The 144,179-nt window shown below is 34.8% G+C and overlaps 2 protein-coding genes across 3 annotated transcripts in view; one reads left to right on the forward strand and one right to left on the reverse strand.

Moving 5' to 3' along the window:
* Positions 1-32,122: 32,122 nt before the first annotated feature.
* Positions 32,123-78,440, forward strand: LOC150109783 (uncharacterized). The gene is made up of 18 exons (XM_090410673.1): positions 32,123-32,600; positions 33,539-33,588; positions 36,156-36,222; positions 38,789-38,841; positions 40,917-41,094; positions 41,647-41,702; positions 41,875-41,917; positions 47,265-47,305; positions 49,088-49,124; positions 49,513-49,562; positions 49,749-49,797; positions 50,767-50,804; positions 53,761-53,830; positions 74,013-74,104; positions 74,634-74,729; positions 75,394-75,489; positions 75,605-75,700; positions 77,962-78,440. The coding sequence occupies exons 1-18, from the start codon at positions 32,296-32,298 to the stop codon at positions 78,186-78,188; spliced, it is 1,644 nt and encodes a 547-aa protein (XP_090266799.1). The 5' UTR covers positions 32,123-32,295; the 3' UTR covers positions 78,189-78,440.
* Positions 78,441-109,213: 30,773 nt separating this feature from the next.
* Positions 109,214-144,179, reverse strand: part of LOC150109784 (uncharacterized) — a 49,919-nt gene continuing 14,953 nt past the window's right edge. The window contains exons 5-16 of one of the 2 annotated variants that reach the window (XM_090410849.1): positions 144,121-144,179; positions 141,190-141,245; positions 140,868-140,904; positions 139,096-139,136; positions 137,033-137,078; positions 133,109-133,173; positions 132,873-132,921; positions 132,481-132,518; positions 120,686-120,749; positions 116,439-116,530; positions 111,285-111,389; positions 109,214-109,564 (exon numbers count right to left, since the gene is read on the reverse strand). The exon at positions 144,121-144,179 is cut by the window's right edge and continues 188 nt beyond it. In XM_090410849.1, coding sequence (XP_090266975.1) covers positions 109,275-109,564; positions 111,285-111,389; positions 116,439-116,530; positions 120,686-120,749; positions 132,481-132,518; positions 132,873-132,921; positions 133,109-133,173; positions 137,033-137,078; positions 139,096-139,136; positions 140,868-140,904; positions 141,190-141,245; positions 144,121-144,179 — 942 coding nt within the window. In that variant the 3' untranslated portion in view covers positions 109,214-109,274. Of the gene's footprint in view, positions 109,565-111,284; positions 111,390-116,438; positions 116,531-120,685; positions 120,750-132,480; positions 132,519-132,872; positions 132,922-133,108; positions 133,174-137,032; positions 137,082-139,095; positions 139,137-140,867; positions 140,905-141,189; positions 141,246-144,120 lie in introns of both variants that reach the window. The other variant, XM_090410791.1, reaches the window with a different exon arrangement.

The following is a 144,179-nucleotide window of genomic DNA, read 5'->3' on the forward strand; positions in this document are numbered from 1 at the left end:
AATAAGCTTTTCCATTTGAGTCTTAATTCTAAAAATTAAGATGAAGAAGTCAAAAGTGCCACCAGGTATGTTCTACTTAACCACTAGGGAGACTCATTTGCATAAACCTCGTAGATTAACCTTATAAGTGAGAGTTATTGATGGAGAGCTGCTAAGTGGAAGTAATTCATAGCTTTCACTTAATAGCTCTCTGGAAGTGGGATCTTCTCTTTCAGCACGAGGACATTCTGTTCCTTACCGAAAATACGTATCATTTGTATATCTCAAAAACTACGGATCATATAAATGTGAAATAGCCACAAAAGTGAAAAAAAAAAAAAAACACTTCTATTTTATCTATAAACGCCCCAAAAAGAGGTTGTTTCATCCAGTAAAACCAAAACATTGCTGCCTGAAGTACCCGGTGTTTGCTGCCTTTGGTGTGACTGTAATGTTCCTATTACGGACAAACAGAAAAATGTAGAGAATGGCGTATATAGGAGTGCGTTACAGACATCGCATATAGAAGATCCAGGGCCTTGGCTCAGTCCAAACACACACACACACACACACATTGAATAATTTTTAAACATCAACTTCATCCTCACCAATGCACAACAAGCAATGCATTAACGATGTATTTTTTATATTAATTCTTAGTGCTCTCTGTATTTGTTGTGATTTATTTCACTTGCTCTGCTTAAAGTTATTTTTAGTGTCCAGTTTACTGTGAAGTTAAATGAATGTGCCTCTAAAGTGCCTTGAAACATGGATAAATTGATAATTAATCGTGGAGCCGGAGACGATTACTTCTACATCTATGACTACGTCATCATCCCACATGAGTTAAGAGATGGATTCAGCAGTAGTTAAAGAAACATTAAATATTAAACATTTTCAAGTGATAAAAAGAATAAAAACTAAAAAACGTAATTATCATGAATAATATTTACAATTTGACTTTACGTGGATAGGAAATTTAGTAGAATGAAATCCACAATGAGTTGTTTGCTCAGAAGTCTCGTGTGAGACTTGGGCGGCAGCAGTAAAACCGTAATTAAGCAGTTTTCTGGTGCAGAAGAAAATGAAAGTATACTTAAAGCGTCTTACAAACTTTAAGACGCTTTTTTGAAGGCTTAGAGAAGTAAGTCTTCAAATTGCCAAAACAGGAAAGGCTGACACAATAGGCGAGTCACTCATTCTTCCAGCAGTGGAAGAAATAGCTTCTAGTGTGTTTGGTCAAAAAGAGGGTAAACGTTGTCATAGCCAATCCTTTGTCAAACGACACAGTTTCCAGGAGAATTAAAGATGTTGCCTGTAATATAATATGTGACCAACTCATTCAAGCTATTCAGTGTAGCTCGTGGTTTGCCATCCAAGTGTCAACAAACGTAGTTGGGAAAGCTCAGTTATTTGTTTTTGTGCATGGAAAATTCCAGGATGCAATGTTCGAAAATATTTTATTTTGTAGGCCTCTTAAAACTTCTACTACAGGTGAATATATTTTAATACGATTGATGCATAAGAGATTGCTGCTTCACACAGAAGTACTTTGGTTTCATGAGGAAATTTTCTTTTCGCTTCTTTGCGTTTATTTGAATTCCACCAAGAAACGAAAAGAAGTAGGCCTTTTTTTTTGGACCACAAATTTCGACTTTCTTTGAGACAATAATTTAGAATGTCTTCCATGGTAATCATATTTAGCTGATAATTTTGAAAAAAAAAAGGAATATTTGAAATTTATCATTGCAAGGAGACCAATGTTGATGTGTTCTATGTTCCGAAGAAAACAGAGACCATAGTAAAATCTCTGGAAAAAACGAATTAAGAAGAGCTGTGACCAATTCCAGCCACTAGATTCGTTTCTTAAAGAAAATTATGACACTATTGCAGACTTTGAAGACACCAGAGAATAAATAATCGCTCGCATTATTCGATGAGCAAAGAGAAACTTGATTTATTTCCTACTGTGGTGTTTATGGTTTCATAAGGAAAGTATGGAATAGATATTCGATAACTTCTATGGTTCTTCCCATGGTTGAGGAATTGCCATCATGTGGTTTTGACAATGTGACTCTCATCTGAAAGTTTCTTCATTGGTGATCATTGGGAATTTATTATTGTAGTAAAATTAAGGGTCACATTTTTATTTTTTTTAAACCAACACATACATTTTTGAGCATTATTGAAAGCACAGAAACATTCGTTATTTTCCCAAAAGCATTTAAAAGTACACATTATGTTTTCACGTTTTGGGCATCCAATTTCATTTAAATCAAGAACAGGTCTCTCTATTAACCTCGTTAATGTTTTTCATTTTTCTCTTCCTTTGGCGAGTAATATTTGATATTTGCATGTTGATTCTATCATCCAATTTCCTAGTTTGTCCAGAGATAGTGAACCAATTTACCACTTCAGCTGATAGTTATATTTTATTAACCAAGAATAAATCTGTTTTCTTTTAAATCTTTCACATAATTTCACATAAATGTCACAAAATAAAGAATCTTTTTTGAATTGGATAAAATCTTAGAAGTCTAATTTTACCATTGATGAATTTAAATGATTAGCAATAATTTTCCCAATGATACTAATAGATGGTAATTCAATTTCCAAGAATAGGAAATGATTATCAATGTCGTACATTTTTGATGAAAATCTCTCAGTTTCATCACAACTAATAGAGAAAACCTTACTTCCATCAGGTCCTGTATCCTAATATTATACTCACCAAGGTACATTTCATAGTCAACTCTTCTGATAACTTTGGCAGAAAATAAACTGCTTTTTTTCCTCCAAAGTTATCAGTATCAGTTTAAGGTGACATCACTAAAAGATATTCGCAAATGATGAGCTTGCTCATCTCCACTAGGCTGAGCAGACATCTTCTGGAGGAGAGGGGAGAGAAGAGGGAGGTGAGGGGAGGGATGGGATGGTAAAGCATTGCAGGGAAGACCCCTGTCACTCTATTGACTACTCTTTCACCACCTAATGCTATTTTTTTCCCATCCCAACAATTTCGGACATATGAGTGAGAGAACTAGTCACATGGTCTAACATCAAAAATGCTGTTTGAGGATAAAATAATTAACATAATTAGGACAAATAATATAGAATACCCTTCAAGACACAGAGATAAGGTTTACCCAATGATGTCATAAAGTAAGATAATCTCACATCAACATCATATCCAACATCATGTAGAAATATGTCCATGAATCATCTGTGAGAAAGTTTCATTATGGAAGGAATGGTCAGGGTAAGGATCAGGTAAACAGTACTATAAGGAAAAACAAACGAGTCACGTGTCTTTGCACTAACGGTAATTCGCTCATCCAGTGCAGCTATCATTTGTGTTGTGGTATTTTGCTTCCAGTAAAGTAAAGTAAAATAATGGGTGAGCTACAAAAGTCATTGAAATTTTCTTTATTCAGGAAAATAGCATGAACCAAAACTCTTTACATAGCTCTAAAAGGATGGAAACCGATTATTATTTTAGAAGACACATACATTGTGATGTATTTATCCAGGACCACTTGGGAAAAGTTATGCAGGAAGTGGTCTGATATCCTCGGCTACTTGCAAAGAAGAGTTGACTACGAAATGGACCTCAGTGAGTGTTATATTCTGAAAAAAATGCCAAGATAGGATCTAATACTTGATGATACAGGAATTGATGGAATTAAAGTTTTTTCTATTAGTTGTGAAGAAGCTGAGAGATTTTCACAAAAAATGTATGACATTGATAATCGTTGACTATTTTTGGAAACTGAATTACCAGCTATTCGTATCATGGGGAAAATTATCACTAATAATTTAAATTCATCAATGGTAAAATTAGACTTTCAAGATTTTATCCAATGTGATAAAGATTCTTTATTTTGGGATATTTATGAACATTTTACAAAAACTGTTTGTGTATATTTGTGTCTTGTCTCTTGGTTTCTTATGTGATTCTGATATTGGGAAGAGCATAAAGGCAAGTGTTAAAAATGATATCAGGATTGTGGAATACTGATTATGAAGACAGGTTGAGAATTAGTAGATTGCAGATGCTAGCAAATAGGAGAAAGAGGGGTGATATGATTGAGACTTACAAATTCCTCAGAGGGTCATACAAGATTTCAATTGATGGGATTTTTGAATTTTTGAAGGGTGGGGTAAGGATGAGAGGCACCCAAGGAAGCTGAGAATGAAGGCTACCAAGAAGGGTGTAAGCGCCAGATTTTTCTCTCAGAGGGTGGTGTGTGATTGGAATGGATTGCCATTGGATGTTGTGAGTGCAAACATTGTGAATGAATTCAAGAATTAATATGATAGCTAGTGTTTGTACTATGTGGCCTCCCTCGATGAGTCTCTGACTTCCTGGAGGTCTCTTAATAATAATAATAATAATAATAATAATAATAATAATAATATTTTATTTTTATTCTTTTTATTGTTATTTCAAATATTTACATATGTACAATGATCATCTATTCAGTATATTATTTTACAAGGTTCAGCACTTTGTGCTACATATAATGAGATTTAAATAGTAATGATGATAACAATATTTTTTAAATAACTATCATAATAATAATTTTCAATTATATTGTTCAGCGTTACATAAGTTGTATAATATTACATGTTGTAGTTTACTATTTTTTTTCAAGTTTGAAAAGGTGTGATTATACAACAGTATTTACACATATGCAATCTAAATATTATATTTCCTTATTCTCACAAACATACAATGTAAACTCATGATTTACATTTAAAAGAATTTTTTTTATTACATTGCATACATTTGTTACAGTTATTATATACATTACATACATTTGATTACATATGATATATTACTTACATTTGTTTACATGTGATACATTACGTACATTTGTTTACATATAATACATACATTACATACATTGGTTTTCATGTGATACGTACATTACATGCATTTGGTTACATATGATACATCTTGGATGAGAAGCAATGTCTTTGCTTTCATCCTCGAAGCTTATATGTAAGCTTATCTGAGGATGACACCAGTTGATTATTATATATTGTTTTTTTTTTTTTTTGCTGTGTTGGGAAGCTACGAAATCCATGATTTGGAAATTCGTGCGTGCGTGCACGCACACACGCACACAGATACACACAATAACTTGGAATGTATTGATGCATCACTGAACTGGAAACCTGAACGAATATATTCTGTTTCATTAAGTTTGTATGGTATTTTGGGTGCATGTTTCTTGTTCATAGTATGTAATTAGAGCTCTTTTCAGGCTATTGTAGTTTGTAAGGTTTCTGTATTCAAAAGGTAATTTGTTTGTCATGTCTGGGATGTAGAAGTTTTGCGTGGCCTTTCCGTAGTGATTATTGTATTTATATGTGATATAAGTAGTAGTCTGAGGTCTTGTTATACGTTATGTATTTCTAACTGTCCTGTAGTTGGCATCGAAATAATGTTTTAGCAAAGCTGCATAGTGACATAAATGTTTTGCTGTCAGTATTTTGTGTTCTGACATTGCAATGTATATAAGGTCGTGATTTTCTCTTTCTTCCCAAAAGATCAGTTTTGTCACTTTGTACTGTAGAGATGTTAATCTATTTAATTTGTAGGGTGCACAGAAAGGATATTTTGTTATAGCATATCTTAGTATATTTTGGCATAGTGCTTTGTATATTAGTGTTTTTAGGCATATGGAAACTATGTCTTTTAACCTGTAGAGTTTGCCACTTATTGTTCGGAGTTTGTTGTGTAGATGGTTTATGTGGCTATTCCAGTTCATATCTGCATCAAAGAAATTCCAAGGTATCGTATTGTTTCAAACTGAGTGATTGTAATGGTTTTGCTGTTCTCTGTGTTTTTTTTTTTATTTTGGAAAGTGGATGTTGGTTGATTGTATATTTTTTATCCATTGGTCGAGTCAGTGGATTTCTGAATATCATTAATTTTGTCTTTTCTGAGTTTAGGTGTATGGAGTTTTTCGTGAGCCAGTCTATGATTAGATTTATGTCATGTTGCATATTTGTTTGGGCTATGCTTGCGTTATTATGGATGGATATTATTGCTGCATCGTCTGCATATTGGAATATCTTACCTTTGAGTGGTAGCTAATTAATATCTTTTGTGTAAATGTTGAATAGAGTTGGGGAGTGTACAGCTCTCTGTGGTACTCCACATGTTACTGGTAGCTCTCTGCTTCGGTTTGATCCGATATGTGTGATATGCTTTCTATTTTGAAGTAGTTTGTAAACCACTTGTGCAGACGCTGGTCTATTCCAACATGCCTCAGCTTTTCTAACAAGGTTTGATGTGTGTATCGAATGCTTTAGTTAGATTAATAAAGGCTACCATGGCAATTTTGTTTTTGTTTAAGGGTATTAATTACATCTGTAAAGTCTTCCAAGAGAGATGTTGTTCCCTTATTTTTCTGAAAACCATATTGTGTTTTGTGGATAATATGAAAGATCTCAGTGTATGCTGTGAGTTTTTTCAGTATGATCCGCTCCATAATTTGATTGATAATTAGTAATGTTGCTATTGGTATGTAATTGCTGATTAAATTTCTTTTTCCTTGTTTGTATATGGGTGTAATTATGGCGGTCTTTAGCATACTTGGTATCTGTCCTGTTTTAAATATTTTATTTATTAGTTTTACTAGGATTGGACTTAAACTAGTTGAATGCTGCTTTATATCTTTAGATCTGATACCATCTATTCTTGGGCCTTTGTATATATATATATATATATATATATATATATATATAAACAATAATAATATAATAATAATAATAATATTTCGTGATTTTACAGAAATACAGCGGATAATTTAACCCAGAAATGTGACATAAACTCTTGAATTTGGTATAGAAAAAAGATTTTTACTCTCCAGATAACAAATAAAACTTTTACCATTTTCTTACTCAAATAAGATAAAAACACATCAGTATATCCAGCAGCATGCGAAAACATATCGTTGAGTCATCTGCGCGAACGGTTCTTTTTTAAAGGAACGGTCAGGATAGGGTCAGGTAAGGTAAACCGTATTATAAGGAAAAACAATTAAGTTGAGTGTTCATCCACTGCAGCTGCTGTCTTGTTTTGTAGTGTTTTGTGTCCAGTAATCTAAAAATAATGGGTGAGACACAAAATTCTTTGAAAGTTTCTTTGTGAAAAGTTCTAGTTGTTTAGAATTTTGTAACAGAATGTTAACATAAAATATAAGATGATAGAGAGACCTGTTCTTGATTTAAATGAAATTGGGTGCCCAAAACTTGAAAACATAACGTGTACTTTTAAATGCTTTTAGAAACATAACGAACGTTTCTGTTCTTTTAATAGTGCTCAAAAATACATGTTTTGTTTCAAAAAAATAAAAATGTGATCCTTAATTTTCCTACAATAATAAATCCCCAACGATCAGAAATGAAAAAACTTTCAGATGAGAGTCACATTGTCAAAAACCACATGATGGCAATTCCTCAACCATGGGAAGAACCTTTGAACAACAGTTCAAAATTAACAATAAGCAGATTAAGGACCAAGAAATAAAATTGTAATTTTCACTTTATTTATTTTCTGTATGTTAGATTCAGTAAATACAATTTGTAAATAATATTTCACTGAAATAAAATGCGTAAGTAAAAATGAACAAAATGGTGTCGTTGATGTGTTACACAAACTTAAGTAAGACCTTTTTTTTTCTTTTGAATTTCATGCCACAAACTAACCAGAGACTTTTTTGTTGAAAATCCACTCAGTGAATTAAAAGTCTTATTTGTTCATGCAAGCCTTGAAATATTTCGAGAAACTGTGTCAACTCTTGGAATCATAAGGAATTGGGTATTAAATTAATCTCCAGAATTTTAGTGGAGAATATTTCACCTGAAAAGTGACAATATTGTTATTATATCTGAAGATACCTTCTGCAGACTAGTAAAAAAATAGTCATACTTAAAGTACGACTGTTAGAATTTGGTTATTTACAGAGAGACACATTAGATATTTTAACCCATCATGTTACTAAACTCTTAAAACGTTTTTTGTAGAAATATAAAGGTATCGTAGAATGCAGATAACAAGTGAATCAACATGCAAATATCAAATAATACTTGCCATTGGAAGAGAAAAATCAAAAAACATTAACGAACTTCATAGCCAGACCCTTTATTCATTTAAATGATACCAAATGAGGAAAACAAGATGGGCATGAATTTCAAAACTTTGAAAGGCTGATGAATTTCTTGCTTGCTGTGATCATAAATATTTATTTGAAGGTAAACATTTTTTTTTTCTTTAAAATTTTTCTTTCTTTTTTTTTTTTTTTGATGGTTGACATTGTTGCATCTTGTTTTCAAGAAATATGGTAACCCTGCTTTTAGACATGTGTTAAGTTTAATATCTTAATTTTTTTTTAGTTAGGAATGCGAAAAAACTTTGTTTGTCTCATTTTCGTTACTTAACTTACTAATGCTAAAGAAAGAAAAATAAATAAATTTCAGTTACATAAGTAAGTTCATATGCTTGGAATTAAAGTGCAACTGTTAGCATTTGGTGATTTAATATTTTAGCAATATAAAATATAAATATGCATTTGTAACTTAATGAACAAAGATGTGTGCTGTTGTTGCGTTTCCGCCAGTGAAACTTTACTCAGTTATTCTGATTGCAAACTGATATAGAAATTCATAACCTTATACCTTACTGCAATTCTCTTTAATTATTGTAAAAAAAATCGCATCTCTACGCTTCTAGAGATGTTAATTTCTCGGACCTTAGTCAGGAAAAGACATGACGCGTTAATGGAAAATTGTTGCCTCTGCTGTAAAACTCACGTGAATGCTAAAATTACTTAGTCACCGTGGGAACTGAAAGAGAACCGAAATGAAAAACGGAAATTAATGACTAATCTTCAAGAAAGACTAATGAAAATATAAACACTGTGGGGGAAAAATTCACACACAGTTATTTATTTATTTGTTTATTTATTTCTCAGTTATTCTGTGTAGAAAATTTTTAAAATTTATAAAAAAAAAAAATATGAGTCTTAATAACAAATCTACCATAATTCCAAAAACAGGAAATCGCTAGTAGGCGCAACAGTGTGATGGCATTGGCGACAGATAGCTTTGGAAAAACATAGCATGAGAACCGTGGGAAAGAATTAACGAACAGAACCAAACGAATGGAAATCTAAAAGATGTAGTCAACTAGATTTTCTGGTTATTTACAGAAATATTGTTCTATCAACGCATGTGTGAGTGTCTGTGTTGTGCTGTGGATATAAAATTCAACTATTTTCGAATATCTTTGTTGGAATATTCGCATTTAGAATAGCCATTCTGGAAGGACTGAAAATAATTTAAATTCTCATTAGAATTTCTAGAATACATACAAAACGTTTTTTAATCCATTTAACTGTTGATTTATTTTAATTTATTTTTTAAATACCGTTTTGTTTTTCTCTTGACTGTAATGTACAAAATATCAATAGCCAAACATTTTGTAAAAAAGATAGCGTTAATTAGAAAAGTAATGAAGTTTCGGATCTTAAATGTAGACAAATCAAAATATTCGGATGAGTTATGCATATGAGAAAAAAAGTGTGTGTTTGAGGGACACCAGCATATAATTAAATTATTCAGAAGAGCCTAAACGCTACTATACTCTAAGAATTCCAATAGTCTTTTAACAGGAAAGAAATATCCAGAGCTGTATTGGAAAATTAGTACTACCATCTATAGACAACCGAAGACAAAAGATGATAACAATGACAGATATGTGTCACTCTGGAAAAATTCCAAGATATCTTTTCACAAAAACATTGCCCACAATTCCATAGGCAAACCAAAACAAAACGTGATGTCACAGACATGTTACCCAGAAATTTCCAAACACATAACGTCACGATTCCTTATCTCTAAATATCACCCACAATGATTATGCGAACAAAACACAACACGTAATGACCCTGACAGATGAGAACCCCCAGCGAAATTCCAACCATCACAAACTCTATCTTATCACTATCCATCACCCATAATGCCATATGCAAACTATTTACTTATCTATAACTCATAACAACACACATCCATCGCTTCCCCATTCACCCTACCCTTATTTTGTTCAAAATTCATCAATCACGCCACGAATCCTTATCCACTATTATATCTTCCTTTTTCATTCAAAACAATAACGTCACTTATTTATAACTAACAAATTACGTCATTTATTTACACCTAACAAATTATGTCACTTATTAAGTGCCCCACCAATCACGCCACGAATCCTTATCTCTAATCATCACCCATAATTCCATACGCTAACAAAACCCAAGAACTGAAGCGATTGACGCATATACCCCCATGGAAATTCCAAGCATTCCAAACTCATGACGTCACACACACAATGACGTCATCGTCTGAACAACCAATCACGTCGCGATTCCTTATCTTATCTTGAACTTGAACTTGTCAGTGCCCGGCCTACTACTGACCTTAAACTTTCATTTAATAAAATATATAACAAAAATAAAAATACTCTCTCAAAACAGACATAATCCATGGATAACAGAAAACATATTAACACACACACACACACACACACACACACACACAAAGTGCCCAATGGAACCAACTTAACAGGTCATCTAACACTATAGTATTACAAGCTGAACACAAAAGAAAACGGAACATCTTAACAACACAGATTAGAACAACTATAGAAACAAACTAACAACAGCGCAGAACAACATAAAGAAAGTTTACACCTGATCAATGAAATGCTGGACAACACACACAAAACCACTGCCTCAGAAATAATAAAGCACAGCTTTACCCTCGAGCACAAATTCCCCAAAAGAGTTGGCAAACAACTTCAATCAGCACTTCTTCAACTCTGTCCAAAAACTACAAGAAACATCCTTTCCTCGCACAAAAATATTCTCCATTAGCACCACAAACAACCCAGTCAATGTGGTTTCCCACAGTATAAAAAGAAGAACTGTCACTTGCAATTCAACAAATTAACCTTAACAAAGGACCAGGAATAGACGGAATCAGACCAAAAGACAAAAAAGCACTCAACTAACCTATGTCCAGTTATACTAAAACTGTTAAATAAATTCTCCGAAATGGAGCACATACCTGAAGCACTAAAGACTGCATTACTCACTCCCATACATAAGCATGGAAAAGAAATATTATAAGTAATTACAGACTTATCGCACATTGCATGTGATCAACGAAATCATGTAGCGTATTGTTTCCTGCAAGCTCTCTACACACATCGAAAAATTCCGCATCATCTAAAAACGAAATATGGTTTTCAAAAGAATAACGATACAAAAACAATAACAATAACAGGCTCCTGGAAGATTGCATGGACCTTAGAAACGCTGGGTTAGATGAGAACTTGAATAGCATTAGTTAGTTTTATTGACCTATCAAAAGAGTTTGATACACTAACACACGGAACATTTTTGAACAAACTAACACATATCGGAATCGGAGGTCGTCTTTTCCACTGGTTCAAAACACATGAAAACAAAACGTACATCACATGTAGAGGATCAGCGCACAGCAAAGAGGTACCAGTAACCTGTGGAGTACCACAACGAACTATTCTATCTCCCAGTCTGGGTAACATATACAAACACGCGACATTAGCCATCTTCGCCTTAAAAGTAAAATCTTCCGATAGGCAAACGACATGTTCATATCCATTCACAAAGTTGCAAACACAGCTTACACAAATATGCAACACGACATCAATCCAATCACTAACTGGATAACCGAAAACGACATTATATATATATATATATATATAATGTCGTAGTACCCGAACAACCCAGTCAATATGGTTCCCTGCAGTAAAAAAAGAACTGTCACTTGCAATTCAACAAATTATCCCTAACACAAAGGACCAGGAATAAACAGAATCAAACCAAAAGAAAAAGAAAAAAAAAACATCCCTTTATATATATTCATTTTTAATAAAATCTTGACTATAAACCCGAGAATTATATCAAATTGAGATTTATTTGAAAACGCAACATGTTTCGTCGAGATTGACTTCATCAGGCGTTATATACATACATACACACACACACACATATATATATATATATATAAATCCTGAAAAAAAAAAGCTAATGATATTAAAAACTCCAGACCCTACCCAAAGAAATTAAATAAAAAGATATTACTCCGAAACACAAAAAAAAATACTAATCTATAAATCATGTGAAAACATTTTAAGATACGCAATCACATCATACATTCTGCGCAGAATACAACTTAACAGATTGCAATTGTTGCAAAATAAAATGGTAAAACTGATATTCTGGGAACAACCAACACTTATGCAGGTAGCAAGGACAGAACACAAAATATTTACAGTGAAACACTTATGCCTTTACACAGTCATGTTAAAACATTACTTCAGTCCAACCTACAGAGTAACCAGAACAACATATCAAATAACAAGACACAGTCAAGTAACAACATAACATATAAGTACAATAATCATTACGGAAAATCGACCGAAACTTGTACGTACCTGACACGATAAACAAACTGCCGTTCGACGACAGAAATCTAGGGACCTACAGAGAGCTGAAATGGATGCTATATTAATATATATATATATATATATTAATATCAAAATGAAAAATGACACACACATACACATATATATATATATATATATATATCAGCACTTAAGTGCTGAACGTTTTAAAATTCGTTTGTGCAATTGTATGGCAAGTGTATATATGTTAATACTTGAAAGGTCAATAAAATATTATAATAATAAAAATTAATATTATTTATTTTATTTTATTTAAAATTTTATTTTTTTTATTCACAGCTCATTGAGAAATATAGGTTTTCTTACTTAGCAATGATAATATTGATATTTTGCAAGTGTCTATACGGATAATGCTATTTCGTAAGCAGTGGTAAAAAAACAACAACCAAAAAAAGAGCAGTTACCATAACGCTCGACAGATGGCAGGACAAAGACTTTTCTCGTGGCTTAACAGAAATGTACCCGTTCAACTGATCCATACGCGTACATTGGATATATCATATAAGAAATTTACGTCGAAAGTAACATTGCAAGTAAATGGATGAAAATAATATAATTGCGATATAACTAATAGCTCTAACTGATCTCTCGATAGACGATTGAAATAAGAAGTACCAAATGAAAATGTTTCTGAAAATGTTGCAGCATTTTCAGAAACGTTGTCTGCACAGTGAATTTATTCGCGTTAGTGAGCAAGACGAAAAAAAATACATTATTATTTGATTTTAGTAGCATAAGCTTCTCGACAATTGAAGTTTTAATTCCTTTGTACATCCACTCTCAGAGGCACTTGAATTGAGAAAACTAAATGTTGGCTGACTTAACGAATAGCAGAATACTGGGCCAAAAAGGAATTCGTGATATTTTGTTGAAATAGAAAAAGTTTTACCACTAAAAGTATTCATAAAACATATGAATTTAAAAATCGTTACATAAATAAATGACTTTGACTAGTTTCACCACCTAAAATAGGTATGTTTGTTGCAAAGATCTCAAAGTTGATTTAACACTGGAAAACCGTCACAGTGCCAAAAGGTAAATTCATAGGGGGTAAACACAAAACTCGTGGTATGAATTAGCCGTTTGCAGTTGGCGATAGAAGGTGGTTGTTGGCGAAATTTAAACCTGTAATGTTGAAAGATTTAATAAGAAATTTCTACATGTCTCTTTGTGGAAAATCCAAGAAACAATAAGGTTGGAATGCTTCAACTATGCAGTTGAAGCTTTCCAACTGCATAGTTGGAATTAAAATTACGGTTGGTCAAACCAGATCAGTCTTTTCTTTTGTGATCGACATCTGGAACACGTTCTTTATTTCTAACCTCAAAACCACGACTTGTCTATCCTATGTAGGCTGGACTACACGAGCGTGGAATTCTATGTACTCTTTGGAATTTGTAGAAAGATGTGCTATCTTCAGGAAATCCTAGAGGTTACGAAGATTTTGAATTGATTTACAACTTACGGAATATTGTAATCATTAAAAAGAGATACTGTTTTAATTAATAAACTTCCAATATACGGCATCCTGATGGAGTCTCTGTATTGCATATTCTGGTTATTTGGAGCCGAAGGGTTCCACAATAAAATCCTATCAACTGTTTTCTTGGAATAGCCATTGAGAACAAAGAAATGAGAGAGAGAGAGAGAGAGAGAGAATTTATGTTTTGAGTTGCTTATCATTTTATAAATGGAATCTGCTCTGTTCTCTTGAGTGTGGATTACGCCTAAACTTTAAGAAGGATGACGAACAGATGAGGCATGAAGGTAACTTACTTTATGGCTTTTTAGAGTTGAGAACGTCAAGGAAAAGAAGATTTCCATCTTTCTTAAACTCAAATGTAAACCTGATAATAGGTTTGTAAGAGATAATGGAAAGAAGAAATTGTTGCAGGCTTGGGAGGCATGCTTCCAAATAATAAAGATGTCGTCCACATTTCTCTACAAAACTAATGTTTTTATGCTTTGTTTATCACAGTATGGTGAACAAGATTTAGACATTATCTAGTTTTGTTTCTTTGCTACCTGAATTATCGGTAAGTTAAAAATTCAGGATTTATTTCCTTTAATTAATCTTTAAAAATAATTGTATATTTAAATAGGAATTTTAACTGAGAATTTTCTTGAAGCCCATCTACGATGTGAAAAATCTTTATAAGAGATATTTCAGATGAAGATGAGTCAATATCTCATACGGAGAAGTAAATTTAGTTTTCTCTTCAGAAAACGTGTGGCTTCATCGCAAAAATCTGATCAGATAACATAGCAGAAATAATCCACGGGCTTCATAGTTGACTCGACTGTAATTGAACAGAAACTTTTATTTCTTTTCTCCTTACTACTACTACTTCTCTCTCTCTCTCTCTCTCTCTCTCTCTCTCTCTCACCTCTAATAGCTGTTCGCTTCTCCTCTTCCTTTAACTTCCTTTCTAATCTATTTATTTTTAATTAGCAATCAATATCAGCTAAAGAAAAAAGTATTTATGCCCTAAAAGAGATCCCATTGAGGGTCTTCACCTCTTGCAATTAGAAATTTTAATTGTTTGATGTGACGGACTAAAACATTCGAACCAAAACAGCCATGTTATTAAATAGTTTAAACTCTTACTAATACAATGAATGTCAGTTATAACGGCAAATTGTTTTATATTTTTCAGGGTGTGTTTTAAATTTTTTTTCAGGGTAACTATGTCGTTTACACAGGTTCGCAAATTTAGGGACAGAAAACATTATTTCATAAAATAATGACTATTAGCAAACATTACCAATTAATTGTGATTTGTTTATGTTGTAACTCTCAAGACAGCGATTGAATGGAGACATAGTTTGAACATGAATGGAGAAGTCGAAACTTGCTTTAATCCAAGAAATACTGAAAAGCACACTCGCTCTGTTACCCCCCTATACTCGGAAGTTTTGAAATATTTCTTTAAGTAATTTGTCTTAAAATGTTTTTAAGTAATTCAATTATTTCTAAATAAGCTGCCAAATAAACTGTCCTGGTTGGTCGAGGGTTAACTTGTCCGCACAAAATGCATAAAATTATATCAAATTAATAAAAAAAAAAAAAAGAAAAATCATTAGCTGAGTTGGAAATCATTGATTATCAACTAAATACTACTGTACTATTTAGTTGATAATCATTCTTGGGAGGAAGTAACTTAAAAAGCGTGCATTGCTTTTGTTCTTGTGGTGTGATTCGCTTACAAGAGCTTCTCAACGATACAAGTGGTATCCTCATCATTCGTACACGTCTTGGGAAATTAATTTAACTCAACGAATTCAGAACTAAAAACGATCTTTGCATCTGCTGTTAGGGGAAAATCATGTAACATACTTTTACTTCAGATTTCTTCCCTTCAGTTTAAAGGTCACTGTCATCTTTCTGATCGAACATTCAAAGGAATATTGGTGCTAAGTGTTTGCGATGAGAGGGTATAAGATGCCAGGAGACTGTCTGTATGGAACGATACAGTTAGAACCATTGGAGTGATATAGGGAAGGTGGCGACGTTAGATAAAGTTTACGGCCAATAACTTTGCCACGAGACCAGAAGATATACCACCATTTGTACAAGATGGAACTTTCTTGCTTTCTCTTTCGAAGACAGTCATGGACGTGTTCATGGTTTGCTTGCAACCATTTCGGACTTTTGTATAAACAAGAAAGGAAGATGGCCAGATAAATAAAAGACTTTTGTGGTATACTGGCTCTTTTCGTGTCCTGACTTTGCACACATCGTAAAGAAATAGCTCTTAGATAGGAAATGGCTTTAGATTTGATTCACTTTCAGGAATAAATTTTTCCCTACCAATAATTATTACTTTGGTGATAAGTTCAGCATGCATTTTGGATAGAATACAATAATTCAACTAAAGAAATGCATCGAAATCTTTATCATACTACAGGGATATGCGAATGATCATTGCTCTATAGCAGAAGAAATCAACGCAATATTGTGGTTTGTATTTCCTACAGGACAAACAATATCATATACAAAGGATATTTTGAAGCAATATTTGTTGCTTCGAAAGTGAGAAGGAGATCTCGAGCGATTGGAGAATGGTTAGGATTGTCTTGTGTTATGTTTCTAGACTGGTAGGTATGTGAACAATTGCTATCAGATCATCACTGACAGCAAGCCTTCTGGGTCTGGCCCCCACTGATGAGGCCTCAATAAAGATTGAAACCAGTCTGGTAAGTGGCCCTTCCCATAATGCATAGCATTATACATATTGGTAACGATATGTGCTTTGCATTAGGGGATACTAAGGCAATTGATTCACGAGCAGCCATTATCCTCTATATATATCCAAGTGGCCCAGTCGTGAAGTTACTTCATGTGCAAACTTTGCTTGCTTTCACTTGGATAAAGGATGAAACAAAGAATATAATTCCTTGGCATCTTTAATTTATAGTGACAGCAAATGTTTCAGCAGTTTAGTTGGCAACCAATTAGAGATGAAACATCAAAGTCTGCAAGAAAGATGATCTCAGGACTAGTATTGGGGAAAATCAATATTTAAATAGAAGAAATGAAGCGTTCGGAATGATTGGTGGTATTAACACATTGAATGATACAGCCAATTAATTTCAGGTTTTTTTTCTGCCAAATAACATCTAAAAGAAGCGACTATCAACTGAAAATTTTCTTAAATAACATATCAGCGAATATTGAGACGCAATCAGTGAAGTGTTGTGTAATTGGGGAAACTGGGATGTTAATTAGTTTCTGTTAAGAAAACTAATTGTGATTTAGCATACTTCCATGTTAAGTATGAATCCAGTATGTGATTTTGCATACTATCCTATCTATCCCAATGGCTTTAACAGGCCTTTAAGGCCCACAACCTTCCAATCATGCTTGGATTTCGTAACCGAAATACGAGGATAGAATGGTCACTCCTATGCCTCAAGGTATTCTTGGCTGTATCTCTGTGTATTCACGGGGCCGGTTTGCCTTGCGGGATGAAAAACACCAGACAAACTGGCGGAAAAAACCCTACTGCCCGCGCCCAAGACCGGCTAACTTGGCTATGGCTGAGGAAGATCCTTCAGCTCCTCACGTCTCCGACGGCAATCGAACCTAGGACACTCCTTCCCCAGGCATATGGTTGCGAAGCGCAAAGCCACTAGGCTAACTGCGCGGTTAATTTAGCATACTGAGCACATGGAAGTGTACATTGTAAAGTTGTGACTATGACAACTCATATTTATTAAGATAATCTGAAGGTCTTTAGGACGTCTGCCATTGTTTGGCCATGTCCCATGACGTCCGCCATCGTGGTTTCAATGCTAGCTATTAATAGTAGTCGATTTTCTTCACTAAGATTCTTTAATGTTTTCGGTAAATTAAGCTTCATCACCATTTTAACGTTTGACATCGAACTGCTGCCGTAATTAGCAACTAATTAGTTGAGCCAATTATTAAGATCCGGACTTGTAACACATTATCAGGGAAGTGCTTTTGAACTTTTTGTTCCCATCATGCTTTTTTTTTTCATTTGTGTGACCCTAGAATTCTTTCAAAAAAAATGTGTATCGCTATTCACTTTCTTTGTATTTCGTGAGTCCAAAGAGGCGAGAAATTTTTTTGCCTGTCAAAGTTGCAATTTTCAGCTACTTCATTAATGTTTTTCTTGACATTCTTAGTAGTAGGGTGGTCACTAGTGACAAGATTAAGATCAAGATAAGATAAGGAATCGTGACATCACTAAAAGATATCCGCAAACGATGAGCTCACTCATCTCCACTAGGCTGAGCAGACATCTTCTGGAGGAGAGGGGATGGTGAGAGACTAGTGTGATGGGGTTAGGTGGGGGAGCATTGCAGGGAAGACATCTATCACCCTCTGTGATATCACAGAATGAGAGACATATGTTCCCCAGAAATATCCAAACACATAATGACATTGTTGTCATGTTTTGTTTGGCTATGGAATTGTGTGTGATGTTTTCGAGATAAGATATCTTGGAATTTTCCCAGGGTGACACACATCCGTCATTGTCGTCATGGTTTATCCAACACTATGTAGAAACATGTCCGTGAATCATCTGTGCAGAGGTTTCATTGTGGAAGGAACGGTCAGGGTTAAGGGTCAGGTAAACAGTACTATAAGGAAAAATAAACGAGTCAAGTGTCTTTGCAGTTACGACAATTCGTTCATCCTGTGAAGTTATCATATTGTGTTGTGGTGATTGGTATCCAGGAAGGTAAAGTAAAGTAAAATAATGGGTGAGCAACAAAAGTCATTGAAATTTTCTTTCTTCAGGAAAATAGCACGAGACAAAACTCTTCTCCTAGCTCTAAAAGGATGGAAACCGATTATTATTTTAGAAGACACGTACATTTTGATGCATTTATCCAGGACCACTTGGGAAAAATTACGCAGGAAGTGGTCTGATATCCTCGGCTACTTGCAAAGAAGAGTTGACTACGAAATGGACCTTGGTGAGTGTTATATTCTGAAATGCCAAGATGGGGAACTAATACTTGATGATACAGGAGCTGATGGAAGTAAGGTTTTTTCTTTTAGTTGTGAAGAAGCTGAGAGATTTTCACCAAAAATGTACAACATTGATAATCATTTACTATTTTTGGAAACTGAATTACCATCTGTTCGTATAATGGTAAAAATTATCGCTAATCATTTAAATTCATCAATGGTAAAATTAGACTTTCAAGATTTTATCCAATTCGATAAAGATTCTTTATTTTGGGACATTTACAAACATTTTACAAAAACTGTTTGTGTATATTTGCTGACAAAAGAATACACAGAATGTTTAAGGAGGCATGGTGTCATTTCCAGACTGATACAATATCAAACATGGAAGTGTGGTTACCATGGTATCTGATTTAAAAATTCTTTTGCATGACCAGCTATTTTGATGTAATGTAACCAAGAAACAGTGAGTAACAAAAATTTTATTCATTGAACTCTTTGGAAAATGTTAAGAGTCTAAACTAAATATTGTGAAATATTTTTAGGTAATTACATGTTTCGAATTTTTCTCAGTGAATATACTTGTAAATAGTATTTCAGCAAACTAAAATGTGCATTTGTAAACTTAAATGAACAAAGATGTGTGTTTTTGTTGTTGTGTTTTTCCACAGTGAATTTTTACTCAGTTATTCTGATTAGATCTTGACATTTAAATCCACAACATTATATCTTAATGCAATTCTGTTTAATTATTTAAAAAAATCACAACTGTGAAATTATTGCCAGGACAGGAAAAAAAAAGTGTTGAAATCGAATATCCATGTAATGATTATTTTAGAAATTGTCTAATGCTACCTATTGACATTATTTGAGTTATCTGAAAACAAATCGTTCACATAATCGAAAATCCGAACTGTTAGAATTTGGTTATTTTACAGAAAGAGAGAGAGAAAGAGAGAAGCACCTAATTAAACCAACAAAATGTGACTTTAACTCTTCTTTAAAGTTTGGCATAGAGAAAATATTTGTATTCTACAGATAACACATATACCAATTTTTACTTTCCCTACACAAAGTAAGATAAAAACACACCAAACGTATATCCAACAGCATGTGAAAACATGTCGTTGCATCATCTGTGCAAAAGGTTCATTTTTAAAGGAACGGTCAAGGTAGGGGATGGTAAGTGTAAATAGTACTATAAGAAAATACCATAGAGTCGAGTGACTTTGGACTTAAGGTAACCGTTCATCCACTGCAGCTGCTGTTTTGCGATTTGTGTTTGGTAATGCAAAAATAATGTGTAAGCCACAAATTATTGAAAGTTTCTTTGTGAAAAGTTCTAACTGTTTAGAATTTTGTAAACAAAAGTTACCATAGGGTATACCATCAGAGCTGATAATCAGTGAAATAATAATAAATAACTATTTATTTGTGGTGCCATATGAAGTAATCTAAGAAGAAGAATGAAGGAAAACGATTATGAAAAATCGACAGTGGGTGAAAAATACAAATTTTCAGTTATCATTGGGATAATTGATGTACAATTTTTTTGAATAAGAGTTCAAATTTATTTCCTGAAATTTGTATTTCTCGTGGAATTAGTGTAAGATATGCAGTGACAAAATCACCTTGTAGTTGGAAAGAATTACCTGAAAGAGTTAAAAAACAGAATTCTTGGTTAATAAAATATAACCATCAGCTGAGGTGGGAAATTGGTTCACTAGCTTTGGACAAACTAAGAGATTGGATGATAGAATCAACATGCAAATATTGCAAATATCATATATTACTTGCCAAATGAAGAAAAAACAAAAACATTAACGAAGTTAATAAGGAGGCCTGTTCTTGATTTAAATGAAATTGAATGCCCAAAACGTGAAAACATAACATGTACTTTTAAATGCTTTCGGAAACATAACGAAAGATTCTGTGCTTTTAATAATTCTCTGAAGTATACATATTGGATTCGAAAATATAAATATGCAACCCTTAATTTTACTACTACAGTAATAAATTCCCAACAAACACCAAATGAAAATTAACTTTCAGATGAGAGTCACATTGTCAAAACCATACGATGGCAATTCCACAAGCATGGAAGAACCTTTGATGTATTTTTCAATTTATTTATTTTCTGTATTGTTCAAAAAAAAAAAATCAGCTAACGCCTTTTTATTCCCGTATATACGGGAGTAGGCGAGGCCATTTAGCCCTATCTAACTTTTGGAGACTGAGTGGGCAGTTCAATCTTCACTGGTACCCAATCAGAGACAGATGGCCCAAGGCTATCACTAATTAAGCGGTACACAGTGAAGAGAGACGGCTCAAATGTGCCGCCATCTCGTGGTCTCTAACCCTAACACAATATATTTAATGTCTGAAATAATGTGGGTTCTACGGTCGATTTTCTTGAGTTTACAGGACGAAAAACCCGAGTTTCCGGGAGGAAAAACCTGCTTGCCCGTGCCAGAGATCGACTAACTCGGGAACCGGTCGAAAAAAGGTTTAGAAAAATTTCCTCTAGTCGCCGACTAGACTCGAAACCAAGACTTCCTTCGTGCGGCCTAGCGCGATGGTGTCCAAACGCCACATCCACTGAGCTACACAGGCTCATTTCTGTATTGTTAGATTCAGTAAATACAATTTGTAAATAATATTTCGTTCAAATAAAATGTGTAAATTTAAATGAACAAATTGGGTGTCGTAGATGTGTTATACAAATTTAAGAAGGAAGATAACATTTTTTTTTCCTTGTGAAATTTCATGCCACAAAGTAACCAGAGAATTTTTTTTTAATTCATAGAATTAAACGTCTTATTTGTTCATGCAAGCCCTCAAATATTTCAAGAAACTCCTGTCAAATCTTGGAAGCAAAAGAAATAATCAGGTATTAAATTAATAGCTAGAATTTTAGTGGTGAAGATTTTACTTGAAACATCACAATACTGTTAGAGTTTGGTTATTTTACAGAGCCATTAGATATTTAAAACCAACAACACGTATAAAAAACTCTTAAAAAGATTGCTGTAGAAAAACTGCGGAGAGTTCAAAACCTTGTTTGTCTCATATCAGTTACTTAAAATTTACTAATGCTAAAGAAAAAAATAAATAAAATAAATAAATTCTACTTACAGAAATAGGTTAAAAGCACAAGGAATCAAAGGTAAAATTAATAGTATATTGGTAATTTCCCAACGGAAACAAGAGTTCGAACCAAAACACACAATTTCTCACCTACGTACAACAAACAGCGAGCGGATAAGTGAGATATATTTAAGATAAGACTTAATGAGAAATACACAGTGTTGGGAAATAAATTCACATACACTTTATATATATATATATATATATATATATATTAATTTTGCTCAGTTATTCTGTTAGAATATGACCTTTAAAAGTAAAATACAGAAAATAACCAATCAATTTGAAAAAAATAATAATAATAATTTCACTTGTCAGAATTCCATACTCTAACAGCAATCAGAATTTCAAACCGGAAATAACACTTACCCTAAACAAAACGTCGCATAGACTTTCCCACCAAGGTTGGGCAACAGTGGGAAAGAATTAATACAGAGAACCAATCGGATACTAAAGTAAATTAAGTAGTCAACTAGCTTTTCTGGTTATTTACAGAAATATCTTTCAATTCCTATGTTTTGTGCGTTTTGTGGTGTGAATATATGTTAGCCACAGTAACCTATAATGAAATAGTGAACTGCAATTTTCAGACTTGTATTTGTGTTCTGTGAATATATGTTAATAATCAACAATTTATAATATTCAGAATTAATTTTGCTCAGTTATTCTGTTAGAATATGACCTTTAAAAGTAAAATGCAGAAAATAACCAATCAATTTGAAAAAAAAAAATAAATAAAAATTTCACTTGTCAGAATTCCATACTCTAACAGCAATTGGAATTCGAAACCGGAAATAACACTTACCCTGAACAAAACGGTGCATAGACTTTCCCACCAAGCTTGGGCAACTTTAAGATAAGACTTAATGAGAAATATTCAGTGTTGGAAAATAAATTCACATATACTTTATATATTTATTATTTCTGCTCAGTTATTCTCTTAGAATATGACCTTTAAAAGTAATAAAAAAAAAATCAACTAACACCTTTTTATTCCCGTATATACGGGAGTAGGCGAGGCCATTTAGCCCTATCTAACTTTTGGAGACTGAGTAGGCAGTTCAATCTCCACTGGTACCCAATCAGAGACAGATGGCCCAAGGCTATCACTAATTAAGCAGTACGCAGTGAAGAGAGGCGGCTCAAATGTGCCGCGATCTCGTGGTCTCTAACCCTAACACAATATATTTAATGTCTGAAATAATGTGGGTTCTACGGTCGATTTTCTTGAATTTACAGGACGAAAAACCCGAGTTTCCGGGAGGAAAAACCTGCTTGCCCGTGCCAGAGATCGACTAACTCGGGAACCGGTCGAAAAAAGGCTTAGAAAAATTTCCTCTAGTCGCCGACTAGACTCGAAACCAAGACTTCCTTCGTGCGGCCTAGCGCGGTGGTGTGCAAACGCCACATCCACTGAGCTACACAGGCTCATTGGCGCCCCCGGGTGGGCACGAACCACCAGCCAGAAAATAACTATTCAATTTGAAAAAAAAAATAATAATAATAATAATTTCACTTGTCAGAATTCCATACTCTAACAACAATCGGAATTTGAAACCAGAAATAACACTTAACCTAAACAAAACGGCGCTTAGACTTTCCCACCAAGCTTGGGCAACAGTGAAAAAGAATTAATACAGACAACCAATTGGATAGTACTTTAAATTAAAATTAAATGTAAGCATTAATTTACTATACCAATGAATTCTGACGGTAACGAAGAATGAATAATTTTAGGATATGTGTAATTCAAACATGTGGATACTAAGTCCTTAGTCATATGTAATTATTTGAGAAATATCCAAACTTGAGGAAATGCTACCTTTTGAACAATACCCCAATTTACGGATGTGACTCATGTCATCCCCTTTGAAGAAAACCGCTCGCTAGGGGATATTGCAAACGACGAAACCACAGCATCTACGGTCTGTAATCTAAAGGACGAAGTAACTAGTTCAGGTTACAGTATTTACAGAAATTTCATTCTTTGTCGTTTTTGTGTTTCTGTTGTGTTGTGGATATAAAATTGAACTATTTTGGAATATTCGTATTTAGAAGAGTCATCTGGAAAGCTGTAAGTACTTTTTTAACTTAAACATAACAACTGCTCGTATGTTTTTTTGGTAAGCGTAATTCTAATACTGAATAGTTTTTTTTTCCATAAGAATAATCATAGGGTATATATTAGAGTATCAACATGGATACATTAGCGATTTTTTATGTCTAATGTGTATGTGTGTGTGTGTGTGTGTGTGTGCGTGTGTGTGTGTGTGTGTGTGTGTGTGTGTGTGTGTGTGTGTGTGTGTGTGTGTGTGTGTGTGTGTGTGTGTGTGTGTGTGTGTGTGTGTGTGTGTGTGTGTGTGTGTGTGTGTGTGTGTGTGTGTGTTTAAGGACAGGTATTTTAAGTATATAATTAATTATTCAGAAAAGCTCGAATAGCTTATTACACTGCCGCCATCACGACTTACTCTAAGAATCCCACTGTTTAACAGGAAAGAAATACCTCAAAATGTATTGGAAAATTAGTACAACCATCTACAGAAGAAAAAAAACTGTATGTTTGAGTGACATAGCATATAATTAATTATTCAGAAAACCTCGAAACTGTGAATATCGAAACACATAACGTCACGATTCTTATCTCTAAATATCACCAAACCCACCAAGTGAAGTCCCCAACAGACAAGGGCCCCAGCGAAATTCCAAACTCAACAAGAACAACAAACATTCGCGTCACAATTCCTTATCTTATCTTGATCTTGATCTTGTCAGAAGTGTCCACCAATGACAACACGATTACTTATACACTAATATATTTCCCTTTCCATTAAAAACAATAACGTCACTTATTTACGACTAACAAATGACATCACTTATCTACATCTCATAACAAACATTCACGTCACGATTCCTTATGTAATCTTGATCTTGATCTTGTCAGAAGTGTCCACCAATCACGACACGATTTCTTATCCATTAATATCATCCTTTCCATTCAAAACAATAACGTCACTTATTTACAAATGACGTCATTTATTTACAAATAACAAATGATGTTAGTTATCTACATCTCATAACAACACACACCCACATCACCATTCCTTATCTTATCTTGATCTTCATCTTGTCAGAATTGCACCACCAATCACAACACGAATCCTTATCTCTACCATCACCCATAATCCCATACGCGAACCAAAACACAAGAACTGAAGCCAGTGATACATATGCCCCCAGGGAAATTCCTAACATACCAAACCCATGAAGCCACGCCCACAATGACGTCAACCAATCACGTCACGATTCCTTATCTTATCTTGATCTTGATCTTGTCACTAGTGACCACCCTACTACTATATTCTTTCTCTGCTTTGTGGGAATAATATAACTACTATCCTGTTGCCGTTTTGTCTAGTAGAATATTTTCGTGTTGAATATGAGACAATCATTTGCACTTCATCGGAGTATTTTAGGACATGAGACAAGCCAGTTTTCTCTCTTTGAAATTTTCGAATTGGGTTCTTCTTACTTCCTTTCTTTGCAGGATCTCATTTCAATAAACTGACACAACGTACTTACCAGACACTACCATCTCGAAAACAATTACGGGAACATTGTCAGGTAATCTATGAAACTTTCGTAGGTTTATTAGAATGACAGTTCAACAAGTGCGCCTATTTACACTTGAGACCTGGCTACGGAAATGCAATCCTGGAAACCTAGATTTCCTGCTGGACTTTATGGAGATAACACGCAAATTCACAACATCCGAATGAGGATCTGCACATGAAAGTTTTTTTCGAATCGTATAATTGCTTGGTTTAACCAGCATTATTAAACTATGAGTGACTCTACACGACACATCGAAATTGTGAGAAAATTAGTGAAAATACGAAAGAAGACCAATTTACCTGTACAGTATGTCTTATGGTTAATTAGTTTAATCCTACATAAGTTAATTAGTTTAATTGGAATTATTTCAGGCAGTAAGTAAACTTTTTAGGCCAGTATATTAAATGAGTGTGGCGTGGCCAGTTTCCTATTTGATTAATCGAAAATTTGAGTATTTTTTTCAGAGGAAAATCCTTTTTACAGGCCGACAAATTCATCAACTGAAAAGCCCTTGTAAAGAGTCTTTCCTCCCCTAGAACCCACGTTTTTCTGACAAAAGAGAGAAAATGTAGCATCTTTCATGCTTCATACTGTTCATTGAAGATAGGTGGTGAGAGTTACACGTGCAACATTTAGGCCGACGAACATTAGAGCGTCTATTTAGTACAAAGCAGCTTCGCTGTATTTTCCTGAATAAAGGCCAAGATTTCTTCCATCACAGAAGATATGAGATTGTTATAGTAAAAAAAATCAAAAAGGCGGTATTCTTCTAAATGTCTTTTAATATCCGAATTAGAAGCGTAATAATCTGTCTTATCTCCATTTTCCCGATCAAGAGTTCAATCCACAGATTTGAATATATCCACGATGACAACACTACCAAGTCTTGATGCCAATAGATCAGACTTTCTTATGCCTACCTCAGTTCTGATATTTGAGTCCTTTCTGTTCTACTTGATTCTTTATAATGGCACATATTACATCATGTCTTTTAACTCTAATGTTGTGGAATTATTTATACATTCTAAATCAACATTCTGATATATGTGTCGTAGTTTTTCTGAACCCACATCCTTCCCGACATGTAATATACAGTACACTGTATATAATATAGTCTATATACATATTATGTTTACCATAGGCTATACGGATCTTGGTAGGAAGGGCATGTATCCTAACTCTGATCAGATTTATATACTACCATGCATGCAACATTCTTGTTAATTCTCGGACACAAACATGTTGAGACGGAATCCTCTCGGAGCCACTGCAGGGCATTCCGTCGCCTGCGATATACAAACATCTTTCCAATCTCCTCATTTCAAGAGAGTTAGAAACAATATGCATTCCTTTATCAAAGATCCAGCGCAGTGTTTTAGTAAATTCTCATTGAATCAGAGAAGTTCTAAAGGCAACTATGGTAAACGGTGAAAATGAATGTTGGAGTTTATTAAACTTAGATATTTTAAGCGAGGAACCATTTATCTCATTGCAGGAATTCCTAATCCAGCATGAATATAAGCAACTGGAACGTCATGTGGTAGTCTCAGCCAAAATCTAACTTCTTAATGTACTTGTTTATTTAGTCTATTCAGGGTAGTCAAAGGTTGGTTTTTCTAATACTGAATAGTGGAATAATTTAGGTAACTCAAATTGATTTAATAACGGAATGTGATGCTGAGTCTTCAATGGGATTTTACGAAACTTATCCAGAAATGTTGAACGTGGCTCGACTAAGGTAGTGTTCCAGTAGCCGAAAACATTCAGCCCAAGTACCACCATTCGTCCAGAATATCGACAGGTTTAAGATGGCGGTTGGAAATAATTTAAATGTAATCCTGGACTTTCATTTTCCTGTCATGATGTGATGGTATTAGGGGGATGGTAAAAGATTTGTCTCCATAAATAGCAAGACCTGTTGGAGTAAAATACTGAGCAGTATGGTCTAACAACTCCTGAAGGCCCATCTTAGTTTCAGAAACAAGCATCAAATAATTTACCAATTCCATAGTATTTATTCCGCATTAAATTCAAATTAAAACCAATATATGAATAAAAGAAAGCCATCAATAACAATATTAAAGATAAATGATGATAAGGGATCTCCTTGGCTAACGTCATGTATAGAAGGAATAGACGATGTTTTATCTCCAATACCAGTTGTAATGGACCACTTACAATATAACCCAGAAAATTAATCGTAGAGAACAGGACAGCCGATCATTGAAAGTACTTCAAGAATAGCAGTACGGGAGGCACTGTCAACCGCTTTCTGTAAATCCAGCGAAGCAATCATAAGTGGAATTCACAATCGACGAGATTCAGAAATTAAGATGATATTTTCGGCACATCCATCCGCAGGAAGGAAGGCTATTTTCTTAACATCATGAGGGAATATCTTTTGTAAAAGCCTTACCAATATTTTGCGGAATGGTCTAAGAAATATAGGTGCTATGGTAATATGTCTGTATTGAGACCGGTGATTAACATTTGCTTTTTTTTTAGGGATGAAAATAGTCCTTGACTTTTTAAGCAATGGATGAATATGATTAATAAACAGGCCAGTTTCAAAATGTCCTGTAGGAGCTTCGATTTATTGCAGTAAAACCATCAGGACCAGTAGCAGGATAGGATTTTCCTGAAAGACAGTTTAATATTTGATTGTTCAATCTGAATTCACGTGGCATTGCTTAGATTGCAGAGTAATGAAAATGTTCCACGTCTTGAATGACACAAACAAACAAACAAACAAACACTTGGCGTTTTATTCATACGAAGTATTTGTTTCTTTCTCTTCTTCTTCTTTTTTAATCTGAATTTGTTTTTAAAGTTTACTTAGAATTTATCACCTCCATTAATAGTCTGATTAGATGTGTATTTGTAATCCCTTCTCGCCTTCAAATGATACGTCAACTGTTTGATTGGAAGCCATATTAATAAAAGTGAAACCTCCATGAGAAAGCAAAACATGTTCCTGATGCTCTCAGGGTTTTCCTTTTCCATTTTCCCTTTATTATGTCTCCCACACTCACTTCTAGAAAACTGATTAGGATATTTGACCTATCAAGACACGTCCTACTGAAATTTTAATAATAGGTTTAATAGGTTTTGACCTATTAAAAAAATCATAGTTTTAGGACCAAAAAAAATTCCCAAAATTTCAAAGATGTAGTCGTAAATAATTTTCTAAGATAAAATTGAGAAATATCGCATGGAGCACTAGTCGTATTTGCAGTTATGACATTGACATGCGAAGTTAAAACAAATTAAAATAAATTTAATGAGTATTAAAATAAGAAAAAATTATAAACGCTATTTGGGCAGGCACGTAATTCATTTTCGCTTGCAGACTTCTAAAGCGCGAGGTGGACGAACCTCAGTTAGATGTTCAGTGGTTCGAGTGATGTCTCAGAGGAAACCTTCATCAACCCTCCCTACGAAACTTTTTATGGAGTGGAACTGAAGAAACAAGGGAACGACTGGAACTAAGTTTCTACGAAGGAGAGAAGGAATAATTGAGTCTTATGTTCTCCACATGAAAATGGAGGATAGGGATGCGTATTTTTTCTTTTTTTTTTAATTCAGATCCCTGCAATTAAGAAACAGCAACCTCTCCCCTCCCTTCTCTTGGAAACCAACTGACGTCCTTCTGCTGACCCTAGATAATCGCTGGTTTCACGCTAATTGTGCGGTCATATGACAAATGAAAGACCTTGAAAAGGAAATGTCGTCACAAATCGATTTCGAGAGCAACTTACAGAGAAAAGGCTGACTCTCGCGATAACGAAATGACGTCCGTTAATTCTTCCGGTGGCTTTTTTATTTTTATATTTTCCAAGCGCGATAAATGAAACTAAGTAACTTTTTTGTAGTAAACGTCTATCCACATCTAGGATCTGTTTTTTTTAACAGATGAACCTTTGACCTGTGCTGAACAAATTAATGAATTCTGGACGCGTGTCAAAGAAATAACGTTGGAACGGTAAGAGCCTGCAGAAACTTTTAGAGCAGTTTTGATTAAAGTTGAGAAACTTGTTTTCGCTTCATTTCAAGATGAGGTGCGAATCTTGTCTAAAAGAGGTTTCAGATGAATGCTTTTAGCCTACATTTAATAAGGAAACAGTCCAAAGCAGTCTTGGATGTCACAGACATGTGTATCTCAATTTCCATAGCGTACGCAAGAGACGGGGGCGGGGGACACACTATGTGTGTGCATTCTTAAGAGTACCATAGCTGGAGGAGGAGGAGGAGGAGGCATCTGACTTCTTTTGTTGCGCCAAATAAATAAATAGATTCTCTCTGCATACCATCAGTGGCATGCAGAGAGATCCCCATCCTCATTAGAAAAAGCTGCAAAGACCCAGCACAAAGAGCAATTTTATTTTTATTTTTATTTTTATTTTGAGAGTAGATCAGATAATAGCGGCATGAATGCCGGTACCACGCATCTTCCAGTATGACAGTCGTGATGAAAATGACGTTTGTAATTTTAAGAAATTCAGCTTAATGTCTTTTGGTACTAATAATGTCTAACTCAGCGAATGAATCGACGGTGGCAGACTTCATACTCTTTGTTCCTTTACACAGATACTCGGAACCTTATCAAACAGGGTCAGGGTTCGGTGCTAAATTTGTTACTAAAAATCGATCCTGTTTTATGTTGTTCAATCTCAATGAAAATATCCCAGGCTGTTATTGGGAATGTTTCAACAACTATTAAAAGTTTTTTATTTATTTTTAATAAATAAATAAAATTACATAAACACATAAGGGATGTAACTTGTCTTCTCTCTCGAGCGCCTGTGTGTGTGTGTGTAACTTCTCACAGAAGTAATCTCGACAAAAAAGGCAATGTTGATGTAAATAAATGTTATTAATCTCCACTGAAATCTTTTTTTATCTGAAAGGAACACAATACCAACTTATTTAGATTATTTCAACATTTTTAGTGAATTTACTGAAATGTTAGAATTTTAAAGCAAAGGCAAAGGCAGTTCATTAACTGTTTATCGAGCTATTCAGCGTTTCTATGCAGAACTGTTCTGATAGAAGAGCGTTTTGATTTTATTTTTATTATTATTATTATTATTATTATTATTATTATTATTATTATTATTATTATTATTATTATTATTATTATTACTGCTCCTGCTACTACTACTACTCGGATATTTCTATGGAATTATAGATCATACGTGGTCACCTACTTTTACCCCACTTTTCCCTCTCTTTACTAAACATTATGATCTCCAGTCTCTTACTAGATACACGTGGACGACAAGATTCCGCAGTCCTAGTAATTTTGCTCTAACTAAACAAACAAATTGCCACACAACAAATGCCATCAGCAAACATAACGTGTTATCCTCGTGGCTTCTTCATTGAACCTAGTCAAGTTGAATTCCATAACTCTGATATAACCTCGTTCACGAGTCTCTGAACTTTTTCATTTTTGCGTCATCTCCCTTCCGAAACAGTTTAATAAATCCAGTCACGATCAATCTAAATTCAGTGATATCTTCAAGGAATTATTAATAGGAATAAGAACTCCAGCAACATTTTGATTCACTCTGAAATTCACCGAAATTCATTCCAAGGTTTCATAGAAAAGGCATTTCAAAATAACGTAAATAATTTGAAATGCCTTTTCTATGAATCTTTGGAATGAATTTCAGTAGCTCCTCATGAGGACAGGATTCGCAAGTAACAGTATTAAAAGAAATTTTTGTTTTTCGCAAACTTCTTTTGAGAAGAAATTAACTGGATTCCTCTCAATAGGCATTGCATATCGGTATAACACTACGTCATGCAATGACGTCATCATTCGTAGAGCATATTGCGTTAATATGACATCTGTCTGTGGTATTAGAGTTTATTTTCTTTTTCTTAAAAAAAACTTCTGCATCTTCAAAAATGCATTCGTGTAAGAGTTACACAGTGAAGTAAGTTGCAGCGTAGATTGCAACGCAGTCACTTTTAGCGTCACTTTTAGCGTCAGTTCTTGCGGTCATGTTGGTTCCGCCACGTTCAGGAACCGGATTCTGATCTGACGCAAAATCTTGATTTCCAAGTGTACAAAAAGGATGAAGAAATTGTTACAAAGTTTCTGGTTATTTACACTTACATTTACTATCCGACAGCAAGAATGCTGAGGAAGTACGTGTTACTACCGCTACCATGACGTTCTTTCCTTTATTATCGTGAGCCTCGAGCAGAGAGAGACAGAAAGGGAGATTTTCAAGGACGTTGTCTGTTTATCTACGATCATATGAAGTCAACTTTCACCAGGAGGCGTTTCGTTTCCCGCCACAATTTCTCTCTGTCAACGACTACTAGCTGAAATTAAGGAATCTCTCTCTCTCTCTCTCTCTCTCTCTCTCTCTCTCTCTCTCTCTCTCTCTCTCTCTCTCTCTCTCTCTGTTTTCTTTTTTCTTTGCTCGTTCGTTAGTTTCCGGAAGTGAATACTATTTAAACACTCGTTTTCCGAAGTGGTTCTCTATAAGCAGGGACTGTTGATCGAGTGAAGTGTTTCATGATGAGGTTTTTCACGGGATTACTGTTGACTATTGTGCTCACTGTCATTCTCCTACCTCCGGCTCAACCAAGAAGGGGAGGAGGAGGTGGTGGAAGATCAAGCAGCAGCTCAAGTCGAAGTTCAAGCTCCAGAGGGAGTAGCAGTTCAAGCTCCAGAGGGAGTAGCAGTTCAAGCTCCAGAGGGAGTAGCAGCTCAAGCTCCGGAGGGAGTAGCAGCTCAAGCTCCAGAGGGAGTAGTAGCTCAAGTTCCAGAGGGAGTGGAAGTTCAAGTTCAAGAGGCAGTGGAAGTTCGTCCTCCTCTAGGTAAGTGCAAAACTTTTTTCTTTGATAAGAGGTGAGTTCCATGAAACACATGAATTCTGATCGATAAATTAGACATTTTTCTCTTCAGTATTTACTCAGTCCTGAGACACGTAGTCTTATGTATTGTTTCGAGTTCTTTTATTTGACTTTTTAAGCCAAATTTTATTAAACTTCCTAGATTTTTATTGAATTGCTTACAAATACAGCAAAAAGAAACGCAATTATATTTATGAGAGTATGCGTGTATTACGTATTATTGATATTTTAGTATTTTATCAAACACATATTAAACTATACGACTCAGTAAATGCAGATCAAAGTTATCTAACAATATTTTAATCAACAGTTGTTTATTTATCAATTAACTGCTGATAAAAACAGAATCAAAGAGCATGCAACTCATAACGCCATGAACACTTTCCATCCTTCTGCTAACAGTAACCAAAAAGACCCAATCCACAAACACGTAACTACAAAGAAATCCTTAAAAATAGAAATTCGAAATTTTAAATCGGCTTTAAATTATAATGGAGATAGAAACATTAATCACATGACTCACCTCCTGCACCTGATTACATGAAAACAGGTTTTACTCTAGTGCGTCAACGCAATATGAGTCATCCAGTCTTATATGAAGGTGGAGGATTTTTCATTCGGCAGAAAACAAACAAACAGGCTCGGGAAATCCACGCAGTAACAGACATAATACATTGGTCTCACCGCCTTCAATATTTCGGTCGTGATTCCGAACGCTAAAATAGCATCTACCACGCATAAATCCCAGTTCGCTACAATTTAATTTAAATTTTTTATCATTCTTTCCTCACCTTTCAAAATGGAAGCCTCCCACTTTATCGGAGTAACCACTATCATTAAATCACTGATTATTGCAGCTAATTCAAAGGATATTATAGTTTTTTTTTTCTTTTTCATTACAGGTGGCCTACACCGGATAAAGTTAGAACTGGAAGTGGCAATAGCCAACCAGGTGAATTATCTTGCTTCAATTAGTAATGAGTAATTTGATTATTTTAAAGATTTTTGACTTTTTATAATTTGTATTTTTATATAAAGTTTTGCGAAAGTAATTAATGCTAACCTGAAAATCTTTAGGTTTTTTTTTTTTTCAGTTTTAATAAACTGCAGTACTTCTATTGTTTTTTGAAGTACTTCTACAGTAATCATCTGCATTTGTTAAACACTTTTCCGACGCAGAAACATAAAACATTATCATACTGCACACCAGAGGGCACTGTTCCCGAAACGTCTACTTGAATGAAATTATATCAAAGTATAGTGTATACAGTTGCAGCTTATGTAAACATATCTCTAGATTTTTTGAAAGAAAAGAAATGAAGAGAAAAAAAAAATGGAAGATTTACGAAAATCTTAAGTAATGAGCTTTATTCATTTTCAGATGTCTGAATGAAAACAAAAGCATTTATTTGTTTCATTTCTAGAATAAATAGAGTACTATGAAACATTCAAAACTGTTACTAAATTATTAAAAAAAAAAACGATTAAAATCGTGATATACTTGGCTGCATGTTTGACATTAGAAGAAGAAAAATAAAAAGAAAAATTTATAGGAGTAACCACGTGCCTGCATTCAGTGAAAGAGAGAACAGTAATTCCTTGTAGTACTTCAAATGAACAGAAAATCAAGTGCGTGTGTTCGGGTTTTGAAGGCGGGTTTTTGGAATCTTTCGCTGATGACAGCGTCATGACGATACATTTGTCAAAGGGTGAAAAGAAAGAGATTTCCGAACAAAGAATGAGGCGCGAGAGGAAATATTCCAGTTGTCTTCGAATAACAAAGAAAGGATAGGACTTGTACGAAAATAGTATCTCTCCATGCAGAGCGACGGACTATTAACCATCGCATCAAAATGATGGCGAGTTGGTTATTTCAGGAACAGAATGCATCCGCCATATCAGGCACGAAGTAATTCCATCTGATCATTTGTGCAATGTGCTCCAAAGAAAGGAATTTGTCTTTACACTCATTTTTAAATGACAGAACTTCTTGGTGCATCTTTCCCAAACTTGTGGATAAAAATCATTAATATCCACCATTCCATGTCTTCAGCGACTTATCAAATTTGTAAATGAATGGCACTATGTGTGTGTGTGTGTGTGTGTGTGTGTGTGTGTGTGTGTGTGTGTGTGTGTGTGTGTGTGTGTGTGTGTGTGTGTTGCATTGTCCTCCCAATAGTAACCCTACCAGGAGGTAATTTATTCCTACATGCTCCATTGCATTACAATGCTTATATTACATGTAGCTTACAAGTACTGAATAACATTTCTATTTATATTTTTGTATCCATTTCATATTTACATTTATATTTTTATATACATATATTAACACTATATAGTATAATTCACATAATATCAGTGTTTATGTTAGATCAGAAGGACTGGAAATTGATTTTATTAGCAAATTTAGTTAATTCTATGTAATACTGTTCGATAAGTCTCTGTTATGATACTGGCCACTTGTCTCCGGAAGTGATGACGTGTTGTATTAGGGGCATCCGGATAGAGTCCAATAGCTGACAGTCGTAGAGTATGTGGTCAACAGTCTGTTGATGGTGTGGATTGCAGATGCATCATGGTGATTCCAGGATATGGAATCTGTGTAGATAGTGTCTTAGTTTTCCGTGTCCCGTTAGTAGCGTGGTTAAACCTGGAGAAATGGCGTGTGTTTTTTCAATCGGAGTCTGCTTCTGGTGACAGGAAAGAATTCTTTTGTCGCTGATCCGTTTTTTGATGTTTTCCATTCTTCTTTCCACACGTCTAGGCTTTTCTCTTCTGCAAGTGTTTTTATATTAGAGTTCGGGGATTTCTGATAACTGGGCAATTTTCTTCTTTACGTGTCCCCGACAAATAAAAACATTCATTTCCTTTATTTCATCCCACTAATAATTTTTTATGAGGTCATTTGGATCGTTAAATAGCAGAATGTTTCACCGAAACTTCATTCCATTTGTTTCGTAATCTTCTGGAATGCATTACGGCGCGACCCTGTTATTATCATCTTGGTCACCCTTGACGACGGAGTACTGTAATTATGCCTCGGTGTACGAACTGGGGCACTTATTGTATTAAACAATTTTCCCCTTCACATCCCAAAGAAGGTCTCGGTTCTAACAATTCATCGCACACTTCTTCGAGATAAACTCTAACGAGATAATTATCTGCTTCGCACAGCTTGTTGCGTATATCCACTTTTAATAGTTCTCCACCTTGCACGAACAGATTGGACTTATCCGTAGCAGAATAAAACGAATTTTTGCGATATAATTGAAAATGGAGAACCTGGAATGACATATGCACCACCGAAATTGTTTATCTGCGAGATTTTATTTGATTTGTGAGAATAGTTTCAGTTAAATTTTGCAACTGCATTGCAACTACCCTTGGAGTAGCTTCTTCTTTAAATAGTTTGTCATAAATATTTCTTTCCTAAATCGCCTGCCTTGATTGACGTTTCTTCTTAGCCCGTAATTGTCTTTCTCATGAGGTTCCTTATTGTGACATCTCTTTGCTTTTCAGCCAGAAACCCCTACGCCCCAAGTGCGCCTGAGGCACCGCGTGGTTCCGGGATCAACGACTATCGCAGGTGAGTTGAACAGCTTTTTTTTTTTTTTAATCTAGCCAATCACGAGGGCGTCTATCACAACAAACGCTTGAGAAAACTATTAATTACATAACGTTAGAAAAATAAATGCAAATTTCTTATACTTGTCTTGTCTTGATTGCAACATTCATGGTGCAATACCAGCGAACGGTCAAAACCAGTATGTTCGAAGCACCTTTGTGTTCCACTCATGTCCAATGACTTTGGATTCTAATTCTATTCCTAATTGCCAAAATAATATGACAATAGTGCAATCATTAACTATAATAATACTACTACTAATAATAATTTTTTTAAAATAAAGATAATATTTTTATTGATTGCTAAAATATTTACATATACAATAAACATCTTCAGTGGCATCGCAACTTATAATTTTTACAGAATTTAGCAATAAGTGCTGCATTTTCTACATTGATTTCAATTAAAAATTTTAATAGTATTTTTTTTTGTCTCTATATTATGTATTTACAACACATATTCTTCTAATATTTACAATAAAGATTATACAGAATTTTTTGATTAATAATAATGATAATAATAATAATAATAATAGTAGTAGTAGTAGTAGTAGTAGTAATTTATTGATTACTACTACTACTGCTAAAATATTTACACATACAATAGACATCTTCAGTGATATTGCAACTTATAATTTTACAGAATTCAGCTCTAAGTGCAGCGCTGCATTTTCTACATTGATTTCAACTAAAGTTTTTACTTTTTTTTTGCCTCTATATTATGTATTTGCAACACATGTTCTTCTAATGTTAACAATGAAGATTATTCAGAATTTTTTGTATAATTTTTTTTTGTTTATATAATTTTTTAATTATAAGAATAATTTATTACATTATTTTTTCATGTTATATAAGAGCATTATATTAATGATATTATCACTTAATAAATCAGTATCTACTTTATTGTTTTATACTTAACTGTTTTATTACATAATCTGCTTCTTTCGTTATAAGGCGTGTGGTTGATTGAGGCCGGTTAATCCCACCTACTTCGAAGCTTGGGTTAGCTTTTGTAAAGAGAGTGGGATTTAGGCTTCACTATTTGTGTTGCTGCTACTGTTTATGTATGGGATGTTGGCATTGGATGCTGGTGATTTGTGATGTGTATATTAACTTTGTTGGTATATTTTCCAGAGTTCGTGTTTTAATGTTCTGTAGTTATCTAGGTGTTTGAAATTTCTTGGTAGGTTGTTGAATTGCGTGGGTATCTGATGTCACAAATCTCACAAAAGAGCCGTATGAATTGTTGAAGGGTGTAGGGATGTAGAGAGTTGTTGTAGGTCGTGTTATACGATATGTGTCTCTGTTGTTTCGATAGGTGATGTCGAAGTAATTCCTTGTTAATGTCATGTAGTGTTTCAGATTTTTAATGCTCAGAATTCTGTGTATCGCCATGTGCTTGTCGGATATTGGTTGTTGCGTGTAAGGTGTCCAAATCACTGTTGACACGATTTTCCTGTGTAATGTTTCGAATTTTGTTAGATGGCTGTTTGATGTGTTGGCATAGACTGTTATCCGTATCTGAGCAGGGATTCACAGATACCGTGATATAGCAGTTTTTTTTGTTATGTTGGGTGCAATAATGTCTTTAGCTTGGAAGAGTTTTAATAATAATAATAATATGTAATGAAGGTATAACATTTTAACAACTTCTGACAACCGAAATGACTGAAAAAAATATTCCATGACGTTTGAGCACTACTCCAAAAAACTGCTACCTACGAGTACTTTCCTTTCGAAAAACCTAGAAATAAAATTTCGATGACTATTCAAAAAAGTCATACATTAAGAATATTGAAATAAATTCAACAAGTTTACAACATAAACATATGATTTATTTAATATATTATGGTTTTAATGTATCTCAATTCGCGTAAAGGCTTTTTAATTGTCAATTAGCATTATTGCCAAGGATGGGCTAAAGGCTATTCTAGAAATCTTATTCTAGAGATCACGGAGTTCTTTTCAAATCCCTTCAGGCGTCCAATAAGCAGCACGACACAGCAGAGGTGATGAAATTCATTTATCACCGGAAGACCAATAAAATATCTATGCGAGTTTCAAACCTACGAATTACTGATTGGAAAGTAAATGCGATCAGAGCAGCATTTGGTGCCTGGAGGAAATAAATGAACGAAAGGCGTAATTTGGGGTTTACAGACTGCATATTCTACCCACTACATTTGATAGAGTGAGAATGATCTTGAACCTTGTGATTGGCGTGCTGATTTTATTAATAACCCGTCCATAATTTTATTAAGATCGATGGAATTTTACATCTCCGTGATTTCTACGAACAGTCTATCTGACTTGAATTTACATTTCTGGCAAGTGGAGAACGGAAACGTTAACCACTCAGCAGTCATACCGGCTGATGTATAAAGTAAACAAAATTAATAATTAGCTGAGATATATATGCTAACATTTAATAATCACTTCCTAATATGGTTGTTTCATTAGAAATTAATCATCAATGTTTATTTCTTCATTTGCATATTTTATTAAAATGAGTGCATTTTAATTTACAGCAACCCAGGAGCGGGAGGATGGCCACCAGCACCTCCGGCATACAGCAGAAATGGTACATTTATATATACTTATTCACAGCTATTAAAAACACGTCAGCAAATTTCTTTCTTTTTTAAATGACACTGGAGAAGAAATTATACTCTTGTTTTAATTCTCTATCCAAGCGTAAGCAAACAAAGTTGGCGCTTGAATTTTCTTAACGACTAGCTTACTTGTATATGGAGGCTGATGACTTCATATCAGTTGTCTTAGTATCGCATATTTCAAGGCCCTCCGCCTTTCGAACGTGTATAAAGCTGGGCAATATGAGAAGGGCTACTACCGACACCTATTTCGCTGTCTGAAAAAAACACGAAAAATATCATTCCAGCTCATAGCACTTGATCACTTCAGGATACTCAGCGGCGATTCTGCTAGAGAGGACTTAAAAAAGCTTCAGCTCCACCTAAACTCTAGTGACTTACAGGGACCCAAACATTAGCCTCTGGAAGGGTCATCAATAATCGCTTATCTCCTATGGAAAGTACCCTGGAGGACCCAATTTAAAGCCACGTCAGAAGAAGCCAAATCATAGGTAGAATATTTCAGAGACTGTTAAAGTGAGGGTTCCTCTAAAAAAAAATAAAAAACGGAGTCATCTAAAAGTTCACGATAAATATCACTAATTGACCCAAAAGAATCCTTAACCTGAGTATCCTAATAAGTTTAGTGATTCTTTGGAGTCAATTAGTGATATTTATCGTGAACTTTTAGATGACTCCGTTTTTTTTTTTTTTTTTTTGTTTTTAAGAGGAAGAGGCAAGGAAAGCCTACGCAAAGTAGAACCGCTCGTCTTCTAAAGTAGGCACCTAAAGAAGGACCCTGACTTAAGCCACGTCAGGAGTCATCCATTGGAATGCAGTGATCAAGGCCACTTCAGTGGCAAGCACGACTGTAGACATCCAGTTGAATGATAACCACACCCAAGAAAATATTAAGGGCGAATAAACACAGAAACTATATATTTTACAAATACAACTAATAGCATTATATATTAGAACATTTTTAAAATACTATGAATCAGAAAAAAGTATAGGAAGTAATTTTGCTTGGGTTTCACAAAATATATTATATTTGACATGAACTTACAGTCTTGTTTTTATCCTTACTCAGTTCATTTACTATCTGCATATTATACAGATTCTGTATAGTATGCAGGTAGACTAATCGTGAAGACTCTTTGTAAAAAAATTAATATTTTTATCTTTTAATATATTTCAAGAAGGCTCCGCTATCTTTGGTGCATCGATCGTAAAATTTTAAATCTTTTCACCGTGTTCAACACTTTTATTGAACAATTTTTACCGAATATTATGAATTATGACGTAAGTGTATTTATGTTTATTTTGTTTTTATGCAAATGCGAATTAAAAAGTATTGTTCAATCTGCAGAACAGTTCCAGAAAATATGTAAGAAATACATCAACATTAAGATTTCCAATCCTGTGTGTCATTACATAAGTGGAAATTCCCTACATGAGGGGAATTCTTTTTGAAAACTCTTAACGTCACAAATGCGAATCAGTGAATGGTTAGTTTTAAGGCAATTTAACGCATTGCGAATAGTTGTAATTGCACGAAATCAGAGAGAGAGAGAGAGAAGAGAGAGAATGCAAGAAATTGCTGAAGAACCGGCTCTTCTAGTTGCATTAGAAACAATGCCGTGTATCGAAAATTGAATATTTTCATCGCAAAAGTTCGCATCCGGGTGGAACGAATGTCCACTAGCATATATTTCATTGCAGGTTGAAGTGGGGGGGGGGGAAATCCTTCCTCATATTTTCTAAAGCCAACATGAATCAAATTCAAAACGTCTTTATAAAAAATAATTTTATGATATTCAGATACCAAAACTTAAAGAACACATTTCTACCTTAGGGAGCACAGTAAAATTAAATCGAGAAGACACGCGCAAAGAGAAGACGGTTCGATTTCAATCCAATTTGAAATTGGATTCTTTTTTAATATAGAAAATAAAATAAAAAGTAATTTTGTTGAATTTATGAAACAAATAAACGTTGGAACCATTATTGCCCTTAACTTATAACAGTGCGGTGTTTGTAAGCGTTTTCATTTATTCATTCACAGATCCAGCCAGTGGCATAAAGCCCAGTGCTCCTGTAGGGAATCCACCTCCATATGGCTCAGGAGCACCAGCAGGACCTCCACCACCGTATGGAGCCAGTGCACCAATGGGTCCCCCGCCACCCTACGGTGCCAATGCACCGATGGCTCCACCACCGTATGGAGCAAGTGCGCCTGGAAGGTAAGTGGAACATGCACTACCATTTATTTCTCTCATCTTTAATGCTGCTGATGATATGAACCAAAATATTAAGCGAGTTGGTGTTATATATATATATATATATATATATATATATATATATATATATATATATATATATATATATATATATATCCATGTTATAAACGAACAGACAGACTGACGAACAGATATATAAATAAATCGCATACGTGCTTATTTATTTTAATGAGAGCGTTATTCTGATATCACCAAATTCACTTCTCTTGCATTCCATGTGCAAAACACAAAGCAATACTAGAAAAACGTAAACATGTTTAATTTTACTTAAAATTAATTTTAAGTAAAATTAGAGTTCCTAAAAGGTTTTTAGAAGGAATAGTAGAGTTAACAAACCTTATATTCTAAATGAAGGGAAAATATATTTGTTAGCTACATTCAATTATAATATAAGAAAATATTCATAATAAACTGATTACTCAATGTCTACATAAAGCACTTCGCACTGCATACTTTATAGCACTGTTTTAATTTTTGTTATTAATTATTTATTAGTTATCCTTCATCGGGAATCGGCTTTCGCCCACCACCCCCTGCTCCATTCCCACAAGGTACGTAAAGTATATAATAGCAATCATTTCAAATACTTTCACTGTGAGTTGGATAATAATAACAGTTCTAACTCAGAATTAAAGTATTTGCATTATAGTTCTGAATTTTTTTTTTTTTTTGCTTTTATATTTCTCATTTACATTCATGGTAATGTTTACTTTACTTGCATAGGTGGAGTACCTACTAATGTGAATGGCCCCGTTATATCTGGCGCGTGAGTATAATTTGTTTTTCTTTCGCTGACTTTTTTAAACCTACTTAATTCATTAATGGAATTATTTTACAGATGAACTGTCTGAGAGTTGAAAACATGTTTGAAAACGAATGCTAAAAAAATTATATGAAAAAATAAAAATAAAGATCCAACTTTCAACAGTTATTTGAAAAGTTTCTAGATCATTTTATTTTATTACAATAGCGAAAAATTAAATTGTTTGTAATTCTTTCAAAATAATCTCACTGAATATCCCCCAACCAACACATACACATACAGAGGGTGTAAAATTGCTGTAAATACTCCTGTCTTGCAAATGATGGCACTGACATTGGCTGTTAATCGCTTTTGTCTACAATAAATAAATACGTGAAAAAAAAAAATGTATCCTTCGCTGCTGAAGCAGATGAATAAACTGAATGTTGCAGCGCGGTGTCATCGTGTGTAGTCAGGTGCAGTAAAAGTTCAGAAATCGTCATTGCTATCAGCACAGCATAGATTGCACATTAAGGGTGGTTTGTTCAGCTGCTGCTGGACCGTCGTGTCAGCGTTAATGACGGTGAATTTTGAAGCGCTGTAAAGAAAGTAATGGAATGGAATGTAATCCGCGTTTTTCAGTCATAACGATTTTGCAAGGCAATGATGCGACACAAAGCCCGTTAGGACAACGAGCTAGCAGGGTTGTGTCATGCAGCATCCTATTCAGGTCAGGTGCTACCAACATACTGCATATCCGTATGGTTATTCCCTTAATGGTCTCCGGCTCTCTTATAAGATGCGGATATTCCTGGAACAGTTCGAACATAATCAAATAATGAATTACCATGTTTTGTGTTCGTCCCTAATAATGTTAAAGGACAAACACATTTGATTCTCTTTCTGTAACCAATCTTATTAATATGAAAATTCATTAACTTAATTAATCAGTCCAAATTATTACATAATTCCCGAAGATTCTAATCATCTGGAAGAGAAACATATATTAATTATGTAGGAAATTAATTAAAGAAGGGATATCAGATTTAAATGACAGCACCATCATGATATGTTTATACTCGAAAACTTGAATTGTCATCCTCAACTCACATTTTCATTGTTTCACACTTTCATTGCCAAGCTGAAAATTGGAATTTCGTGTGGTGGCCAAATTTTTTATATTTTTTTATTTAGTTAGCGACGTCCACGCGATAACACGTGATCGGCCGTTTGGTGAGGACTCGCATCGCGTGATCGCGCGATATCGTTCATTGCCAAGCTGAAAATTGGAATTTCGTGTGGTGGCCAATTTTTTATTTATTTTTTTATTTAGTTAGCGACGTCCACGCGATAACGCGTGATTGGCCGTTTGGCGAGAACTCGCATCGCGCGATATCGCGTGATTGGCAATGAACGTGTTAATTACCCGACGTTAAGTGGACTACGTGATTTTTCTTTATGTTCTTCATCGATAAATCAATTCCGTTTGATAATTATAATTCAAGAAGTAAAATGGAAATATTAAATAAAAGAATCAAATTAAGATGGCATTTCGCAAGTATTTTCCTTCAAGTACATATTTCTCCAAATAAAAAATAAAATAAAATAAAACGAGGTTCTTGGAATTTTTTATTTCCACTTGGTTAGACTATAGTAAATTTATTTTAATCCTTTATCCAATTGTAAGCAAACAAAGTACGTATAGTATCTTCTGGACTGAGGTAACTCTGGGTAAAGGTGGACCAAGCTCTCATCACTCCTTGTCTTAATATCTCTCATAATATAAAGCACATCTCCTTGCGCACATGCATAATGCTATGCATTAAGGGAATATACATGTCCGCAAGCAGATGTACTTTGCATTATGGGAGATATTAAGGCAAGGAGTGATGAGAGCTTAGTCCACTTTTGCCACGAGCTGAAGCTTTTTCCTGAAGCTATTTCAGGCGCAAACTTTGTTTGCTTACATTTAGATAAAGGATTAAACTAAACTTATTAAAACAAGATTCTGCTTCCGTTTGTTCTATACTTTCTGATTTAATATATACACCTAAACCTCTTTTTATGCGAATTTGTTTTACGCGAATTCGGAGTTACGCGAATTGGGATATCAAAAATAATTTTTTTACGCGATTTTTATTCACTTTTACGCGACCAACCTAAAGTCTAAGTTAGGAAAAAATCCGTAATTCAAGAAAATTATGACAATTTTGTAGATTGAAATGAGAATGCAATTCTCATTTCAATTAAAAAAATTCTAAATTCTAGAAAATTTTGAGATTTTTTTTTTTTTTTTTTTTGCATTCTCGTTTCAATTTAGAAACTTCTAAATCCTTACGAATTTATTTTATTGGGAATTCCCGAATTACATAACTGACTGCGCAGAAAAAAGCAGTTCTTAGCGGTTTGAATTTGGTGTTTGAGTAGACAACACAGTTACCGCATTTTTTGTATTTGCTTTTTTTAAGTGAAATCAAAATAAAAATCGCGTTATAGAATTAATAATTTTGCCAAGAAATAATAAATGATAAGCTATATGTAATTTTCAAACTTTCATTTCATTAACCAAAGATTTTAATCCAGCCCTCACATGATGTTGCCGATAATCAAAAAAAAAAAAAAAAAAAAAAACGGAAAGCCGTTGTTTCCTTGGATATAAAAATTCAAACTTTAGATCGCTTCAAACTGGGGAAGGTGGGACGGCTGTGGGTGAGGATTTTGGAGTCCGTAAATCAAAATGCTAACGGACTCCATTTATGTCAGATCTATAAAGAAAAACGAACAGGCTATTAGAAAAGCGGTATGTTCTGGTACAAAATCGAGTGCGAAATTATCATCATACACAAGAGATGCTTTTCTAGAAAAGGCCGAAAAAGCTTTAGTGATGTGAATAGAAGATAATGTACAAAAAAGAATGCCAGTTGACGGAAATTCCGTCAACTGGCATCAAGCATTCAGCATTGAGATTTTTTGGACAGATTAAAAAACTGCAGCTAGATACTTCATCATAATCGAGGACAAAATATGAATTTCATGTAAGCAATGGTTGACTGGCTAAGTTTATTAAAAGACATGCTCTTCATAATATAAAAATTAAAGGTGAAACGGCTTCTGCTGATGAAACAGCTGCTAAAGCATTTCCACAAAAACTCGCTAAAATAATTGAGGATGGAGGTTACACTCGTGAGCAAGTTCGGAATATGGATGAAACCGGCCTTTTCTGGAAAAAAATGCCAACCGAAATTACGTATCAAAAATGCGAAAAACTGTTGGTGGGGTTCAAAGCGTATAACACTCCTATTTTGTTCGAACGCTTTAGGAGATCGGATGTTAAAACCACTGCTCATAAATCGATCATTAAGACCATGGCCAATGAAAGGCGTAGATTTTCAAAATTTGCCAGTTCATTGGATGGTCAACAAAAAAGCTTGGGTAACCATTGATATTTTCACTGAGTGGTTCCACAAACATTTTGTGCCAGAAGTTAGACGCTATTTGAATGAAAAGAGTCTCGAATTTAAAGTGCTTTTGATTCTTGATAATGCACCCGGTCATCCTGCCATAGAACACCGAAATGCGCAATTTTTTTCTCCCCCCCCCCCAATACGACATCATTGCTACAACTTCTAGAACAGGGTATAATTGCCACTTTTAAAACATATTATGTCAGACGAACATTTCAGTACGTTTTGAACAAGCTAAATGATGATGAAACACTGTCAGTTATGGATGTGTGGAAAAAGTTTTCAGTTATGGATTGTATTGATCAGGTTCTGTTATCGTTATCTGAATTGAGACCAGAAACTATGAATGCATGCTGGAAAGCTATTTGGTCCGCATGTGCTAAAGAGAATGCTCCTGTTCCACAATATAATAAGTTTGGCATGTGAAATTGGTGGAGAAGGATTCGATGATCTTACGGCGGTAGATATCGAAAAATTGTTAATTGATAAACCTCTTAGCGAAGACGAAATGGTGGAGATTGTTTCTGAGACTCCTGAAAGCGAAGAAGTTAGTGATAATGATCAAGATAATCCCACTTTTACTGCTGATATTATTAAAGAAGGTCTTAAACTGGCCAGTAATTTAGGCAATTATTCTGCCCGACATGATCCAAATGAAGAACGTGCTGGAAAGTTTTCACGTGAGCTTAAATTGTTAATGTCTTCATACAGAGAATTATATCGCGATTTATCTAAAGCATCAGCACAGCGATTAATAACCGAGTTCATGCCTAAAACTACTGAAACAACCAGTGGTACTTTTGTTCGAGACATGACAAGAAGAATTCCACAAGTTGAGGTGGAAGTCGATGACAATAATACCATATCTAGTAGTTCTAGTGATATTACAGTCTCACGAAAACTTTCGCGTTTATTGTCAGAAACTGACAGCGAATAACATAATTTTTTTATAGAATCCTTAGCAAACAACTGAAATGGATATTCTTTTTTTAAGTTATTAAAATTCATTATATGTATGTGTGTTCTCCATGAAATGTAAATAAACATTTTATGATCCTAACGAATTTAATGTTTGTTTTATTCATTATTTTGCTTATATTTCAGGTTTGGAACCAATCTTCACTTTTTCTATGGAGTCAGTAGTTCTTTTTACGCGAATTCTATTTACGCGTAATTTTTAGGAACGTATATATCGCGTAAAAAGAGGTTTAGGTGTATATAGTCTAAGCATACAAATTAGAAGAAAAAAGAGTAAATTTAATTGTATTTTGCGTTGTGCATTGCTCAGACGCTGTGCGTGTTTATGCATTCAGGTGCACAGATTTGGCTAATGAAGGCTAGAATGTATTCAGACAAGCTGATACGAGCTTGGATTAATATTTAGATGTTTATGATCTAATACCATTTCCAAAGATTGAGATGTTTCTCTCCGTTTTGTCAAGAAGCGGTGTATAAGTTCAGATTTATCCCATAAAATGTGATGTCTCATTTGCGAAGCGTCTTGTGAGTCAGTTGAAGAAAGCACGTGTGCAGACAAGCTGACGCTTCACTCGTAAGATGACCGCGATCACACCTTAGTCGATAAACGTCCTGATATTGAAGTGGGTAATATTTTAGACATGCTATTACTGGTGAAGTACCAACAGAGAAACTACAAGCACTGCTGCTCTATTCTACTTACAGTTTTAACATACTTTTATCGACAGAATGATACGTTTATTCATCTTCTAGTTCTAAACTAACAATAATATTTTTCGTAAATAAAATCACGTTAAAATATTTAAATATCTTCCCACTACAATTGCTACGCGATATTCAGCAGATATTTGTACTTGTGTATAAAGTTCTAATACAATGTATATATATTTGGTACGTTCGTTTAATCTTAATTTGCTTTCGCATTACAGGAAACCCGATGCTGGAACGTCATGGGGAGCTCCTTCCTACGGTAAGCATGCTATTTATTTGTGCGTGTGCGTTAACAGGGAGATATTTGTAGTTAGTATGAACGTTTTTATTCTTCAATTCAAAAAAAAAGCTATCGGCTGGAAATAAGCAAAATCCTGCAAATGTTAATAGTCTTAATGCCTATAATTAACAGCAAAAGGAAGTATTTTAGCCTAATGATCTTTCCGCCTACGCTGTGGCTATCTTCCGTGGCCGATCTCGCTAACCTCATGGATACAAAACCGACTTGAAGCAACTGTTTGAACAACTGTATGTACAGTGCTGTCCGAATTAAAATATAATAAAAGGAGAAATAAGAAATATAATATAACATAATACTAATCAATAATATAATATAATCTTTTTTCTTTTCTTTTTTCCCCCTTTTTTTTTGGAACTAAAGAAAGCACTAAAATAACTGACAAGACTGTTTCGGTTGTTTTTCAATAAACTGGGTGCTTTACAGCGAACAGGCAATAAGATAACAACGTCAGTTATCCTGAATGTCATTTGAAGGTTCCACGAAGCACACTTTGTTCACAGATTAGCCGATGAGGAGCTGGAAGAAATATCAATCTCACAGAAGAGTAGTCGATACTTATTATTAAAATTATTCCTCAGACAGTTCAACAACAACAACGCAGTGCAGATATGCAGAATGTTGCAAAAAGTATGGAGGCATCTCCATTGTCTTTCCAATAAGGCTTGTCTGGTAGATCGTATCAGAAAAACCATTGATACTGCCACGTGTAAAGCAAATAACTGTAGAGTTTTATGATTCTGGAAATGGATGTAGTTCGTAGTTACCCACAACACAGAACTTGAGGAGGAAGACATAGTTGGGTGTCAACATAGGCTGCCGTGTTAGGCATCAATCGTAATGATCGATTGGGAACCTCTGTAGCCTTCAAAATTATCTGACGTCACTAAATGATAAAAAATTGACCAAACAAACAACTACGTAAAAGAAAAGTGTCGAAAATTTCTTTGAATGTGTATTAACAGATTGACTGGGAGTAAGTCATCGGAAGTCAGAACATTACGTGCTGATTACCTTCACTTGTATTGAGGAGAATTCCCAAAGAAGCTAAAACTCGTTAAGTAAGAACAAAACGTCAAAAGAGAATCAGATTTACTTACTAAGGATTTTATCACTTCTATTAATGTCAAATTTGTCATCCACGTTTTCCCCCCATCCAAAATGTGCTTGTTGTGAGATGGTGTTCCTCAACTCTGAGGAATATGTCTAGGAATGGCAAACAAATGGTCGTAGTGCTGTATTTGAATACCACACCGCTTATGGCAATACTAGAGCACTGAAGAATAACTCTGATTATCCGTCTAAGCGATATAGTATAGAATTCAGTATATCAGGGTCCATGGATACCACCCAATTGTGGATCAACGGGATAATGAATCATGCCATACTGATAGGAATGTGACCACATGCTTTGATCTAATTCCGATCCGAACTCAACATAGCAAAGTTTGACGAGAGTTATAAGCATATTCTGAGGGCATTAACATGTTAAAAGTCAAACTACCATTTTGTCCAAGGGAACTTTGTTAAAAAAAAAACTGGAAACTGTACCCAGGACAGTAGTCTTTCCCTTAATCATAGCGATAAGTAGGCGAAGTGTATGTGTTAGTTTTATTTAGAAATGAAGGATTTTTGAAACACCCAGGCTTTTACATAATATTTACAAGAGTTTATTGCTGCATTGAGTATCTCTCAGTTATGATAAAACTTGATTTTCTTTTTTTTTTCGTTTATATCTGATAGGAGGCTCACCAATGGGACAGCCACACATTCCTGGAAGGTAAGTAAAATTCATTGGTCTACATTAGTTATTTAATATTTGTACAGTGATCATTAACAAAGCCTACAATGGCAACCCCCTCTTAAAAGAATGAATCCTACCTGCTTGTAAACCTAAAGCTAAAACTCGTTAATTAAGAACAAAACGTCAAAGGAGAATTAGATTTACTGACTAAGGATTTTATCACTTCCATTAATGTCAAATTTTCAGAAAGAATCTCGTTAAAAGGAAAACTATACCCCCCCCTAACTCTGTTAATAAGTTTAAAAATGTAAAATGAAACGAATATAGTATATTATTGTTTTATTTGTCAACTATTCATTGCTGATTGATATTATTATCGATTCAACTGGATCCCGAATTAAAGTATCGTGTGGTATTTTTACAGCAATATAGGAGGAGGCATTCCGATAGGATCTGTTCATGGTGGCGGCGTAGGTGAGTTGATTTTCTTTTATGTTGCATGTGATCTGGTTAGTTGGAATAGGAAAAAAATTTCAGAAAATTTTCCGAGGCACAAGAACGAGATCTTATTCTGATTAGTGCAGACTTGCGGGAAAGAGAGAGAGAGAGAATATAAAGAAGATAAAATATTGATCTAATTTGGATTATACTTTTTTCCAGGTTCGGTTCCGGTTGGCCTCGGACTTGGAGGACCCACTTATGTCAACAAGTAAGTTTAAATAATTTTTCTAAGTTTACTAGAACGATACAGATCAGATGAACTATGTCTCGTTGACTGCTACTGATTAGCATAAATATTTTCTTAAATCTGAAGATTAGATGCTTTGGTTGTCGTCAAATCTCCTGTCACATAAGTATGCAAAGAAACAGCAATTATGGCTTATTAATGAAAGAGCCAATCTGTCGCTTTCTAACTCGCTGCTATTCCAGTTGTGTGATATTTTCATCCACAGCGTTAAGCAGCCCAAAGAAAGATCTACAATATCCACTAAAAAAAAAAACGTTTTCTAAGAAGTTCGTCAAACGGTTCCCGAGTTAGTCGATGTCTAAAACGGACAAGTAGGGTCTCTTCTCTAAGAAACTCAGCCTTAATCCAGCAACTCGAGGAAATCAGCCATAGAACTCGGTCTGTTTCACACTATACTCTATAGAGTGTTCGGACTAAGGACCGCAAGATGGAAGTTGCTCTGCCGTACTGTCTTCTCTGGGTGCCAATTAAAATCGCTTCGTCCAAATAATTCTGATTAGCTAAAAGAAGAGATTGGCTGTTCCTCATTCGCCAAGAGTCAGACATTCCTAAACTCTGCTTCTTCTACTCTCTTTAGGGAGCAAAAGACGTTATTACATTATTTATTTACATTTTCTTTATTAGTACCATACAAATGCCATCGATTCTCATCAATTCTCATTCTCATACCAGTATAGCATTTTGGAAACTCACTCTCTGAGTTTTAATAACAGTTTCTAATAGCAGTTGGTTTTAGTAACAGCTATTATAAGCTGTTGTGGGTAACTTTTTTAGTTACCCACAAGAGAGTTTAAAATTACGATTTCATTTTGTGGGTTATCTTTGTGGACTGTAGCTAGTACAATCATTTTCTGATTTTCTTAAAAAATAATTAGTTCTCTTCCATTAACTTAATAACATGCTGAAGTTCATTATTATTATTATTTGCAGTTACAACTATGGAATTCCCGGAAAAAACAAAAACAAAAGTAAGTCCTTTCGTCTTCCTTAGATTTCTAAAAAATATTCTATTTTAAATAATTCTATGATTGATATATTTTAACCTATCCAGGTGTCTATTAAGATGGCAGCATACTGCCGTCGTTCTCATCATTGCTGTGGTGGAAAATTCAAATCGCCAGCAAGCTGAGATAAGAGATGTTTTCTTTCAGTTATTGTCATCTGCATGTATTTATCTATAGACTATTAACATCGGCGCGCCTTTCTGATCGCTAAATTTATAATGAGATTCGACGGTATTGAGTGATATTGAAGATGATGGCGCAACACATTCACATGACACGTGCATAGGAGACTCTTTGTTAATTTACTTAAAGAGAGTCATCACACAAAGCGATTATGTGGTTGTGGGGTGTTGAAGACTTTATTTAGTGCTTCATAGAAGTCTTACAGATGTTCTTCATGGAATAGCAAACTGAGCAGTTGTCTTACCACTTTTACCAGAAATATGAACGGTGGAGAAATGTTCGAATCCTACCGAACAAGAGATCAGTCAAAATTGTTTGACTTTATAAAGTTTTCCACGTCGAAAAAGTTAACGAAGATTTAATTAGGTTTTGTAATAAGAGTAAGTCGATTTTTGTTATAATTTCTTAGTTGCCTGCGAACAATCTCAATACCTTTTTTATCAGCTTGCAATTTTCTTTATATCTTGGATTATATGCGGATAGACGATTGACAACAACAGCAAGCTTATCTTAATCTCAATGAAACTAGAAAGCACTTCAAGATTCTTCGTAGTGCAAATGGAAAAAACGACTCGGCATTGCGCTTGGAAAAGAACTGAGTTCGATCCTCGTTGCGGTGAGAGGGGATCTCAATGGACGTTTTCATTTGAAGGTGAGGTAGCCGATCCCATATGAATATAGCAAGGATTTTCCTCCCGGAAACTCGAGTATTTCATCCCACATTCAGGCAAATAAGCCAGAGAATCCACACATTATACAGTAGATGAGAGATAGATGTAGATGGCATTGCGTGTAGATAAATAGTGGAATTAGATGTGAGTGGTGTAGACTGTGGGTTGTGTTGAGCGTCCCTCTACGATGAGTCCTTGTCCTCCCTGCAGGAGTTTCATAATAATAATAGTTCCAAATAAGGAGTCACAATGATAATGGCGACGACTTCTATTAGCTGTGACGCCATCTTCAAATTGAAACAGCAGAGCAAAATCTCTTAACAACTATATAATATTAAGGACTTTTTAAATGGTTTATTTTCTAAAAGATGTTGGATTTAACATAAACGGTTTTTTTTGGCCTTCGGCCAAAAAAATATATCAAATCCAACGGTTCCCATGATGCAAAAGAGAAGTAATATCTTCAGGGAAGAGGTTTCTCAAAATGCTGATTACTTTTCCATCATTGCTTGAACTTTAATTTTTTCTTATGGAATGAAAAACGATTTACGAACAATTAACAGGCCTTGCAATTGGCAGTCCTCTTTCCCCCTTTGTGCAGATCTCTTTATGGAGAAACTGGAAAATTAGATTTTGTCTCAATTAAATCTTAAACCCACAGTGTGGTGGAGGTACGTGTATGACATTTTATTGTACGGAAAAGGAGAAAAAAAAGATCTCTTTGAGTTTCTTACCAAGATCAACTCCTTCCATCACAAAATAAAGTTTACCTTGGAACGTGAAGACAGACAAGTACCATTCCTGGATACTTTAATTAAGAAACAAATGGATGGACATATCAGCCTTGCAATCCAACCAACACAGGTCGACACTTGCACTTCACAGCTTCGCATCACATTTCTCAAAAACTAAGCATCGTACACATGCTAAAAAACAGGGCCTCTGGCATCACTACGGATGATAAAGATCTCAAAGATGAACTATCCCATATATCAAAAACCCTGACGGGGGCAATGGTTTCCCAAAACAATTGATCCATAAGATACTCTTCTGCGACCCCCCCCCCTCCCACAACAACAATCTGAGAAAATACGTTACAAATCCACCATCGCCATTCCTTATGCTGGGACAATTTCTAAAAAGATTGCTACACTCCTCAAGCCACATGAAATACGAGTGAGTTTTAAACCTTTAAAGACTATCCGCTATTTTTTAAGATCTCCGAAAGACAGTCATGCCTTCTTCAAATATGCCAGTGTCTATAATATCCCCTGTTCATGCAGATTAAGCTATATTGGTCAGACCTCTAGAAGGTTTGAAATCAGAAAAAAAGAACACGTAGAAACAACAACAGAGAAAATAATTTAGGGTTAGACCTTCATTTCTCGAGGACAAACCATACCATCGAAACCATACCACAAAAGCTCCATGCCCTATTTAGAGGAAGATTTCCACTCCGGAAACATAAAAGAAGCCATAATAATCATCCGTTCTAAACACAACCTCAATAGAAACCAAGGATTAATTCTTATGAGGAAGACCCCCATAAGATAATTAAGCACGCAGAGTTAAATTTCGCTGCTAATTAATTTGATGTACGCATACGTTGTTTTGATACGCATACGGTGTTATGTGTTTGATGTATGCGAACGCGTACATCAAACACACGCATGTGTTTGATGTACGCGTTCTGTATTTGTAAAAAAAATACAATTGTATCCGGTTTATTCCTTCATGAACAGTTTAAGTGTTTAAGTTGGTTTTTATCTCTTTTATTCACCCTAAAGAAGCTAACAAGTTTCGCCAACTGAACTGAATAAAAACAGCTGAGTTGGCGAAACTTGTTGGTATTTCTTACGTAGTATCAATTAAAATCCTTCAGCCAAACAAAACCCAGTTTATGTCAATTTTTCTTACGTTCAGATGGTCGAAAATATCATAGAATCAAGATGTTGGATTATAATTTATTTATTATTATTATTATTCTTTCCATTTTAGCCCATTTTCTTGTGTGCTTATTTTCTTTTTTATATTCGATGTCACTCTTACTTTTTTTTCTTGTGTAGATAAGGAAATCATCGCCGGGGCTGTCGGTACATACATACTCTACAGGGCTGCTCACAAGCACAGGAAACCGTAAGTAGTCCGGAATTCTGTTTCAATAGAACCTAATTACTTGGAAGAATTCTGCAGACAAAAGAGATTTCACTTGAAATTATACTGCAAATCCTACTGTAATTACAAACACGTTTGACAATAAGAAAACTTATTCTAAACACACGGATCTTTATTTCGAAAGAATGTTGTCCTTTTGTCTTATTCCAACCAGGAGTAATGACATATCTATTTTTTGTATTATATATTTAAATATTTTATTTTATTTCTTAATAATAAGTTTATTATTATTATTATTATTATTGTTATTATTATTTTATTCACATAATTGATACATAGTCAAAACAAGATATCTTGCAAACAACAGTTTGACTGGTGATTCAGAACAATTCAGATTCTACCCAAGAATCTAAGAATAGTCCGTCAGGTAGCGTCGTAAAATATAGACTGTTTTACAATTGATATTAAACATCAAGGAAGTGACCTGTGCGGTCACTTGGTTGATGTTTAATTGCTGTAAATAGTTGAATAGTTTTTTTCCTTTTTTTTTTTTGAAATTGCACTAAGTGCACCGATAGCTATTGAGATGACTGTGGTGTGTTCAAGCCACAACTGGCCAACTTCGATTGCCAGATCTCGATATTTAGTAATTTTTTGTAATTACTGTTTTTCCAGTTCTTTGTTATTAATATTGTTTTACCACCGGGTACTGCGATATCGATAATCCAAAATTGTCGATGTTCGATAATTGTGACGTTAGGTCTATTGTGTTCCAAATGCTGATCAGTTTGTATTCCAAAGTCCCAGAGAACCTTTGCTGTTTCGTTTTCCAATACAGTTTCTATTTTATGCTTCCACCAGTTATCAGAAGTAGGAAAGCCATATTTTTGCATATATGGCAATGAACTATTTTGGCCACTTGATCATGACGGTCTTTGTAGTCAGTTTGAGCTATTTTGCTGCAGGCACTGATTAGACGTTCTACAGGCTCATCTTTCTGATCGCATAATTTGCATTTGCTGTTATTATTGATGTTCGAAAATTTTGCTTTGATTGCATTAATATGTAACGTCTGTTCTTGAGCGGCTAGAATAAATCCTTTTGTTTCTTTTTTTAAATATCCATATTGTAGCCATTGCCACATTTTTGTCATAGCAATTTTCTTTTCCCTCGGTATCTCGAAGAAATTGTCCATGCAAGGGTTTATTTTTCCAGCGCACATATCGGTTATTTTGATGTTCCATTTTGTAATCGGATTTGTTTCCTATTGTTTTTAGAGGACCTTCTTGTGAAATGACTTGAAGCGTTAGCTCAGAGCTATTGCCAATATAATTTCTTAAACCAAACACTTCTTCTGCTACAGCCTGTCTCATTTGCAGCAGACCCCGCGTCCACTTATTCTACTTAGTAGGTACAACCGCTCAACACCATTTCGTGGATATAATGCATTATGCATAGTCATTAACTTTCTTGTTTGGCGATCCAACTTGTCCAGGTCATTTTTGTCCAATCTATTATGCCAGCTGTGTATCGGATCATGGTATAGCCCAAGAATTCACTATTCTAATTGTGTTTAATCCTTTTAGTTTTGTTTTCAGAATATTTCTAAATATTTTGGTGTATTCTGGTGCTGCTGCCTGTTGATTAACTTTCGAGTGGAGAATATCATTGACTTCTAATATTCCGCGGTATTTATAGTGTTCGTCAGCTGAAATTGCTTTTATATTTTTTTTTTCTCTTGATCAAAATTAAAAATGCTAGTGTCATTAATTTTTCCTCGTTTAATGGATAAAATTGCGCATTTATCTAAACCAAATTCCATTTTGATGTCTTGACTGAAAATACGAACTGTGTTCAGTAAAGAATCTATTTGCTGGACCGACTTTTCATAAAATTTCAAGTCATCCATATACAACAAATGGGAAATTATAATATTGCTTTTAGGAATTTCATATCAAATTTTGTTTTCTTCAAAATCATAAACAAAGGTATCAAAGAAATGTTGAAGAGCAATGGTGACAAGGAATCACCTTGGAAATTCTACGTTTAATGCTGATCTCTCCAAATCGTTCATTATTCACTATTAAAATTGTTTTCCATGATTTCATAGCAGCAGCCAGAAACAAACATATGTCTTTGTTCATTCCAAGAATCTGTAGTGATTTTAGGAAGCAGGAGTGTGGTAGGGAATCGAATGCTTTCTTGTAGTCTATCCATGCCATGTTAAGTTAGTTTTTCGTCTTTTTGAATTTCTGAGAATCATTTTTTTTAAATAAGGATCTGGTCTTTTATTCCTCTAGATTTTTAAAATTGCCTTTTTGTTCAATCGGATAAATCTGATTATCTGATAAGTAGTGGCATATGGAATTTACTATGATTGCAGCGAACAGCTTAAGCATTGCTGGTAGACATGTTATTGGACGATGGTTACTTGGGTCTCTGCACCCCCCCCTTATCTTTCATGAAGAGAAACGTGCGCATAGATATCACCAGTCTTCCACTGACCCTGACTTCAACAAATAATTAAATGGTTCAGCCATTCAATCATGTGGACTGGTTAGATGCTTTAACCAAAATTCATGTAGTTCGATTTGGCAGTTGAGCTCCAGCAGTTTTTTGTTTTTTTTTTAACCTTCTGACTTGACCATTTCTTTAGTGATGATGACATTTCGCATTTGTTTTTGTTTCATTTCTGATTCTATATCCTTAATCTATGAGGCATCTTTATCGTATTCAATAGGATTATCCCAAATTGTCTTCCTAATTTTCAATGCTTCGTCTTTTTCTGGTGGATGATTGTTTGCGTTTGTATTTCTCTGGAGGGACTGAAAGAATTAACATTTCATGCAGTGGAAATTGCATATTTTGTACATATTGGTTGATTCTTGCTTCATGTCTTTTAATTTTTCTGTGCAGTCGCTAAAATTCTTTATTTTAGCTCTTCGGTAACTTCAGCAATTGTTTTGTTGGCCAAAGTATATGCGTCAATCAGTTTGTTTTTGATGTGATTATTTTTCAGCCGCCCTTCTTTAAAATCAGCTCGAAGTTTCTTGACGTTTCGTTCCCACCGGATTTTCCATGGTGCAGATTGTTTCATCCTCGGCTTTTGATCTTGCGGTATATATATATATATGTTAAAGATACCAAGCTATTTTAAACCTAGCTTTAATCCATTTCCCAAGTAAGTAAACAGACAAGTAAGTCAAGTTTGCGCCTGCAAGTAGTGCAAGTCTGGGTGACCCGCACATAGTGCAAGTCTTAGGCAACTCGTAGTAAAAGTGGAATAAGCTCTGATCACTATTCTTAATATTTACCCTTAATGCAAAGCACATTTCCTTGAGGAGATGCAAGATGCTATGCATTAAAGGCAAGGGGCCACTACCCAGACCGGTTTCGACCTTTATTGAGGTCTCCTCAGTGGGAGCCAGGCTTAGAAATACCACGGTTTAAGTAATACAGAGCGTATAACTATTTTACCAAAACAAGTTACAATAAGGTGCTTTGACCTTATTAAATAAAAATTTCAGGATGCGAGATAGATGAAGGTTTTTTTTTTTACCTTTGGAATAATATACGTTAAAGATACCATGCTATTTACGAGTTGCCTGAGACTTGCACTACGTGCGGATCACCTAGACCTGCATCATTTGCAGGCACAAACTTGACGTATTTGTCTGTTTGCTTACTTGGGAAATGGATTAAAGCCAGGTTTAAAATAGCTTGGTATCTTTAACGCATATTATACCCAAGGTAAAAATTTGTATATACTGACTCTAACCGAGACTGGAATAACAATTAAATTTATTCAAAACGCAACATGTTTCATCGCATTGTCCGACTTCTTCAGGCGTGGGAACATAGAAAGCAAGTAAACACTATAAGAAACATCGTATCACTATAAAACGACTATTATAAAATCAGTTAGCTTTGAACTGTAGATACAGTCCGTGTTGAAGTTCTATTGTTAAGTAGCTGCGTGCGTCTGTTTTCACCCGTGTGCCAATAATGGATAGCAGAGCTGAAAGAGTCCAGTAGTTATAGCTAAGGTTATTATTTATGTGATGAGGGTCCATAACAATTTCCTTAGACTCGACTATGCGTCGTTCCACCTCGTCATGGCATATATGAAGGTTTCAGGCAGTTGTCCAGTTTATTTCATGTTGACGTCCTTCATCATTTGTGTTTACTGAAAACAGTACATGGCTTGACAGGGCACTTGCTCTAGTTCGTTTGTAGGCAATGTCTCTCTGGTGTTCTTCTAGACGTAGGAGGATGGATTTTTCAGTTTGGCCATAGTATTGCTTCCTGCAGTCACACGTGATTTTGTACACTCCTGGGAATTGTAGATGGTTGTGAGCTTGTTTGTATTTGCTTAAAATCGATCTTAGTTTAGGAAAAGTACAACCCTAGCACATTGTGCCAGATCTATACTGTCAGATGATGAAGATCTAAAAAATGAACTACAACATCTACAAAGAACCTTCACAAGTAATGGCTACTCGTCAAAAACTATTAAAGCATGTATACCGCCGCCATCAAATAAACTTAGAAACACAAGACACCCCAAAGGTTATATTACCTTACCATACATCAGCTCGCTCTTTACGAAACTAAGAAAAATTTTACGAAAGTTCAACATAAAAACCTGTTTCTCTACTCTTCCTAAACTAAGATCGATTTTAAGCAAATAAAAACAAGCTCACAACCATCTACAATTCCCAGGAGTGTACAAAATCAGGTGCGACTGCGGGAAGCAATACTAAGGCCAAACTGAAAAATCTATCCTTCTACTTCTGCAAGAACACCAGAGGGACTTTGCCTACAAAAGAACTAGAGCAGGGATGTAGAAACCTGTTAAGGTCGAGGGCAGCATAGTTCCACTGTTACTTATGGCAGGGCCGCAAAAAAAACATAATAAAATAAACAATATATGGTAGTAACTTGAAAGTTACTACCATATATTATTTATTTTATTTATACCTATCATAATTGTTACAAAAAAGTAATAAAAAGTAAGTGAATTTAATTTGATGGGCGACATTGCATTGATTTGGCAATTGTTTTGATATTTGGTTCGAGTTTTGTAGTAGCCAACCGCAAAATTGATTCTAAATTTTCATCAGTCAAGCGGTTCCTATTTTTCGATTTGTTAATATTCATGACTGAAAAAGTTTTTTCACAAATATATGGTGAGCCAAAGAGGCTTTCCCATTTTAATGCATTACTTAGCAAGCATTTATAATTGTTTTTATCGACACAACGATGGAAGTTTAATAAATTGCCTTCGTTAAATTTATTTCGCAGGCTCTCATCGTTTTGAATGTCGATGACTTCAAGCTGTGCTGATTCGGGTGCATTTTCCGGCAAAATGGCAAAAGGATTGCTAAATAAATCTAGCAACGGTTTCACTTTTTTAAAATCAGAAAACCGATCTTTGAAGGCTGATATCAAGTTATCAATCTTTTCAACATACACAGTTTTGAAGTTGACATTGAAACTTTCAGAAACTTTCTTATGATTAGGAAAATGGATGTGATTCCCTGACTTCAGTTGGATTTGAAATAGATTTAACTTGCACTGAAAAGACAAAATGTGGCCGTAAAGTTGAGAAACCAATTGATCTTTGCCCTGAAGTCGCGTATTTAACGTATTTGAATGATTAGTAATGTCAACAAGAAAGGCTAAGTCACATAACCAATCCGGAAATTTAGGAACCGCTTCAATGTTTGTCCACGACTTAGCCACTTCACTTCTGTGTAAAAAATTAAGTCACCATATTCACTTTCAACGGCTTCAAGAAACTTTTTAAATTGTCGGTGATTAAGGCCACGGGATTTTATAAAATTAATCGTTAACCACAACTTTCATGACATGTTCAAATCCAAGTTTCTTAGGGCACAAGCTTTCCTGGTGGATTATACAGTGGAATTGTATCAACTCATCGTCGTGCCGTCCCAAATGCTGTTTCAATAATGTTACCAATCCAGAATTAGCTCCTATCATGGAAGGAGCTCCGTCAGTCATGATACTTGATAATTTTGTCAGATCTAAATCAATTTTGGAACACTGTTCCAAAAGCCCAGTGACCATGTCATTACCTTTCGTTTGATCTGACAATGAACTCATTCCAATCAGTTCTTCACTTACCTCAAACTCTTGCGTTATTCCACGTGCAAATATTAACAACTGGGCTGTGAAAGTAATGTCAGTTGATTCATCAATAGCTAATGAAAAATAGGCAAATTTCTTTGAATAAGATGTAATTGGTCCTTTACATTTTCCGACATTGCAGTAATTCTTCTTTACACAGTCATCCTGTTTAACTGAATTTTCTCAACATTTTTGGCTGATTCAGGACAAATTTTTAGCAGCTATCTCAAGGCAATCTTTGATAAAATCTCCGTCTGTAAATGATCGGCACCTTTTTGCTACAAGGCGAGATATTTCAAAACTTATTTCTGTTGCGATTTCCTAATCTTGAATAGGTTTTGTAAACATCACTTGCTGACCGGTCAATTCTCGTTTTTCAAAAATGAAATCTTTTGTTTACGTAGTTCTTCGTGAAGATTTGAAAACGTAGAATGCAGACTCTCATAGTGTCTCCTGATGTTGTATTCTTTTGGTATGGCTACAGCACTTTTGCAAAGCAAGCACACGATATTATTAAACGACTGCACAAAACCATATTTTTCGGTCCAGCAATCCTGAAATTGCTGTTTTTCATCCCGTATTTTGCGTTTCCTACTTGGCCCTGCCTGCTTTATCTATTGTAGAATTTATTTTTTACCGTTTCCTAGGGGTGATAATTAATTGTAGCAACCGCACCTACGAAAACAAAATACTCATATGACAAATAGACGAATTATAAAATTTGTTAACATTATTACTAACCGATTATCGTAGGTAGACAGGCAATCTTGACGTCACAGCTACTTTGCTTTGTGCATGTAGCATTATTAAAAATTACCTATCGTGTAACTTGTTAAAGTTAAAATAATACACGGTGAGGCGGGCCGCCAGCAAATCAATGGAGGGCCGAATGCGGGCTGCGGTCTGTGCATCCCTAAACTACAGCAAGTGCCCTGTCAAGCCATGTACTGTTTTCAGTAAACACAAATGATGAAGGCTGTCAACATGAGATAAACTGGACAACTTCAAATCTTAATATATGCCGTGACGAGGTGGAGCGACGCATAGTCGAGTCTAAGGAAATTGTTATGGACCCTCATCACATAAATAATAACCTCAGCTATAATCTACCGGACTCTTTCAGCTCTGCTATCCGATATTGGCACACGCGTGAAATCAGACGCACGCAGCTACTTAACAATAGCACTTCAACACGGACTGTAGCTACAGTTCAAAGCTAACTGAATTTTAAAACAGTCGTTTTTACAGTGATACAATATTTCTTATAGTGTTTTTATTTGCTTTCCATGTTCGCACGCCTGAAGAAGTGACAATCCGATGAAACATGTTGCTTTTTGAATAAATTTAATTGTTATTCTATTCTCGGTTTTAGTCAGTATATACAAATATGAATATATATATATTGCATGAGTTGCCACTTATCAACTAAAGCAATGACTTTTTGGAGGTTGGCACACGCCTCCAAAAAATTATCTCAATCTTTTATAAAAACACTGATTTTTTTTTTTTTTTGGTGTTGTTGTTGTTGTTTTTAATTTTACATGTTTTCCTGAATTTAGAGACCGCGAAATATACTTAATTAGGGGCTATATATACTCTACAATTGTCCTGGTTATATCTGTTATCTGATTACTACAGAACATATAAATATTACAAAATAAATAAGAATTTCAAACCTTAAAATAAACGAAACATTTCTGCATTATCGAAATGTGAGTACAATAACCAAATATAATCTGTGATCTGATTTAAGTATGACCGGAAATGAAAAGCAATACAGGTTGAATTCCCTATTGAATATAATTTCTTTTTTAAGTAATTAGGAAATACATTGAAACATGAGACGCAGTCGTCAAATAATCACAGCCCAGCTTCGAGATTAATATATTTACTGATATTAGATGAAAACAAGACGAACAAGAGCAATTTAATGAAACTTCCACACTAATAATAACAACATCAATGACAGCAGTAATGGATTAACATGTTGATACAGTTTTGGATTGTAATTCCACGTTCTCATTACTTTGTTTCATTATTGTTGTCGTCTGGCAATTGTTCTTCATAATGTGGTTGAAGTAGTGCGAAAACATGCGGTTAATGGTAACTATTACCACAGTTTAGCTTAAACTTTGTTTACAGCATGTTATTAGATTCTAGCTATCCACTTGTTGATGCTCCTTTACAGCAATCAACCAGCATCATGTCAAAGTCACAGGATTCTTTCAAACTTAGTGAAGAATACTTGGAGAGTAAAAAGAAAGAGTTAGCAAACTTGAAATGTGTTCTAAAGAACAGTATTCGAAATCACGAGCTATATTGCATGAATACAAAAGACATTTTGTGGAAGCAGTGGAAAATATTGGACAGCCTGGAGAAGGAAAAAGCAGCAATCTCTCTGAATCTGAGATTAATGAATTCCGAAGGACTTGTTCAAATGAATAACAGGTATGGAAATCAACTTTTAGGGCTTTCAGATACTCGAGAACGTCTTGAAAAAGAAATTGGAGAGACAGGACAGAAAATTAGACTTCTATATGAACAGATTCGTCAAGCTGATAAATTGCATCAGTCACAAAACAGACAAGTGGTTGCAGTTTACCAACACCTTGATCAAAGTTTGAGAAATGAGAATAAAATTAAACTTCTAGAGAGCCGTCTGGTTTATGTAACGAAGGAATACAAGGACATTTTAGCATCAATTGCCAAACTACGTAATGAGATTAACAACTTGTTAAGGATCCGATCCGGATTTATTCGTGTGTATGTCCGAATAAGAAAAACGATTCAGAGTGAGAAGAAAATGGCTGCCAAAACTATCCAGGAAGTCATCACATCACACCGTGAAAGAAATGAGGCACAAGGCAGGATATCAAAAGAACGATTCGCTTCGGAGGTGATGACCGATCAGAAACAGGTGGCCAATCAGCTAAAACGCCTCCATGTGTTGGTGGAACGTGACGAGAAATTAATGGAATGTATGGCAAAAAAGAGGGAGGAAAAGTTGAATTATGGTTTATTCATTGAAGACAATGATGATGGACAAGACCTAGAAGAGAAGAGAAGCCTTTGTAGAAATTTATATGCCAAGATCAAAATAGCTGCATCAGCCAAAGATGTCGAAAATGTTGGGAAGAACTTTAAAGAAAACGAAAATAAAAATCGCATCCTTTTCAATTACCTTACCGTGATGGCCAATGAAGAAGAAGAATTAAAAATTAAAAAAGTCCATTCAGTCAAACCAGAAAGAAATCAACATTTTACGGAATGAGCGAAGGGAACAGATTTTACAGGATTCAGAAACACTAAAGGAATTGCAGAATAAATTCGATGAAGCTCGGAAGGAAGCACATGCCCTTGAAAGGGAATCAGATGACTATAGCCAGACCTTAGAAAAGTTGAAGAAAGACATTGGCAAACAACTTCGGCTAGATGGAAGTGATTTTCACGCAGGAAATACTGATGCAAATGTTGTTCGTTATTTAAGAGATCTGGAAGACAGAATCCTTGAACTTTTGCAGTTGGAGTCATCGAAATATGAGTCAGCGAGTCAGTTATCTGATCGTTCTGGTTCTGTCCTGTTCTGTCATCATTTGTCCAGGCTGTTTCTTCACTCAGTATCAAGAATGTCATTTTTCGACCTGCAGACGTGAGCGAAGAAAGCAGCGATCCTGCAGAATCTCCTTTGTCTGCAGGAAAGAAGCTGCGATCAGTGGATTCGAGTTCACTGGAGAAGGACAGAATTCATGGTGTTTCCAGGTCAAGATCCCAAGATCATACTAAATGGAGTGAATTATTTCAATGTTTATTGAAATATTTATTGAAATGATTATTTCAATGTTTTGCTTTTCGAAAATTGCATTTGAAAGACCACAATGTGCTCTTTTTTCATCTCTTTTATTCTTTTTAATCCATAATTATTAATTTTAAAATGAACAAATCATTGAGACGTGTAATCTGCATCTTTACATGAAATCAATAAAAATTATATTTTTGAAAATAATTCGTTTCATATTTGAGAGAAAAAAAAACGAATAAGGTTCTGATTAATTTTTTTTACCATTGTCAAAATGATATTATTTTACAATTGATTACAAAGGGGGGAGGGGGTAAGGATAGTTTAAAATAATCCTACTCCATGTGAATTGTATTTTAATCATTTAGCTATTTTAAAGTTATGTGGTTCACATAAAAAAAAAAGTTGTGAGCACTGTTGGCATCCTATTAAACTTTCGTATTATATTCTAATCAAGCAGCTGTCATTATTGTTCTAAATGGACTGCCATATGAAGCGAAGAAACTCTGACGCTGTAAGTTATGCTTAGCACGGGTTTATCGGATATTAATAAACAGATTTATCAGGAGTGCATATAATTCTGTACTGAGCGAGTTTTGATCATACAGAAGTGGGAAGGGATCCTCTACCAGTCACTCTTATTTAAGGTCACGAAGCCTTTTATAAACAGGTATTCCACTGCTGATTTATTTGTTTTGCTAAAGCCTTAATTCGAGATTCCGTTAAAAGAATTCTGCAGCTTTCGTTTTAACATTCTGCGTGTATTCCGAGGGAAGGAAATTATTGAAAATATTCGACACATCATGCAGCAAGTTTTGAAGCTGAGTAACAGCTAGAATTCACTCGTTAAAATAATAATCATGTTGCAGAATACATAGAACTTCATGAACGGAAACGTGAATAAAATTACATTTTTTTTTTTATAAAACATTTTATTATTTCTCAGATAAATTACATACATGCGTACAATATAATAATAATTTTTTTATTTTATTATTATTATTATTATTATTAATTTCTAAACTGTTTATACATATAATTTTGACACATAATCTCTCTCAAATAGTAACATTATACAATTATCATATTTTGATTAACATTCAGTATATTATTTTACAAGATTCAGCACTGAGTGCTACATATGAAATATAATAATAATAATAGTATTTTTTTTAAATTCAATGTTTCTTATTATTAAAATTATGATTGCATATTATGCATTTACAAAACATGTTCTTCTTGTTTTCTTTTTTATTTTCTTTTTTTTTAACAATGAATTTCATCTAAAATTTCTTTTTTTTTTTTTTGTATAATGTGTTAATAATAGTTACTATAGATGGTAATTTATAGTTTGCAATTCAATAATATTACATTTTTAACAGCATTTATAGTATAACAGTAAGTTATATATATTTTACAATTTTTGCTTTTAATATATTTTATCGCTGTAACTACAGCACTTCAATACAATAAATATATTTTTTTTCTTTCTGTTGATCTCGGTTGAGATATAATGTCTCAGCTTGCATCCTCGAAGCTATTCAATAAACTTATTTGAGGATGACACCGGTTATATTTTTTTTTTATCAGTTTGATTGCTGTGTTGGAAGTAGGCATGTGTTTGGGAGGTCAAATTAATGATCTGAAAGGTCTGATCAAAGTGCAATTGCCGATATATTCTGATGTTATTACAACTATCTTGATGGTTCACATTCATTTTTGTTGGGGTCTTCTTTTTGGACTAATTAGGGGACTTTGTTTTTTCACTGTGGCAGGATTTCTATGTCTTCTGAGCTTTTAATTAGTATCGGCTTTGAGGTGTGTGACTTCTTCAAGAATATCTTGGCATCTCTGATCCACAAAAATTGGTAATTTTTTCTGTTTTTACTTTTCTTTCTTGGTACAACACATTCTGGTTGAATGGTGTTAAATATTCGGATAGGAAGATTGGTGTATTGTCTTGCTGTGCGTTCAAGTCCTTGCCAACTGGTTTTTTTTCTGCTGGCCTTTATCAGATTGTCTCTTGTGAACTTCCTTGTAAGACGAACTATGACTGATGCGGGTCGTGGCAAGCCTTGTTCTTTGTTCTTCCTGAGAATCCGATTTATGGTCTGAATATTATTATGCTGTAGAGGTATGTCAATTGCATGGCGTCAAATGATTGTTGATTGTTGTTGATTTAAAAGTTCTATTTGTAGTTTAGGGAATTAAGTTCTTGACGGAGTTCAGATGCGTCTTTTATCAATTTGTGTTGCCTCTCATTTAGAACGTCAATGCTGAGTTTAATGTCTTTTACCGTTTGTAACATTTCTTCGACTGTTGAATTATTATATTTAACAAACTCTTGATATTCGCTATTTTTATTTGTTATTTGTTATTTGTTCGTTGTGTTTATCAAAGAGTTCTTGTATAAGATCTATTAAGCTGGCTTTTTTATTCTCTAAACTTTTTTCTAGTAATAAATTTACGGAATTCAAATTATAAGACTCACCAGTATTTATAAGAATAAATTAATAAATAATATTTTTTTCATTACATATGATACAACGTTACATACATTTGTTTGCATATGATACATACATTGCATGCATTTGATTATATATGGTACATAATTTTTGTTTTTAATCTTGGATAAGATGTAATATCTCAGCTTTCATCCTCGAAGCTTATTTGTGAGCTTATCTGAGGATGACACCAGTTAGTTATTATTTATTGGTTTGTTTGCTGTGTTGGGAAGCTACGAAATCAAATATATGTTTAATAGGTTTGATTTCCACTGCAGCCGTTGATTGAGAAATTCGCTTACGCCACGCGCGCGCGCACGCACGCACGCACGCACACACACACACACACACACACACACACACACACACACACACACACACACACACACACACACACACACACACACACACACACACACACACACACACACACACACACACACACACACACACACACGATAACTTGGAATGTCTTGATGCATTGCTGAATTGGAAGTCTGAACGAATATATTGTGTTTCATTGCGTTCGTGTGGTATTTTGGATGCGTGCTTCTTGTATGTCCTTAGAGCTCTTTTAAGGCTATTGTGGTTTGTAAGGTTTCTGTATTCAAAAGGTAATTTGTTTATCATGTCTGGGATGTAGAAGTTTCGCGTAGCCTTTCCGTAGTGATTATTGTATTTATAGGTGATATAATTAGTAGTCTGAGGTCTTGTTATACGTATGTATTTCTGACTGTCCTGTAGTTGGCATCGAAATTTGCTGAATAGTGACATTTATGTCACTATTCAGCAAAGCTGCATAATGACATAAATGTTTTGCTGTCAGTATTTTGTGTTCTGATATTGCAATGTATATAAATTCGTTATTGTCTTTTCGTTCCCAAAAGATCAGTTTTATCATTTTGTACTGTAGCGACATTAATCTATTTAATTTGTAGGGTGCACAGAAAGCGTACGTTGTTATAGCGTATATTAGTATATTTTGGCATAGTGCTTTGTATATTAGTGTTTTTAGGAATTATGTCTTTTAACCTGTAGAGTTTGCGAGTTATTGTTCAGAGTTTGTTGTGTAGATGGTTTGTGTGGCTATTCCAATTCATATCCCCATCGAAGTAAATTCCAAGGTGTCGTATTGTTTCAATCTGAGGGATTATAGTGTTTTGCTTTTCTGTGTGTTTTTTATGTTAGAGAGTGGATGTTGGATGGTTATATATTTGTAATCAACTGGTGAAGTCAGTGGATTTCTGAATATCATTAATTTTGTCTTTTTCTGAGTTTAGGTGTATGGAGTTTTTCGTGAGCCAGTCTGTGATCAGATTTATGTCATGTTGCATATTTGTTTGGGCTATGCTTGCGTTATTATGGATTGGTATTATTACTGTATTGTCTGCGTATTGGCATATCTTACCTATGAGTGGTATCTGATTAATATCGTGCGTGTAAATGTTGAATAGAGTTGGGGAGAGTACAGCTCCACAGGTTGCTGGTAGCTCTCTGCTTCGGTTTGACCCGATACGTGTGATATGCTTTCTATTTTGAAGGTAGTTTAATCCACCTGTGAAGAGACCCGTCTATTCCATCATGCCTCAGTTTTTCTAACAAGGTTTGATGTGTAAGTGTATCGAATGCTTTAGTTAGATCAATAAAGAGCACCATGACAATTTTCTTTTTGTGTAAGGCGGTATTAATTACGTTCCTAAAGTATTCCAAGAGAGATGTTGTTCCCTTATTGTTCTGGAAACCATATTGTGTTTTGGGGATAATATGAAAGATCTCAGTGTATGCTGTGAGTTTCTTCAGTGTGATCCGTTTCATAATTTGAATGATATTGGTAGTGTTGCTATGGGTATTTAATTGCTGATTAAATTTATTTTTCCATGTTTGTATATGGTGTCTATGTTTAATTATGGCAGTGTTTAGCATTCTTGGTATCTGTCCCGTTTTAAATATTTTATTTATTAATTTTAGTAGGATAGGGCCTAAGCTAGTTGCATGTTGCTTGATATCCTTAGGTCTTATTCCATCAATTCCTTGTTTTTTGTTTTGTTTGATTTGATGTATTACACAGACAAGTTCTACTACTACTACTGCTACTACTACTACTACTAATAATTTTTATTAATTTTTATTGATTTCTAAAATATTTACATAATTACAATAATCATCTTTAGTGACATTCCAACTTGTAATTTTTACAAAATTCAGCACTAAGTGATTCATTTGTTCACAAATGAATCACATATTCACTAAGTGAATATGCGATTCATTTTCTATATTGATTTCAATTTTATTTGATAATAAAAGTTTTTTGCATTCTATATGTTTTGTCCATTTACTGTGGCAATCTATGTAGAGACCAAAGTTATTTTGCATGTGTTACGGGTTTGATATCAGGACATTGGCAGGCATTTTTGTTGTTAATGCAGCGGTATGTGTGACAGTGTATTGATAGTGGTGCGATAAATAAGAATAATATTTTTTATTGCTAAAATATTTACACATACAATAAACAGCTTGAGTGACATTGCAACTTATAATTTTACAGAATTCAGCACTAAGTGTTGCATTTTCTACATTGGATTTCAATTAAAGTTTTTAATAATACTTTTTGCCTCAATATTATGTATTTACAACACAGATTCTTCTAATATTAACAATAAAGATTATACAGAATTTTCGAATATAGAATATACAGAAATACTTTTACATAATTCAACTCTAAGTGCTTTATTTTCTGCATTGATTTCAACTAAAATTTTTAATAGTATTTTTTTCCTTCTATATTATGTATTCACAACACATGTTCTTCTGATGTTGACAATGAAGATTATTCAGAATTTGTTGAATAATATTTTTTTGTTTATATAATTTTTTAATTATAAGAACAATTTATTAAATTATTTTTTCATGTTACATAAAAGTATTATATTAATGATATTATCACATGATACTCAATATCTTCAGCATCTTTATTGTTGTATACTTTACTAAGTGTTTTATTATATAATCTGCTTCTTTAGTAATAAGGATTACGTGTGGTTGAGTGAGGCGAGTTAATCCCACCTACTTTGAAGCTTGGGTTAACTTTTGTGAAGAGAGTGGGATTTAGGCTTCAACTATTGATGTTGATATTGCTACTGTTTATGTATGGGATGTTGGCATTGGATGCTGGTGATCTGTGATGTGTATATCAATTTTGTTTGTATATTTTCCAGAGTTCGTGTTTTAATGTTCAGTAGTTATCTATGTGTTTTAAATTTCTTGGTAGGCTGTTGAGTTGCGTGGGTATCTGATGTGATCTCACAAAAGAACCGTATGAACTGTTGAAGGGTGTAGGGATGTAGAGAGTTGTTGTAGGTCGTGTTATACGATACGTGTCTCTGTTGTTTTGATAGGTGATGTTGAAGTAATTCCTTGTTAATGTCATGTAGTGTTTCAGGTTTTTAATACTCAGAATTATGTGTATCGCCGTGTGCTTGTCGGATATTGGTTGTTGCGTGTAAGGTGTCCAGATCACTGTTAACACGATTTTTCTGTGTAATGTTTCTAATTTTGTTAAGTGGCTAATAATAATAATTTTTTTTTTTTTACATTACATACATTTGTTACAATTATTATATACATTACTTACATTTGTTTACATATGATACATTACTTACATTTGTTTACATGTGATATTTACATTACGTACATTGGTTTACATATAATACATACATTCGTTTTTTTTCTGATACGTAAATTACATGCATTTGGTTACATATGCTACATCTTGGATGAGAACTAATTTTTTTTCCCTTTCATCCTCGAAGCTTAAATGTAAGCTTATCTGAGGATGACACCAGTTGGTTATTATGTGTTTTTTTTTGTTTGTTTTTTTTTGTTGTGTTAGGATGCTACGGAATCTATGATTGAGAAATTCGCGCGAGCGCACTCACACAATAAATTGGAATGTACTGATGCGTCGCTGAACTGGAAGCCTGAGCGAATATATTATGTTTCATTAAGTTAGTATGGTATTTTGGGTGCGAGTTTCTTGTTCGTAGTATGTCCTTAGAGCTCTTTTTCAGGCTATTGTAGTTTGTAAGGTTTCTGTTTCAAAAAGTAATTTGTTTATCATGTCTGGGATGTAGAAGTTTCGCGTGGCCTTTCCGTAGTGACTATTGTATTTATATGTCATATAATTAGTAGTCTGAGGTCTTGTTATACGGTATGTATTTCTGACTGTCCTGTAGTTTGCATCGAAATAATGTTTTGTCATTTTGTACTGTAGCGACATTAATCTATTTAATTTGTAGGGTGCACAGAAAGCATACGTTGTTATAGCGTATCTTAGTATATTTTGGCATAGTCCTTTGTATATTAGTGTTTTTAGGCGTATGGGAACTATGTCTTTTAATCTTTACAGTTTGCCACTTATTGTTCGGCGTTTGTTGTGTAGATGTTTTATATGGATAATAAAAGTTTTTTGCATTCTATATGTTTTGTCCATTTACTGTGGCAATTCATATCTGCATCGAAGTAAATTCCAAGGTATCGTATTGTTTCAACCTGAGTGATTGTAGTGATTTTGCTGTTCTGTGTGTTTTTTGTGTTGGAAAGTGGATGTTGGATAGTTATATATTTGTTATCAACTGGTCGAGTCAGTGGATTTCTGAATATCATTAATTTTGTCTTTTCTGAGTTTAGGTGTATGGAGTTCTTCGTGAGCCAGTTTATGATCAGATATATATCATGTTCCATGTTTGTTTGGGCTATGCTTGCGTTATTATGGATGGATATTATTGCTGTATCGTCTGCGTACTGGAATATCTTACCTTTGAGTGGTAACTGATTAATATCGTGCGTGTAAATGTTGAATAGAGTTGGGGAGAGTACAGCTCCCTGTGGCACTCCACAGGTTACTGGTAGCTCTCTGCTTCGGTTTGATCCGATACGTGTGATATGCTTTCTATTTTGGAGGTAGTTTGTAAACCACCTGTGAAGAGGCGCGCCTATTCCAACATGTCTCAGCTTTTCTAACAAGGTTTGATGTGTAAGTATATTGAATGCTTTGGTTAGATCTATAAAGACTACCATGGCTATTTTGTTTTTGTCTAACATTTTGTCTAACATTTTGTTTTTGTCTAAAACCTGGCATCTCATTAATCAGATGCCAGGTTTGTTTCATGTTGTTTTGTGCGGAGGTTAGTTTGTCTCTGTAGTAGCTTCTTTTTGCCTTTCTGATTTGTGTTGTAAGGCGATTCCTTGTTATCTTATATTAAGTTTTTAAAGTTGTGTTATTTGGATATCGCTTTAATTCTTTTTAAATTCTTTAATTCTTTAATTTCTTAAATACACAGAAATTCTTTAATTTCTGTGTATTTGTAGGATTAAGTTTTGTGTTATCCAAGGATTTTGTGTTGTTTTTGATCGAATTCGGACTTTCTTTGTAGCTTTCTTATATATTTCCTCCAGTGTGAGTTTAATGTTGTTGTATAAGATATCTGCTGAATCTGATATCAGGTGTTCCCAGTCTGTTTTTCTTATTTCGTGGTTGACTATTTCTTCGTCGATTATTGTTTTCTGTCGTTTTTCTTCTGTGGGACATTGCATGGGTATTGTCTTGGTGTGCAGGTTTAGAGCGGTGAAGTAATGGTCTGCTACTTTGCACTTTATGACTGATACAGTGTAACTATTTTGTGATGCTCGGACGTTTATATGGTCTAGACAGGAGGCAGCGATAATATTTCCGAATATTTCTTCTCTAGTACATGATGTTATTGTTGGTATTAGATTGTACATGAATAGTGTGTCTAGGTATTGTACAGTGTTGTTCTGGTTTTCTTTTGCAATATTTATGTTTATGTCGCCAATTATCATTAGGTGTTCGGTTGAGTATATTTCTTGGCTTGAAAGCCAGCAATTGGGTTCGTGTAAGAATTTTATCATGTTTAGGTTTGGTGGCCTGTAAATAGCATTTAGTATTATGGGATGCTGTGTATTCGTGGTATTAATGATTTCGAGGCAGAGCATGCTCAAACTGATAGGCCATTTCTTTTGCTATTAATTTTTGTTTCATAAATATTAGTATTCCACCCCCTCTTCTTGTTTGGCGGCATGATCTATGTTGTTGGAAGCCTGGAATTTGGAAAGCAGTCGCTTCGTAATTAGTTATGGATACTTCTGTAAGAATCAATATATCAATAATATCAGTGTAATTCCTCAGATAAGCCTGTAATAATAACCAATGTTTTCGGATGCTTCTGATGTTAATATGCAAGATTGAGAGACCTCTCGCTTGTACTGTGTTTTGTTTCCATGCATCAAGAGATTCGAAAATACAATTACTGATGTAATCTGGTGTAATTACATCTATCTGATGGTTCACATTCATTTCTGTTGTGTTGAGATCTTCTTAATAATAATAATAATAATAATAATAATAATTCCTTCAAGCATTTGTTACAGTTTGTGACTCACCTTTCTTCCCTTGAGCAACTGCAGTGTGACTCTTAAAATGGCGACATCTCCTCTGTTCTTCGCTCGTTGGTGACGGCAGTCGACTATGTCCACAACTATCAAAACACAAATTCGGATTCTACTTAGCCGATTTCGAAAAATTATACATCTCTGTTCTTCAGTCATAACAAGTAGTATTACCTTGCAATACTTTGAAATTAAAAACAGGAGTTAGAGCCACTTTGAAACTATAAAAATGGGAGCAGCGATATCAGCGTGTGCACAATCGTATGCCTACACAGTGCCTATTTTACTATTACTAATAATAATAATGAGGTGTTATAGTACACACAAAGACGTCCTGTCCAGTACACCCTCTTTAAAATGGTAAGACACGTGTATGCGTGCGCGCGCGCACCCATACACATATATGATTGTTACATATGGGCACCTGCATGAAATTCATAGCCTCACTGAGGGAAGTCCATTTCAAATATGTACATTAATTATCAGTTATCAATACCTGTACAATATTGGCCATATTTTGCCTTGGAATCATTCACCGACAAAGCACACGCAAACAGCAGATCCTTTCAATCTATTCCACTTTCCATGGAAACAACAGTGCCTACTGTTTAGCTAACGACACTCTTACTCAGTTTACATGGATGACCTATAGTTTTCCTCAAATTATTCATCCCTTGAAATAAATCCTCCACAACAATTTACAATCCCCTAGCAACTTTTATATCTCTATCATATCACATCGTATCCCCTACCCGCCAAGAAATTTGCCTCTTTAACTTACAAATCTTCAATTCCCCCCCCCCCCTTGATATGGAGCATCGCACACACCTGCCACCATCTTGTTCACTGGTTGCACGTCGTTCCACATCTCCAAGAACTCCCCTTATTATCCTCATCATTTGACCTCATCAGAGACCTTATCAAGCCTTATAAAGAGGAACAATATCCTCCTTATCTCTGAATGTCAGGGTATCCTTCAATCAGCTGTTTTAGCCACTTTTGCAATACGTTCTATGAACTTCAACTGCGTATCCGCCAACCCCAAAATCACTATTTTCGTACACTTATGGTACACAGTACAGTGTACATCAATATAGTGCACAGCTGGTAATATTTTCACTCCAAAATGCATAGCCTTGCACTTTGAAACATTACTATTGATATCCATTCTGCTTTTCTCATAATGCCAGTCTATTTATCATCCTGTAAAATATCAACATCATCTTTACTGGCAGTTGCTCTACCTAATTTTGGGAATATTTCTGATAATTGTTCATATTTATTGCAGGAAATTGTTTCATGGAGGTCCAGGACTTGGTTTCGATATTGATTTTGATGACTTTGATGATGACGATGAGATTTATTTCCAAGGAAGAAGAGGTAAAATTAATATCTATATGTAATGTAATGTGTTGTAATGCGTGTTTTATCGAACAGCAGCAGCTTGTTTGTTTTCAGTTGCCAAATATTTTGCCTTGGTGTTTCTGTTCAAGTAGCTGATTTCCCTTGTAATCCGATCAGTTATAAGCTTGATACAGATATCTTGGCAACACAAATAATACTATAACAATCCCTGAGTTTCTTCTAATCTCTTTAAATAATGTTTGCTTGGTGTTTCTAATTATTGGTGCCTTCTTAATCTCCTGGTAGGTTATGAGTTTGATTATCCACCGGGAAGTAGCTCGAAATTTTAACATCTCATCTCAGAAATATCATTAATAACAGTAGAATACACACAAGATGGTGCGAGGTGTACAAAGTTTAGGTCAAGAATAATACTCACTTTGTTTTTCTTTATATTCATATTTATGCGTACTAATGAATCTCTCTCTCTCTCTCTCTCTCTGTCTGTCTGTCTGTCTTGCCGTATTATATATAATGGATTAAATGTAATGTATTTTCTTCTCAGTTACCTGCTTCCCGCGGTGTCAGAATAGAGGGATCTGTCTTCCAGGAAACGACTGCTACTGCAGGAATGGATTCACTGGCTCCCGATGCGACCAGAGTAAGTATTACAGTTTTGGTTGCTTGCTGAACAGAGTTATTTCCCCAAAATACTAGAATACGTTAACTTAAATATTGATTCCTAAGCTTTGTTTTATTATGTTCTTATTGTGAGTTCTCAAGGCAGACGTCAAAACATTTTGAAACACTAACACCGTCAGTCTTCTCTGAATGTCCTCGAACTTAAATTTCTGATCAACCATGATATTAATTTTTTCATTCATCAACTTTTCTAAAGCTTTACATTCTCAATCCTATATCCATCTAATGCCATTTTCTTACCGAATCTGATAAAAGTACTTTACGTTTAAAGTCGTGTATTGTGTCTTATTTTTTGATAACCGATTGTATGTGAGTTTTCAATTTCTAGTTGTGACTCACTAAATACCCAGATGCTGGGAGGTGAAAACCCTCTGAATAATATCACAACTGCAGTCAATTCTGGAGTCATTACAGGAAGTAAAATGTTGCGTTAAGCGACATCCCTACCTTCAGTTCAAAGAAAATAAATTTAGCTTTAGGAATGTTCAATTTCTTGTTGTATTCGCTGCACCATCATTATACATTATATAAGTATAATTAGTTGAGTTCTTAATTCTGATTCTGTTATTCTACTCGACTGTGTGTTCTTTCTAAATTAAGAAATGCATTTTTGATTTTATTAGATGAATGCCGACCGCCTTGTCAAAATGGAGGCAACTGCACCGCACCGAACTTCTGCACCTGCCCTGCTAACTACACTGGAATTCGTTGTAGCCATGGTAAGCGCACTTGCTCCTCACTCTCTTCTTATCTCCTTTCCTTCACACACACACACACACACACATACACTGCTATTCTCACTGAACCTTTAATTCTTTGGTGCATATCTTTCAGGTATATGCAGCAAAAAGTGTTTAAATGGAGGTCTGTGTGTTGGACCTGACGAGTGTTTGTGTCCCATACGATTCCGCGGACCATTATGTGAGCATGGTGAGTATTGCAAATCCATAAATGATCCATATGAATTAGAATGACAAACTGTAGAATAGAGCAGTGTAATTGTTTGATTAACTGAATAAATAGGGAAGATAGCTTTGAGAAAAAGACAGGTCTCTTCCTGCACAAGCGGGAAATTTAGTTCATTAACAACATCCTGGTTAATGAACTAAATAGAACTACGTCTATTTAGCCATATATGTAGAATGAATGATGAGAGAAAATTAAAAACGTTGCTGTTTAGAATGATTGAAGGAAAGAACAAAGGGGGCACACCAAACAGAGAATGGGGCGATAAACTCTGTAACAAATTGAGTCATCGTGCACAAAACAGAATGCAATGGAAGAATCATATTAAGATGGCAGCAGACATCTACGGGCATTGGACCCATGATTGTTGATGATGATGAACAACATCGTTGAAGCTACATGTATGTATGCATAGAGACATTCAAAGCGATATATATATATATATATATATATATATATATATATATATATATATATATATATATATATATATATATATATATATATATATATATATATATATATATATATATATAGAAAGGTTGAACCGAATGGTTGTCAAATTTGTGAAAAGTGATCTTAGACAATTTGCATTGCTTGATTTCCATTAGTACCGCTAAATTAAAAAAAATACTGAGTTTCATAAGAGAGAGAGAGAGAAAGAGAGAGAATGTATTCTTTTCAAGAAATGGTGGTATTCATTTCAGTCGTAAAATGAAATCGAATACTTAGGAATATAATAGTTGGATATCGCATTCAGTGAAAACGAAAACTGCAGCAAAATCACGTGATCTAGAGCTAGTTTCGGATGATGCCTTACATATTTTCGTATGACACATCATTTAATAATTGATCATTTCGTCATGGTATAAACTGAAGATTACGATAATGAAAATTTTGTGTTCAACTTGGTGGGGGGGGCAGAAATAATAGGATGGAGATGTCGCTTCGCACTATAGAATCGGTTCAGCCATTGCAGAAGATGCTGAGGAACTGTAAACAATGCTGAGGAGAGAACCCTAAGGTTCGTTTCTTCAATCTCGTAATCCACCCGTAATTCACTCGTAATTATGGTTGGTACGGACTCATACCAACCATAATTACCTTTTTGATTATGTTTGGGTAGTTCGCCATTATTTCGTTTATACTGTAAATGCAGTGCAAAGTAAATTAAATATACTGTTTGGAAAAAGGGAACAGCTCGATTCTATTTTCCTGCATCCTCTATTTTGTCTCTAAGCTAACATTTCCGGTGAAGTTCATCCAGTAGATTTTCTCGCTTCAATCTGACAGAAAGCAGGATGGTGGCCTCACACCCGAGCAGATTTATTTGCCACCTACATACATCCACGATACATTCATACCACATAAAGATTCGGACCCGCATCCCGCTTGGTGGAGAGCAAATATGCTCAGTAATCTTTCGACTAGGCTTCCAACTTCTTTATTATGCCTTTGATTTGTGGTCGCTTCACAGTCAGAAGAATATTATATTTTTCTTTCTAAAAAGATATTCCATCTCTTCTATGTGCAGTAAGCTTACTGCACACAGAAGAGATGTATTCGATCGAGTGTTTTTGTTGTACAGATCTGACTGTTTCATGAATAATAGCTAGAACTAGAACAAATAATATCGCAGAAACAATATACATTAAAGCAGGAAGTATGACTTGAAAAGTTCGATGAACTTCACTACGCGGTGAGCCCAAGTATTGTTGAATTCATGGAACAAGTTGAGACTACAACGAATATCATAATTTGTGCTAATGTGAAAGAGTGGGTGGATGTGGTTTAACCGCATAGCTTTAAGAGCAATTCTGTGTGCAGCATTGTGAGGATATTCTTAATCCCCCCCAGAACATTTTTTGATTGTAGAAAATTTATATTTCTCACAGTGGAAAAAGGAAGGGGAAAATGAAAAAAAAAAAAAAAAAAAAAAAACACCTAGTAGTTCATCACAAACAGACATTAAAGAATAGCTGGAACGTTCCTTATAGAGGAACAGTTTTTAGATTACATTACAAATACTCGGATGCAGCGACATCTAGTAGCTAAAAGAGTAAATTTTATTGGCTAAGTGGTTGTACAACTGAGTTAAGCCAAGTACTAAATTAATAATAAGAAATTGTTTGAATGAGTCTCAATAAAAATTATATATATATATATATATATTTACAAATGCATCTGCTGTTTATTTCCTAATCGTGCTTTTTTTTTCCTTTCAGAAGTGGAAAAATGTAACACAGTTCGTTTCTTCGGCTCAGCCAGCTGGAGCTGCCTTCATCGCAAGAATGAGACTCTATGCAAAGCGAGCTGTTCAGAAGGTGCCTATCTCAACGGCACCAACACGGAGTACCGTTGTTCTACCGAGGGTGAATGGTTCCCCAACACGCCTCCAGTCTGTGTGTGGACAACTACCCAAATGCCAACTCCGACGCCAGCAGTTAACTGAGAAGAAATCTCATGTCTGACATTCTCTCTCTTTCTCTCTCTCTCTCTCTCTCTCTCTCTCTCTCTCTCTGTTCTGTCTATCTATCTATCTGATTAATAAAGTGGTGCGACAGATGAAAAAAGTAGTGTCTTAAATAAATATAATCTTTCGCTTAATGATTCGCACCAATAAGTATTCTTTAACATTGGCATTTTTTAACAACACAAATGTAAATAGCACTAATAAAGCAATATAACATTTGATAAATCCAAATTTTAATCTGTCTGAATATTTCTAGCAATGACTAATCAAATACGCGAAGAAAGACGTTCACAACACTGAACGCATGCTCAAAATAATTTGAATTATAAGAACCCGACATAATACTGTATTTGTGATCATCACTATTCTTTTATTTTCTGCAAGTCTTTATATATATATATATATATATATATATATATATATATATATATATATATTTCACATTCCAGATTTAGTCATACGAACATTTTTTCCATATAGATGTATTAAAAAAATAAGATGAGATGAGAATTATTCATACTCTGGGGTATTAGTGATTCTAAACGCACGACGAATCCAGACATGCTACAAACTCAATTGCAGTGATAAAATGACCGATAAAGACTGCTAAATTACTGCAAAAATATCACCATTTTGGCCACAATCACTTCGCTATAAAGCCTTTCTATTTGCCAATACAAAGGAAAAAAAATTCCAAAAATGACATTGCCATACACTTGGTGATGCTCTCTCTGAGAAGAAGCAAACAAAAAGAAAGAGAGACCGTCTTAATAGACTGCAAATAACATTGAATTTTCTCCCAAGTGTCAAGGACATCTTCAGTATAATTTTCAAATAAAACAAATAGAAGCGAAACCAGAAGACTCAACAATAAAACACGAGCTACACGTACATGATGTAGTGTAGCATGGTCTAAAATACATTGACATCCTAACCGTACAATTTAAACAAGCGACAAATTACTAATCGAGTTTAGTTAAAAATCTGTTGAATACAGAATGCGGGGAAAGAACTTAATAACGGTAATTTCATGCCATTATTTTTACATCGATCGAACTTTAAAACAAATTTTTCTAACTATTTTTCTATAAGCTCTTCATAGGATAACTACCTTTGTGAAGTACCTTAATCTGTTTCCAATGGTTCGTGCAGATGGTATGTTCTCCGAGTCCACATTGTTCCGGCAAATGAATTTATCATAATCGGGATGTTCATCACGACAAACAACCTCCGTCTATCACTCTGGCCATGCTTAGCGATAACCAAAATCTGAGCCCATGGCTATCGATGACTTCAGACGCATCAGGGCGAAAAGCATGACAGACATCTGCCCTATCTCATAATCCAGAATCGTAATTTGTATTACTGTTTTTGTACGTTTCACAAAAGTCTTTTCCTTGAGAAAAACCTTGCATGTCTTAGCTAAATTATCTGTTATTACCGTCTCGGAAGCACTGCATGCTTCAACATGCTCGTTTGATGATCTGCTGCCAAGTGACCGACTCTAGCGTCTTTCTGCTTTACACGATTATTGTGACCCTCTAGTAGCTTTTCACATCATCACCAACAGCTGTATCCAGCCGCATAACTTATGCGGCAAAAGTAAATACAAAATCTGTCGCGCAGCATTTCTCACTGAACAGTATCCATAAATGTACTAAGGCTGGTCGAAACGGTATTCCTTAATTTTCCTATAATTAAACACAACTTTATATATATCACGCCATATTTCACTTTTCAGCCATTAGCGAAATGGTGTTCGGAAGCTAGTTAAGGATAAACGTGACTTCGCCATGTCCACATCATGTTCTACAGGAATGTCAAAGCTATCAATCACTTCGACATTTAGGAATATGGTTTGATATCAAATCGGAAGTAAGCGAGGATTTCACGCTATCACAGTTATTTATAACCTAAGTGGGAAATATCATCATGGAAAGCGATGTCAAATGTTAATCCATTGAGATTAAAGATGTGAAACATTTCTTCGTTAAACGACATTATGTTGTCAGCTTAAGCAATTCCAATACCAGTCTTCAAGATTCTTTACGCAAACGTAGAATGAAAATCACAAATAAAAAGACAATGAAAATAGGTAGAAACATTAAAAACATCAGCTGCATTTTAAATAAAGAACCAACAGAACAAGTAACACATATTAGTTATTTAGGCACAATTTTAGTAAAGATAGTAAATTAAATATGAAAATAGAATTAGTAAAGCTCGTAATGTCAGCAGCTAGTTGAATAAATTTATATGGGACAAAAAAGAAATTAGTCAAAGCATTAAATTAGCTGACGGTGATCAAACCAGTTTTAACTTATGGATCTCAGAGCTGGATTATAAATATAAGTGAACAGGCAGCATTTATGGCAGAATCATTTTTAAAGTGGGGTTAGAAAGGCCTTTCAATAGCGCATGCGCATTATTAATACTCTGAAATTCATAAACAGAATTAACCTGAGATCTTCAGGGAAAATCACTAAAATATTCTTTGATAAAATAACTAAAATAACTCTCTTACTAACTCTCCTTTAATATTCCTTATATTTGGACCATTTTAACGTTCGTTCTTTCTTTTTTAAAGATACTTCCACTGTAGCTGTATATTGAACTGGAATCCACAGCTCTAGACAAAGCAGGTTAGAACACGAGAAGAAGCGCAAAAAATAATCCTCCCTTTACAGTCCAACCGTAAACTAAACCGAAGTTGTTTCTATTCTTCTACTTTCCGTTCCGCGTGCCTCTTTTCTTAGGTGCAGCCTCCCTCTCATAGTGTGCCCCAACAAGTATCGCCTACACGAAAAATATAAAAATATTCCTTCTGCTTTAACACTTGCACGCAGCAGCAGAGCTCTATCTCTCGCAAATCTCTCGCACGTGGGCTGATAAAAAATACACATGATGCGGTTTATAACTAAACCAAATGGCAGAAAATAGATTATACGAGAGTGTTTCGCCTTATATTTCCAATGACAGGAAACCACACGGAGGAATACGAGATATAGGTTTGTTGAGACGATTAGAATAAAAAGTATTTATTAATAAAAATTATAAAAATCAATCAATCAATCCACTAAGTTCTTTTATTCCCCTAATGAGAAAAAGCGAGGCCGATTTAACCCTAACTTTTGGAGACTGAGGGGCAGTTCAATCTCTCTACCGGTAGCAATCAGAAATAGCTGATTCGGTGAAAAGAGGCGGCTGAAGTGCTGCCATCTGGTAGTTGAAACAGCGTGGGTTGTACGGTAAATTTTCTCGAGTTTACGACACACACACACACACACACACACACACACACACACACACAAAAAAAAGTTTCCGGGAGTAAACCCTGCTTGCCCGTGCTAGAGATAGAGTAACTAGGGAACCAACAGAAAAAAAAAATTCTTAGAAAAAGTTTATCTAGTTGACGACTAGAATTGCACTTAGGACGTTCTTTCTTTTCTTTTTTTTTATTAAACTAGCAATAAATATATGCATCTTATGATGTATGTTTTCTGTGATACTTGTCAATGAACATTCTAGGTGGTCTTCGTTTAATCGAAGGAAAAGAGCTAATTACTTTGTCAGGGAGGTATTTTTGTAAAGCTTCGCATGCTCCTGATCAAAAATTATTCATTAAATTTTTTATTTGTGACTGTCATAATATCTCGCATATAACAGCAAAAATATATTAGAGGTAAATAAATTTTCGTTACTTTGAATGCTTTTGTATTTATAGAAATCCAATACCACTCAGTATAAATTTTTTCTTCCCTCTTAAAATTCGAGTAGTAATCATATCAACTTGACGAAGCAAATATTACATTTCCACATTTAAAATAAGAATCATTCTACGTTCGATCAAGTTGGGACATAAAAATTTCGTGTCGAGATATGAAAAAAACGAACTAATTTTACCTGAGTTTAGCTCAAAACCCAATTCATCATCGAATGGACTTACTTGCCATCTTTTTACTTGTTTCACGACCAGATAAATCTTGTAAGCCTGAAAGCGGTTATATATATGCCTTTCCGAAAGACAAATATTCTCTCTCTCTCTCTCTCTCTCTCTCTCTCTCTCTCTCTCTCTCTCTCTCTCTCTCTCTCTCTCTCTCTCTTATCCTGGAGTTTAATGGATTCCTTGTTTATGTAGCTTTTGTTATTGTGTGGTCTTTCTACTCAGATTCGTCTGAAGGAAGTTCAAGAGTTTTTAATAGCTGTCCACGCCTTGTAAACTAGACATGACTTCATCGGAACAAACTAAAGTCCCACACAAAAGCGATTTTCATGTTGAAAGATTAGATAACGATAATTATAAAACTCACAATCACTCTACTTAGGGATTTATGATGTCTTTCTGTTATAACATGATGATGGAACTGGAAAATGTTTTAAGGGAAGAAGAGCATAATATTTCTAAAATAATCAATAAATTAATAAACAACTTGAAACTTTAGAGTGCTCCAAAAGACAAGTATACTATGGCGTATCGTAGGATTTTTTATAAACGAAGCACACAAATAGGAAGCCCCAGAGGGAATGTAGAAAATAAACAATATATTGCTTCATCTCAGGAGGTTTCAGCAGTGTTTCATTTGGTGTAGTAAGTCTCGAAGGTCATTTTAATAGATACGAGAGAGAGAGAGAGAGAGAGAGAGAGAGAGAGAGAGAGAGAGAGAGAGAGAGAGAGAGAGAAAGTGGTAAGGAAGTGACGGACTGTCAAGGTGAACCAGGTTTGGTTACGTTAGCAAGAGCATCAAAAGAGGTGTGGATAATTAATGCCTTGAACAGGACTCTCTGAAAGAAAAACACACAGAGACAATTCGTTAATTTAAAATTATTCCTGTCGTGGGTATTATGACAAAAAAAAAAGATTTTCTTAAATGAGGTTATAAGAAAGCTCCCTATAAACGTCGGAAAACAAGATCTACAAACATATTCGGTTACAGCTACAACATACGTAAGTACATCAACACAAAAGGATTTCGTTCTGCAAAGTATTGATAATCTTTAAGTCGAGATGCTTCTAACACGTGCTTACTTACATTCCCAGCAAGAAATAAAACGAAGCATTTCATCTTGAATGACTCACCACGTTATCGAACTCCATTCTGCAACGTGACTATCTACGCAATACGCCATCTATCGCCACTAATTGTATATTATGTGTGAAAATTCGAGCTGATTTGTCTATATGAGATGAAACATCCGTGTTTCCTAAAGGAAAAAAAAACTGTTATCTCCATATGAGATAAGCTAACTCACCTTCAACTGAAAAGACGCTATAGAGATGAAGAAGGGAAATTAATTACAGAGAATAGAGAATATTTTGTAAAATTTTCAAATTATATTCAGTTTTAATTAAGTGATTTCATTAAAAAATAAAAGATTAATAGTAAACATAATTTAATTTCAAAGTATTTATCTCCGTTTGCCTTTTTTTTCATTGTTATTGTTGTTTGTTTGTTTATTTCGTATAAAAGGCTAATAAAAATAAATGTCATATATCTAACCATATTACGCATTCTCTCAGAAGATGGCGCGACTCTACAGGCTGCTCTCTCGCTCAAGGCGTGCTTAATTGTGACGTTACTAAGGGAACCAACTGCACAAACCAATTTACAGTAATTAATTGTACTCAGATGATAATAAAATCGAAAAGGAAATGACACTGATGAAGGAATGTGAATAGTTCCATTCCGATTCGGCATTCGGATATTCTCGAAATATCGACAGTCTTCGGGAAAAATATATAATAAACAAATGAATAAATAGAAATAAGTAATTGGAATAAACAGAAAGCTTAAAGGAACCCTATTGAGAAGCATTTACGTAAAATTCTTCATCCGTACTGTGTAAAGAATGTTATAGATCAATATTTCATTAGCCATTTTCCTTCCCCCACCCCTACATACTGGAAAAGCTCTAATTCAAAAGTAAAAGCACATCTCACATTTCAGATCTCCCCAGGTCGCTCAAATAATTTGAGCCACCCAACATTTGATTTACTATAGTAATTTACAGTAGAGTAGCATAAAGTAGTCCATCACGAAATGAAAATTAGTTGCGTCTCATAATGTCAGTTAAGCCGCGTTGTGTGTGTGTGTGTGTGTGTGTGTGTGTGTGTGTGTGTGTGTGTGTGTGTGTGTGTGTGTGTGTCAGCGCACCTCTAAAATCTCTAGATAATGGGTGAGAGAGAGATTTTACATATAAAACTAAATATATTTTATTAAATGTAGTCCCACTTTTAACAATAATTAAAATGCTCCAATATTTTTGGCGATGGTCCAAATACTAAATATGAACAAAATTATTTTTACAAGCGCACTTATATTATGTGTGAAAGGTGTAAAAGGTCAGACAGAGGAATATTCTATAAACCGACACGCGTCATAATTACTGAGAACGTCGCTATGCAACATGCCCAGTGCTGCCGTCTGTACGCAGAAGTGAAAGTAATTAACCACAAATGTAAAATTAGAAATAAAATCCATGATATCCCCAAATAAGAGATGTTACCTGAATGTAAATAATAATAATAATAATAATAATAATAATAATAATAATAATAATAATAATAATAGATCATGAATTTTATAGATAAATCATCACTCTATACTGTCGGATCTATCTCTAACGAATAGCAATGATATGAGTTGTGCTGGTAGTAATGAAAACATCGAGACTAGCATAAATTATAATTCATCTGAAAAATGTATAAGAAATTTTCAACTACCACACAATCATCTCTCAAATGCGCTGTTGCAGTTTCATAAAACAATTTATAGTGGGATAAACAGCGGAATCTATACCTCATCTAATCTAAAACGTTGAACTGCGTACTTCATGAATCACTATTTTTGAAAACGTCTAGATTAGATATGGCATTAGAGGAGTTAAAATAATTTGCTTCAAGTGTTATTTAAAAATAAATAAATAAACAGAATATGATATCATTCGCTGATGACACAGCGTTAATATATAACGACATGACCCTTGAGGATTTAGAAAAAGGATTAACCATGATATGTTGAAACTGAATAAGAGGTTTATCAATTGAGAGTCTGAAAATGAATACGGATAAAACTAAATACATATATTTCATCTTAACAGATTAGCTAGATTACAATATAACTATAGAATGGCATGAAACGAATTGTACTGGTACTCAAAATTGCAATTATAGTTTAGTTTAAAAAATCAGTTAAGTATTTGGGCCTCCATGTTGACAGCAACCTGAACGCATCTCCCATATCACATTTTAACTAACAATTCGAGGTTCGTAATTAACAGAATATACTACAGCTTTCGTTGCTCAGTCGGTATAGATGAAGCTATTTTGTCGGACAGATCTGGGCTCGATTCTGGTCTCTTTCGACTAAAGGTAAGTTATCCGGTCTCATACGGAGGTGGAGGATTTTTAACCCCGAAACAATTGTGTTTCGTCCCTCAGAGCAGGCAAAGTGGCCCGTGAACACACACACACACACACACACAGTTCTACAGTCATAAAATTCTTCATTAGGTGGAGGAAAGGTGGTGGGGGGGAACACAAGAATAAACACAAACAAACAGACAGAGTTTAAAAAATTTGTAAATGCAGCATTTGTTAGGATTTCTTGGGCAAATTCCTCGCTGCAATAGGGTATCACCTGTTGAGGTGGAGATTACTACAACAGTCCGCTTCCTTTGAAACGAATACAAAATAGAATAATTAGAGCTATAGCCATTACTAATGTCTTCGTATATTCAATAAGTGACTTGTTTGCCATTCAAAATATCTTACCTTTAAAGAAACTCTATCTTTATTGTTTTATATTAATATGTAAGAAATAATATTCTAATGTTTTCTGTATATAATATTCAGACTATGGTTTACTCTGTGACCGGAACTTGTGGTATTTTCCAAGGCAAACAAAGAAATCATAAATTCTTTTAATACCTACTGTAGCAACAAACCGCTACAATAAACTGTGTAATGAAATAAAGTCTTAACATCAGGATAATCTTTTAGAAAGGGATTAGGAGACCACCTCACAGGACTAAATAATGTTGACTTTTACTTTAAATGCATATTATAGGAAATACTCTAAATGTTATATTTGATGTCTCAGTCATATGCTGTACGTGTGTCCTCATGTATACAGTCATTTATTTTTTAGGGACTGCATCACCAACATTTGTATTTTTATAGTAGCAAGTATGGATAGACCCTCGGCTACACACATTGTACAGTTCTTTCTAATCTATTTCCATTTTCGGTTCATTACACCTACTCTTTTTTCTTTTTTTTCCTTTTTATGTATCAATTTTATATTACTATTAAAATAATAATTGCACAATTTTTTATAACATATCTAGTTATAGTTGACTTCTTTCCACTGCTTGAACATAAGCCAATGGGCATCATAGTGAGATGAACAAACAGCCATGGCGCCCACCTTCTTAACATGCAGGATCCCCTTTCGCTGAGATGACTGCAGCAAATTTACGGGACATACTTTCCACAAGCGTACGATAGATCAATGGGAATTTTGGACCATTCTTCCTGTAGTCATGTAATGAATTCCTGGACTGTAGTGGGACGAACGTCGCTTGACTTCACCCGACGCTCTAGTTCAACCCACATATGTTCAATAGGGTTGAGATCAGGGCTCTGTGGAGGTCACTCAAATGTCGTGACGTTCATGTGCACAAATCAAGCAGCAAACCTATCACACGGTGCATTGACTTGCTGAAAGAGACAATGGTCAGTTCTGTAGAAACGCCACAAAGTTGGAAGCATTGGATTGTCCAGAATGTTTAGATAACTCTCGGATTTCAATGCTTTCGTGGCGCTAAAACAGACGTCCGAGGCCAAACTAGGAAAAACAGGGCGATACCATCACAGCGCTACCTCGGAATTTCACAGTTGGGGTTGCACACTCTAGTAAGAGAAGTTCACCGGTACTCAAAATTGTAATTACAGTTTAGTAAATAACGTCTACATCCCGCTGTACATGTCATTTGAATGAAGACGATGCTGCATGTTTGTTCGGGTAATGTGGGCTTGCATATTGCGGCCCTACCATGGAAACTCATGTCGTGAAACTCAGTTCTGAATGTTTTTGTGCAAATTCGAGTTCTAGTCGATGCCCGGAACTCCGAGTTCAACCTGTTGACCTGCGAATGGAGGTTCTCCGTAGCACTGTATGATCACTTTTGGTGAATGTGAGAGATCGTCCACTGCGGGTAACACTTGCAATTGACTACCTGCGCTTCAATCTCTGTATGAAGTCAGCGATTTTTGATCTGGGATGGTCCAATTTGTCAATTTGTCGAACAGATAGGCCTAAAACGTGCCATCATATAATCACAACGCCTGTTTCAAACTCCGTCAGTTCCCTTCTCGCAGCCATTTCACCCGGACACAGCTGCACTCACTCGGGAGCACCATATGCCTCCTTATACCGGCTAAAAACACGTAACTAGTTACATGGCACGATGCACCTCGGTTATGAGGGTATTCGTTGACTTCTTTCCAAGCAGTGTATTACATTGTGTTCAATAATATTACTTGTATTGTCCTATCCAGTTGTTGTATCTATTGTATCATGTTTTAATTTCTTCTGCTTCTTCAGTGTTAATAAATTTTTATAATGAACAGACAGATAAATAACCAACATAAGCCTGTAGTTTGCCTTCTAGATAGTGCCAATTACTGCTTTCGTTCAATACAAACAAGGATTTTAATATCGCGAAATCGTTTCTCAATACCTTCATCCTTGTAAAATTCCTGTGTATTTTGATCTGAAAAACGCAGGCTGGCAAAATAGCTTATGGAAAATTCAACATAGAAAATAAACTGTATTAAAATAAATAAATAAATAAACCTTCCTCAGAGAAGTTGATTGATTCAATTAAGAAAAAAATTATATGAATCTAGTACCCCCCCCCCTCCCACAACTACATCGAAATGAAATTGTTAGCTGACCCTTTCAAGAACCTCTCTCACCCAAAAATGTAGCTGTTAGCGTTAACGAAAATGTGTGACTTGAGAGCTAATAGCTGTGATTTTTTAAAACAGTTTTATGGAATTTCGACCTACAAAAGGTTGCAAACTTCTACTGTACATCAGACGTACATGAGTTAAGGAATTTTAAATTTTTTGTGCATTTATTTTTTATATAATTCGAAAACCCTGCTCTAGAGACCGAACAAGGAATTCTTTCTGGCTACTTCAGGCCTTTAATATGGTCTCATAGGGGACGATAAAATTCATCTCGCACGTAAAGACTTTCATAAAACATACATGTCTACAGCGGAATCCAATACCCACAGCCTGTTAGTCGAAGAGCGGATACGCTAACCAGCAGCCAAACGAAACAGATTTAATTTAAAAAAAAATGTATTTAATAACACCCCAAGGCGAAATTACTACTCCACTAATCAGAAAATTCTTGACTTCGTTAATAGAAATAATCATTTCAGAAATATACTGTGGGAACATTTATCATGGGAGTACGGCAATCATATCACTCAGCGTGCGTGCGCGTGTGTGTGTGTCAAGAGAATTTTCACTCTTATCTGTTCCACTAATGAAAAGCGAATTCATTGAGTCATCTTTTATGAATCCATTTTAAAACAGAATCGTATGAAAACTCTTATCAGAGGGAGAGTCATGATTCTCAGTCATTCCTTCCTATAGACACATCATTCTTGTCTCAAGTAAGGTATTAAATTCATTACATTCATTAAATAATTTCCGATATTAATAATTGGAAGGCTCAGGCATCCCGTACAGCTGTTTATCCCTCCATTAAGTTAAAGAAAATGTCTCCAAATTGAGTTCAAGGACGTGAGCTCGGATATTTCCTCTGCGAATAACAAAATAAAGACTTCGTCCAATTTAGATCAATCAATTAGTTCTTATCGACACGAGCGTGCTATTCCCTCTTGGCAAGGTCACCTCAGAGTATAAACACTTCACATGCAAATTCAGCAGGAGCCCATCAATTAAGGACACCTCGGTCGATTTAATTCTTGATCCCGGAGCGATTCTATCTCGAAATCGTGACCTTCCGCTCTGGTTTTGTTACTTTCTCTCTAGGATGTGCAGGGTACCGGTACAAGTCTCTAAAACGATTCGATAGAGCAATAAATGTATAAGCTAGGCGAAGGAACGTCTGAATTTAGCGATTCAATGTACAACTTTAATTGTAAAAGCTCACAGCAGTAGACCCACATTGAATAAATTATACCTGAGATGGAAAAAAAATGCAATTGTTTACCTAAAATATGTGCAGTATTTTAACTTATTATTATTATTATTATTATTATTATTATTATTATTATTATTATTATTATACTATCGTGGATATTATAATAGATAGTTTATCCATTATACCTGTTGATAAGAATCAACATTAACGAAGACGAGTTATATAAGGATATTCTTTAATAAACAAAGGTTTATGTGGGCGGGTGCTGCCAACAACAGGTAACAAGTATAGTTCACTAAAACGCAACAGTAAGTTTTAACTTACTCAGATAAGATGAGGGTATCACATCGGGCAATGAAATCAGCTACAAACATCTATCTCATCCCATCCCTGTGTTGGGATTCTAACCTGCAGCCTGCTGGTCGGAGAGCTGATACCTTATCCCTACTCTGCTATCCAGGCCGGCATTGACAAAGTCATTTAATAAATGATTTCGGAGAGTCTTAATAGAAGCGTCGAAATTCTGGTTGATAATGCGTTATTCATTATTGTGCCTAGAATTACAGTCCTGGAGTTACAGGCTCGATCAGGCACTCATCCCTACAAGTGATTATTAACAATACTGAAAAGGCTTAAATCCTCATTGTCAAAGGCAATTCAGGTATGTATGGATGACATAAAGAAAATGTTAGAAAGTTTCTCGAAAACTCAGACGAGCACCAAAAAAATGTTTCAACATTAATAACCACTTTTGAAGGGAGATAAAAAGGTGACGTCTTCCTGTTTTGTTTCGCCACTGGTTACAATGCTCTTCAATCTGCCAGCCACGAAAAGCAAACCAGACGATAGAATCTAAAGTGGAAACAGATGACAATTTTATTTATTCAGCCATGTATAATATTGTTCACAAGGCAGTTCAAAACCGGCAAGAGATGCTAGCAACGTTGGGAAATATGTTCTTTCATGCAATCAACCATTGTGACGACAATTTTAATGCAGCTGCTGCGAGACGTTCATATTCCATTTAAAAAAAAAGTTTCGTTTTGGGCAGGTGGTCAAACAATCCTTTACTGCTAACGTCAGAGATATATTCTTTTTATATTTAAGTTTAGTAAGAGGAAACTGAACTTCTTGTAAGAGCAGGAAAGGGAAAAAAAACAATCTTTACTCTATTCAAGGTTTAATCTTGAGCATTTAAACCGGTTTAATAATTGCAACAAGGATATCTAAAAACAGAGGACCGAGACTGCTTTACTTAGACGTGGGCAACTGCGTGCTAATCTGTTTAACTTTAGCAAACACTTGTGTTGCCTTCCGATGGGGTCGTCATTGAAGTTGGGCTTATTATTCGCTGCACTCTCCTGGGTCGGCGAAGTGTTGAACTTGCACAACGACAGCAACAGTAAGTAATCCTGAAATTGAAGTCTTAATCATTGAATAAAATTATTCTCAAATACATTAGAAAATAAAAATAACAGAGGATGAGACGCACAATGTGTGTGTGGTGTGCGTGCGTATTGAAAGGGCTTTAGTATAACATTATTTTCTTCAGAAGTGCATATTTTGTTCGTACGCTATAAGCAGTGGTAGGATTCAAATAATTTAAGAACCGGTTCGCTGCCCTAATGACCGTTTTAAGTATAAAGAAACGATATACCGAAAGGTAGTTTATTATTTCATGCAGTTAATACTTAAATAAGAACAATAAAAGAAGTACACAAAACTAGATTATGTTATAAGAAAGAGTTTTAAAATATTAATGAAAAAATATTAATGTGATAAAAACTGCGTTTTTATCACAAGTTTCTCCAAGGCTTCCGAAATGATAAGATAACCCTTGAAATCTATATTTCTATTGGTTCATTGTGTCCTATCTTCCTATTGGTTTTACCGATCAGGGAACACTCATAATATCTCGTGGGAATTTTGGGCGTAACACAAAGCTGAAACAAATGACAGCGTGTCACCCCCTGATTATTTGCCACTTTTTCTCTTTAGGTTATATGTTTGTTTACTGAAGTAACAAATGCGAGGGAATAAAAATGTAGTATTTCATCAAAGGTATAACGAGTTTTATGAAATGAATAAATAAATATTACAAACATAGTTCCATCTAATTTTTTTCACCTATGGACCGAATAAACATTACTACGGCGCTTAGAATGAGCTGTTGAACGTTAAAAAAGAGTAAGGAATGTAAATTTGTGATTTCCACATTGGGTGGCTGCCAAGGCGCCCACCTTAAAGAGAACCCTGATTACAAGTGCCAGTTAAACAATCGCTTCGCCGAACTCAACAAAAAATTAGGTATCGGTTCTGCCGAACCGGCTGAATTCCACCACTGGCTATAAGGTATGCGGACCTTAGAATAGCTGATTTCAATTTAATCAATATTAGTCAAAAATCTTATCCGAGAGCTATTCGAAATCTGTTCCCGCAAATTCGTGAAATCATGACGTTATGCGAGAAACGGAGTTACGTGTATTTTTTTCTTTATTACTAGTTTACATAACAATTAATAATTTTATTTATTTATTTTTGTTGTTTTGTTTTAGTGTGCCACGTGAACGTTAAAACAGAGGAAATTACACTGTGTAGAGGGCACATGTAAGTATCCATCAGGGTTCCAACCAGTGGCTAGAAATAGCACGTGGCTCTTATTCTTCATGCTTAAAGTCGTAGTTTAATATGTTATATATTTTTATTATAACTGGGATTTAATCCCGACTTGTGTCTAAATGAAGCAAACAAACAAGAAAAAGCTTGGTTAAGTAAAACGCAAAAAATCTATGCATTAAACCGAACTGACAGCTGCTTTTTAGTGAGGGTGGTACATTCCTTATGAATTTCTGTCTGCAAGCATTTTTTTATTTCCCTTTGGCATGGGAATTTCAAAACATTCTAAATCAGAGTACTGATCGCTTGTTTTGCGCATTGAAAACAATTATTACTGTTCGTTGCATGAGCAGTACTAATTATTAGAACATCCGATTACAACTCCTACAATCAACTAATTAATTCCAATTATTGAGTAAAATTTCTTTTAATTAGCTTTCTGGAATACTGTTTTGCAGGGCGTAAACCGATCTCATGCTGTTTAGCATGTTGCTATCCTTTCCGATGACATTTAACATGAAAGTTTGAGTGATATTCCCACCTATCCCACAAAAAAGGATGCTTTTTTATTTTATTGATTGTCAAGTATCATATTAACTAGATTTGTCGACCAGATCCACATCAAGAAGCTTTCATATTTTCTTTGACTCCAGATATGTACGCTTAAATATTGCTCAGATTGGCAGCCTTCGATGAAAAAATTCAACAGGTAAGCCGGCTAGTGTTAGCGCACTCCCCCTCTCAAACAAACAAGCGCGAATCCCGTCGTGGGCACGGATGTTTTTAATTGTATTCAGGTGGGAGATTAACGTGTCATCACTTGGCAGGAGACCCGCTTATTAAAGGCCTGAAGTGGCTTGAAAAAGTACCATGTTTGGTCTCTAGAGCAGGGTTTCCGGACCATATGAAAAATAAATAAAATACTAATATAATTGGTTTTATTAAAAAATCTTTAATTTTGTTTTTCTCTGTTTCTGTTCTTCATTAAAAATAAAAGACAGAAACAAAGAAAAGCAAAAAAGTTAACAAAGAAACACATAATTATACACATATCCATAGTGTAGTTAAAAAAGAAGAAAGAGCAAAGGAAGGTACAAGGATAAAGACACACACATATATCAATGAAGAACAATATTGTAACCTAGATTGAAACAATAAGAGGTCTCATAACAATAATCGGGGCAGTTGCACCACAAGAGGACAAAGAAAAGATGTAAAACTTTTTTTTTTTTTTACAGAGAACTGCAAAAAGCCATAGATGAAACAAGCAAAACAGAATATTTAATACTAGCAGGGGATTTAAATGCCAGAATAAGAAACAGGAAATTCAAAACAAACATTCAGAGATTTAGTGAATATGCATGTAACCAGAAAGGAAGCAAAGCTTGAGATTTTGTCATTTACAATAATATGAAAATAATGAAGTCGATATTTGAACATAAGGAATTAGATAAATATCTTGGTCATCCATAGAATGTAAGTCAGTTACTGATTACATTATCGCAAATTCTAAATTAGTCCACGGATGGGAAAATCTGAAACAAAATCTTTACAAAAGCAGCAAAAATAAAAATGGAAATAAAGAGTAAATGGAATACAAAAAGAGGACTACGACACTAGGACAAAAAATAGAAAACATAATAAAACAGCAGAGTGAAGAGTGTTACCAGAGATTACGCAATTCTAGGACACTAGAAGAGAGAGAGAGAGAGAGAGAGAGAGAGAGAGAGAGAAATTTTGAACAATTCTGTAAGAGAAACAGAAAATGCTATAACTATACCACAACTAAAAACCTATAAAATAATGAAATACATGAACAAAGAAATGAAAGAAAGAGCAAGAAATGCAAACAATAAATTTAGAAAAATGGATAACTTACTTTCAAAATCTCTGGACTGATGATAATAAAGAAATAAAATTTTATACAACAAAGAATGATCGAACAGCAAATGTTACGATTTCAAAATTAAAACGAAATACAAGAAATAAGACGAAAAATAGGAAAACACCAGAAGAAGACAACATAAACATGGAAATGTGCAAAATACAATGCCTAGTTGATGTGGATTCAAATATCAATAACCTCCAGATCAAAAATGCAGAATAAGCAGCCTGCGGAAAGAGTTTACTTCAATAGACAGCGGAAGAAAGAGCGTTCAGAGTTCCAACTTAGTCGCTGACAAAGAACTTTTCGTAGATCTCATTCTGGACTTTTCCCGAATCATTCGATTTTTGGCAACTTTTTTTTTTCTTCTTCCTGAAACTCGAATTTCTAGCCCCATAAAACAAGAAAGTCGACTGTAGAACTCACACTCTTTTAGACAATAATATAAAGTGTTTAGGGACCGCCAGATATCAGAAGTTTTTTGCCGTATTATCCTCCCACTTACCTTTGGATTATCAGACTTGGGAAATTTATCAGTAACTGGTAACGATGAACGGCCTCGCCCACCCGTTTTGGTAGATGAAACGCTTTAAACGCCTAAGAAACACAAATATTATATAATATTGTATTTGTGTTTCAGTATATAATACAATATATAATACAATATTATATATTGCATTATATAAATATAATACATATATAATATCATAAAAAATATAATATAATACATAAATGTTTATGTATGATATTAATTATGTCATTATTGTTAGAGACATGAATTTTTATTTATTTTATTTTAATACTTCAGCGTGTCATCCCCACTGTATGAATGGAGGGAAATGCACAGACCAGTTTACCTGCTTATGCCCGCCAGGTTTCTCTGGACGTAGTTGTGAAATTCCAGGCAAGTGATATTCACTTCGATCATTCTTCTTATTATTATTTCTTTTCACTTCCCTTTTTTAATACTTTGAGCACATTTGAGTAGATACGATTTCAGACATGCCGTGCTCAGTGCACGAAAGAAAAAATAATAATAAATAAATAAACAGCACTACGAACTCCAAACAAAAAATTGAAAACGCTTAAAATTTATCTGCGAGCAGTTTTGTTTGATTTTTAATTCCTTTTGTTGGCAAGCGAATAGTTGAACTGTAAGTGAATTAATATTCTGAATAATTGCCAATTTCACTGCTCATTCGCATCTAACAAGACGGAACGTCATTCTTAAGCATTCGTACGCATGCATGCATGTTCTACATAAATATCCTATCCAATAACAATAGGAAAGAGGCGTCAGATATATATACTAATATTTTCTCCGATGAACTTATGTTATTTATATTTATTCTACAAATGAGTGATAATAGTAGTACATATTAACTTGTACACTCCAACATTATTTCAAAGCCGAATGTTTGTAGAAACTATGAACATTTCGTAAGTTAACCTGAGAGCTTACGAGAATAATCTACGGCTTCCGAGTTGTCTTTACTTGCACTACTTAAGAGAACACAAACATTGCTCAGTAGTTCTTAACTTTTTCAGCTAATTCGAAGAAGATTTCACTGGCCTGACAGCTTCTTCAAACTGGTTGGTTCTCTTCAGAGGGCAGAAAGAAGCCTTAAGAGGACAAAAACTCTCATTCAGTTTTAAATACATCCAATGCCAGAGGAGCTGTGTTTTTCATAAAAGTACTCTCGGTCGGTGCGTAATAGAAATTATCAAAGCAAGAGCAAAACGGATTAATTTCGGCGATAATCTGAAAGATTATTAAGAAATCATTTCTAGAAAGAAAAAATAAATAAAAGGCATGTGAAAAGTTTTTTACCTTGGGGATAATAGGTAAAGTTGATAAGGCTCTGTATTACCAAAAACCTTAGTATTTCAGGGTCTAGCTACTCACTGAGGAGACTTCAAAAAATGTTGAAACGGTATGGGTAGTGACCCCTTCCACCCATAATGTATAACAGTATACATCTCTTAGTATCTCTTAGTGAGATACTAAGTGATGTATACTGTTATACCATAATGTATAACAGTATACATCTCTTAGTATCTCTTAGTGAGATGTGTTTTACAGTATAGGAAATACTAAGAATTGTGATCACAGCTTTACATCGAGTTGCCCTTGTGTTGCACTACCTTTAGACTTGAGCTACGTTCAGGCGCAAACTTAACTGTTTAGCATACTTGGGAGAAGGAGCAAAAAAAAACCCAATTTTATAAAATTACTTGGTATCCTTAATATATATATATATATATATATATATATATATGTTCGGGAAACTATGATTTTCGGACGGCTAATAAATGCAAGAAGACCGGTCAGCATGAAGCAGTTGAACACGTTCGTTGTTTGTCTCGATGGGATTTTTTGGTTGTCGGTCTCGCATCCGAAACAAGGTGCTTCTTATGTTTATTGTTTTGTTTCTAGATAATTGAGAAAGAGGATATTCTCATACATTAAACATGGCACACTTGCCATGTCTTAATCCTAGGGGAAAGTCTGAGGTCCTAGTGTCACACACACGCACATAATTTGATCATACTGTGCATTAAATATATTCACTCTCTTCTCGCACTTACCACAACTAAGGAAGTATATTGCATGACTTATTAAGATCGCGAGCATTTTATATTAGAACTATTCAGCTTGTTCTGAAGACATAAGGAAGTTTCTTGTTTAAACACACGCGTTAATTAAAACTCGAAATTAATCCAAACGCAGGAGGTGAGAGAACAAAAAACGAATTTGTTTTTTGATATTAAAGTGTGAGTATGTCAAAACTGTTCATTCAAATAATTTACTAATGGGTTTTTTTTCAGTCTGTTCCCCTGATTGTCAGAACGGAGGAATTTGTGTAGGTCTAAATAACTGTCAATGTCAGGCTGGATGGGTTGGCAGCAGATGTGAACAATCAGGTGAGTTTTTTTGCTGAAAACTAATTTTTGGTATTCACACGAAATTCAGCGCCTCTGTAGTAATGCTAAAGTAACTTCATGGCTTTCTTTGGAAGAAACCTCTGTTCAAATGAAGTAGAGGACGTCACGAAAGGCCAAAAGTTTGCCTCTAAAACTCCTTGGTGTTAAAATGTAATCAGAATTTCAATAAAGATTATAAACACAAAATTTCGTTAAAACGATTTCTCATGTCGCAGTAGCCTTTTGAGATAATTACGTGAAACAGGAATGAAAGAACGAACGTTATTTAATATCCAAATTAAATATTTACACTCCAACGTTTTCTCGTTTCACTCATTATCCAGCCACTCGAACTCGGGATGAAGACAGTTGGGCTTCTCATGGCGATTTTTGTAATCACTGAGTGGTGAGGATGAATAATGGGCGCACCAAATTTTGTTTAAAATTATAAATCTGTTTAAAATTAGATGTAATACATCACTTCTGTTAAAAACATAGACGCTTACAAGAAGTGCTTTACAATGTGAAATTAAAGGTCCTCAATAACATTGCAATCTTTCTTCTGCAATGATCATTATCACACAAAGCACATACTTCACTTTAAAATGCTCATATTCTGTGCCACTTTGTAGTATAAATAAATAAATAAATAAATAAATAAATAAATATATATATATATATATATGACAGAATGATCATTAACTCGGTTAACATACATAGCTTTATGAAGAATTGAATGACTAGAACCGAGATTTAAGTAAAAAGGTTTTAATTTTAAGTAAAAAGGTTTTAATATAAAAACGCTATTAGGTTCTGCCTGTAACAGGCTTCTTCAGGTGACATTAGAAGAAAAAGAAAAAACACTAAGCATTGAAGGTTAAAAGACTATTAACAACAATGATAGTCTCTATACATAATTAGCATGAAAACGTTGTAGTTGAAGCTGTTCTTTCATATATATATATATATATATAACACAGCGGACTTTGTTTCGTACATTAAGGATGTGACAGTTAATGAAGATGAAATCATGGCTAGCTTCGACATAATTTCCTTGTTCACTAATATCCCATCAGACGAAGTAATAACATTACTCAAGGAGAAGTTATCCAAAAAGAAATGTTGGCCTTACTTACCCATTGCATCAAGTCCGGTTACTTTAGATTCCAAGATACTATATACTAGCAGAATCATGGTCTGGCGATGGATAATCCTTTATCCCTTGTTCTTGCAAATATTTACTTGGAGGATTTTGAAGCCAAGGCTATCTCTTCCTTTGCATTAACACCTAAAGTTTGGAAACTTTATGTGATGACTTTTTCCTGATTTGGAGCCATGGACATGATTCCCTAGTGGATTTCCTGGAACATCTCAATAGTCGATATCCAAGTATAAAATTCACAGCAGAGCTTGAAACTGATAGTTCCCTGCCTTTCCTAGATGTAAAACTGACCCGCTCTTCTGGTAAACTTAAAATTTCGATTTATAGAAAGCCTACACATACCAACAGATATCTTCATGGTCAGTCCCATCACATCCCTCCCCAAAAACGTGGAATAATTTCTACCTTGGGACATAGAGCTCGCTCTCTTCTTGATGACTGGGATGAACTTCAAAAAGTAATCAAGCATCTCAAAACTACTTTCCTACTTGATGGATATTCTGAAAGAATTATTGAAAAATTCCTTCTTAATCCTCCTAGTCATCACACAGAAAAAATAAATGCATTTAAGGGCAATATATCTATTCCTTACATAAGTTCAGTTTCACAAAAATTGGCCAAGGTTCTAAGAAAATAAAATATCAGAACTTTGTTCACTCCACTTCCAAAAATCCGCTCCTTAATGAGTCACCCAAAACCTTTGTCATCATCATCTTAAATATCCTAATGTGCACAAAATATGGTGTGATTGTGATATTCCTTATTTTGGCCAGACGGACAAATCTATTGAATTACGTATGGAGGAACACATGAGGGACATTGCTTACATGAGACAGCGAGCCAGTGCCATATTAAGCCATATCCTTTTCTCGGCTGATCCTAATGATGAAAACCCAAGTCATACAGTGCGCTGGGACAGATCTGCTAACATCTTTCGTTGCCATAATGAATTGGAGAGAAAAATCGTAGAATCTAGGGAAATCATCTTCAATCCTGAACATCTAAATAATAACTTGAGCAACAACCTCCAAGATAGTCATTCAGCTGTAATCATGTACTGGCGTTCATGTGATGCTGCAAGCACGCACTCTCCCAACAATGCAACAAACGAAACAACAGTTTTAAATACAACTACAACGTTTTCATGCTAATTATGTATAGAGATCCTTTATATGTCCATATTGTTTTTTTAATCTTCAGTGTTTAGTGTTTTTTCTTTTCTTTCATAATGTCACCTGATGAAGGCTGTTATAAGCCGAAACCAATCCTGTTTTACTATTCAACCCCCTTTTGTTACCTAACTCTCGGTTTAAGTCATTTAACTCTATATATATATATATATATATATATATATATATATATATATATATATATATATATATATATATATATATATATATATATATATATATATATATATATATATATATATATATATATATATATATTTATTTATTTATTTATGTATAAAAATAAATTTAACTGACTAGAACTCGAGAAAGTATAACAAAAACTTTTAATAAATCACGATTAGTTTCATCGGTGCTCCGACTTCTTCAGGTGAGAATGAAAAAACATGGACTTTCCAGCTTAATAAAAAGAAGCAGAATAGTAACAGTCATATTTGAATTGGTGACCGCGTGCTACCACTGGCATGAGTTGAATGTGTGCCACAGCTAATTTTAGAGCGCCAGTACTGGATTACTGCGCTATGGGAATCAAGGAAATTGTAGCTTAGATTGTAGTTCAAATGTGACGGGTCCAGAACTATTTCTTTTGATTCGATAATTCTTCTTTCGAATTCATCCTTGCATATATATAAATTAGTAGTGCGTTCCCAGTCAACTTGATGTGGCTGTTCTTCAAGGTTAGAGTTTGCCGAGAAGAGGACATGACTGGAAAGGGCGCTCGCTCGTAAGAGATGTCACGGCTGTGTTCCTCAAGACGAAGTGAAACAGATTTATCTGTCTGGCCAAAATAAGGTCGACCACAGTCGCACAAAACTTTATAAACACCAGGAAAATGCAGTTGGTTGTGTTTTGGTTGACTCAGAAAAGAACGAAGATTTGGCAGAGTAGTATAGTAGGTCTTTATGTTGAATTTCTTCAAAATCTTAGATAGTTTTGGGGTAAGAGAGATGATAAATGGTAACTGTGTATGATTGATAGGGTTGGAATCATCTTCTTGTCGAGGATGTTGGCGTGGTCTCAAACATTTAGTGATGTTACGAGACGAATATCCATTACTTAAGAAGGTGTTTTTTCAGGAAGTTAAGCTCTATTTGAAGGTCTTCTCCTGTGGAAGTGAGACATCTTGCTCGATGGGCAAGGGTGGAGATGATGCCCAGTTTCTGAGGAGGGAAGTGATGAGAAGAGCAGTGTAAATATCTATTAGTGTGGGTAGTTTTTCGAAAAATTGAAAATTTAAGACAGTCAGGTAATCTGCTGATCTTTAGATCCAAGAAGGGGAGAATGCCGTTAATCTCTAGTTCTGATGTGAATTTAATGTTCTGATGTTGGTTATTTAAATGGTTTAGTAAATTTTGCAGTTCCTCTAAACTATGTCCCCAGATAAGGAAGACGTCATCAATGTAGCGTAACCACTGTTTAGGTTTTAAAGTAGCTGAAGAAATAGGTTTCTCTTCAAAATCTTCTAGAGAAATGTTAGCTAAGACTGAGGATAGAGGGCTGCCCATAGCTAACCCGCTAGTTTGTTTGTATATTTTATCTTCGTAGCAGAAATAGCCGGAATTGATGTAGTGAGTTAGAATTGCCAACTAAATGTTTTAAAGAAGCTGCAAGATATTTAGACAGATTGTACATAGGTGAGTCAGTACCTTCCATAATAGGTCTTAAAGGAGTGTCAGCCCTATGGATCTTAGGCAAGTCGTACAACTGAGGAACGAGTGTATGGAGAGAGCGGAGAGATAGTTTTGTATATATATAACAAGGCGCAGACTTGACTTATTTGTCTGTTTGCTTACTTGGGAAATGGAGTAAAAACCAGTTTTAAAATAGCTTGGTATCTTTAACATATGTTATACCCAAGGTAAAAACTTTCTACACTCTGTTTACCGGTATGGGAAGATCTTTTTAATGTTTGGAGTTGGGTCTTTTTAAACAGTTTTTGCTCATGCTTTAATCTGTTCAGAGAATGAAGTTTTAAAAAGTTACCATATGTCTTGGAGCAGTGAAGCAGCATGCAGATATCTGCATGCTGCTTCACATCTCCGTGGAATTAGGATAAACTAAATAGAGTAAGGAGACTCATTCGATTATTGTAACGAGGGTGTCTATCCAAGAATTCTAAAAGCTTCCTTCTTCATTTTAGAGCTGAAACTAAATTGTGGAGAGACATTCTTAATCAACTGTAGAGATCCTGTGAATTACGCGGCTAAATGGCAAATGCAGCATCTATTATACTAGTGGATGTCAAGAAAGAGCAATCCCACAGCTGAAAGAAATACAAAACAAAACTTACTACCTGACCTACTGAAGGTTTATCTAAATATTATTTACAGCACACACATGCGCGCGCACGCACGCACACACACACACACACACACACACACACACACACACACACACACACACACACACACACACACACACACACACACGCACGCACGCACGCACGCACGCACACGCACTCACACACACACACACACGCACACGCACACGCACGCACGCACACGCACACGCACGCACGCACACACACACACACGCACACACACACACACGCACACAAAGAGAAAGAGAGAGAGAGACAGAAATTTTGAACAATTCTGTAAGAGAAACAGAAAATGCTATAACTATACCACAACTAAAAACCTATAAAATAATGAAATACATAAACAAAGAAATGAAAGAAAGAGCAAGAAATGCAAACAATAAATTTAGAAAAATGGGTAACTTACTTTCAAAATCTCTGGACTGATGATAATAAGGAAATAAAATTTTATACAACAAAGAATGATCGAACAGCAAATGTCACGATTTCAGAACTAAAAAAAAAAAATAAAAGAAATAAGACGAAAAATAGGAAAACACCAGAAGAAGACAATTTAATCATGGAAATGTGCAAAATACAATGCCTAGTTGATGTGGATTCGAATATCAATAAACTCCAGATCAAAAATGCAGTATAAGCAGCCTGTGGAAAGAGTTTACTTCAATAGACCTCCAAAAAAAGATCGTTATGAGATCGAACTTAGTCGCTGACTAATTTTGTAGATTTCATTCTGGACATTTCCCGAGTTATTTGATTTTTGGCAGCTATTTTTTTTTCTTCCTGAAACTCGAAATTTTAGCCCCATAAAACAAGAAAGTCGACTGTAGAACTCGCACCCTTTCAGACAATAATATATTGTCTGAAAGGGTGCGATTTCTACATATCTGGCGGTCCCTAAAAAAGTGTTTAGGGACCGCCAGATATCAGAAGTTTTTTGCCGTATTATCCTCCCAGTTACCTTTGGATTATCAGACTTGGGACACTGACTGGTAACGATAAATGACCTCGCCCAACCGTTTTGGTAGATGAAACACTTTTAACTTACTCAAGAAACACAAAGTGATTTAAACCAATTTGGAAATAATATTTATGTGTTATGTTAATTATTACATTTTTTAGAGACATGGATTTTTTTATTTATTTATTTTATTTTATTTTTAAGCTTCAGCGTGTCATCCCCACTGTATGAATGGAGGGAAATGCACAGACCAGTTAACCTGCTTATGCCCGCCAGGTTTCTCTGGACGTAGTTGTGAAATTCCAGGCAAGTGATTTTCACTTCAATCATTCTTTTATTATTATTTCTTTTCCCTTCCCTTTTTTAATATTTTGAGCACATTTGAGTAGATACGACTTCAGACATGCCGTGCTCAGTGCACGAAAGAAAAAATAATAATAAATAAATAAACGACACTACGAACTCCAAATAAAAAAGGGAAAACACTTCAAATGTAAATGCGAGCAGTTTTGGTTACTTTTTAATTCCTTTTGTTGGCAAGCGAATAGTTGAACTGTAAGTGAATTAATATTCTGAATAATTGCCAATTTCACTGCTCATTCGCATCTAACAAGACGGAACGTCATTCTTAAGCATTCGTACGCATGCATGCATGTTCTACAAAAATATCCTATCCAATAACAATAGGAAAGAGGCGTCAGATATATATACTAATATTTTCTCCGATGAACTTATGTTATTTATATTTATTCTACAAATGAGTGATAATAGTAGTACATATTAACTTGTACACTCCAACATTATGTCAAAGCCGAAAGTTTGTAGAAACTATAAACGTTTCGTAAGTTGACCTGAGAGCTTATGAGAATAATGCTCGGCTTCGGAGTTGCCTTAGCTTGCACTACTTAAGAGAACACAAACATTGCTCAGCAGTTCTTAACTTTTTAAGTGAATTCGATGAAGATTTCACTGGCTTGACAGCTTCTTCAAACTGGTTGATTCTCTTCAGAGAGCAGAAAGAAACCTCAACAGAGCAAAAACTCTCATTCAGTTTTAAATACATCCAATGCCAGAGGAGCTGTGTTTTTCATAAAAGTACTCTCGGTCAGTGCGTAATAGAAATTATCAAAGCAAAAGCAAAACGGATTAATTTTGGCAATAATCTGAAAGATGATTAAGAAATCCTTTCTTGGAAAGAAAAAAAATGAGCTCATATATATATATACCCACGTCTTAATCTTAGGAGAAAGTCTGAGGTCCTAGTGTCACAGATACACGCATAATTTGATCATACCGTGCCTTAAATATATTCACTCTCTTCTCGCCCTTACCACAACGAAGGATAACACATTGCATGACTTATCATAATCTACAACATCTTATATTAGAACTATTCAGCTTGTTCGGAAGACATGGGGACGTTTCTTGTTTAAACACACGCGTCAATTCAAACTTTAAATTAATGCGATGGCAGGAGGTGAGAGAACGAAAAATGGATTTGTTTTTTTGATTTTAAAGTGTGAGTATGTGAAATCTGTTCATTCAAATAATTTTTTTTCAGTCTGTTTCCCTGATTGTCAGAACGGAGGAATTTGCGTAGGTTTAAATCAGTGTCAATGTCCGGCTGAATGGGTTGGCAGTAGATGTGACTACAAATCATTTGAGTTCCTTAGTGAGAAGTAATTTTTTTGGTATGTACACGAAATTCAGCGCCTGCGTAGTAATGCTGAAGTAACTTCATGCCTTTCTTTGAAAGAAACGTCTGTTCAAATGAAGTAGAGGACGTCATGAAAGGCTAAAAGTTTGCCTCTAAAACTCCTTGGTTAAAATGTAATCAGAATTTCAATAAAGATTATAAACACAAAATTTCGTTAAAACGATTTCTCATGTTGCAGTTGTCTTTTGAGATAATTACGTGAAACAGGAATGAAAGAACGAACGTTATTTAATATCTAAATTACACATTTACTCTCAAACGTTTTCTCGTTTCACTCATTATCCAGCAACTTGAACTCGGGTTGAGGACAGTTGGGCTTCTCATGGTGAATTTTGTAATCACTGTTGAGTGGCGAGGATGAATAAAGGGCGCACCAAATTTTGTTTAAAATTATAAATCTGTTTAAAATTAGATTTATAATTTTATGATGGATTTATCTAATCCATCAATAACAATAGGAAAGAGGCGTCACGCACGCACGCACGCACGCACGCACGCACGCGCGCACGCACACACACACACACACGCACACACGCGCACACACGCGCACACACACACACACACACACACACACACACGCACGCACGCACAATTGGGCTTGTCTGAAGTACATGCTATGCCCTATCATGAATGTCAAACATTTTCTTACCTATATACTCAAAAAACTATTCGCATTCACAGTGAACATCTTAGCACGATCCTATTGCATAAAGAAACTTAAAATGCTTTAAAACTATTCTTCACCAGATTTTGTTTTCTTTTATTATTATTATTATTATTCAGCGATTATAAACTGAGAAATGCATCTGTCCTTTAAGTGAGGGACGTACTTCAGGATGGATTATTTGGGACAGCAGCAATCGTTTTCTTCTTGAAAAACGAAAATTATACAAATCCGCCTGTTTCATTAAAAAAATATAAAATGAAGCAAAAACAAATATTAGCTGTCTAATGTTTGTTTGCTCCGGTGCAGCAAACATGGGTTCTCCGATAATTAACCGGTAGCTCACCTTGGGTGGCTTGAGGGATTAAACAGTGGACCATAAAATAATAGTTAAATGCATCGTGCTCATTAAAGTCCAGTGGGTTTATAACATATCACGAGCTGGGTTAATGTGCAAAGATGTAATGAAATCTTTAATCTTTAATTTAATCTGAATTTGTTGTCCTGGGATGGTTCACATTTGTCAATAAATTTCCAAAGACATAGGCTTGTATCGCAACTCCTCTTTCAAGCTTCGTCAGTTCCCTTCTTGCAGTCATTTCACCCGAACGCAGTTGTACTGCCTTGGGAGTATCATATTCTGCATATATTTGCTTATTTTTACTCTCTGTCTCCACCACTCAACCACAACGAATCGCAAGTGCACCAACGCCATCTACCGCCCACTACCATCACTATTATTTTCACAAACAATCACAAACATCCATGCCCGCAGCGGGATTCGAACTCGCAGACTTTTGGTCTGAGAGCGGATACACTAACCACTCGGCCAACCAGGATGGGCTTTTAAATTTTTATTTATTTTCATTATTTTAATTAATTATTAAATCAATTAATATGAAGTTTAACTGGAAGTTTGTTTATATGAAGTTTGTTATTTATTTATCTTTATTTCTTTGTTTATTTTACTATTTCTTAAAGATCACTGCTAGATAACTGGCTGGATAACTTTTTAAGAATGTAAAGAACTGACACATGGGCTACTAACTTGCTGCCAATCTTCACTTTTTAGTTTCACAAATCTTTCTGTTAGGTATCTACAGGGATATGAAACGAACTAGAATGAAGTACAAACGCAGATATTAGTCTCCTAATTTTTATTAAGTAATAGCTTAAAACACAAACAGAAATGAATACACAACACGACTAACTTGGACGTCGTCTGGTCGAACAATCCTTACCCCAGTGGTTCCCAAACTTCGCAGTTCACGGACCTTTAGTCGAAAGAGACCAGATAAATGGATGAGAATCGAACCCAGGTCTTTCCGAAAAAAAGGGCTTCAACTATACCGACTGAGCCACGGAGGATTTAGACTCTAATGATATAAATGAAATAATCAAGCAGAGTATACTATTAGAAAATATACAGAAACCTATTTTCTTTGAAATCAGGAATAGATATCAATGCTTTACTTAAAACGGCCTCAGAAATAGACGTTGGGAAAGCGTTTGTATACTTAGCATTGTAACATCAAGTTTCAGCAGAAAGTTTTATAGCGATTGAAGTGCATAATTCAGAAGCACTGGGCAGAAGGTGAAATTCCTCATGAATTACGGAGCATCACTGAGCAATAATGCTGGGAAGAAACATAAGAATGGACAAGTTTGCTCTTTTCTTTTCAGTCTTAATATGACTTAGAATTATCATTCTCTACAGTTTACTCCAACATCTGTACAATTTCTCTACAGTTAAGATCATTTTCAAAGAAATCATTGCGTTCAAGTATTTTTTTATTTTTTTTCAGATCTGGAAACCGCACATCAAAAAGTAGTACAAGAAAAGCTGTTCAAAACGCTACATATTGTGAAAATGGAGCAGTACGGAGTATATAGTATATGCTTAACGAACATGTATTCAGAAGTTATAATTGAAATAAGATACAGGGATATGAATTGATAAAAAAAAAGTAGACAGCGGTGCCCTTCCTCAACTGTTATTCGTCATCACAACCCTTTTCAACAAAATATGATCCGAAAAGATCACATTGCGAAGTAAAGTAGGTAAATTATGATGCAAAACAGCCATTCTTCAGTTCAATTGATTTCTTTTCGGAACTGCTTTTCACTAAGTACTAGTACAAAATCTGACATGAAACTCAGGCAATAGAGAACAAAAACTATAAAAACAAGTTGAACACGGAAAATACCTCAGTCTCATCAATGGGGTAGTTGTAGAACAGGTAAAATATTTCTCCTTTATGTAGGTGCACTGCAGATAATCAAATAAATACGGAAACACACAAAAAATAAGAAGAGCAGCATGCTGAGAAAACAGGTGAATAAATGTAAATGGCATACGATAGTAATTAGCTACAGCAATAAAAAGAGTACATAAGGAGCTTTTCATATCATTTATGAATTGTGGATATTTTCATGTGGATTTCACAAACAAAGGGTTGGAATCTTATAATACATTAGAATGGAATAATAGTAAGATTGGGTAAGAGTGGAATAAGCGATTGATACTGTCGGCGATTCAAGCCCCTTCAGGATTTCGCAAAACAGGGTAGTCGTTCTCACATCTCGCAATGACGTTCGTCTGCATCTAATGACACTCACCTACATCTATACTCACAGCTGGATTTGAACCTACTTCCTGTTGAATGCGTGCTTGTATGCGCGCGTGTGTTTCTCTTGGCTGGTTTACAGACTGGAAAAACCTGACTTTTCCCAATGAGAATGGTTAACTGAGCAGAAATGTTCCTGTAGAGACCAACTAGAACTAAAACTAGAGGAAGAGTTAGAAACTACAGATATCAAAGTTTATTCTAAGAAAACTTATGGATTTTTGAAACTACAAAAACAACAGACTCATTTGGAGCAGTTGTGAATAGGAAATTATTTTCAAGCTATCATGCACTTATATTCTGTAGGGTATACGTACAGAATGGCAAATCATGAAGGGGTTTAAAATATGAATAAACATTTTGATTGCTAATTTTTTTCATTTTATTTTTTCAGATATTTTAAGGAATTTGTGGAAATTAATTATTGAAAAATTCACAACCGAACAATGAACCAAAATCCTGCAATTTTATTTTGAAAATCAGTATTCGATTTCAACGTCCTCCAGACCTGACTGCTCCCGACTTCCTACGATATTACTTGAAGGAAAAGTTGTTTATAAAAAACCCTAGACAGTCCAACCACTGAAGGAGAAATTTCGTACAGAAATTAAGGCTCTGCAGCCAGAAACATTAGCAGCTGTCATGGAAATGCCACAGAAAGAACCCATCTTTATGAAGCTGAAAATGGAAGGCATTTAAGTGATGTGGATTTCATAACTAATAAAAACTCTCAAGACTCTAGACTGTACCAATCTTGATCTCTTCTTATATTGAGTTAGAGTTTGTTCCAGTAGCTGACTTTTGGCCATGGTTCTCTGGCGAAAAATTTTGTTTAACCAAGAAATTCCATCATGTCTGTTTTACCATCATTTTGAGTTATGATTTAAGCCAATAAGAATACAATTCGTTTGGCTAAGTCCCAAATTGCCAGCCCATCCTCGTTCAATCAGTATCCTAGAGATACCCAACAGAGTATCTCTAGGATACTGATTACTTCCCGTGGTGCACCCTATTGGATGAACTAAGAGAAGGTGAGGATTGGACATCAGTTCAGAAGCCCTGGGTGATCCCCCAAAAGGCCATGTGGAGGTTTACTCCAGGTAATTCAGCCTTGATTCTTAAACATCCCTCCAAAGTATCAATAAGGTAAAATAGTTTTGCTCTAATGAGACATTGTCCTTCCGCAGTCATGTGTGACTTGTTGAAGTGAATGCTGCTCTGTTTTATCCTTCATTATTATGGATATGCTCAAACACGCACCCATTTTGCATAAACGAATAACTCACCGTCTGAGGTTATTTTATTATTTGTATGTTTTTCTGAGAAACGCTTTACGTTGTCTGAAAATAAGTTCTGTTAAGTAATAAAAATCGGCAGTGCATTAATAAAGGTAAAGCAAAATTTTAATCTCAATGTAAATGAAATTATTAATTTCTTTAATTACAAAAGATGAACCCGTAATTATCGCCTGTTAAAATACCTAACTATTGTCAAACGTCCCTATACAGTTGAATAATTATTCGATTAAACAATCATAATGTTACACTGTACTAAGTGATAATTCATTAAATAAAAACAGGAAACTAGAAACTAAATAATTTCATTTAAAACGTAAGCTGCTTTCAAATCTGTTATTTTTTTAACCTCTGTTAGTCATTCCCTTCAGGGTTATTCTTCCGTGTACTGCAGAAAAGTGTATATTTATTAGTGTTCTGGTTGTCTGTGTTGCATCTTAATATTTATTGATCCTTGAGCACAGTTACATTTCTTTATTGAAAGAATAAAAACATACACCGGAGGTAAAAAATTTAAAACTTAAACTTTCTCTTCTGTTGACACAGAAACTAGTGTAGTTCCAGTGTCGTTCGGAGATGTCACTGCAGTCATGATATCGAGGGGCATTTCGGTAGTTGTTCCATTTGGATACACACAAGCTGGAGGTGCAGATGGAGTCCATTCGCCGTCTATCACACAGTGGAACTCCGATTTGACAGCATCCAGCAAAGTGTCTTCAGAACAGCTTGCCGTGCACTGAATCTCATTCTTATGCGTACAGTTCCAGTAGACCGAATTCGAAAAGTAAATCGGATTGCAGCTTTCCACTTCTGAAAAAAACCAAAAATTTGTCAATGACGCATTTTAACAAGAAATAATATAGGCGATATAAATAAGATAGTCAAATATTCTACAACAGAGAATGAGGCGACAAACAGAGTGCTCGAAGTTTAACTCAAGCCGATGTAATTTTAAAAGGTACACGTCATAACATAATATCGAAACCAAAAGTTCTCCCAGTAAAGAATTTTACCTTATTTTTGATGTGGCTTAAAAGTATTGCAATGAAAAATTCTAGCCATTATGCAAATTGCATTCAATATTCAAATTAAACATATATTTTGTAAAGAGTAAAACTTTATCAACAAATATGTGACTATTGTTTTGAATGAATTGTCACCGAGTTCCAATATAATACGCAGTGCACGCGCTGTTTTCACAAAATTACTGGAACACCCAAGAAATATAGACCAATCCAGTTATCTTTATATATAGTATATGCTATGCTTACCTTTAGCAGGTGGCAACCCTTCCTTCTTATTTTAACAAGTTTCATGAAGGATTAACTTCTGTTCTTTACTTGGAACAATAATGGGTTCTTCTAGTGACATTCATCTTTGGGTTGGGTACGACAATGATCATATATGGTTCAACTACATCGTACAAGTGTTCAATGATGATTTAAGATAAGCTCTGAGCAGACCCAGCTTAGAGGCATGTTGTTCTAGAAAACAAACCATGATATGCTTTTTGTTTCGTGATAGGAGACATTGTTTTGCTGGAAATAGTATTAACCAATAAAATTTCTTATGACTGAGAAAAGTATGCCTTATTCCCATCCACAAAGACACATCATACACGCAATTAATATTTCAGATAATTTGATCTTGCTTGTAACGTTCAGTAGGTTACCACCAAATCCAAGTTGCCCAGTCAGATATTTAGCAAACTTTACCAGCTCAAAACGATTCTTTGCATCCCAACGTTTATGGGTTAAGGGTTACAATCGTCGCTCATCGTAAACTTTTGAAATGGTCTGAAGATATTAAATTCTGCTAAAATGCACCATGTTAGTTCAGACAGAATTTAGTGTTTAAGCGCCAACATCGGTTATTTGTGTATTTTCAAAGGAAACTATAGACATGATTTCAATATAAGTTGTTTTCATGTTGTTTTCATCAGGTATCTAAGTGCACTTCCGAAGTATCGAAGTTTACCATAGAGCTTATGAGAATACAACTGTCAGCATCGATGTTGCCTTTGAATATGAACTTCACTAATTGATTATGCACCAACAGAGAATTCACGTGTGATGAGTTTAGTATTCCTACATATATTTCTACAGTACTGAACAGAAAGATTTTGCTTACTTTAGATTTCTGCCTGGTCTGGGTTGAAAACCAACAGTTCAAAAGATCAGTGAATCTAATACGGGCTCCAGGGCACAGTTTCTGCTTTTTAAAGTAGAAGCAGTTTAGGCAATTCTGTTGCCGAAGGTTGTATTCGCATAAGCTCTCTAGTAAATTGAGAAAATTTTAAACTTTTTTTTTTTTTTTTACATTGGCTATAAAATATGAATGGATCCATAACAGTCTCCATTCTAATATCTTCTTTATGACAAATTGAAGCATTTTGGGTTTCAGTGATTAAAATATTTTTTTTTGTGTGTAGACGTGACATAACAATTTTCATAGAGAATAGAAACGATTATATTAAGGAAATTTTCCAATACGAAGGGATGAATAATTATCGAATTAAGTCAATACTTACTCTGTTCACAACGAGATCCACTGAATCCATTCCTGCAGTAGCATACATTGTCTTGGTGACCTGGAAGACAGATTCCTCTGTTCTCACACCGTGGAAAGCAAATAACTTGGGTGAAAATTAATAAACAAATTTAGTTATTTATTATAAATGCAAAAACTAGACAGAGTTTATTTAAAAATAGATTTTTTAAAACATAAAAGGTTTTCCTAAACATTGTCTAAGGCTGTATCACATCAAAACATTGACAGTAAACAGGAACCACTGTCGGGCCCTCAACACTCTTAAGGAGTGTTAGAAAGGCAGAAAATCGCTTGACAAGAGAAAACCTTATCGTATTTTAGCAGCAAAAATATATGCTATAAAGTAGAATTATTGCAAAATATTTATGTTTAGAACCTTCAGAAAAATTCCGAAATCAAAATACCCCTCCCCATAAAGATATGGATGCTCTCATTGAATTACTTAGATCGTCCCATTGAGATAATACAGTTAATTTCATCAACAAACAGGTTTATGCTCTAACTGGGTAGTGGAATTCACCTACTTTTTTTAAAAAAACAATGTTATGCGGATCCATCAGGATTGAACTAAGACTAATTGTAGACAAGCGAGCATTTCTCGGACTATGATGCTACACTCTGATTAAATAAAAAATGAACTCTAACAAATTTTCTAGCAGCAACAGTGTGAAAGACGTGTTTATCCAAATTCTCAGAAGAATAAAAATAATTATAATTACGCAGGCGAGTTCGCTGTTAATGTTTATTTAGTTTACTATGTTTATCAGCTTAGCTCAGTTTGAGTTATTTTAAGCCACTTCAAAAAATTCCTGATACATACGCATTTCAAGAGAGATACAGAAACTCTATGATAGCATTACTACATGATCGGCCTACATCATTATTATTCGCTTATGAACGACTTTCCTCCAAACCTGTTATTTGTAAATATTCCATCGTAATATAAGACAATATTGACAGATCTTATATTCCAACCTTCAAACTAGCTTTCCACTACTACATCAATGTTGATGTTCCTTCAGGTCTTTTTTTCTGCTATCAAATGCCTTTTCTGATAACCCCTTCTTCTCCTATTCTGTTTAAGTGAGTATGTCATCTTGAAATATCTCTGTTTTCACACATTCTTGAATGTTAAGAGTGTCAAAATGTCTTACTAATACCTTCATTTTGCACACGATTCTGTTTGATGTCACATGTTTATTCCTCTTCTTTTCTTCGAAACTCTGAAATCAGTAGTCTCGTATTTTGTAACTCAACTGACAGATCACAAAGTGCAACCTATAAACAAGGCTTCTGGACTGTTATTGTAGTTTTATCTCTAATTTTTCTCTTATTAATAACTTTGTTCTACATATATATATATATATATATATATATATATATATATATATATATAACCGAAATTTAATTTAAAAGGTTTTAATATAAACACACTACTAGTTTCGGCCTGTAACAGCCTTCTTCAGGTGACATTATAAAAGAAAAAACACTAAACATTGAGGGTTAAAAGACTATGAACAACATAGACAGTCTTTATACATAATTAGCATGAAAACGTTGTAGTTGTATTTGAAGCTGTTCTTTCGTTTGTTGCATTGTTGGGAGAGTGCGTGTTTGCTGCATCACGTGAACGCCAGTACATGATTACAGCTGAATGATTAAATTACATCTACAAACATCTTCCGTTGCAGTGACGAAATAGAGAGAAAAATTGTGGAATCGAGAGAAATCATCTTCAATCCTGTTCATCTAAATAACAACTTAAGCTACAACCTCCCGGATAGTCATTCAGCTGTAATCATGTACTGGCGTTCACGTGATACAGTAAGCACGCACTCTCCCAACAATGCAACAAATGAAAGAACAGCTTCAAATACAACTACAACGTTTTCATGCGATTTATGTATAAAGACTGTCTATGTTGTTCATAGTCTTTTAACCCTCAATGTTTAGTGTTTTTTCTTTTATAATGTCACCTGAAGAAGGCTGTTACAGGCCGAAACTAGTAGTGTGTTTATATTAAAACCTTTTTAATTAAATCTCGGTTCTAGTCATTCAATTTTTTCATAAAACTATATATGTTAACCGAGTCAATGATCATTCTGTCATATATATAATGAACAGCATGTGGAGATAACGTGCTTGCCTTTGTTTTATCTCAACTGATTTTACATTCTGTTCACGCTGTATAACTGCAGCCTTTTGAAGAGCTTTTTTCTTTTATTTTTAGCTTACGCCTTTTGTAAGAAATGTAAATGCTTATCTTGTTATGATGTAGTGCTACCTTTTAACAATTATTTTTAATTAAAAATCATACTTCATACCTCCTATTTGGCCTGAACCCTGCTTACTTACCCCAAATTTCTCTTGAACGATTTTAAAGTAAATCTTGGAATAGTAAGAAAGTTCCTCTGTAATTCTGAAAATTAGTTTTATTTCCCATTTTTGTATATAGGTACTATGAGATCTCCACTCCAATCATCTGGAATTCTTCCCTCTGTCTGGCCTTTTGAACTAGGTAGCGCAGCCACTGGAAATCAGCCCTTTTGCTAAAGGAATGTTCAGCTGAATTGTCTAGGCCTTTCACACATTTGTATAACTTGAGTCTCAGCTCAGGAATGATACCACAAGAATGGAAGGAATGTATGATAGTTCAAGGATGGTGCAAAAACTGATGTGTCTAATTACCGACCTGTCTGTATCTCTGGTGTGGTAGTGAAGATTTTATAGAAGTTAGTAAGAACTCGCATACAGAAATGGGAAGACAAGCATTCTATACTCTGCAGGGAACAGCATGAGTTTACTACAGGAAGGTCATCTTTTAGCAATTTTCTCATATTTTATAACAATGTTACGGCCGAGTTGGATAAAGGAAATGGATACACTATGTTGGTAATGTTGGATTTTTCTAAGGCATTTGATAGGATACCACACGAAAAGCTGTTACGTAAACTGGAGAAAATGGGATTGAACATAATCTATTGACCTGGATCAGGGGATGGTTAACAGACAGATATCAAAAAGTGGTATACAGTGGGTGTGAATCCGCCAGATTTAAGATAACCAGTGGTGAACCTCAGGGTTCAATCCTTGGGCCATTATTGTTCAATCTGTACATTAATGACATCAAGCAGGGTCTATCATTAGGTGTGCAATTGTTTGCCGATGATGCGAAGATAGGCAGGGAAATCAGGGATGCTACTGATATTCAGCAATTACAAAATGATTTGAATAGACTGGAAATCTGGGCTAACGAAAATGGCTGTCGGTTTAATGTTAGTAAGTGTAAAGTTATGCACTTTGGCGTGATTAGAGATCCAGCGACATAATATATTAGCGGGGTTATGCTACAAGAAACTGAGGCAAGGGATCTTGGTGTATTGGTGGATAAGAATTTAAAGTTCAAAGGTCACATAACAAACATTGCAAATACAACTCAGTGGATAGTTGCTATGTTTGAAGCGAACCTTGAAATGCAAGGATAAAGAAGTCATTTTTCCTCTTTATAAGGCTTTGATAAGTTCACACTTGGATTACGTTACGCAGATGTGGTCTTCCGGGCTCCAAGGGGATATAACAAAAACTGTTTAAAAGGTGCAAAGAAGAGTTACAAAGATTATATCCGGATTATGGGATTTAGATTATGAAGACAGATTGCAAGTATGTGGATTACAGACTCTGGTTAATAGAAGAAAGAGCGGTAATATGATAGAGGTCTATAAACTTTTGAATGGGTGTTATAGCATTTCAATGATGAAATTTTTCGTTATATGGAAGGTTGGGAGAGAATACCGTAGTATCCACGGAAGTTAAGGTTGTTCTCAGTCAAGAAAAGGTTAAGAGCTAGGTTTTTCTCCCAGAGAGCAGTGAATGAGTGGAATAATTTGCCCTCAGGGGTAGTGTGTGCATCTAGTGTAAATGAATTTAAAGGAAAGTATGGTAGCTGGTTTGGATGATTTATAGTCTCCCTCGATGATTTCTTGATTCCCTGGAGGTCTCAGATAATAATAATAATAATTTTTTGAGCATTTCAGGTCGAATATCATCTACTCCAACATATCTCCAAATCCCCAGCTTCCTGTTATCCTAAATTTCCATGCATCTCTTTCTTCATTTCGGTTCATTCTCAACAGATTTTTACAACCTGTTATTAAAAGATTAATACCTATCATCTTTGTGACATTAATCACCAGCTTCTTCGTTTTCCAAAAATCGTTTCCGTGACATTATTTAGATACACAGTTTATTTAAGTTTATTTCGCCAATGGTCTATAATGATTTACTTGCTAGGAATTGTTGGTATGATTTCTTGCTTTCCTCGTTTACCTCCTAAGTCCAATATAAAGTTCTGAGTTTTATATTTTCGCAAACAACTTACCCATATACCTGCAGCAAAATATATCAACATGAGTAGAAACAAAACGAAAGAATATGAGTATTTAAATCTGCAGTTCGTCTCTGAAAAATAGTTTTTATATGTTGTACTACTTTCGTACATAATTTTATTTACAACGTGAAAAATATAATATTCATTTTATCTTTTGAAACCTAAATGGCGATTATCTCTTATATCCTTAACCATCACGGAGTTGCTGCTCTCAACAACAAAAAACAACAAAGTCAGTGAGATTTTTTTCTTTAATTTCTTCCCCACCATATGAACTTGTAGAGATTTTATTGTGTACATATTATAGATGGAAGATGGTCTTAGGATAACACTAAGGTTGCTCCATCGTTTTTCCACTTTCAATTAAAACTCACCAGAATTTCGATTATACCTTCATCTGACAATCTGCGCAATCAACAAGCTCACTGTGTATTATAAATAATGCAAATCACTGATGACATCTGCATCTCACACACACCTGTTTTGTTGTTATTTACCTTGGTGACGTTTCCGTAACCTCGAGCTTTGCATCGTAGCAAAAGATTAATTTTTGTCCTTCGGACAAAATTTATTTTCTGCCACAGTGGCATTATAGATAATGTGTCGAGCACCCTTAAACGAAGAGACGCATTTGCAGTTTCAGGACCGCCTGCGATTTACGTTAAATTAAGCGAAACATATAAGTGAAATCAATGGAAACAATTCTGAAGGAAAGAATTAATTTTACGAAGCATGAATATTATTTACCTCTCCTTCCGTTGTAGTAGAGCTCATCCCCATCGAGAAAGTCGTCAAAATCGATGTCAATCCCAAATCTTGGTAGTCCAGGAAAGAATTTCCTACAATAATAAAAAAAGAAACAAGTATGGAAGGTCCACCGGAGAAAAGTGCACTGCCATAAAAATAATAATACATTTAAAATTTGTCTTACTTTTGGTCTAAGAATTAAAGGTAGCAGGTAGAGTAAAGTGCCTTCCAGCGATGAGTCCTGGAACACCCTGGAGGTGTCACGTAATAATAATAATAATAATAATAATAATAATAATAATAATAATAATAATAATAATATTTTTAAACACTTTATTATGTCTTGCATACATATAATAATTACATTATAGGATTATATACATTACAATAATAATAATAATAATTTATTTATTTATTTCATTTATTTATTATTTTTATTTTTTTGTGTGTCAGATAAATTGCATACATAGATGCTGTAATAATTATATATATATATATATATATATATATATGTTCCTATATTGGTTATAAGCCAGGTGTTGATTTTATTGTTAGTTGGTACGTGCTTGGAAGACTTTAACTGCTATTGCAGTTTTACTTTTTTTTGTGCATATAGGGTTGGTTTAGACTTGGCATGTTTGTTTCTTTGTGTTATTGTAGTGATGGTTTTTTGAGAGGGGCTTTGTCATAGGTTTGTGTGTGTGTGCGTGTGTGGGGGAGAGAGAGAAACAGGAATTGCTCTAATTTTCATTCTCGCTATAATGTTTATATAGCGCCTGTTTCAGCTCTCTGTATGTTCCTAGGTTTCTGTTGTTGAACGGCAGTTTGTTTATCATGTCAGGTACATAGAAGTTTCGGGGTGGCTTTTCCGTGGTGATTGTTGTACTTATACGTTATGTTGTACTTATATATTAGTTTTGTTGACTGTGGTCTTGTTATTTGATATGTTGTTCTGGCTGGTTACTCTATATGTTGGGCTGTAGTAATGTTTTAACATGACTATTAGTGTCATAAGTGTTTCCACCTTAAATATTTTGTGTTTTGTCCGTGCTTCCTGCATAAGAGTGGGTTGTTCCCAGAATATCAGTTTTACCATTTTATCTTGCATTCATTATAGCCTGTTAAGTCTGTAGTCTGCGCAGAATGCGCATGATGTGATTGCATATCTTAAAATGTTTTCACATAATGCTTTATAGATTAGTATTTTTATGTGGGTTGGGGCAATGTCTTTTAATCTGTATAGTTTGCTTGCAATTATCGTAAGCTTGGTATGTAGGTAGTTTGTATGGCTATTCCAACTTTGATCAGCATCGAAGTGGAGTCCGAAATAGCGTGTTGTTTTCACCTGTGTGATGGTTGTGATTTTGGGTTCTGCGCTTTGTGTATAGGAGGATGCATGTCGGATAGTGAGATATTTAGTTTCTATGGGCAGGGTTTGGGGGTTTTTGAATACCATTAGGTTTGTTTTTCCAGGGTTTATATATATGCCGTTTTCGGTTAACCAGTTAGTGATTTGATTGATGTCGTGTTGCATATTTGTGTAAGCGATATTTGCTTTGTTGTGAATGGATACTATGGCCGTGTCGTCTGCGTACTAGAAGATTTTACTTTTTAGGGGGAGTTGGCTTATGTCGTGTGTGTGTATATGTTAAATAGGATGGGAGATAGGACAGCTCCTTGTGGTACTCCACAGGTTACATGTACCTCTTTGCTGTGTGCTGATCCTATACGTGTGATGTGCTTTCTGTTTTTCGTGTATGCTTTAAACCCGACGTAGACGACCTCCAATTCCGATATGGGTTAGTTTCGTTAACAAGGTTTTGTGTGTTAGTGTGTCAAATTCTTTTGTTAGGTCAATGAATACCACTAATGTTATTCTGTTTTTATCCAATGCAGCGTTTATTAGATCTGTGAAATCTTCCAGGGGTGTTGCTGTTCCTTTATTTTTTTGAAAGCCATATTGTGTTTTGGGTAGGATTTGAAATTTTTCAACGTATGTGGAGAGTTTCTGATGCACGATGCGCTCCATGATTTGGTTGATTACAGACAGCGTGGCGATGGGTCTGTAATTACTTATAATGTTTATTTTTCCCTGATTGTGTATGGGTGTAATTAATGCAGTCTTCAGTGTTTCAGGTATGTGTCCCGTTTCGAAGATTTTATTTAACAGTTTTTGTATAACTGGAAGTAGGTTGGTTGAGTGGTTCTTGATGTCTAATAATAATAATAATAATAATAATAATAATTCCTAGGTACTAAATAATATGAGGAAAAATATCCTCCTTTATATTCTATTCCTCGACGTCAGTCATGCTTGGTTGACGCATTGAATAAGCCTTAATTGTAGAATTAAAAAAAAAAAAAAAAATGAGACCAATTCCGTCCCCTCCCCATTCATTGGAGATGAAATTTATCTGAAATGAATGGGGGAAAAACAAGGTGAAAGTCAAAACGACTCTCAAATGATTATTTGCGTAGTTCGAAGAATGATAACTTTATCAACCCTGATCTTTTAAGTTCAATTTTTGAAATGAGAAGCTAAATCCCAGTTGTAATATCTATTTTTTAAAGAAAACCAATAAAGAAAATTTTAAATAAATTAAAAATGAAATATGCTTCTGCTTGTTAATCGACACTGAGTCAATAAATACAGGTTAGATGTAATTAAATTTACCAAAAACTTTAACATTTTAATAAGCAAATAAATTCAGTTCCTTCCTTTGTTTGTAATTAGGATCATTATTATTGACATTTCAAAGTAATCACCACGTTATACAAGCAAAATGTATACCCTCAATCAAGCAGTCTAATTAAATAAACAATAATTAATAAAAATGTCGAATGTCTAAGCCTCGTTTTCTTAGCATATCAAAACTATATTCCCCACAGGAACTAATGAATGCGATGGCGTAGCCAGTTATTTATTTAAAGAATAGCAAAGTAAAGCACTTTCGTTAGGAAGGTTTGGGCAGATTAATTATGCGCAGTTTTGTTGTTTCTAGGACTTTGTTAACTTCATTTGAATGGAGAAAAGGAATCTGCTCATTAGCTAAGCTAACTTTTGTTGGAGTAGGCTAATTTCATTGCTAACACAAGATGTCGAATGCAGATGATCACGGGGATTCTGATTGTTTGATGTAGTGGGCCTCACAATTACAGCAATCTTTTTTTAAAAAAAATAACAATTCTGCAAAGTAACTTCAAGCTTCAAACGAAAACCAGTAGTATGAAGGCTGATTACTTTGTGTTCTCAGACGTTCTTCAGTTTTCGCAAGACAGCTGATAATAAGGGTATTATATTGTTAAAGAATTCTTTTGATTTCAAATCAGATTGGTGCACAATCCTGCTACTCACAACCAATCAGAATGCGAAAACGAACTTCGTTTGTCGTTGATGCAGATTCTCTACACAGTTTTATCGTAAAAGCAAAGCTAAGTTCACACTCGCCCACAAGCATTGTCGTTTACATGTAAATGAAATCTCAATCAGGGAGCACATCAGGTTCATTTGATTCAACGTCATTTCTATTTTACTTCACTTTATTATGCTTTATTTTAATAATATTCAAAGTGAAGTTAAAGCCTTTGTCTCTATTTTATCAAAGCTTTTTTCTTCTCTTTTAAATTTTAGCAATTCGAATTTTTTTCAGTCTAATTTTTGTTTCAATTTTGTATTTTGTCTTTGCCTAAAAGGTGTAACAAGAATACATCTGGACAAATATTTTGAAGGTGCTAAAACAATCGATAAATTTAAATTCAGTTCAACGTGGACAATGAGCGTTTTAATTTTCAACATCATTTTTATCTTCCTGATAGGATGACACCGACTACGGTGTTATCCTATCAGAAAGAGTTCATTATTTTATTTTATGATTTATACGTGAGGACTGGAGGTCATATTTCCGTCTAGTCCTCCGTAAAATACAATATAATGACAGAAAAAAAAGCAGGCTGTTCTTTCGGATGAAGAACCGTTGGCTAATATTATCTATTCCTTGGGAAACTGAGAGTTCGCAGAAATGTATGAAAAGAAATGCGGATTGTGAAAATTAGTGTTGTGCAAAATAGTCAACAAAATTTATGCGAATGATTTATAAGGAATTTTAGAATATGCAGTAGTCAATAGTCACCAAACAAATTAATATATAAAAAAAAGAAATTTTAGTTATAGAGAAAATAAGGCATATCTCTAAGTCTTAAAATTGTAATCATTTCATAGAAACAGAATAAATTGTAGAAAGACTTACGGTGCCTTGTGCAGAGCCTTATAAGTCAAATATCCTCCGACAGCAGCGCCTATCATAGTCTTAGCTATAAGGAAAAGTAAAAGATAAACAGTGAATGCGATCAGGAAACTTTGTGCGGTAATAAAAAATAAATAAAATAAAATAAAAACATACGAGAACTATTTTAAATTATTTACAAACATCATTTAGATGATAGAAGTTAATAAGATTAAAAAAATATGGCGATAGCAAAAAGTGCGAAATACGAATAAAATATGATAGTGTGATAGCAGTAGGCCACATAATCTGATGTCCGACAGTTAGTAACAAAGTTTTGACATTACGTTTTTCTAAAAAGAAAAAAAAATCAACCAGGCTGCAGTTTTGAGACTTTGATATTGAAACATAAGAAGTAATTCAAAAGAGGCTATTTGCGCTGATAAGGCAAAATGTCCTTCAAATGACTCAGACTGTTGTTTTCAAGGATAAACCAACAAATATGAGATGCGTGCATCTAAACCGCAGTGCATGCTTGGTCGCACTTCAGTTTTAATGTTTAATTCACAGTCCTGACAATGCGATACCTCCATACTAGTCAGTAAAGGCTCCTTCCGATATTCCTAACTGTCAAAGAATTTTGAGTGAGAAGGGAAAAAAAATAATAGATCTTTATCTTAAAAAATCTTAAACTTAAGAATTAAGAAAACTGCGAAGGTGAAGATTCCAGCTTCATTAATGGCCACTAGGTGGCGAAGAGAGCTGCATTCGTCGAGAGTGCAGTGGAAAGATAAGTTTAAATTTTAAAATTGTGTGCGGTAAAGCGATAATTAGATTTTTAAATACTGTATGTCAATTTTCAAAAAATCGTATGACAATTTTGATCGGTAGGTGGTGTTCGGTGTAGTTGTAATTCTACATTTGTTAAATTTCTTTGTTCTTCTTGTGTGCAAGAAGCACAAAGCATTGAGCGTGAGTAAAATGACGGTGAAACGTAAGATGACGTGAAGACGAATGCAAGTGGGTGGATTTTTCGAAAATGGTGAAATGCAGTATGTATGCTTGGGGAGAGATTGAAGATATTTATGTGGAGAGGAAAAAAAAAAATAGGAGAGATGAGAGAGTTTGGGTGTGTAAGAAGGGCAGCATACTAATGGATTATGAAATATCTTTGAATGTGAGAGCGGTAGAAGGCAAAGATCATGAATGTAGCTACAGGAGTAAGCGAAGTTGATGGCTGATTGCTTGAACGGTAAGAGAGCGAGCTAAAGTGGGGGTGAGTTAGCGATGTTGATTGATAAGACAGCGTGCGTAGATAGCCACTGTGAGCAGTAAGACAACGGACGTGCAAGTTATTGAAAATGTGCTGAAGAGATGAATGCGGAGTTCGTAAAGATGAGGCAAGAGATTGAACGTATGAGGAATGAACTGAGGAGAATTACGGATTTGCTTGGGAATGTGAGGAAGAATGGGACGAAAGATTTGAAAGAAATGTCGAATGATTTGAGAGTTGCAATGTACGGAGATTCAATAAGAGGTAGTGAATAAATGTGTGCACAAGGTCTGTTTTCCGAGAGGTAGAAGGAGCAGGATGGTTGAAGAAATAGATAATAGAAATACGCAAGTAAAAGAGTCCACAGTGGCAGTTGGTAAGAATGATTTGACTGGTAATAAGAAGAATGTAAAAAGGGATGTCACGAGGCTGTTAAGGAGAGCGAAAGATAACAGCGTGGTAGGTATGGTAGTCAGCGTGTTGCCCAAATATAATAATGATGAGTTGAGAAGGCAAACGAAGATCATTAATGGTATGCTAGCAGAGTTATGTGAGGAGAAGGGAGTTCATTTTGTGAATCTGTGGGATGGGTTTGAGGGGCAAATAGAGCTACTTAAAAAAGATGGGCCACATTTGAATGGATTTGGTGTGAGTCAGTTGAGAAACTGTTGCTGTAAGAAAATGACTGAAGTGAATGTAAGACCTGAGGAAGCAAGAGGTGTTGTGAAAGAGTAGGAGAGTAAGGCAGGTAGGGTTGCGAATCGAGAGGTTAGTAGCATCATTGAAGAAAATGAGATAGATGGCAGACAGGGAGGCTGCTTGAGAAGTGTAGATGATGGTTTCAAGAGTTGATGTGTGTGTGTGTGTGTGTGTGTGTGTGTGTGTGTGTGTGTGTGTGTGTGTGTGTGTGTGTGTGTGTGTGCTAGAAAGAATTAAGATAATCATGGATATGGGGTGTCATTCAAGTCTTCGGAGGGGGTGTAATATCAGTGATGATAGAGAGGAATGGACAGGAGAAAGTGTAGAGGAGTCATATCTGAGAAGTCATATCTTAGTGGGATTAGGATAGAAATAGAAGTGAGCTAGTGTGTATGTTTACAAATGCTAGAAGTATTAAACAAGGAGAATGATATTCTAGCGTTGAAGAAGTTCATTCGCCAAAGCATTGTTGGTATAAGTAAGACATGGTCGAACGAAAATGACATTCTGACAGGAACAATGTAAGGATACGAGTCTTTCGTGAATGCAGACAAGATAAAAAGGAAGGAGGAGTGCAAATAATGATAGAGAGGTGTTGTCCCCATCTAGGGTGGAGATAAAAGGAGCAAATACTGACAGTGGCTTTGAAGCAGTATGGTGTGAATGAAAGTGGACGGGGTGAAATGTCTAGTAGTGTGTTACTGTAGACTTGGTAATGTGGAAGGCAGTGAGAAGCAATATTTAAGCAAATGAGTCTGGCTAATATGAAACGGGTGATCGTCATTGGCAATTTCATTTATGGCAATATAGACCGAAATGAAGAGATAGCATCAGGAACCATAGAGAATTAATTTCTTGAGTTTTTAAGGGATAGCAGTACGTTACAGAAGCCACACATGGATCGAGGCTCTTGGATTATCTCATCAGAAGGTATTGTTGTAAATGAAGGTGACACATCATCCTCCAGTTGGTGAAAGTGACCATGAAGTGATCACTTGGGTGGTGGCCAGCCAGATCAGGACTTTTGTGAGAAAGGATTATATGTGAACTATAAGGCATATGATTATGACAAACTCGGGAGGCGGCTTGCAGCGATATCATGAAATGAGGAATTGCATGTGAATGAAATCAATGCTGCTTGGTTTCTGCTCAGGAAGTATCTTGCAGTGACAATAACTGAGTATATTCCAAAGGTCAGGAGATTAAATAATGTAGGTGTAAAATGGATGACTAAAGAGGTGAAGCACACAGTCTGAAAGAAAAAGTCATTGTGGAAGCAACACAAGATGAGTAGCGATAATCAGTTACGCGAGAAGCACAAAGAGCAAGCAAGGAAGGTGACTTGCTTGCTAAGGACAGCAGAAGTTAGCAAATGAGTCCAAAAGAATGATAAATGCTGAGGAGGATTTAGTAGAGGTGTTAAATGAGTAGTTCACTTAAGTGTTCCGTCCTTGTGATTGTGATATAATGCAGAACTTGAGAGCAGTGGGAATGGGGAAGGAACCACTGATGGTGAGTGAAAAGGTGGTATATGAAGAGAGTAAACTTGTCACCGAGGCCATGGGACTTGATGGTAGTTCAACACGTGTCTTGAGGAAATGTTCCACGGAGTTAACAACAGCTTTAACTTATATTTTTAACATGGTCTTAGTTTAACCCAGGTTAGGAAGGAGTGGAAATATGACAAATTATTCCTCTTTATAAAGGCGTTGAGGAGACTAAACTTTTGAATTATAGGCTATTCAATTTTCTGGAGTTGTGGTGAAGGTATTGGAGAAGCTAGTGAGGACAAGAATTCAGAACTGCATGCGTTGACAGCAGTAGAATTCTCTTTAATGAACAACATAGGTTTGAAAGGATGGTGTTTCAGCAATATGCTTATTTATTATAACAACGTGACGAATACACTGGACATGGGAATGAATATGTAGTTGTATATGTAGATTTTGCAAAGGCTTTAGAAAGATTGCCACATGACAAACTGGTAACTAAATTGGAAATCAGAACAGATTGGGTTGGTAGCAGATTGGTGCATTCGACTGGACAATAATTATCTGATACGTATCAGTAAAGTGTGTATGGGGGGGGGGAGTGTTATCCCAGAAGAGGAAAGCCACTAATAGTACGCGCGAGGGATCTTTTTTTGGGGACATTTGTTGTTTAATTTGTATGTAAATGACAGTGGGAAGGGGGACTTAGATAGTGATGTACAGTTTTTTGCAGGTGATACAAAGTGCCAATACTGTAGCCTTGAGAGAGGAGTTGAATGAACTGTCTGAATGGGAATTGATTGAATGGAAGATGTCAGTTTAATGTAGCAAAGTGTAAAGTTTTAAAATTTGGGAAGCAAAGATGGGATGCAGAGTATAGGATTGGTGGGGATATTTTGGAGGAGGAAGAGAAGATAAAGGATGTGAGGGGATGATGATGGGTAGAGACTTGAATTTTCGTGGACATTTTGCTAACATTATGAGGACAACACAGTGGATTATGGGAATGATGCTGAGAACAGTGACGTTAAGAATAAAGGATGTTTCGATTCAATTGTACAATACTTTGATCAGGCGGCATATAGATTACTGTGTACAGATTTGGTCGCCTGGATTTGAAAAGGATGGTGAGATGTTGGAAAGGATCCACTAAGGTAGTTTCTGATCTCTTGAATTCGAATGTGCGGGAACGTTGAGAAGATGCCGAGTTTCTAAACATGTGCAACCATTAAGTTACTTAAAGATCGGAAGCTTCACCACCTTTGCTACGAGTTGTCCGGTATTGTACTACGTACTAGGGTCACTTGCATTTGCTAACGCTAGTGTCGCCGATACTTTATAGTTTTCTATATCGGCATGAAACTCTCTGATTCCGATCTTTGAGTTTCTTATTCGGTTTTAAAACAATGTGGGATTTAATATCCCCTTAATTTTAATATTGTTTATTTCGCCGAAATGAAGCCTATTAGCTCTTTATATTTAAGTGATTGGTTATTTTTTTCTATTTGGCTTTTAAATTCCGTTAACTACATATTCTAACAGAATAACTGAGCAAAATAAATAAATAAATGTGTGTGAGTTATTTTCCCACATTGTAGATTTATCATTAATCTTTTCTTGGAGATGACTCATTTATTTCTGATCCTCTTTCAGACTATGTGAACTTTACTTTATACAGTTTGTAAACAATTAATCACATCCTATCATAGATCTATCGCGGTGTTCTTCAAAGGTGTCTTATCTTGAAGATGACTGACTCATATCCACTCATTTGGATCCGCTTATATATTTTAAACTAAATGCCTGGTCTAAACTAAAGTTCCTATATGACTATAGGAACTTTAGTTTAGACCAGGCATGGGCAACCTTTCCTAGTTTGGGGCCAAATTATTATTCTGTCTCCGAGTCAAGGGCCGGACCAAATTATTAAATAAAATAAATTAATATTAAATGAATTAAAATAAGTTGCTACTTTATAGTTCATTTATTTATAATATAATGCTTTGGTATAAAGCTCTACATACATTTTATAATTTAATGAACGATTGGGCTTCACAATTTAATGTGAAGATTGGGCTTGTACTTCAATTACGAGACTATCAATAGTGACGTTAATATTACTTAAGGATAATCGCATACAATATTCGAGGTTTTCGTCCGTTATTTTTATCCGAATTTTTGATTTATTGTATTTCATACTAGGAAAAAATCTGTTCAAACATATATGTGCTGCCGAAAAGACAAATGCTTTTTCTTGAAAAGCCACGTAAATTTATATATTTTTCTTCCACCGAATAAAATTTATAAAAATCCGTCAAAGCAATGTTGTTAAATTGTGATTTTAGCACTAAATCCGGCTGAAGCTCAATAAGTTCCATCTGTAAGTTTTCTGGCACATTATTTACATCAGCATCCAACGAACGAGCAAATATTTCGGCAAACTTGTATCAAATTGCCCTATTAGTGCCTTCAGTTCATCTCCATAACAATTATAAGAGATATGCTTATGAGTTGCTAGAGTAGGAAAATGATAACAATTTTTAGCTCTTATCTGACTTTCCAACAAGCTTAGTTTATTACAAAAAGCTTTTACATTTGCAATTTAAGTTTTTTGCAAAATTTAAGATTCATGTCGATTAGGTATCCGGTGACATCTACAAGGAATGCTAAATCACACACCCGCTCATCATCGTTTACTTGGTCAATTGCGTTTCCTTTTATGTCCATAAAATCTGCAATGTCTTGTCTCAGATCATAAAATCGTTTTAACATTTTACCTTTACTCAACCACCTCACTTCACAATAATAAGACACATCTTCATAATCTGAAAATAGGTCTGCCAAATACTCCTTAAATTGGCGGTGATTAAGTGCATGTGACTTAATAAAATTAATACTGGCTACCACAACTTCAATAACATTTATGAATTTAATCGATTTTGCACACAGATTTTGTTGGTGGATAATTTGTTAAATTTTTTGGATGTATCTGTAGTTCTATTGCTCTTTCATGAACTATACCAATAAATCCCTTCTGTGCACCAACCATTGCAGGGGCTCCATTAGTGCACATGCCAGATAGGGAACTCCATTTAAGCCCAAATCTCTCTCTAAGACTGTGTTGACTGTTTCAAATATATTTTCACCGGTAGTTGTTCCTTTTGACGGCCGAAGCGCTAATAATACTTCTGTGATGTTGAAATCCGCATCAACTCCTCGAATAAATATTGCTAGTTGTGCTGTATCGGAGGCATCGGTGCTGTCATCCAAAGCAATTGAAAATGCTTCCAATCTAGCAATCTTCTCTTTTAAACGTTTTTTGATATCATCAGCCATAATTTCTATCCGTCGGAAAACAGTACTCTTCGACAAACGAATATTCTCGAAGTCTTTTTTCTTTTCAGGACATATTATACTTGCAACATCCGGCAGACATTCTTTGAAAAATTCTCCTTCAACAAATGACTTAGAATTCTTAGCGATTTTTTCGCTGAGCAAAAATAAAACAAGCAGTGATTGCGCAGTGGTAAAAACACTCAACAGGCATATGGTCAGGAATACATATCCATACTTGAATTAGAAAAAAGTCATCAAAAGCTTGAAATATGGAAATGCAGCAGGAGTAGATGATATTCGACCAGAAATACTGAAGTATGGTGGTATAAACGTCTTACAGTGGCTACACTGCACAGAGGGACGAATTCCTGATGATTGGAGTAGAGCTCTAATAGTACCCATATATAAGAAGGGAAATAAAACTGAATGTGAGAATTACAGAGGTATATTCCTACTGAGTGTTCCAGGAAAGATTTATGCCAGTATACTTGAGAAACGGTTGAGAAGAATTGTGGAAGAAGAGCTTGGTGAAGAACAAGCAGGAATCAGGCCAAATAGCGGCTGTCAGGATCAGATCTTCACTTTACGTCAAATAGTTGTGTAAGCATGGGAATATAACAAATATATGTATTTAAGTTTGGTCAATCTGGAAAAGGCATATGACAAGGTGCCAAGAGAGAAGCTATTCAATATGCTACAGTTATATGGTGTCAATAGGGCATTATATCAAGCAATACTTAGTCTTTATCTGAGTCGCATGTCAGCAGTTAGAAATGAAGGAAATACAGGAAGATGGTTTAATGCTAAATCTGGTGTGATACAAGGATGTACATTATCCTCTCTGTTATTCATTATCTATATGGATCACGTTATTGAGAAAAGTGGTATTAAACATGATATCAGAATTGGAGATGTTAATGTCAGCTCTTTGCTTTATGTAGACGATGTTATACTTCTAAATAAATCTGCTACAATTTTGCAAGATTCACTGACTAAATTGAATAACTGTTGTAATAGATATGGTAAGGTCAGCAATAAAAAGACAAAGACACTGAAAATAGATAGAATCGTTGAAATGTTAACTGTGTTTTGAACATAGAACCTGTGAAACAAGTAAAACATTTCAGCTACTTAGGCACGATTTTTAGTGAAGATAGTAAATTAAATATAGAAATAGATAACAGAATCAATAAAGCTTGTATGAGTGGAAGTCAATTGAATAAATTCCTATGTAATAAGAGAGAAATTAGTCAGAACACTAAATTAGCTGTATACAAGACAGTGTTCAAACGAGTGGACCTGAGAGCTGGGTCAGAAGTAAAACACTTGACCAAAGACTAGAGACCACAAATATGGGAGTCCTGAGAAAGATTAGAGGTGTGAACAGATGGAATCAATGGCAATACCATATTAAAAAGATATTAGGAAAGAACTTGTTATTGTCAGCATCCAGGAATGCATTAGCAGAGCTAATCTCAGGTGGTATGGTCATTTAAACAGAATGGGTGAGGAAATAGTATCGAAAAAAGTGTTTTCTGCCAGGTTGACAGGAAAAAATACCCAGAGGAAGACCAAGATACAGGTGGATTGATACGGTAAAAAGTGCCTTAGAAGATAAAAATATGAGATCTGATAATGCTGGAGTCTTGATAAGTAACGGACCGATTTGGAGGAAAATTGTAGATAGGAAGTTAGTAATTATGTAAATTTTTCATGTAGTACTATCATATCCTGTTCTTCCCTTGAGAGTACATGTCAGGAATTTGATGATGGTGATGATGACTTTATACCTTATTGCAATTCTGTTTAATTAATCTAAAAAATCACTACTGTGAAATTAATGCCAGGAATATGGGGAAAAAGTGAGGAAAACTGATATCCTGTTATTAATTATTTTAGAAAATTGTCTAATGCTACCTATTTGACATTGCTTGAGTTATCTGTAAAGATTTCGTTCACATACTCGAAAATCCAAAATGTTAGAATTTGGTGATTTTTACAGAGAGAGAGAGATAGCAGATAATTTAACCCAAAAACATTATTTAAACACTCTTAAAAAGGTTTCGTATAGAAAAAGGGTTTGTACTCTGCAGATAACACAAATATAAATTTTAGCTTTCCCCACACAAAGTAAGATGAAAACACATCAACAGCATATCCACCAGCATGAGAAAACATGTCTGTGAGTCATCTGCATGAACGTTTCATTTTTTTAGGAACGGTCAGGATAAGGGTAAACAGTACTATAAGAAAAAACAGTCAAGTTAAGTGATTTTGGACTGAAGGAAATCATTCATCCACTGCAGCTATTCTATTGTGTTGTGGTGTTTTGCGTCAGGTAAAGTAAAAATAATGTGTGGACCACAAAATTCTTTGAAAGTTTCTTTGTGAAAATTTCTAATTGTTTAGAATTTTGACAGAAAGTTAACATAAATATAAGATCAAGCTAATAATCAGTGAAATAATAATAAATAACTATTTATTTGTTGTGCCATATGAAGTAATGTAAGAAGAATGAAGGAAAACGAATATGAAAAATCTACAGTGTGTGAAAACTACGAAATTTCGGTTACCATTGGTATAATTGATGTAGAATTTATTTTTAATAAGACATCAACTTTAATTCCTGAAGAAATTTGCATTTCTGATAGAATTATTGTAAGATATGCATTGACAAAATCACCTTGTAGTTGGAAAGAATTACCTGAAAGAGTTAAAAAACAGAATTCTTGTTTAATAAAATATAACCATCAGCTGAAGTGGGAAATTGGTTCACTATCTCTGGACAAACTAAGAAATTGGATGATAGAATCAACATGCAAATATCATATATTACTTGCCAAAGGAATAGAAAAATCAAAAACATTAACGCAGTTAATGGGAGGCCTGTTCTTGATTTAAATGAAATTGGATGCCCAAAACGTGAAAACATAATGTGTACTTTTAAATGCTTTTTGAAACATAATGAAAGATTCTGTACTTATAATAATGCTCAAAAATATATGCATTGGTTTAAAAAAAATAAAAATGTAACCCTTATTTTTACTACAGTAACAAGTTCCCAAGAACAGAAATGAATAATCTTTCACACAAGCATGGGAAATCAAACCCTATAACCGCTAATGCTACAATAATAGTAAGGAACTAAAAGAGAATGCACTTTTCACTTTATTTAATTTCTAAATGTTAGATTCAAAAAAAGACAACATTGTAAATAATATTTCAGTCAAATAAAATGTGTCGCCAAAGGAATAGAAAAATCAAAAACATTAACGCAGTTAATGGGGAGGCCTGTTCTTGATTTAAATGAAATTGGATGCCCAAAACGTGAAAACATAATGTGTACATAATGTTTACTTGGTAACCCTAATATATATATATATATATATATATATTAGGGTTACCAAGTAATTTTATATGCTTGGTCATTTAACACCTAATCCCAAGTATGCAAACAATTAAGTTTGCACCTGAAACAAAGTTCAAGTCTAAAGATGGTACAACACCAGGGCAACTCATTGTAAAGGTGGGTAAAGCTCTGGTCACTATTCTTAGTATTTTCCCATAATGTAAAACACATTATGGGAAAATACTAAGAAAATACTAAGTTGGAGGGGGACACCTGTGATAGTTTGTAATTAATTATTCATTCAGAAAATGTCTAAAGGCTGCCGCCACCTCTTCACTCTAAACTAAAATTCCCATACTCAATAACTTTGTCAAGAAAAAACGTACTTAAATGAAGAAATGGTGTCGTTGTGGTCTTATACAATTTAAGTAAGATCACTGTATTTGAAATCACTGTCAAGTCCCACACAATTTATTTATTTATTGATCTTTAAGATCTTAAATTATAGACAAATCAAAATATTCAGATGAGTTATGAAAAAAAAGTGTGTGTTTGAGGGGACAATAGCATATGATTATTTAATCAGAAAAGCTCCAAAGGCTGGTGCCATTTCTACTCTAAACTAAGAATTCCCATTGTCTTTAACAGGAAAGAAATATCCTAAACTATTTTGGAAAATTAATACTGCCATCTATAGACAACCAAAGACAAAACTTGACGACACTGACAGATGAGTGTCACCACCAAAAGACCACTTAATGTCACATAAACATACGTTGCCCAGAAATTTCTAAACACATAACATCACGATTCCTTATGTCTAAACACAAACCCACAATGCTTATATGCGAACCAAGCACACCACGTGATTTCCCTGACTGATTTGTGGCCCCCCCAGCAAAATTCCAAGCATTCCATACTCTATCTTATCACTATCCATCACCGACAATGCCATACGCAAACCATTTACTTATCTACATCTGATAACAACAAACATCCACGATACTGACGTCGCTTCCCCCATTCACCCTACCCCTATTTGGTTTAAAGTGTCCCACCAATCATGACACGAACCCTTATCGACTAATATATCTTGCTTTTCCATTCAAAACAATAACGTCACTTATTTACAACTAACAAATAACGTTACTAATCTTCATCTGATAACAACACCCATCCAGGACACTGATGTCGCTTTCACCATTCGCCCTACCCCTATTTGGTTTAAACTCCCCAACCAATCACGGCACGAATCCTTATTCACTAATAAATTTTCCTTTTCCATTCAAATCAATAACTTCACTTATTGACAACTAACAAATTATGTCACTTATCTAAATCTGATAACAACACATACACACACAGCCATGACACTGTCGTCGCTTCCATCATTCATCCTACTCCTATATGGTTTAAACTGGCCCACCAATCACGACACGAGTCCTTATCTCTAAACATCAGTCACAATTCCATACGCGAACCAAAACACAAGACCTGACGTCACTGACACATATGCCCCAGGGAAATGCCAAACATTCCAATCTCATGACGCCACACACAATGACGTCATCATTTGAACAATCAGTCAAGTCACAATTCCTTATCTTATCTTGATCTTGATCTGGTCAAAAGTGACCGGACTAGTACTAAGTTAGAAATGGTATAAACTTACTTTTCATTTTCTTGTGTCCAGGAACTCCATAATTGTTACTGAAAACAAGAAAAAATCAACTTCAACTAAGTGGTTAATGTAGCTGAACGGAAAATCAATTTAAAGAAAGAAATTAAAATCAAGAATTCTTACTGGAAATAATAAAAAAGTCACATACACACACACGCACACACGCAATAAAATTGTGGGCTTTAAAAAATAATTACGTAGTTGCTGAACATTAAGTTAGGATAGTGAGTCGCTCTCATCAGAGTAAACCAAGATAACGAAGCATTCATTTATTTGAATGGCTAACAATTAAGATCAATTTACAGCGTGGAAAACTCTCTCTCTCTCTCTCTCTCTTTCTCAAGCTCGCACTCAGACAATCAATTGAAATGGCTTCAACTTACTTGTTCATATGTGATCCCCCTCCAAGTCCTAAACCGTGTAGGATTGACCCTGCAAAGATAATAACCGTTATTAAAAAAAATCCTTTCTTTCCGTCTATTTTCAATAGTTTTTTTAATCTCAACTAGCATATATCAGCAGTAAGACTAAGATGACTTTGTGAGATGTTTTCTTACAAAATCACATTGATATTCGCAATTATTTTGCTTTACAGGCTCAATTAATGACTTTAACGTACCTGCACCACCACCACCAGATTTACTTATCGGAACTCCGGCTACCATCCCAGCTCCTCCAATATTGCTGTAAATAAATATAAAAAATACGGGAAGATCATCCCACAAACTGGATAGAAACACACAATTAACAGGCCGAACTTAGTTACTAAAGATAATGAAGTCCATCAAATTAGTATAGATCTTTCAAACTTCTAAAGACCTAAATGTGAGTCCTAAAACACTAGATTTAAATTATATATGTATATATATATTTTAACGCAATTTAAACTTCAATAATTTATAAGAGTGAATATATTCTGGCAATTCCAGTTCTCCTCCTGCATATAACAAGTACGAACTTAATTAAACAACCCATGTGTTGTCAAAATTGTGTATTTTGATTTTAGATTAGGGAAACTAAAAAAAATTCCTAAGCATGCTGTGACTTGTGAGAATAGTATTACTGTTATTATCATATTCAGTTAACCGGGTTCAGAGTCATAAAGTAACAAGAAACATGAAACAGAATCATGAAATCTTTGACTAAATGAGTCCATTTCGGGCCATATCCAAAAGTGCAGTTTTCTGGAGTGGAGATGTGCTATATCTGGGAGGATCAACTTTTCTAGATGTTTCATAAGTGTTCTTGGTATTGCTCCTGGAGCTTTTATGATAATTGGAAATGTTTTCTTGCTTCAGAATCGTTGAAGTTCATCTCCAAATGCCTATACTTGCTCAGTTTTTCAATCACCATTTCGTGTACTCTTCTATTCTCTGATTTTGCCACATCAATAAAACGCACACGTTTTTCGATTACAGTGATGTCTGGCATATATAATGTTCAAGATGTCTATCTGTCTGAATTTTAAGTCCCTAATACCTTGGCATTTTCATTTTTATAATTTTATGCCAGCTAACTTTATGCTAAAATCCCTCGGGAACAAACAACTCTTTATTCCCAAGGGATTTTGCAAGTTGGAAAACCATATTTCCTATATACGTTCCAATGCACTGCTTTTGCTACCTGATCATGCCTTTGTTTGTAGTCTGTATGGGAAATCTTGTGGCAAGAACTAATTAAAACGGTCCACTGTCTTATTTATTTCTGCACAGTCGGTATTTTCTATCGTTAGGAATCATTTCAATCTTCGCCCTTATTGCATTCGTTTGCAGTGTACTTGTTCTTAAGCAGTAAGAATCAAATCTTCTGTCCCTTCAAGTTCTTCATGTCATCTTGCTGAGATTATTGCAAAAGTTCAGCGACTGTCACCTTTCCCTTCAATATCTTTCAAATATTGACCATGGAGTGCTTTATATTTTTTTCAACCTTCTGCTTTTTTTTTCATTTCTTTATCTTTGCACTGTGTCTTTGAATCCAATGCATTCACTACTTTTTCTTTGTTATCTTCAGTTAACATCTTTCCTGCTTTCCTTTATACAATCATTCAAGGCTCACTTTTCTCCTTCTTCTACTGTTTGCCTCACTTGCAAAAGATAACGCTTTTCCTGGCTATGCAAAACTGATCTACATCACTGCTTGGCTGCAAAGCATGATTCGCTGTCATTAATTTCCGTGTTTTACGATCAACTGCATCGAAATCGGCTTCTGTCCAGTCAATTATCCCCGATTGATATCTGATTACAGGGATGGCTCGTGTATTGATTGCTGTTACAACGTTGCCTCCACTGAGTTTGGACTTTAGAACTTTTCTAACTCTTTCAGATATTCGAAAATGTTTTCTTTTTGACCGCTCAGCTGAAAATGTCGTCTGACATTTTCATGGGCAATTATAGGATTTGTGCTGTGAAAAACATTTGATTTTCCTGCCATCTGCAAATGTGATTCGATCGTTGTCTGTTATGTTCCATCAAAATAAAAAAAAATAAAATTCGGACTGTATTGAGCAGTGACTCAATTTCGCGGTATAATTTTAATTATAGCTTGAGGCCATCCATGTATAACAAATGTGACATTTTCCTGCTTGCTTTGATGCATGATATCCAACTGTAGATTTCTTTACAATTAATGTTAGAAGAATCAGTACTAGGATGAACAATGGAGATGATAGTGAGTCACTTGAAAAATTCCTCTCTTGATATTCACTGTAACAAGATTATCTCCACTGACTCTTAACTAAGTTTTCCAGGTGGTTATGACAACTGTTGGGAATTTTCTGTGTATGTAATCACTCCGAAAATTTCTAAATATTTTATAATCCACCTATGTTGTAAAGAGTCCTTTCTGGTAATCAATCCATGCCATATATAAATTGCCATTTTGTCTTTTCGAATTTTTCGAACTCGTTTTGTCAATTGACAACTGGTCTTTTGTTCCACTGGATTTTCTGCAACATCCCTCTTGTTCAATGGACATATGTTGGTGCGATGATAAATGCTGACTAATCAAAGTTTATTTACTAATCCAGTGAGTAATTCAAATGTTGTTGCCAAGCAAATTATTGTGCGGTAATTACTTGGAATATTTCCTTTTTCTTTGTTTTTCAAAATCAGAACTGGCCTTTCTGTTGCCATCCACTCTTCACTTGCATCTGTTTGCAATAGGTTGTTAAACTGTTGAGCCAATCGAGCATGAGCACTGGGCAAGTATTTGAGCCAAAATCCATGCAGTTCATCTTTGTCTGGTGCACTCCAGTTCTTCATTTTCTTTGCTTGCCTTTGGTTATGACAAAGGTCTTCCGTCTGAGTGTCGCTCAATTTATTTTCGACATATTTAATACATTTTAGTATGTTGTTTTGGATTATCCTAAAGCTGCTTCCAGAACGTAAGTGTTTCTTCTGCTTTAGGTGCTAACCATTGTGATCGGATTTCCAATCGTTATTTTGGTAAAAACTGATGCTTGCTGTTGGTACTAAACTGAATGTTTTGCCTGTATTGAGTTGTTATGCTTTCATAGCGAATGATCTTTTTTGCTGTGACTACAATTCTTTGTTTTAATTCTTCTGATACTTCCGTTATCATGTTTTTCAAGGTTATGTCCCTTTACTAAACTGATCTTAAAAACTAACGATATGTCTTTGCAATTCTTCAAGCTCATATCACTGAAAACTTCGTTCCTTACAATAAATCTTTGTTAGTTCATTAATTGCTGCTCAGTGACTCTTGTATCAGGAAATTTCTGTTTCTAAATTTCATTCGTTCGCTTTTGGTATCCTTCTGATGCTCTATTTGGTTCATAATAAGCTTACATGATCATTTTGCATTCAGATAAACTTTATTTCGTTCGTTTTAATTGTTCTTCTTGTTGCATTTCAGTTCTTTGCTTTATTTACCCAACGTAAGTGTCTGAGATCTGTAACGCATTTATTGTTAATTCCCAGGAGCTATAACACCAAATGGTTCTTGTTGACCCAGGCGATGACAGATCCGGTGTACATGAATTTCTTTTACTCAGCGCTTCACGATCTACTCTCTATGCTATCTAATAGAAAATATTTATTCAGAGTTTTGATCTTAACGAGAAACTTGGCCATTGACTCTGACTATCGGAGCTCTTAGTGGACAAAAAAAATATTTTATTTGTTCTCTAGAGGAATGTTTCCATATTATTTAATGTTTCGTTTGCGTAAGGTGCTAAATACTCCCTGAAAGCATCCCTTACCGTAGTTTCCATATAATAAACCGAAAAGTTTGGTTTATGTTTGAATATCCCAGTACTAAACGGTAATTAATCAGATATAACTGAGATAACACGAATCGGGAACGGAGATTAAGTAGGTCATGAATTTCAGAGCAATTAAGAATTAAGAAACCGAAGACTCGTCACTAAGAAACTTCAAGAAGGATTTCGAAAGTGAGTTTGAAATTCGCTCTTAATTAGGACAGGAATTCGTAAGGATTAAAAGGCTCATTACGAACTTCTTTACTCGCTGACGACTTCGCAAAGATTAATGAAGGGGACAACATCATTTAGGAGCATGCTTACCTGCCGGGAATGTACGGCTGTGGCATAGGTACGTTCGGCGATCCTCCTGCTAGAAGAAAACGAAAACATTTGAGTGGACAGAGAAAAGGATCACTTGAAAATAATGAGAATATATCAGCTGTGCACTGGTATGGTGTTAAATTGGAGATGCCCATTTCAAAGATAAATATAACGAAGAAATAAAGACAGTCGCTGATGGCTACATCAGTGTAGCTTCTTTGTGGAAATTGTGTTTTGTACGAGGGACGTCCAGAAAGTAAGTTCCGATGGGCTGTCAGAGAAACAAAAATATACTTAAACAAGCAAAAAAAAAAGAAAAACTTTATTGGAAATTAAAGTAGACATCAGATTATTTAAAGATACTTGTGACATTAGGATTATAAAATGTATACACGTTTACACAAGAATATTATTTAATTTGCCAAATATTTCAGTCTGAATATTGCAGACCATCTTCAGTGGCTACATAGGAATAGTTTTAAAAAAACAAGGTGGAATGCGAACAATCGATCATTCACAAATAGAATGAGTCGCGTGATGTCATATCACTAAGTATTAAAAGAGTAAACATTTTTTATCAGAGTAATGATTAAATTAAAGATATTAATTCAGAAATTCATGTAATAATCTTAAATAACATTAAACTAATATGGGGGGGGGGGGGAAATTAATGTGTTATCCTGATTAAATGTTCCAAAATTTTTGATACAGATATACAGTCATTACGATTCAAGTTAGGACGTTGAAGTAAGGCCTCCACACTTTCTTTAAATAAACGTTCAAATTTATAGCGACATCTGTGTAGGAGGAGAGTCTTGGACCAAACGATGTTATGGCTTGTTTCTATTCCGTGTTGAGCTAATCCAGATTTCTCGGGTTTGTTGTGTTGAATGGATGATTGATGCTCTTGAATTCTTTTTTCTATACAGCGTCCAGTTTGTCCAAAGTAACTGTAATCTTTCCTACTTTGGACAAACTGGACGTTCTATAGAAAAAAGAATTCAAGAGCATCAATCATCCATTCAACACAACAAACCCGAGAAATCTGGATTAGTTCAGCACGGAATAGAAACAAGCCACAACATCGTTTGGTCCAAGACTCTCCTCCTACACAAATTTTGGAACGTTTAATCAGGATAAAACATTAATTTCTTCCCCCCCCCCATATTAGTCTATTGTCATTTAAGATTATTACATGAATTTCTGAATTAATATCTTTAATTTAATCATTACTCTGATAAAAAATGTTTATTCTTTTAATACTTAGCGATATGACATCACGCGGCTCGTTCTATTTGTGAATGATCGACTGTTCGCATTCCACCTTGTTTTTTTAAAACTATTCCTATGTAGCCACTGAAGATGGTCTGTAATATTCAGACTGAAATATTTGGAAAATTAAAATAATATTCTTGTGTAAACGTGTATATATTTTATAAAGTAGGCATTTTCACTACTTTTCTACATAATTTCCGTTATTTTTCAGGCACTTATCATAACGGGGCACCAAGAGTTGTATACCTTCGTCGTAGAAGGTTGCTACCTATGACTCAAACCCCGTATTGACTGCTTCTTTGACCTCGGCGTCGTCTTGAAAACGCCGGCCACCAAGGAAAGAATTCAGATGTTTGAACAGATGAAAGTCGCTTGGCGCGAGGTCAGGACAGTATGTGGGGGATGATGGAATTGTCCCAGTTGAAGGTGGCGAGAAGCGTGTTTTCCATAAACCTCAATAATTTGCCGATGAATTTCAACTGCTTTAACGAGCCTCGCATTCAAGAAACGGATAACTGACCTAATTTCACATGCGGTGGACGATTCGATTTTCTTAGACATTATAACCACGCAAGAAGAAGCGTACGCACTGCGAGAATGTTTGAAAATGGCACTAACGCCTTGTTAAGGAATCAACAAACTCAGCACGCATGCGCACCATTGCGATCGCAGCGCTGCAGCGAAAATATTTAAAAACGGAACACTTTCTGGACGTCCCTTGTAGAACTAACAAGGATTAGCTTTTAACAGATACAAATATGCAAATAAAAAGACCCCCGTGTGCTTACCGTGTGGAGGGAACTGCCATGGCGTCCCTGCATCGGGTTTCCTGTAAAACGCCATGATATTTCATTAATTGGGTTGCAGTCAGAAAATAAAATAATGTACACTGCACTGATAAAATAATGGTATAATTAACAAAATTATGGTCCTCACCCAACCAAGTTTCAGTTTTATTGATTGCACTCATACCATCTTGCAAAAATATTTTAATTGGCAAGACTTTGAAACTAATTTCAAAATAAGAAACAAACAATGGTTCAAATGAGTTTGCTAAGAGGATCGCGATAATAGCTAATAAATGTAAAAAAATAGTTATTGTGGTGAATAATAATAATAATAATAATAATAATGCATATTAAATGTCGAACTCTCTTTTGTATTCTCTTCAAGTATTTCCTTTTTTTTTTCAAACAATTATATATCTGTTATCTTCTTGTGCACATATAAACTCTGCAGAAAAGGTCTGGCAGCATCAAAATATCGAGATTGCTTTTTTGATTACTTTGCTTTTATTGAGGTAGCGACTGAGAGAAAAATATCTGCAAAAGGAGAATCATAATTAAGATTTAGACAACCCAAAAGAGATATGATAAAATTCATGCTTAATTTTTAGTTTCATGTTTACGAAGATGGAAACAGGGTCTGCATGCATCTTCAGATGTTGTGTTTGTGGATAGAGAAAACGACATTTCCCATGGTGAAGGGCATGCGTATCATGAAATAAGATCTGAAAGTTCAACAATATTACAATGGAAAGGAAATGCTAAAAAAGTAATGTTCGGTGCAGAATTACAGGCGATTAAACTGTTAAATCGATCAGAAGTACTGAATGCCAATCTCAACAAACACAAAAAATAAACTGAAAGATTAAATACTTGAAATTAAGGCTCGAAGACAAAGTTAGTTCGTTTCCATGCCTCTATAGAGGATTTTTTCAGCGAAAAGAGAATTCAACTCAACTGCCGTATTTGTGTGAATTCTTTCCATTGACAAATCTAAAATCTCAGTTAAAGGTATTTCAAAGGTTGATAAGAATGTGACTGCTCTTTTGTATAACTGGAAATAAAATGATTTTCATGACCTTTAATGAGAGAGTAAAGCACACCAGCGTCCTTCGAAGTACTGATACCATGAAAATGATTTAGGTTATTTTTTTACTAATATTTATTAGGCCTTTATCTTATAAAGCCAATGTAATGCTGGCAACATTTCCATCGTTCATTTTATAATTACATTCTTCGCAGAGAGAGTTTGCTGAACAATTTTATCTGAGCTGCTCAAAGCTTTTGAAAATTTCGTCACTTATTAGAACTAATTATAGTTGCGAATTCCCCTAGTTGGTAGCGTAGACGATAATGAATCTGAAGCGTTAAACACCATCATCTGATAACATGGCAGCAGGATTACTGAGCATCAGGGAACGAGATGATGGTGTGGGTGGAGATGAGAGAAGCACAGGTGCAAGGCAGTACGGAATAATCGATCTCTCTGTCTCTATTGTTTCCGCTAGTCATTACGCATATCAGTTAGCCATCGAGAACAAATTTACCGCAAAATTACATTTTCTGTTAAATTACATAATGAAGCATTTTTTTATAAACATGAACGTACATGTCATTAAAATGATTAAACTATTGACTGAGCATCGAACGTCCAGTTAAGAATTATGTAAAAGATAATTGTGCCAGTTCATTTTACAGCTTCAATTAAATATTTCTTGAAACCTGAAAGAAGTTGTTCGCCAGAAAGCAGAATTTTACATAGAAATTGTACTCACGCGCCAGATAAAATTGGACTCCTGGGTGCAGCGCCACCTAAGAAGAAATTAACAGACAAATATATAAATAAATATTAATTTAATCAACATAAAGGGGGTCGAAGAAAAAGAAAACATTTTAAAGCAAAAATCACAAGTTCAACAGCGCAATCTTTAGAGGGCACTTCTATAAAAACAACTACAAAATTATGTATAAAACAGTAATACGATATTACGGAAATATTAAGTAAAAATAATTCCTTTCAACAAAGCTAAAGTTACCTTTTATGTTACTACAAAACAAAGTAACAAAATGAGCAATGAATTGCAATTATTCACATACCTTGAGGATATGAACCAGACGGCAGCTGCCAGCCGATTCCAGGCGCTGCAGGGACACTGAAAAAAATAAAAAATACAGCCACTGTAAGACATCACTGACCTATTATCACCGTTTAATATTATTATTTCATTTTAGTGTAATAATATTTTTGTTATTATTATTACAGATATCCCTCGATTAACGCGGTTAATTAATCCCTCGATGTTACCGCGTATATCAAAATCGCGTTAATCAAATCTAATAATCAACGGTAAAAATTACAATTCGTCCATGATCGATTACTGTATTAATAATTCGTTTTATATGGTACTCTTTTAGGAGAGATAAAAAATGAATGCAAAGTAAACGCTTAATAATATTTGTACCTACATTATTTACTGCAATTTTTTTTATCAAAAGAAGTTATCAAGAATCGTTTGAACAGTTTTAGTTTTTTTCTTATGGGCATAAATTCTACGATAACAAGCAAATTGACTCTCCAGTCCTCGGCAAACCAGCGATAAAACATAAAGAAAAAACACTGCAAATATAATACATGATGGTACAAATTAAGTGGATATTGTATCCAACATTATTTCATAGCCGAATATAGAAACTACAACAGTTTCGGTGGATGCAAGCATAAGCAACCTTATGGGCAACTCGTAATAAAGTTGGAGCAAGCTCCAGATCACTTTCCTTAGTATTTTCCATAATGTAAAGCACATCTCCTAGAGGATATGTATGATAAATAAGCCTTTGGCTCTCTATTTGAGTAATACATGATAGTTTATTTATTTTCAGTTACAATCTAGACATTACTGAACAAAGAATTAAAAAAAAAAAACTAAACCATACTATATTCACATCGGAGGTCGTGGAATCTCTCAGATACAGTTTACTGTCAAATATCACAAACCTTTATATAACATGTGTTAAACCAAACTGACAGCAAACAGTGCGCAATATCACTCATGCACAGCTGCTAATGACCTCCAAGCTATACACTGAATTGTGTGAGAATATTTATATTAAACATTTTGCATGTATCTGTCAGATCAGCTGTGAGCTCCGCAGGTTTTGATCCGTTAACACTTTCATTGCCAAGCTGAAAATTGGAATTTCGTGTGGTGGCCAAATGTTTTTTATTTTTTTATTTAGTTAGCGACGTCCACATGATAACGCGTGATCGGCCGTTTGGTGAGAACTCGCATCGCTTGATCGCGCGATATCGTTCATTGCCAAGCTGAAAATTGGAATTTCGTGCGGTGGCCAATTTTTTTTTTTTTTTTTTATTTAGTTAGCGACGTCCACGCGATAACGCGTGATCGGCCGTTTCGTGAGGGCTCGCATCGCGCGATGTCGCGTGATTGGCGATGGACGTGTTAATCAAAACTCTTGCCGCGTATATCAAGGGATTGCCGCAATTAATTTCGCCGCGTTAATCAAATCAAGAGTTAAGCAAAACCACGTTAAGCAAGGGATACCTGTATATATATATATATATATATATATCCTTATTATTGTTAATCCCACTCTCTTCAGAAAAGCTAACTCTTGCTTTGATGTCACTGGGACTATTCCGCTTCGACAGCCTTTTAATGCTCAATATTAGCACCCAACTCATTTTCATAAGTATATAATTTTTTTAATTGACCCCCCCATGCACACTACAAAATACTTAATTATTTAAATAACGTTCTTAATCTTTTATAAACCTTAAGATAAACAGAAATGAAGCATTTAGCGTGCCTAGTTGGCCGAGTGGTTAGCGTATCCGCTCTCCAGCACAAAATCTTGTGGGTTTAAATCCCACCATGGATGATTATCAGTGAAAATACTAGTGGTGGTAGTCGGCGGTAGATGGCGTTGGTGTAAATGGTGAAGGTAGTTACGGTCCGTGGAGACGGAGAGTAGGTACCCTCCGTCGTGCGTCCTTCGACTCCCTCGAAGTGTTACGTTATAATTCATCAAATGTAATTAAATTTATATTAAAATTAGTAAATGTAATATAGCAATATTATTATGTAACATGTGAAGATCACTATATAATATTACGATGTAACATATGAAAATATAATGAAATTAAAACTTATTATTATTTTAAAAAATGACACTCAAGAGCGCATCACGGGAGAGCACCAAGATCTTTACGAATGTTCAATTGTTCTTGCGATTAAGGAAAGACTTCTGATTTGTTACTCGCATTTTCTATCAATACTATTAAGCTCCCTTGGTCTATCCTTCTGGGCCAACTCTGTTGTTATGTACAAAAAATTTCATTTAATTTACTTATAGATATATCGATGCCTCATATTTGTAAGAAAAATTCTTTCAAAATTAAAAAAAAAAAAAACACGTGTGTGCGGGGGTAGGGGAACGATAAAAATGATACTCAAAGAAGAAAATTCGGAAATACATTCAGGCTATCTTCTTTTCGCACTCATTTTTAAAACTTCTTCGTACTGATGTCTAGAATGCATGATTGCCACAAAAAAAAAAAAACCTTCATTGAAAAACTACGTGAGCAAAGTTGTTTCAAAATTTATTAGTGAATGAGTAAGTAGAGCAACGAAATTTTGAAACATGATAATGGAAAATTGACATTTAGTCAAGAAAAAAGAGTGTGATAAAAGCGATAGGGTTTTTCTTTCAAGAAATTACAGTTTCTCGTCTCGAAAATGATACAAAAGAAAAAAAAATCCTCTGTATACAGTTTGAGTAAACCCTTGTTGTTCTAAGTAAGCATTGAAAAATCAAATGGATATTTACTTGATGGAGCAGCAAGGGTTTACTCAAACTGTATACAGAGGATTTTTTTTCTTTTGTATCATTTTCGAGACAAGAAAGTGTAATTTCTTGAAAGAAAAGCCCTACCGCTTTTATTACACTTTTTTTTCTTTACTTTACTAAAGCAACACTAATAATATGTCTTGGATACGTTTTGCTTACCTGCCAGGTGGACTTCCACCATATGGTAATGGTTGACCCATAGGAGCATTGCCACCGTA

Source organism: Typopeltis vanoorti, chromosome 1 (genome assembly GCF_054136105.1).
Source record: "Typopeltis vanoorti isolate ZY-2024b chromosome 1, IOZ_Tvanoo_1.0, whole genome shotgun sequence".
Taxonomy (NCBI): Eukaryota; Metazoa; Arthropoda; class Arachnida; order Uropygi; family Thelyphonidae; genus Typopeltis; species Typopeltis vanoorti.

Bases quoted from the DNA above. Each gene is read 5' to 3' on its own strand.
- LOC150109783 (XM_090410673.1), top strand. From the start codon at position 32,296: ATGATGAGGTTTTTCACGGGATTACTGTTGACTATTGTGCTCACTGTC. The intron at 38,842-40,916 runs GTACATTTATAT...ATTCATTCACAG, and splicing joins TCCGGCATACAGCAGAAATG to ATCCAGCCAGTGGCATAAAG. The intron at 74,105-74,633 runs GTAAAATTAATA...TTTTCTTCTCAG, and splicing joins TTATTTCCAAGGAAGAAGAG to TTACCTGCTTCCCGCGGTGT.